Source organism: Phalacrocorax carbo, chromosome Z, assembly GCF_963921805.1.
Source record: "Phalacrocorax carbo chromosome Z, bPhaCar2.1, whole genome shotgun sequence".
Classification (NCBI taxonomy): domain Eukaryota; kingdom Metazoa; phylum Chordata; class Aves; order Suliformes; family Phalacrocoracidae; genus Phalacrocorax; species Phalacrocorax carbo.
In genome coordinates this window covers 26,493,841-26,615,736 of record NC_087548.1, presented here as the reverse complement: position 1 = coordinate 26,615,736, position 121,896 = coordinate 26,493,841, and the positions used below count along the sequence as shown (strand labels likewise).

Sequence of the window (121,896 nt, the reverse complement as noted above, 5' to 3'; positions counted from 1 at the left end):
CACACCTAATACCTTTACCTTACAAATAACTGACATAAACACTTAACTTGGGTGACACTAAGGAAACACTGTGCCAGGGAAAATGCTTCCCAGCACATTTACAATTTCTGACATTCAGGTAACCAGCCAGCACCAGGGGTCTGGTCCTGGCTTGAGGCACTAAGCCCTACTGGAGTTAATGAGTGACAAACGGAAGAAAGGAAGCCTGCATGCCCCCGAATTACTAGACAAGGTCAATATAAAGGGTTCTTGTAAAAGAAGTTCTACAAGAATAAGAAGTAGGCTCAAGCAGCATGCTGAGAGGCAGCCCAGCTCTCCATCCCTACAAGGAGTTCAAGCTGGCTGAGTGAAGATTCTCAGAGAGACGAGCATTCGACTAACATCAGACAGTTGTTACCACATCTGATCATCTGCTTTATTTCCCTGTCTCTAGTGGCAGGTAAAACTGATGCGGTTGTCAATCAGCATTTCAACTCCTGCAATCGAGTCTGACAGATTAAAATCGGTTTCTACTATCATATACAAAAACTATGGTGGTGCTGTCTTTCTGCGCTGTTGATTTCCTTAGGATGCTAATGTGAGAAAAGCAGAGGAAGTTCCTGAACATATGGGTAAGTTTCAAGTAGCAAGAAAAAGTTTTACTTTTGTCAACCCAGTAGCAGACTTCTTCAGTCTTTGTTAATTATTGGGCAGGGGGAGGAAAGATATTTTCTTGGTTGGCATAAGTATTCTTTGAGGGTACCTGCCTACCAGCCTGGCCCAAACTGGAGGTTTCCCAGAATCAAAGCACACAGTTCACAACTTGTTGTCAAAGTCAGCTTAGTGTAAATGTCAGCGTCCCTAATGAAGTGGCACAAATATCTTGTAGTAGCCAATAAACCACATTCCACTTATGCTTTCTAATTAAGAGTGAAATGTCCCCTCTCCTCTTCCCTTCTCTACATACCATTCAGTTACTATCACAGTAGCGAACATTGTTAGTGTGAAGGTTTCTGGGCACAATTTGAGCCTACAGCACTAGAGGAAATGATCACAATGCTGATAGCCTCTGTGCTGACCGCACCACAAGCCTCTTGGATAATCCTCCTGTAGAACCTGCTGCCTGGGGATTTGATTCTTTGGAAGAAAGAGCCCAATGCCCTGTCCTTTTACTTGAAAGATAAGAGTTTCTAAAAGGAAATTAGTAGAAATTTTCAGAAAAAGTTGCTCACAAAGAGAAGAAAAAAAATACTAGAATTGACCACAGAGGTGATACAAGGCTAGTTCAATAGCATCAAAACTGAGATTTTATTCCAGCTTTACTTGGAGAAGCTTGAAAAATGAGAAATTAGCAGTATACGATGAACAAAGTTTGGCCAAGCGTAGTTCTCAAGGTAGCAAGAACAGAGCTGCTTCTGGAGCCTTCCTTGTAGTGGTGGTGGGCTACAGGAGGAACAAATCTAATTCCTAGCAGATCTTCAGGCAAATGAGCATCAACAGAAGGTTTTCCTAGGTGGCGCTGTATTTTGGAGCCAAAAAGAGACTGCAGCCATGCATGCCTTTTCCCCAGCCTCTCACACTGCTGCGTATCAGCAACATGTATGTCAAAACACAGCCTGCCAAAAAGTGTTCAAAGCACTCAGTTTAGCTCTTCAAGAGGTTTCTCTATCTCAGCCTGACAAGCTACACCCAGACCTATCCTTATGTTATCCCGCGATTTTTACCAGAGCCGTATGGAGAGACTACCTTACCTCAAAGTTGACGTAGCCGAGTATGAAATACAAAGGGGGAACAGAGGGATTCAAAGACAAGCAGGCCTAACTATAGCCTTTTTTGTAACAATAGCTTCCTTCTCTTGGAGAAGCAAATGAGTATTAGAAGGACATGGGTGAAACCTACTCTGTAAAGGAATCATTACATCGGAGCACATGGAGGATAAACATTTGTACACCAGAAGAAATGGCTGAGTAGGAGTTAAGTGAGCAGTGTGCATGCAGTAAGTTAAGAGAACAAGAACAGTCACAAAAGCAAAGAACACAGGTAAAAGCAAAGAACTGGCAGTGCTGCCTGGAGTGCTGACAGCATGAAGGCCACACCATGAACAAGGGCGTGCCACATACGCAGAGCAACAACTGTATGTTACAAATCAATCTGACTCTGAGCCTTCTTTGTCAAAACAAAAAGGCTGCAGGGATCATGCAGCATTGGCACCAATCAAGAACCAGGAAGTCAAGATGAGGATGTGATAGCTAGCAGTCCTTGTTCTCCATGCCACCACAAGTAATCCTGGTATCTGTGAGAAAGTTAAATCAGTTTTGTTTAAAAGTGAGAGCACCTTCCCTTCTGTACTGTGTGCTCATACAATGAGTTTTGCTACATTTATCATGGCAACAAAGTGGAAGAAAAAAAAGTTTTAATTCAATTATATAAACAATATCAGTACAATGCATAGAAGTTACTCAAATTCCATTAAGTCTGTAAGTAAAAGCCATCAAGTTTGCACAGAAGAGTACTAACCTTTCAGGTAGAAACAGCAGTAACTCATGATAAAATGGTGGTAAGGGCAGAAGACCCAAGAGAGAAGGCATTTAGGTTATACTCCAGCTTGCACACGTGTGTAACTTAGACCTTTGCACAAGTACGCACACTGCAGGCTCAAAACAAGCCATCCTTGATTGTTACGGTTCTGAACAGAAGCCAAGTAGATTTCAGCAGCTGTATATTCAATGAGTTGGTGTGATAAAAGACAGACTGTCAAAGCTGAACTATGATATAAAGCCTACAAGGTAACCAAGTCACAAACAGTATTTAGATAACTAACTGTATATGATTGCATATTAAATTATATTCACTAGGAGTCCAATATATTCCTTCCAGAATTCTAACCTAAGTCACAGAAGTTAAATCAAACTATCCAAAAGCCTGAGATTAGAAAAAAAATAGTGCCAATCCTTTTTCTAATATTATCTTACTCTGTGATGCACATACACTTTAGCTATGCACATCACCACCATTAAGAGCAAGGTAATTTTAGTCCCTCAGACAGGGAGCTTCATTCATGAACTCGGCTGAAAACAAGACTTACTGTACACCCTAACAGTATAGAACAGGCCCTGACCATACATGCAGTACCCAGTATGCTGAATGAGTCACGGCGTGGGAGCTGGAAGGGAACAGCTCCTGAACTTATATCAAATAGTAATTTTTGAGCATCTGCTGCAGTAAACACGACTCGAAGCATACAAGACGGTTGCCTTGGTCACAAAACACGCTGTCTCTTCAACCCCACTCTTACAGAGCACAGTAACCATTCTCTATACATTCAAACACTGACTGCTCATCTAACTCAATACCTACTCTACAACTTTTGCCAGTAGGAGCTTAGAGGATTGCTACTTAGAATCATAGAATGGTTTGGGTTGGAAGGTACCTTAAAGATCATCTAGTTCCAACCCCACTGCCATAGGCAGGGACACCTTCCACTAGACCAGGTTGCTCAAAGCCCCATCCAGTCTGGGAGCAGGCACCCACAACTTGTCTGGGCAACCTGTTCTAGTGCCTCACTGCCCTCATAATGAAGAATTTCTTCCTTCTATCTAACCTAAATCTACCCTCTTTCAGTTGTTCTACTGGAAAATGTTTCCTTCAGGGAAGGGTATCACCTAGGCACATGCAGCATTTGACAAGAAAGGAATGGCGTTACTCTCAAAGCAGAGCTGACAAAATACTTAGAATTGTCACTGCCATGCAAACTTTATTTATTATACCCAATAGTTAGAATAGTCACTGAAAAATGAAGTATCTGTTCTAGGGGCTGAAGGTTTCTAGGCTTTGAAGTCCAGTAAGAATGCTGCCATAGACAAGTTCAATCAGAACAGTTTACAGTACTCCTAATTCTCTCTTCCCTATGCATATTAACATTTTTGTACATGTGCCTGTGAGAAATAGGACTGCAGTTCTCTTAATCCCCCAGCCTACGTTCAGGATGACATTGATTACACAGACAATAAAAACTCCTGTAACTAATGTTCTTTAATACACATTTTTGCTACACTCTCAATTAGATTTTAGCAGGAAATTTAAATTTAATTTTCAACTGCCAACAACCAATACAGAACATAGCAGGGTACAGGGAGACTGTTCTCCCTTACAAGGCCAGCATACTTCACATTGGCTCAAGGTAGGAGTAAAATGAAGTAACACAGGAGCAAGAAGACAGTTGCTGTTCCTCTACAAACCTCAAAGTCTTCTGCAAATACATTTGCCACATACTTTAGAAAACAGAATGCTGAAAAGCGGTTCACAGGTGGGAAAATGTCAATGGCTCACCAGGTATCCCTGAGATCCACTGCACAATAGGGGGGACATGCAGTTAAACTACATCAACAGCACCTACTCGCTTGTTTCTCTCCATTGCAGAAGTTTGGTTACCCAGCAGCCACTCTGCAACACAGCCATGCTGGAAATCAGGCAACAGAGCTGAGCCTGTATCTGCACTATGAATTGTTCAACAGCCACAGGTTGACAGGAGGGCTGCTATAGTTTTCCCAGCTGGATCTCCCTCCGTTACTGCAATCTTGAGGCTGTGAAGGAAACAGTATTTATATGCTCTCAGGTAACTTCTCCTGGAAGACTGGGGGCTTTTTGCAGACTCCAACACTTCACATGCAATCTGTGCATCATGTTGTTTTCAATATAGTGGATGTGTCCTTGGAAAGTCTTAATGCATGACTGCTGAGAGAGCACATGCAAACTCATTTGTTAATACATTAGCATATTAACTGGAACAAAAAAAGCATCCTGCCCTTCCCTTATAATGATACATTTTCTCCAACATTTATGACAAAGCTGGCAGACAATCACATGTACATGTAAGCTCCAGGTGAGAAGGATGTTATTTGTAGTCTTCCTCCTTAGGGCATGCATCTATACAGGATAGCACATGATTAAGCATAAAGGACCCACAAAATTAGTCTGTGTAAACCTGTAGCCAGCAAGCAATTTGACAGTTACTACCTCAAAGCATGAGTCAAAGTAACGAGACAGCAAACCAGAGAAAGGAATTTGCTTGTTCTGCTTAGAAATGCCTTTATTCAAGAAAAGGAAGGTTAATCAAACCTGTTTCAGTAAGGAAATATTAAATTCACATTTTACATCTGAAGATATTACAAAATAACCATCCAGTGACTATACAGCGTTTTTTCAATGGTTGGGACTCGGGCCATTTTCACTCATTTTCATCCACCATCCACAGCAATCAAAAAACCAACTTTTTTGGTAATCCTGAAAAGTGTAAATCACATTGTTACCAGCGTAAAGGGGTCCAGCCTCCTCCTCAAGGCTTTTAGTATTCGTTTAATACCGTTCTTGAGATACATCTACTCTGATATGTTCAACGCTGTTTGCTGCAGCAGCAGATGATCATGACTTTTTCCAATGAATCTATGAAAGAGTGCTAGAATGAAAGCTCACTTGAATCTTTACGAGTATTCCAAATGAGTCCCAAATTCTGTAATTAAGTGCTAGTTGCATTTGAGATACATGCAAGTATTTCTCTTTGTTGGTCTAAAAAGCTAGGCAGTTCATCTACTTTTAAACCTAAGAAAGGCAAGCTATTCTAAGGCTTAACCCTGCCCCACCACACACACTCTCTTAATGATTTTTTCTTATGTGCTGTCACTACCCATCAATAAGCCATCTGCAGGAAGTAATAGCCCTTTCAGTCTCTGCCTCATTCTTTGATCGTGTCTTTGTTTAGTATCAGCTGTAGAGATGATGACGGCAGCAGTACTTTTCAGATTCTATTCCAGATCTTGTCATTTCTTCATGTGCTACTTATTTACAATGTAGGTAGAATCAACCACAGCTGCCTTCTGGGATGGATATGAAGCTTAATATGAAAGGATCCCACTGTTTTTGCCTGTCCTATAGGCAGAGGTCTCCTAAAATACACTGACATTGAATCACACCCATGAACTTTAGATGAATGCCCAAACAATAAAAATTCTTAATCTTAGATATTCACTATTTTTTTCCAAGCCAATGTAGAATAGCCCTGAAATTAGATAGATTCCTTATACTGTGTTAACTCAGGAAAATGTTTAACACTGTATCTTTTATACTCTATTTTGCAAATCTGCGGCTCTGTAGAAATGCAGATTAATAGGGCTAGAAATTAGTGTCCTGGGGAAGGAATGCTGCTTTTGAGTAAGTGTTTGCCAGAGTGAAGAAGACTGATAATGATGTCATTGCAGCATCAGTGTCTCCACATAGCTCACTGATCAGAAATAAGCGGTAGCAATAGCTAGAAGTGAGATATGCTTAATACTTTTCACAGGCAGTCCTCCATCTAGTGATATTTTAACCCGACAGTAAAGAGGCTGTTTTTTGAGAAGTACAGCTGCTGCACATTTAAGTTTGCCGAACTCGCCCCACAGGCTACAGAGTTTTGTTCTTGTGGAGAAGCAGCCCTTACGGGATTGGCATAAATCCTCCTGGCAGTCAGCCCCTGGTGTCAATGTTTTATGACAGGGTACCCATCATTAATCACTGTACATTCTGCTAAATTCCAGAGTACTACCTCAAAAGGGCTAAGGGAAAGAGAATGTACTGTGCAGGATGCAAGCACAGGCCAGCCTAAGAATTTCAGGGGATGCAACTTGTTTTCCTTTGAAATTTCTTTTGCACATTTCCGCTCTCAATAGCAATAAACACATGCCATGCTTAAAATTTTATTTAAACAAAGACTGTAGGATTGTTCTTCCAAACCAATATTCAGATTTTAACTTTAGATGATGATGCCATGTAAGGATGTCAAATGAAATCAGGGTACCAGATTTGCTAGCTCTAACATTGGCTCTCTCCTGTAATGTTTGTTGGCACTAGAGGATCTGTTTTTGAGACCCTCTGGTTCAGTCAGCCCAGCTAAGGCAGTACCAGAACATAATGGAAAATCCACATCCGAAAATGCATTATGTTTCCATTCCTACTTAGTGGAAGTGATACTGCTTTTTATACTGATACTCAAAAGTCTCAAAAAGTAATGCTGACTTCCTAAATGCCTTTTCCAGCCAATCTCAAACCTCCTGGCATTTAACACACAAGTCTGATTTCCTCTTGCTGAAGATGACACTTTTGGAAAGATGTTAAAACAATTAGTGTTCTCACTTCATACAGTTCTGGAAACTGCTCATTGTCAAATACAAAGGTTTCAAATAGTTAAGTCATAGAACTCAAGAAAGCAGTTCTTCCTCTTTCCTGTCCTTCAGTTAACAGGCATTTGTTAGGGCATGTACTCCAAAACACTAATCACAGACCCTCAAATGGTCCTTGCAAAAGGAGTTAAAAGCTTCAATTAATTACCTACAGTATGGTAACTTGACAAGTTCCCACATGTTAGTTGACGCAGGGTACTGGGGTCAGCAAAGAGCATGCAAATAGTCAATTGATTAAATTTTTCTTTGAGATTAGAATCTTAAACTAGTGAGCTAATGCATTTTGCTTTTAATTTGATACAGACTAAGAAACAAGTCGAAGTGTCTAAAAGGTAAGATAAACTCTAATAACGTAGCTATCACTCTAAATTCAAGAGGAAATGCACTTTCACAGAAGCATCTTCATTCCAAAAAGATATGACTCTTGTATCAAAACAGAGTCTCATACTGGTAATAACAAAAAGCTGATGCTAAGGTGACAGCTTCTATCTAGCATATTCTAGCTCTTAAGAATATCAACTCCAAGTTTAAGAAACAATATTTGCCTCTCTACTACAAGGTCTGAGTAATTTAAGTGTCAGATACAGGTCTTGAGTCCTTAGAGCTTTTCTTGCCATCAAGATACAAAGTGCATGCTTGCTGCTGTTTGGGGAAGACTGAGGCTCCATATAGGAGCAAACGTTAGGGAATAGGCTTGCCTTTTAAAAGGGTCACAGAAATGCACCTAATGTTCCTTACCTAGAGCACTCTTAACAGTTAATTTGCTTAGTCTAAGGCAGAGAGAGCAGAAATCTCTGTTCTGAATGCAATTCACATTCTCAGGTCTGTCATTTGAAAGAATAACATGCTGTTTTATTCTCTCTCACACCCCAGTTTTTTTGAAGTAATGTACAGTTATTTCCACCTCAGTAAGATGTCTCCAAAAAAGGGCATCACAACAGCCTATAATTTACTGGGTAGTACCACGCTCCATTACAAAAATTATTGGAATCGGGTATTTCTTCTAACAAATAGATTTCTAGGCATCAGAAAACAGCCTTTTTTTTGTACCAACTCTGTTAGAACTAAGTCATTCTCACCCTAAAGCATTTATCCTAAAACATAAATCATTAAAGGGCTTCAGCTGGTGCCCAGGGATTTAGTCCGTTCAGAGTTTTTGTTCTGAAACACCAGAAGTATCACATTCTTTCTTAGCATGTAGCTCCTATTTTAAAACAGCTGAAACATTAAAAGGTTACCTTGATCTATTCCTTCTGTTCTTCTCCTTTTTAAATTTAAGAGTGCATTTCGTTGCTCTTTTACAGCTTCTGCAGGGCAGTTGGGTCTTGGTAGCTGATTTCCTGGAGTGGGTCCCGGTCGGTTACTGAAATATTTCTGTTTCAATGCCTTAATGATAATGGAAGAAAAATACCCAAGTAATTAGCATAAAGTGTCAGAATACCATCTATAAAGAGGTTATAATGAAATAAAGCATTTGCAACTGGGACTCCAAAATGACTCAGACAATATATTAGAAGGTGACCTTTGGGCAAATTAAGATTTTGTATTCTCAATGACTACCCACAGCGCTGTGACTTGTAAGCCAAGAGAGAATTGTGTACTGTTATTTTTAACTAGTACTCGGACATCCTAACAAAACTGTAGACTACATTGAAGGAGATCTTGTGCAAACATCAAGTTTCTAGCTCTGAAGAGATTACATTCTGAACAGACAGATGAGAAAAGAGGATAAAGAACAACATAGGAATAAAGAAAGACCTAAAGAATATATCCAAAGTCTTGATCAGATCCAGGACCTAGAACACAGCTTTTTTCCTAGCTTTTAAGACAGGTCTTTCCCCATGATTTCTTTAACTGTGCTGTTTCTACACTGTAAAGTATGAGAAAAACAGTTTGAATTAGAGCAGAAGACAAACACAAATGAATGGGGTTAATTTCACGTAGTTGAATTACATACCCTATTTTCAATTTTAGGAATTCCACAGCTTCCATAAACTGTGGTTGAGGAAAAGAGGCTAAGCAAGCTGTCTCTCAGGTAATCATTAGTCTTGCTATTGTCAATTACACTGTATTCAATATCAGCTATAAATCAAGCCAATACAGTAAGCTCAAGTTGTTTCCTGCCTTAATCTGTGACATTGTCAATAAAAACGCTAGACTAGAAAAATCATATATATTCAATATTCAAGTCACCATCATACAATATGACCTGTAAAACAACTTCATACATACAAACTAGTAGAGAGGTGTCCCAAGCACAGCAAAACTAATTATTTGGGAACTTACTGAAAGTTCTTAAAGATGGTGACCAAAAAACCTGAATGTGCTCTGGGAAAGCCTTCTAGTAAAAATATACATAACATGCACTAGTCCCCTGGATTTGTCTAACAAGCAATGAGGGAGTCCCGGTCTTAATGGCACAACTCTCATTTCTTTTGCATGCTTCCCCCACAGTGTAAGGTGACAGAAATACAGTTTTGAAAACTGCCAACTGCTGTATCTTCTTCACAGCAGAAATCAGTATTCTTAACTAGAACATTCTGCAAGGTTTTCAAATCAAAAAACGTTTAAAATAAATTGAAAAGGAGACTGGATGAAGTAAAGATGAAAACCTTTCAAACCCAGGGAATACAATATGCTATGTTATGACTTAAATTTCAAGCTTTATGGTGACTGAATTTTGAATGTCAGATATGATGACTATCTGAAGGCATCTTTCAGTTGTCTACCTTTGTTCTACATTGGGAATGAAGATGATCAGTCAGCATTATTCATGCCTTTCAGAGCTTCCTCTATAAAACACTGGAAATATGTTTCTAGTATTTCATACACCGAGCTGTATGACATTTAATTCCAAACCTGGCTTACTGGCCTCAAAGCATATTTATCTGATATTAACAGTAGGTTAACGAACATTAGGACATAATGCAAGTGTACTATACCTGAGTAGCCGTAATCCTAGCGCAAGGATTAAACGTGAATAAGCCTTGCAGAAGATTGAGCAAATCATCACCAGCTGCACTGAAGATATGTTGAAGTGGCATTCCAGGGAAACACTTAAATGTGACGTAATCTGGAAGAGTTGTCATCCCCTATAAAACACAAAAATGGAATATATGTTTTTCAAGTTAGAAGTTGTTCAGCTTTTCACAGGAAGGGAACTTCATACGGCTATCTTTCAGCAGAAGCAAATTATCTTTCAAAACACCTTGCTAATACTTGGGTCATTAAAATAAAACAAATGTAGAAATAGTAGGTCATAAAGACTTTTTTTTAGTAAGTGTTACAGTTGTCACACTTTCCCTTTCCAAGTGATCTGTCCTTCCCTTGCTGTAGTAGTGACCAGTCCAAAAAGGAGAAACTGCTAACAAAGAAAGGAAGTATGAGAGAATTTTAGGGTACGTGCAGACACATGAAGTAGGATGTTTTTCTTTTACAAACTGACATGGTGGAAGAGAGAAAATTCACAGAAAAGCCAGCCTGCATTTTCTCCAGATTAATAATACACTGTCCTCCTCCTCAAAGTTAGCTGACCACTATGTGCATTTTGAGATATTTTTGAAATGCACAACTGAAATTTTTTACCTGGGAGTGGGTGGAGGGAAGGAAAACAAGCCAAGCAGTTAAACAGCAGATGAATTGTGTACTTTCTTCTCCTGTAGGTATGAAATCACTCCCATTGTATTCAAATTCTATCAGAAATATGATCTTGCAACAGACAATTATCCAAATGTAGTATTTTAATAGTATTTTAAGTCTCTAGTCACACTTCAGTAAGTTTATCCAAACAAAGAAAGATATTAACACTGAAGTGAAAAATGTGCTCAGTCAGTTATCCTGACAGTAAAGATTTCAATTCTTGAAACACATGGGTTCGCAACTTAATTTGGGAAATGCATCATCACTGTCATGCTAGTGAATCAGTTAGCCGCCCCTTTCCCCACCTATATGTTAACTCTTCTTCTCCAAAAAAAGCGCAGAAATATCAGTGCAAAAGTCTTTGTGCGTTTCATTTAGAATCCTGGAGCAATGCCTGAATTGTGTGGGGCTAGTAATGCCTTATCTGATATTTCTCCATGTGGCTACAGCTCCACCTGGTGATCGTGTACCATAGCATTCAAGCTCCATTCACACAAAGGAAAAGTATCATGGAGAGGGAGAAGAGGTGGGATGCGATGACTGGTTAACAAGTCCAGACAGTGCTTCCAGAAGTCAGCCACGAAAGAGGATGATCTGATCAGGGAAATTTAGACCCCCTGTGCCTATCAGCTGGTCCAAGTTGCCTGCCCAAAGAAGCCATGCCCCGCTTCCTGTCAGCCTGATAACAATGGTTATGTAGGTCATTGTGTGCCCTGACATTAAGTTTAGCCAGTATTAGTGAATTATGGGATTTATGGTCATCTTGACCCAGATAATAATGCCACTGATTCGTACTTGTTACTGCACCATTATTCTCAGATAAACTGTTTATCCCTAAAGCTATTGGTATGGTGTCTGTTACCATATCCTGAACGTGTAACTTGGCTGGGCCACCTGTTTTAAGACATGGGATATGGTACACAGCATTGTTACCTGCCCCAGCCTTGTAGTGGGTGCCCTAATTGGTTCTTTTGCCCCACCCATAGACACCAGATTCTCTGATAAAGGGAAGCACCTGTTCCCTTTTCCCTAGCTACTTTAATTAGAAAAAAATCAAAGACAATAAAATGAAGTGGAAGTTACTCTGCCTATTCCTCTGCTCACTGTCTCAGAAATACCGAGCACCATGGCACCAGAGACCAAACAAATCCTGGAAAGTAGTTGGCAGGAATCCCTTTTAGGATGCCCTCCCACCATTAGGGGGATATGGAACATCCTACTTCTTTACCTAGTTGTTATCCTTATTTTGAGTGGCTTCTAACTTGTTTTAGTTGTCATATTAAAGATTTGTATTGGCTCTTGGCCCACACTGTTCTGATAGTTTCCTGGCACACCACAACCTTACCAACTGTCTAGTCTCAATTTAACCCTTCATCACTCAATGACCAGACTCCTCTCCACACCTGACACTCCCAGTGAGGTGCATAGTGTCAACATTGCTCTTGGCCATATGCTGCCATGGCAAGGCTACCACCCTTTCCCCCACACAGTCAAATAAGCAAGTGGTGAAAACATGGGGCTAGTATTGCCTTATACAGTTTCTCTTTTATACGGTGACCACACATCTTATACAGCTATAGCTCCATTTGGTGACTGTGTACTACTTAAGGTAGCATCTGAGCACCACTCACACAAAGGAAAACTGGCACAGAAGGAGAGCAAAGGTGGGATGTGATAACTGTTAGCAAGTCCAGAGAGTGCTTCCACAACTCAACTACAAAAGAGGACAGTCTGATCAGGAAATTCAGGGCTCCCCTTGTCTGTCAGCTGGCCCAAGTTGCTCGTCAGAAGTTATGCCCTGCTTCCTGTCAGTCTGCCTCATGGCAGAATGACATGGTTAGGTAGGGCATTGTGTGCCCTGACACTAAGTACGGCCTGGTATTACTGAATTACTGAATTTACTGTCATGTGAAAGATGACTGCACTAATAATTTGTATTTGTTACAATACCATTACTCTGAAATAAACTGTTTATCCCTAAAGCTGTTGGTCTGGTGTTTCTTACTGTATCCCAGAACTTACCCAGGACAACTTAAGTCCCTACAAAATGTTCCTACTTCTGAAAGTGATTAAAGCCTTTCAGGTTAAAGCAGACTAATTAATCAAGCGTCTCAAAACCATTAAGCAACAATAATTTCACACCAATAGCCATGGGAAATGGTGGATACACACAGAAAGGAAACCAAGAAGTTTCATTACTGTTCCTTAATGCTAACAACACTGCAATACTGACCAGGTATTTGCCAAGAGAAACAGTAAGCAAATCTCAGCTGCTTATCCTCTGCTTTGTGAGATCAGCACAAAAGCCTTCTGATATCTCTTTCAGTTTCCTGAAAATTTACTCAAGTATTCTGGTATACCCTTTAATTTAACTACAAAAGCTAAAATAAGAGAGTATCAAGTAGAACTGAAAGTTTGTTAAACAAAAGGACTCACAGGCCACTGTTCTTCTGTTGGAGTGCCCAGTGTTTCAAATATCCTTGTCAGCTGGTCAAGATCAGAGTCTCCAGGCAAAAAAGGAACCTGGAAGAAGGCAACAGCAGTTGATTGAATTAACTTCTAAACTTTAATTCTAGAGAGGAGCTTTGAGCTATCCCTCATAATTGCAAGGTAAAACATCCTTGTATACCAGCTGCCCACAAAGAGGTACACTGAATATTCGAATCTTTCTAATGATACCCAAATAGAGTCTCAAGGTTTCTTGCAACCCAGGCTTGATATCACCAACTTGATAGAGAGCTAAACATAAGATTAAACCAACACCACATTAATGTAAAAATAACTAAACACAGGCGAGGAAAGTTATTACATCTCAGTTGACAGTTTGAAGTCAGCTGGTCACAGTGATCTTTCCATCACAGAATGATTTGTGTTGGAAGGGACCTTAAAGATCATCTAGTTCAAACCCCCCTGCCACAGGTAGGGACACCTTCCACCAGACCCAGTTGCTCAGAGCCCCACCCAACCCGGCCTTGAACACTTCCACAGAGGGGACATCCACACCTTCTCTGCGCAACCTGTTCCAGTGCCTCGCCACCCTCATCTGCTCCCTGAAGTTACGTTTTACATATATTCAAAACATTTAAAGTGAATAGTAACTGGATTACACAAGCAGCAGTTAGACTGATGGAACAAGATCATAGCAGGAGGGAGAGCAGTGATCCACTAGCATAGAAACTGCCTGAACAGTGTCACTTCCCATTTAAACTGAGCAGAAGATGGAAAAGGGGATATTTGTCCATTTCAACTTATAACTTGTGCATCAGGCACACAATGCAAGAAAAAAGGGACTTTGTGACCAAAGCAAAGTTATGAAAAATTTGAGGCAGTATTTAACTAGGTAGGACAGAAAGACCATCATGAACATCCCTACTAGGCAGTGTACTAGATTTTGGTGTCACAAAAGCCCCTTGAACATAAACTACTTTTGTAATGCTCCCAGAAGTTGCATTGTCCCTCAACTCAGTACACATAGGAAGAAAAAGGACAGGTAAATTTAAAACCGTCACAGTGATAGACCTGAACCATAACACATTTTCTGCTTTACAAGAAACCAAAGAATTAATAGAATTCAACAATTTCGTATTTGCTTTCTGACTTTCCTTAAGTTTATCCAACTTTAGCAGATCTAATGCATATTTATGTACACATCACTAGCACTACTTAAACAGTCACTGTACATTTCCATTTCTAAACTGCCAACCAAATTGTACCAGCACGCCTGTTTGTGTGATAATACAAGGCAAAAGATTTCTTTCAAGGCCTCTTCAGACTGACCAGTCTGGTTTGTGGCATGGCCACATGAATGTTTAAAGTATGGTGCAAAAACCAAGCAGATGCCACTTACTCATGGAAGATGAATTATATACTGCAGGCTGCTTTATGCTTTCAGCTGTGTCTGTGCCCCTGCCCTCCACTCCCCACACCACACTTTCACATTTTCTCCAAAGAGCTGTGTAATAAATGGTCTACTTCAGTAACACATACTTAAAGACCATTACACCTGTGTACCATACTCGGGAATGGCATAGGATTAGCCTAATGTTAACCTTCAGCTTTGTGCCAGTATTGTCAACTAACCACAGCTTAGAAAAACATCAGTCTTCTGCTCATTATAAATAAACCCACAATTAAGGTACTGGTGATAGTTATTCACAGTTATGGAGAAACAACCTATAAGGGACAGCGTATGCATATATCTATGATGTCACATTTCTAGAAGGATAGCAAATGAAAACTCATAAAAGGCTACGTGAAAGGATAATTCAGAGGACTGGAGGACCTTCCCCAAGACTGACAGTTTGTTGCAGCTTTTTTACTCAGCTGTTTTTAAAGACTTCTAATGATTGCAATGCTTATGGCACCTCAGTCTATTCCAAAACTTCATTTTTCCTTAAAGCTGGCAAACTTCTGGAAGCTTCCCCGCCCCCCTTCCTTTCCTAAATAGCCCAACTGCCTTTGCCTGGTGCTGTTCGCATGAGCAAGAAAGCCCACATAGAAAGTTGTATTTGCTCTTCAGTGCATTACAAAACACTTACATTTGAAGACTTACCCTAAGGAGCAATTCAGCTAAAATACAACCAACAGCCCACATATCAACACCAACACCATACATTCTAGCACCAAATAATAGCTCTGGGGCTCGGTACCATCTGAAAAGAAAACACATTTTGGGAAAAATCACCTCACTTTGCTCATATCAAATGCCTTCTGTTGTTGCAATTCAAGAACTGCAACAAGGATACTGCTCCTGCCTATATATTTTTCAGACACTGAAGAGCTGTAGTCTACCCTGTGAAGTATTTTGTTTAAGGAAGGCTGAAGAAAATCGTGCATTCCTCACCATGGAGTCACATATAACCACAAGTTAACTACAGTTTCAACTGAGTTGATTAACAAGCAACAGAACTGCAGATGTAGGAAGGAAAAAAGGTGTTTAACAGGCAGGTTTGCATGTTACAAACCAAAATTTTCTTTAAGCTTCATGTTGAAGAAATGACAAAGGCAGAATTCCTTCCAGCTTCCAAAAGTCTCTATACCGATAGACCTAAGTATAGTGACTAGTTTTATGCAAAATGAACCTTTACAGCAGTTGTTTAAAACAGCTACTTCCACTGCCTAAAAACAATCAAGTTTAAGCAATGACCTGATACATGCTGCATTTGCAACTACTGTAGCATTTCTGCATTTTGAATAAATATGTTAAAACAAACCAGCTTTGCCTAAATAGTTTTAGCACTACATAAGACAAAAGGAAATATTTTGTGTATTTTGCAGTCCTGCTTTTTAAAGCATACCTTAAATAAGCATGCCATAAATAACATTAATAAATATTTTAATTGGTGCAAGTTTTTGTCTCATAATAGGTAATGCGACTAGCTACAAAAAAAAGATTCTAGGTCTTATGGTTAACAGAAATTAACAGCTGTCTTGCTCTGAAAGTCAGGTTTATAGGCAGGTACATATAATTTCCATGCATTTCAAAAGAGTATCATACCCCAGAACAACGCCCGAGGATGCATATTCTAGCAGCTCTTACACAGACTTTCTAAACAATGCTTTCTTGTGTTTTCTTCATGAGACTCCTGACACTACAGCCATATCACATGATCTAGATGTCAAACTTTGAACATGTTGATTTGACATGACATGTTTCAAGAGACACTGCGAAACAGCTACACAATCACTATGTAAGAAACAAAATAGAATGCCTTACCTTGTTACTACCTGGTGTGTGTAAACTCTGTTTGGGCTTCCGAAAGATTTTGCCAGGCCAAAATCAGCCAATTTTAAAACGCCGTTTTCATCTAACAACAAATTATTTGGTTTAAGATCCTGTCAGTACAGAAAGCAAAGAATTAATTTTGTCAGTGTTGATAAAAACAGACATGTAATGAACCTCCTGGCAGCTGTGCCGTAACAGTATTCTAAAATGCAGGCTTTTGATTCTATTTTTAGACTACATTGTGAAGAAAAAACAAAAAAAACCTGCAGGAAATTAAATATTTAATCATACATGGAAGTCATAATGAAACACGCCCATTTTAATATTATATTTAAGCTGCAGAGTTTTTTGAAAAAAAGAAGCCTCTTGATAGGTTTTAGCTTTGCTGCAGTAACAGCAGTTTTGTCTTAACTGCACAGTTGCCAAATGAATAATAAGACAACTGTTAAAATGTTTCAAGTAACTGCAGAAATCATGGAAGTGACATAGTTTAATACAGTAACAGCGTGTTGAGGGTTGATCTCTGGCCAGCAGCATAGCACCCATGCAGCCATTTGCTCGCTCCGTTCTCATCCCACCCACCTCCCGCAGCAGGACAGGGGAGAGAACAAGAGCAAAAGTAAGCAAGCTCTGGGAGCAGTGTAAAGGTAGTTTATCAGGTGAAAGAGAGAGGAAGAACCCCAGACAAACAAGGAATGCAGTGGAAATCGTTCACCATTTTCCACTCCACAAGCAGACCGATACCCAGACAGTGTCTAAGCAACAGCTGCCTTGGAAGCCAGAAGACCCCCTTCTTCCTCTACCTAGTTTTTTCCTTGCTGTCTATGATGTTATATGGCATGCAACATCCCTCTGGCCAACTTGGGTGAGCTGTGTTCCCTCCCAGCTTCTTGCCCACCCCCAGCCTCCTTGCTGGGACTGGGGCAGAGTAGGAAAGAGAAAACCTTGACAGTGCCCAAGCACGGTTCAGCAACAACCAAAACACTGCTGTGTTACCAAAACTGTTTTAGGCACAAATGCAAAACAGGGCACCGTATTGGCTGTTGTGAAAAAACTTCAATCCGCCCCAGCCAGACCCAGCTCAACATACTAATCAAAGTCACATGTAACCTGAGACACTTCTATACAAAAAATCTAAATGATAACCACATCAGTAATTCTTGTCATGTCTGGTACTGCTATTCTCTCCAACACGGCTAGCATGAATGCTTATGGACTAAGAAGGTCTGAATTTCAAAACTATCTTCATTAGACTTTAGACTCAAATTCTATCAAATGTGACTTTTGTTACATCATAAAGGCTGTCAGCTTATTACGTGCTTACCCTGTGCAGAATCCAGTGCTGATGTAAGTATTCTAATCCTTGAAGTGTCATCAGCATATATGCCTTGATGTGAGACTGTGTCAACACAATACTAGTATCCTTTATAATAACCTGTAAAGCATTGCATTGATAGTAAAGCTTACCAAGCAAGATTAACTTACAGTCTTTCAGCTAAAAAGTTATTTCATCCTTTAAGACAAAGTTTGAACTGGCAGTCACATATTCTCTATCATTCTCACCCTTCTTCCCAAAAAAAAGGTCTATTCTGGAGATTAGAAATTGAAATGGGGAGTCCAGATAGCCTACACAAACCTTGCATAACCAGCAAATTAGAAAATGGGTAGAACACACAAATTTATTATTTTATCTCAGTTCTAGGCTGATACCCAAACTTAAAAGACAAAGACACACACAGAAAAATGGTAAACGTGTCAGTAAACGTGAAATTATGTTCCCACTTATTCCTTCTTTCTCTGTGCAACCTAAGCATCTAATCTTTGTAAATGCAACGGTTTCCTCTTCTATTTTCAGCAAGACCAGGAGGTATGGCCACTTTACTATATTCTAACAAATACACTTATGGTTTCTACATTCTTTGATTTTTAACATTAAAATTCTATGTAAACATCCTGTTTGAAAGTATTTTCTGCGCTACTCCCAAAACTTGTTTGTTAATATTACTGTCCAGTTCAGTTTTAGCCTTTCCTAAGCTTTAAGGTGTTTGAGACTTACAAAATAGCTGTCTAAGAGTACACAAAATTTCATGTAAGCAGCAAATGCCCAATCACAACAGATGCCAAATGGTGGCCTGAGTGATACCACAATACAGTTAAATGCTTTGCATACCACAGCATTATGTCATACAAGAGTATTTTGTTCCTCTGTGTATGCTGTATCTTCTACAGCTCTAAATGTTGCTTAGTTACTAAGTAAACAGAATGAATTTGTCCAGGAAGTCTACTCATTACTTCAACTTCTATTAGCAAAAATCTGATCTAACCTTTTCAGTCTGGCATTCATCTAGTTTTCAGCAAGCCTGTCCATGTTTTCTTTTAATATTTTAAATGCTAGCCCAAGTTCTTAACAGCATATGTGTAATGAGGTAGCTTAACAATCACATTAATTTCAGTCCAGAGTAGGTATAATGTGTGCATATACAGACTGGACCCAAATCGCTGTCTAGGACAGTCTTCTAAAATGAAGACTCTTACAGCAAAATATCTCATACAAAGACTTCCACAAAGACAAACTGACTTAAGGTCTTGCAGAATAAAATATCTCTAAGATGCTTATTTCCCAGTACCTACCATTGTTACATTTAAAAGAATGGTTCAGGTCATGTGATTTTTAGTACCAGCTCATCACTTGATATACTTTAGTATCACACTTACTTGAACATGTGTGATGGTATTATGCTTAGCAATTACACTCTGACATGTTGACCTATGACTGGGCTTCTATGCTCTGACTGGAGTCCCAAAAAACTAACATAGTATAGATAATCTGTTTCTTGGAGATCATGGTGACAAGTGTTGAAAAGTAAAGGCATTATCAGCTGAGAACTCACAAGAACTGTCAAATTATTCAAACCACTTTTAAGGCATGATCTCAATCAACTGAGATAATGAAAGTCACCTTTCAAACAGGGGCAAATGTAAGCATGTTAAAGTAGTATTTTCAAAAACCATTTGAAGATACTAAAATAAAAGATCTGAAAAAAATCATCTTACCTCTAGATCCGTTTCCATAAAGTCAAACACCAAACTAATATTAGACTTGTGTCCAAATGCATCTATTAGCTGTAAAACAAAATACATTATGATTAAGCATACTCTCATACTTCCTGTTTTCTAAAATTCTGCACTATTGTAGTCTGCATGCAGATTTTTAGCTTGCTGAACCGGTTAAAGTTTTTTTGACTTGCAATACAAAAATTCTTACTCAGTTGAGCTTCTTAACTCAGTCTCAAAAAAAATATCCCCATTAAGTATGGTAATAACATTTTACACAATCGCACCTCCTTCCTGGAGTTAGGAAGGAAAAAAGAGGAAAAAATTAACATTACCATGTTAGCTACAACAGATAATCTAATGCCCACCTTGCTCTCTCCCCAAACTTTGCTGTTCTACCAAACTCCTACCTTTTCTTGAGATCAGACTAGATTTTCCCATGGATTCAACTTTGTATCTGCTTCCTGTAAGCATGCAATATTCAGAAATTCTAAGAGTTAGGCTAATTAACTACCTTTCAAAGATATTCTTAGGCGTGTATTCATCTTCATAACATGCTTTCTAGGATAAATAACTCTTTGGAGACCATCCAAACAGCCCTTTCTTAGAATGAATGTGTATAATGACAGAATCTGTTTTTAATATAACACAAACGTGATGCTGAGTAAGATCATCCAGCCCGATATTCTGCCCTCAAGATCAGAAAGGTAGGCTCTCCATGGTGTGGCTAAGCCCTTAGAGTCTCAGTATGACCACCATGTGAATTAGCCAATTGCAACAGCTGTTTGCATAGTTCATAACAGCAGTGAGTGTGCTCACGCTCCTCCTCTGCAGAAACCATGGTAACAGGATATACTATGCAGGTGAGCCTACAGGCTTGGCCACTTTTTGTAATTCATGCCCCTTACACTTCCAACAACTACAACAGTTTTAGCAGGACTGCTAAGAGGGGTACAAACTTGTCTATTGACTTTAGGACCTACTTATGGACCTGCTGACCATAAATTTGTCTAATTCCTTTTTGAATTGCTGATGCTATCTGCTTTTACAATGCCCATGGCAATACATCTGAGAAATTCACTACATACTGTGTCAAGTAGTAAAATTTCTAACCCCCATGCCCCCAACACAAGTATGTTTTAAACACATCTCTGATTTCTGATACTGTGGGGTTTTGCAAACATCAGTTCAGCATGCACTTTACCTACCACCTCAGTTTTGCAGACCTCCCCATTCCCAGCCTTTTCCTCTCCAGATTGAGGAATCCCAGACCTTTCCATAAAGATGATGTTCCATCCCTCTGCCATTCTAGTTGTCTTTCTCTGCACATTCTCTAACTTTGAAAGCTAAAGCAACCACTTTGAAAGTAAGTTCACAATCCAGAAGAGAACCGTACTTCCACTCTGAAAAACTTGAACAGCACTGCGCTCATCTGCAAGTCTATCAGAGACATGCAACATCAGGTAACCTAAATTTCCACCATTCTCCCCACCATTAATACCCACATAGCCCCAGGCTAAAAAGTAAGAGGATTTCAAAGGAAACTATCTTGTCCTTGTTATTGAAATAAGTGTTTTGCCATAAAAATTGCTTTACTGCACGTTTTGGGCTGGGGAAAAAAGCTCAAATAAAATTAAGTAGCATCTCCCTGAACCAACTAATTTTAAATTACAGTTTGAACCTGTACCAAAAGTATTTGAGGACTGATTCTAGAAGTAGCATTCATTTGACTTACGCCAATAATATTTCGATGGCTTAGCTCCTGTAACAATTTTATCTCTCTGAGGGCTGTTCTGTTGATTCCTACATTAAAAAAAAAAAAAGATGAGAGAACACAAAACTAAAAACTTTGGGCTAAGCTCCAAAGAAACCTCTCATTCTATTACACACTGATGATTTACTACTACAAACTATTTTCTCACCACTCAACAACTTGTTCAATGACAAGTACATTGCCATAGATTAGATGGCTGCAGGATAAAAGTGGACATCACTTCCTTCCACAGCAAATAAATTCTACACGACAATAGTGAGATTTAGATTATGAAGCAACATGTCCCCTTGTGGCAAAAAGGGAAAGTTCTAGCAAAAGCCTAGAAAAAAGGCACCTTTTCCACTGTTCTGTAAGCTTTGGTTTTATTTCAAAGAAAAGTTACACCCTGCCAATATTAGTTCTTCAATGTGTCTCACTTCCAGGGGGAGGCACACTGACAAACCTCATGAGTATCTCTTCTTTTTGACACAGCATTGTTTAAAAAGGCAAGGCACATATGTTTTTCTATATTCATGCTGTGGCATAAAAGGTACAGTAGCCAAAACATGCTCACCCTTGCTTGAATCCTTTACTAGCCAGATTTTAGAGGGAAAAATGGGGAGTGGGGAAAGAGGTGGGGAACGGTGCACTTCAGCAGTTACAGACCGCACTGCGTCAAACCACCATTCCTGTAGGGTTACAATATATCCTTCAAAAATGCTGGTATGTGTGGCTCGTATGAAAACTGACTGGCAAGCAAATGCTCCTGTGGTATGTTGTACAGGAAGTTTCAGCTATGCATGAGCTGAAAAAGCGTTTCTTAAAACCTGTGATATGATTCAACATGTAAGAATCTAGCAAAGTTTTGGGCAAAGCTATGTGCATTACTTTACACTCTTGCTTTGCCTATTTTAATTACCTATGTTAGAATTGTCAAAGTTGACAAAAGTTGACAATGGCTGCTTTTGGGTGGGCAAAGCATTAGATTAAAAACAAAAGTATGCCAGGTTATCATATAACACAGGGAAAATAGACATGATAATTATTTGTAATAGCATCTTTAAACTACAGCTAGACAGTGTATAGATCAAAAGTAATGTCTGTCCTTAGAGGATGTTAGTCCACCGGAGGCCAGGTGGATCATGACTCTCAGGAGGTCAGCACAACTGTGAGACTCTGGGATAAGTGCTCAATTTCTCTTTAAAAAATCTTCCTTTAGAACAGAACTATAAAGGTGAGAGTGAAGATTCTTCACTGGAAAGCTGCTAACCTGATACAGGATCCCTGAAGGATGGCAGCCTACACACATACAAAATCCTACTGCACCACATAGGCTGTAAGAGAAGACCAGGATTATTGAGTTTTTACTTGCAATATCCATGCCTAAAGGCACATGGCTGGTCAAAGCACATGATCGGAAGACACTGCTCTATAGGCCTTATTTCTCAACATAAAACAAACGTACGCAGAGACAAGAGTTTTAATAACTTGTCTGTATCAACTTTTGTCTCAGCATAAATCACAAAAATAGAAAAAAGGCAACATCTGAAAACAGAGATCACCTGTCTCAAATATTTAAGGCACAGAGGTGCATCAGTACAATGGGGTATTGTAAATTCAATGCTGTAAAGATTATTATTATAATATGCTATATTCATGTTTGCATTCCACTTAAATTGAGAAGCTAAGCAGTTGTATACTCTTATATAGACATATACTATGCCTGCAAATATCTCTGCTGCTTTTTTCTGTCCCTGCAGTTTGGGAATCAATCCTCTAAGCCTTACCCTGAGAGTCGAGCTCACTTTTCTCAGCCAAGTTATAGTGTGGGAAATTAATGTACCCATTTACAAAAACAAAGCAAACAAAGCACAGCTTCTGCAGCATGAATGTGTTTTAAAACTCACCATCTTTAGCTTCTGATCTATGTCCCAGTTTAATCTGAAAAGAAATGTTTCATATTATATGAGGTTAAGCCATCTGCCCTAACAGTAGGAGATACGTTGTTTAGTATTACTCTAAGACAGAATGAGTTTTAGTACCACAAAGCGCTCTACCAGCTAGGGTTAGGGTTTTTTAAAATTTTTCTTTCCTTAAAAAAGTAATTGTCTCTAAAGCATTAGTTTTTATAAAAGCTTAAAAATAGTCATGATGGTGCTGAGAACAGATGTAACGCAAACTACCAGCATAAAATGCTTTGTAACCACAAAGCTTTATTATACCACTAAAGAGCTTCTCCAAAGGGAGAAATGAAGACAAAGTAACTGACAGTTGTCTTAGAACAATTCTAGTAAAATTATCGTACTCAGTAAACTTGGGCTGGCTTAAAGTCCTTCTATCTCAATCACCTACTGCCCTGAAATTTTCAAGCCCAGACTCCCACCACTGATATTTGCAGATGATAACAGTTAAGAAAATATTCTGAAAAAAACCAAGAATGCTTTTCACAAAAGCTGCTACTAGTAGCAACCATACAGAAAAGTATTAAAATGCTAAAAAGGATTACTGTATCAAACAAAACTACTTATTACTGATATGGTTCAACTTGTGTTGTAAAGCAGGCTCTTCAAGTAGCCAAAGCACTGTAACATGCATTTTTCACCCCTCACAAAGCACAGCTAATCACCTATCTCTAACACAAAAGATTCCTGTCATCTCTTCAGGTAGTATAAAATGAAACTCTTTATGACAACACAGACATTTTCAACATTTATATTCAAACAGATAAGTTGCAGATCTAAGATCACTTTTGCCAAGTTTTGTCAGAAAACCACCATAAATTTTAAAGAATTTAATTGGGAGTAACATTCCTGGACTGAAGGAAATCAGGCACAGCAGGAGGAAGGATTAAGGGAAAAAAAGCCACTATAGAGGACTAATAAAGTCTAAAGTTTGGAAATGTGTGTATGGGTTTTTAAAAATAAACCTAACAAATAACTGAAATTTCGAGTTACAGACCACATAAACCTTCAGAAACTCAGAAATGTAGTAAGACTGAAGCTAAATTTTTTTGTGTAGCGGCAGGCATTAAAGACAGGTTGACTAGATAATAACAAAACACTCTAGAAAAAAAAAACATAAATTCTCCCGTTACCCATCAAATACGCTAAAAAAAAAAAAAGACATTATTATGCCGGTCAAGAGCAACCAGACACTTGATCACACACTGGTAAAGCACTCTGACACCCACCTTTTTAATCGCCACGATCCGGTTGGTGTTCTTATCCCGTGCTTTGTACACAGTAGCGAACTACGGAGAAAGCGACGGCGTGACTCGAGGGGCAGAGCCGCCGCAGGGCCCGCGGGCCAAGCCGCCGCCTCGGGGCCTCCCCTCCGGAGGGGGCCACGAAGGCCTGCCGCCGCAGCCTGGTGGGGTCGACCCACCTCCCCTCCCGCGGAAACCCCCGCCTCCCAGCAGTGGGGCCGGACAGGACGGGGCCAGGCCAGGCCCGGCCGCGGGCAGCCCCGGGCTCCCCCCCGCCGCTCGCAAGAGGGCCCTCACCGGGGCCGCCGGGCCTGCCCTCGCAGAGCGGACAGCCACGGCCACATCCCCCCCCAGTGAGGACCCTCCCACTTGGCCGGCCGGGGCTCCTTCCGCGCCCCGCAACGGCCACTCACCTGCCCCTCCCCCAGAAAGTCGAGCTTCTCGTAGCGCTTGGCACGCGCCCGCGCGTCCATCACCGCCGGCAGGGGGTGGGAAACACGGGACGGGGCTGGTGGGGGACGACCGACGCCGGCCGCGGAGCTTTAATGCCGCCAGCGCCGCGCCCCCCGCCTCTTCCGGCCCGTGAGCCGGCCCCGCCCCTGGCAACGGCCGGCGTCGCCGCGCCCCGTCGCCCCGCCCCCCCGGCGCACAGCCGCTGAAACCACGCGAGAGCCGCCGCAGGGCCCCGCCCCCACGAGGCGGTGGGAGCCTCCCTCTCGCTTCAGCACCGGCGGCCGCGACCGGCGCCTCCCCTCCCACTGACATGGCGGAGGCTACAGCTGACGCCGCTACGCTGCCATTTTATTAAAGACGAAGCCTTCAGATGAGGTGTACTGCCGACTCCTGGCTGTACCGGCCCCCAAGGGCCGCCTGCGGAAACGGCTAATGCTTTAAATTACCACAGAAGAACGCCCAGCTGTTGTGTCCCAGCTTCCGCACCCTTACTCGGGGCGCAGGGAAAACGGGTGCCAGGCAAGGGCGTGACCGAAGCTGGGTAGCTGCTCCGAACAACCACAAAATCCCCATAATCTCTAAGAATATTTCACCAACCCTTCCCTGCCTGCAAAACCATTCCTAATGAGATATCCCCCACTTTTTAAAGTAGAGAAATAAAATGACTTAGTTTTATTGTCAAGTTTGCAAACGGCTAATGAGAAAAATATTATAATGGTGTGAACATCAAGTATATTCAAATGCTAGTCAGCCATTAAGAGAAAATTCTTCCCAGTCACAAATCAGTTTATAGTGTGTCGTGTCAACCTTCTCACTCTTCAAATGGGGTTTTATTAAAGCTATTAGTATACATTCATTTATAATATTAAGGAAATGCCTTTATTGTGTTCACAATAACTTCATTCAACAGTGGCCAATGAACTATCGTCCACGCTTATTCTGGACCTCCACGCTGTAAAAGAAAAGCAGATGGTTAAATATATTCCACTAAAAGAACAGCAAACAGAGATCAAATCTTCTTTTGCACTGCTAGAGACTTAACAGAGAGTTCTAGTTTTAACTTCTGATTCATACTTAGATGAAAAAGAATCTATGGAAGAATATGCCCAGAGTGTGAAGTATCAGCAGCTACCAGTTACAGCTCCCTTTTTTTCAGGGAAGAATACCAAAAGATCAATACCTGCAACCTACAACTACAGCTGCTTCCACCTCTTCCACTCCAAAGAATCCTGACTTTTGCTCACTTCAGAAAGGTCTGACAAACACAGCAGCAATGAACACAAGTTCTAGAATTATTTTCACTGTCCAAATTCCAAAGTGCAAACTATAAACCAAAGCCAAGATAAGCCATTACAATCTTTATGAGAAATCAGAAGGGTATTTATTATTTTGCCAACAAAATTATTTTACAACTTACCTCACCGTCAAAAAACACATGCTAGAAGTGAAGAAGTGTTTAATTTCTCATTTAATTTCTAATTATAATTCCGTACCCATATACATGCAGGAAAATTGATTTCTTCCACTAACGTGATTATACTGTAGGTAACCTTACAATTTAACGAAGCTATGCAAGCTCCTTTTCATTTCAAACTGACACCCACCTCACAGGTTCTTCAAATGTTGTGCATTCTCCCTTTTTAAGCATCAGTGTTTACAACTGAGAATTTTTACAAAAGCAGGTTCTTCTTACCTTTCATGTACAATACCATATCTGCAAATACTGCAGAAAATATTTATACAAGTTTAATAAAATATTTCCACTACTAGAAAAACAATAGTTATTTATTGGTAAGTTATAAAAACTAGTTTGAGAAATATTTTGGACTTCAATCACATGGTGATAGCCTTTGCTGGTCTAAGAGCAGACGCCTGTGCTCCTGTCCAGCACAAAATACACATTAAACAGATGTTACGAAACAAGTAGTGACAGTGATAAATGAAGGCTATGACTACGTCTAGCTATCTGCATGTCTGTTTGAAGTCATATCTGTCTACCTAGCGATACCATGAGCTACTAGTTAGTGACAGTTGGGTACCCTGTGTATTAAGAATGTGTAGTTTGGGTATTGCACATCAAAGGTATGAAAGCGGGGAGCGCACCCTTGTAAAGAATTACAATGCAATGACATATCTGAAACTTTGAGGGGGGTGTAGAAATAAGCTAAATGCTAGGTACATACAGACAAGACACACCAATAAATGAAACTTACTTGAATATACTCAATCTCTTCATCTGAAATAAGTTTCCTCCTGTATTTCTGAGGTAAGCTTCTTGCTAATTCAGAAGTGTCTGGTGTACCGTGTACTCTACTAACAGGTGAAATATTTTGAAATGCCAGTGATTGGCCTCCTATAGAATCCTGTGCTTTTGAAGCATGGGGAGATGGCACATTGGCTTGTAGAGATTCCTGTACTGAAACACAGATTGCAAAATCATTTACAGAAATGTAACGAGACTGTAAAATTAATTAATTAATGAGCAGCCAATAAAAGTCACCAGTTATTGACAATTTTCTTAATTAAACAAATACTTTAAAGAATTAAGACATTCTACTTCTTAAGCCTGGCTTCACTGTTAAGTGTATCAAGAGCATAGTGAAAAAATTCTGACAGTCAAAGAAACTGTGCTTGAGTGGCAGAAATACTGATGGGGAAACAAAAGACAAATCAGCATATACCCTAAGAAAGGCTTTTTTCCTGGGAAGCTGTACTTAAGAGAAAAAGCATAAAGTATCATAAATGTGTGTGTGGTGGCAATTTTGTAGAAAGATAACTAAGATAAATAACTAAGATCCACTGAGATGATGTTTTTTTTTTTTTTTTCCTGTGACTGTAAAGACAGACAAATGAAAAAGAGGTAGAGGGTTACGGAAAGATAAAGCTCACAGCTATGACATACCACAACATGTAATGCAGTGCTGTATCAATTTTTAATATTACAAAATGGCATATCAAATTTTGTTAATGATGTGCAGAAAGACCACCAAATAACAGGCATCAGCAATCAGTGTTAATGAAATGCAGAGGCCAAGGAGAGCATGAAGTACTTCACAGGTGAGGGCTAGGAGCTATGCTTAAGGAATTCACATTAGAGAAGGTGCCTTGAGTCTGAGGACAGGAGAACAGATGACAAAAGGCAGCGTTGTCCAAGTCAGTGTTCTGAACCTTAGGCCTGTCGCACCATGGCTGATTTTACAATAGAAGTATACAATTACCCCACCAGGCAGAACGGGGCCTCACATCAGTATTTTTTACTGCTTACACACTCAGATCTCTGTATGTGAAGTTAAAACACCTCATAAACCAGCTTCCACAGGAAGTCCGTCTCAGTGATCCTGAAAAATTAGCAAGACAAATGCAATACCTAAACAGCTAGGACAGAGGGACTAAATAGTTATAAAATAAGCAGCATCAAGATTGGATAAGTCAAAGAATGCGAGAAGTTAAAATACCACAGTGTTACCTGCCTCTCTCTCCCCTACCTCCAACAAGATCAAGGAGGTGAGGAGCCAGTTTTAGCCATAGTGAGTCTGAGTCAATGGCAGGATTGGGACATCAAACACCTGCAGAGATGTGACCAAACCACTACTGGTATTAAAAAAAAAAAAAAGCCACAACTGAGAGGCATATTCAGAAGTTCTTAGTCAGCAGACTGTTATCTGAAAGTCCCAAGTTGATCAGGTGGTTCCAGAACAATGGAAGGTCCCAAACAGCATGAGGCGGAAGAGAGCTCTTCAGGAGGAACAGAGTCTGCACAGGGGGCAAGCTATTTCTGTTTCAAGAAAAAACAGACCCTATATATGAAAAAAAAAAAAAAGAAACAATTTCTCCAAGTTTTTTTCATACACCTCAGAAATGTCTGCAGATTTGCCAAGGATTTTCCTCTACAGTATGTTTCAAAGTCTGGAGTGTAGCTAGAGTAGAGGCATCAGCCAATTTAAAACATCATAAGTCAAGACTCTAAAGTACCAGACTTAAGTAGTGCTGTGCTTTAGCTCAGATACACTACATTTTTCCCTTCCCTTTTTGAGACTATTATGTTGCAGTAGGAATATGGTAAAAGAATTTGGCTGGCCTATCAAGCACCCATGTCCCTAAAAGTTTAGTGTTGATCTGAAGAGCTCTGTTGGCTATGTAGAAGCAACAGTCTGGTACAGTGAAACAGTTATTGCTACAGTATTCAAGCAAGATGAGGTAGATTGCAATTTACTAGTGAGATGACAGAACCTGATCAAGGTAGGAAAGTCTCACATATTTAAATATAGCCACAAAAATCTTCTGATGCAGAGATAAATAAGAGGTAACACGTTTTCAAGCAGTTTGCTGGCGTGAGAGGTGGTGCATTTGTCTGAATTGTGCACAGCATACAGAATTCTTACAGAAAGTTATCGCAGAAAATAGTTCTGAAGAGTTCACAGTAAGTCAGATGTGGCACTGATGTACACTGTAGATACTCTGTAATGTTAATGGATTAACTAAGCTTAAAGCTAAATCACAAATGTGATAATGCTGTGGCAAATACTGTGGTGCAGTATAATTTCTGAACAAGTGAGAATAAAGTAATGGAGCTTCTTACGATGTCTCCTAATCCAGTTTCAAATGCTTTGTTAACTCATAAGAAATATTAAAACAACATATCACTCTTATAACTTTGATGTCTAGATGTAACAATATTGGGAATCCTATATCAACGCAGCTATAGATATAATAGTTAAAGTCAAAGATTGCAATAAAATTAATTTTTTCTCAGGATTAATTATTAGCACAAGGAAACACTTAAAATGTACAACGGGATGGCTCTTCCAGCTATAGTCAGGGTTTTAAATACCACTGACATTGCACACTCCACCTAAGAAAAGGAGAGATGAGGAAAATGGAGCATAATTTCTGCAAATATCACTGAATACCTAAAGCTGCTTCAAACTGACTTGGGCACAATAATTTCAGGCAAGTATTAGTATTTGGAAAAACAGGACTTTATACATAAGTAGAAAAGCAACACTGGAAATCTCAGTGAATCTACCTTGACCAAAAAATAAAGACATGCATGTATTATGTGCACTCCCCACAGCTGAATAGAGTCTGAAAAAGAAGAGTCAAGGTGTTGCCTTCAAACTAGAGCAATTATGTTTCAGAAATGCTGCTCAAGGTCAGTCAAGTCATGTAGTTGAAGCAGAAAAACTGTGTGCTGGTTCTTATAAAAAAAGTAATGCAAAGAAAGATGGCACAAGTTGTATGTAGAGATTAAATAACTTACTTTTAGGTCTGGGACTACTTTTTCTGTCCGGGAACTTAATTAATGGAGTATGCGGCTTGACTACCTAGAACAAGACAAGGTAGCAGGAGAAACAGGAAGAGTAAAATACATTTCTAGACACACATTACCTTCACAATTATGGAACATACCACATATTAAACAACCACTTCTATATCACTACTTTCTGTACCACCACTCTGATAAATTTACTACTTATTAACGTTCTGTTCACCCACGGAGGAACTTCACCTTTAAAGGCATTCCTCCGCCCTAATGTCCTGAGAAGCAATCAGCGTGTGTGTGTGTGTGTGTGCAGAAACAGCTCCCACAGTCGCATAAATGCAATTATAAAGTTTCAGCACGTGGAACTGCTAGCTGTGCGGTGCCTGTAGATATTAGGTCAGGTGGCCGGACCGGATTGACAAGTTCCATTAAGAAAAAAACCTTGAAAATATAAAGCTTGGTAGTCGAAGCCACACAGCTCATTTTTGAAACATGTCTTCTGAGGAAGACTCCGCGTCTCACCTTCACCTTAGAAGGGTATGGCTTAGAGAGGAGCTGCCGGCCGGCGCACGCCCCTCGAACAGCGCACGAAAAGCTGCGGGCCGGCCCGCAGCATCCTTTGGCGGCAGAGGACCTGGCACCGGCATCAAGCGACCGGCGACACCGGGCGCGCCCCACCGCACGCCTCTTCCCCCGCCCCAAGGACACCGGCCTCCCCGGCGGCGCCTCAGGCCAGGCGAGGCCAGCCGCACGAACCGCGCTTCTGGTCCCAGCCGCCGCCGACCGCACCGCCGAGCGCCATTACCTGAACGACCCTAGTGGCGGCCGCCATCTTACTGCCCATCGTGACCTCCCGCCGCCGCGGCCCGCAATCGAGCCTGAGAAGCGCAAGGCCACGCCCCCACGGCTAGGCACCGCCCCCACGGGCGCGGCCCGGCCGTAGGGCAGTCCCAAAACGCACAGGAGCAACGCGTTAAAAATACACAAAACCCACCCAACAAAACGTTTTGTTACACCCGATCAAGACACGCTCCACCCATCTTTTAAAATATATTCGTTTATTAAATAAAAAGCGAGTATTTTGAAGCACTGCGGTATGGCTTTGTCAATTTTTTTCAAATACAAAGCAAAAATGCAACTGTTAAAATATTTTAAGTACTGCGTTGCTGCTCACTGGATAGCGTGAAGCTACCTCTTCCATTTTACCTGCATTTTCCATAGGGTTATCATATTTTGTTACATGAGACATCTCCAGGTTGCATCTACTGCTGGAGGCTCTGCTTAAAATCACCATATAGCAGTCTGTTACATACAATTAGAAGTATAACATTTTCAGTGTTTAAAATTGTACATAATGCTTGAATTAAAAAAAATAAGACAATGACTGACTTCCCTAATTTTCCAGTTTGGGCTTTCCACAGGGGCAAATAGGGCCGTGCATTCTGTCTGGGATCTCTAGCCTGCTGGTGCCCAGGGGAAGAGGACAGAAATCACATAGCCTCTGTGAAAGCTCACCTTTAAAGAAAAGCTTGACATATATAATTATTCATCTCTTTTAGGTCATTGCTGCCATTCAGAGGGAGGCAAGTACTTGGGACAAAACAGCTATAAAGTGGCTCTTCAGATGATTTCATTGGCTATGCTATGTGTTCAAGTATTTACTGTGTACCAGGAATTAAATTTAACTTCAGAGTTGGGTGGCCATGTTCTGAGTCTCCAGAAAGATCAACAATTCCCAGAAAGGTTAAAAATTCAAATTCTTTAAATTGTGGTCTCATGATGCCTATTAATCCACCACTCTTAGTAGATTGATTAAATATATTTTTAAAAAATGAAACACCATTTCTCCTGACTCAGAGAGAATAGACATTTTTTTCAAGCTGTAGGACAATTGCCTTTAAAGATGGATCTTCTGCCCAGTTAACTCTGCTTCCAATTATGATATTCTAAAAGAAAAAAGATTATTGGTTAAAAAAGCTTTTAAAAAGGATTTTTCCAAATAAAATATCTCAAAAGCTCTCTGGTTTTTGATTTTTATAGTTTGGAAGCCCTTGAAATTCATAGCAGTATTTCAAGTAGGTGGGATGGGGGGAAAGAGGAGAAAGGGAAGTATCATTTTAGATCCTATTGTCAATACATTTAAAAAAAGCAGTACTTTTAATTTCCTAGAGATGCTTGCACACCATCCCTATTTTAAACATTGGAATTTAGAGGATTTTTTTTTAAAAAAAAAACATATGAAATAAGGTTTGCCTAAAACACAAGATAACAGAGTTAACATTCTCACCCTGCCATTCTGGACTGAAAATGGGAATTATTAGATTTAACCAAAGATTTGCTCTTCTTATGGCTCAGAAGATTTCAGGAATACAAAACCAGAAAATAATTCTAGGCATCCAATATAAAACCCGCTAAAATGTTTAATTTCTCATTCTTATTTTGAGATATAACTTTGTTACCAATGGAAACTAGGAGTTGACATAGCATGCAATACAAAAAACGTGGGGCTTTCTTCCTGTCCTTGAAATTCTTCTGATCATCCAAATTCACAGCATGGTTATATACTGTCTTATACCTGAAGCCCTTCAGTATCTTTTCCCCCAGTCAAAACTTTTAAAATAAACTTTGTGCGCGCTTAACTAGGGTTTCATAGCCCGCTTGCAGATCAGCTCAAAAGCACTGCAATTGCAATTTACCATTCCCTGTGCCTCCCATCTTAGGTCACTGATCTGTGGGGCCAGGAGAAGGAAGCCAGGTCAAGCCACACAGCGAGAGGTGGAGTACCAGACTGCAGCACAGCATAGATGACCTTTAGTCAAGCCCCTCGGAGCACAGGATGCTGCAAGGAGGCCCTTCCACCCTATGCCAAATCATAAGGTTTTCTTCCTCACTTTGCATGACTCCATGCTCCGGATGACCTACCAGCCAGCTGCATGGACACAGACTAGTCAGCAGCACCTGATACTGAGTAACTGAAAGGTTGGAGGCTACACTGCTGAAAGCATTTGGAGACTGGCCATGGCTGCTGGCCAAGGCTTTCACAAGGCTGCAGTGGGCGACAGAGAGGCACATGTGGTCAGAAGGGTCAGACTGAGGAGCAGCAGTCTGGCACACTGGTATAATGGGATTAAGACCTACTTATTATTCCTAACCATGAGCTGGGTGAACTGATATGGGGGAGTGTAGGGGTGACTCTCAGTATAAGGAAATAGAGCTGCTGTGACAGACATTTTCTGAGAAAATGCATTATTTTTGTACCTTTAAGGCAATAATGGAATAAAGGCAGATCGATGGCTTCTCTAAACCCTGTAAATAATTATTCAAAAGAAGTCTGTGACAATTTCATGCTTTTAGCCTTTAAAGCAATAAAGTTTTCCTTTCATATGGCAGTTTTTCCATTACCATTGTTACTTAAAGTTTTTAGAAAACACATTTTGTCTGAAGTTACATTTAGCATACACTATGTTATCTTGACTGTAATGCAAAACTGCTAACTTGCTTCTAAAAGCTACAACATATTACCTGGAATACATTTTGAATTACTGTAGTCAAATTTCTTTCTTTTTCGAAGTTTTTACGTAACTCTGCCAGCACTTCCCCTGCTTCCATACGTGCTTGTTCCTCCTTTTCTTTTTTCATCATGGTATGAATTTGCAGCAGTTTCCGTTCTCCAGCTTTTTTCAGTGCTGTTCCATTATTAGGAAAATGAAGTGTTAAGAAGCAGTTAGGTGAGCAGTAGAGCTAAAGATATGCTTTTTTCCTCACAGACATCTAAGGCACTCCCACTGCAATAACCCTAACTTCACACTCCATCCCTTCCCTCCAATATACCTCAAGATATTCCTTTTACCAAGAGGCAACCTGTGCTGTGGCTACCTGGTATCAAAGTACATCAGTTAGCTTCCTGGCTGCTAGTAAAACAGAAAGTACTTTGTATGCTGTCTGCACTTCCATCAGACATTGACCATTTCTTGAATATCTGTCCTACATCTGTCTTCGGTTGCCACAACTTTTATAGTCAGAGGTGGTTAAGATCCTTTCCCATTTTCCAGATTTGATTGAAATCAGATGTCAAAGTCATACGAGGAACATATGGAAAACACAAGTGAATATTACTAGTTTTTTGTAGGAAAACAGGCTAAAAATTAGACTGAACAGAACCATTTAGGGACAGTTCATACATAGAAAGAAAGCTGACACAACATTCCTTCCCCTATTTCCAAAAGTATTAGGGATGTTAATTTTTCCTGTGAAGACAGATATTTATGTTTGTTCATTGCTGTCAACATATACACCACCTCCTATGCATGAAACAAACAATAGTTGTTAGAACTGTTGGTAAACATGGTCATATGATAATAGGAGCATTCAAAAATGTATTTACCTTAAGTTCTGAAGATTGACTTCACATTTAAATCTGACCCACTAACAAGCCTACTGAATACCACCATATATACTACTACAAGAATTCTTTGTAAGTAAATTGCCTTCCCTATTCTGCAACCATTTCATAAAGGTGCAGACTGACAAAAAAATCTTTTAAGTGCTGTAGGACTGATTTAAATTACTAAATGCTATGTAATTTTCTGGGCAGCTTACAGTAAATACTAAAACCACATTCTTTTTTGAGTATCTTCTTGTATCTCTCATTCTAATGTGTTGGTCTCATGCTCAAGAAGACAACACACCAGCTCATTTTTACAGTACCTCCTACTCTTTTCAGAATTTTTATAACTATGAGAGTTTTGCCATTACTTCAGATGTAAATTAATATTGCTACCAGAAGAACTTTAAAATGTGAACTGTACATTCAAATATAAAACACAAGTCAACAGAGCCAACACACTTACAGAATCTTTTCTTTCTAATGTCCATCAATTCCTGTTCCTTCTCACGTGTTTGCTGAAAAAAAAAGTTATTTCTTACACTCTTGGCTCCAAAAAATATTGAAAGATGCCAGTTTAATTCCCAAAAGCTGTTATGGACAGCTCTAGAAGCAGACTTTCTTACATACTCACTTTAAGTAATCACTTCAGTAATTTTAACACCAGTAAAAACTGTGCCCTTTAGGCCACATACTTGCTTCAAATGACTTGTGCAATCCTGTTACTTTCCAATTGCACTTCTGCCCATGTTGAGGTTGGTAGGCCCGCACAACTGCAGCAGAAGCTACAAGAGCCACTTACCTGCTGACATTCAACTATTTCCTTGCTGACCATTACTATGTGTTTGAAAGTTTCCATGATCAGTCTAAGGAAGGAAACACAGTCACACACTTTAAGACCACTAATATAAGCCAACAGCATAACAGTTTTAATAAAGGTTATTTGCATTAACCTAAAAATTCACATTTCCCCTAACACCAAAATAAAGCATATTTTTTACCACCTGTACCCTTTTATTTTTTTTTACAGTTATTACACTAAGTTATTGTTGTAGGGGCCAAATAGCCTCCTCTCTCTCAACCTGAGTTTCCCTACTATTTCTGTTAAGTCCGTCTGACATTTCAAATAATATAGCTTGAAAGGCATCAAAGAAGCCTAGCCACCTGAGAATGGCTAGCAATTGGAGCTCCTGAATATGGCGTGTGGCAGGACCATCATGGAGATGCAATGTTTTCAGCTGTATTTCTGACAGAAATTAGGTTTCTCATATTACACTTCATATGTGTGCACCCATTCACATTGGGCAGGAAATTGAAAGCTAATTTCAACTTTTTAATTTTGAAACATTTTTGAAACTTCTAGTTCTCTTTCAAAGACATTAAGCTGTTACATGATTAATTAATGAAGGCAGCCAAGCAGAGGCAAGGCTTTGTTACAAACCTGCAATATGTGCTCAGCTGTTGTATGTGCAGGTGACTCATGCATTAAAGAAAAAACTGCTAACTACAAACAGCTCTCACCAGTGAATAAAAAATTATGATCTCTGTAATCAAAGGCTGGTTAATTCAGAGCCCAAATGTAAATCCACGATAGGTATAAAAGGTGTCATCATGCTGATCCTAGCCAGAAGGCAAACTGTTTATCATTCAGTCAAAACTAGAAGAAGGAAGCTTGCTTTTAAAAAAGGTGCAATGAAGTAATGTAGAAATGTGTCACACTGAACCGTGTAAAGTCCATTCCTTTCTAGCCATCCTTTCCCCAAGAACACCTTACCGTGAGTCATTATCATTTTGCTTCACTTTGTTCATCAGGGCAGCCGCAAATTGGAGCCTGCATAGTGTAGGGAAGAAACATGTAACTGATGAGAGCTGATAAGAAATGGAGAAGCAGATCTAGATAAATAACAGAAATAGAACCTTGGAAATACCTCTTATGTCCACTTTCACACTGGAATTATATATATAAAATATTCAGTACCTTTTAAATATCACTTTTCTTAAAAAATGGGGTTTAACTCTCAGGAGAAGAAAGGTGTGTAAATGATTATCTGTGAGAGTGACAACTCCTTTCTCTCTTGCCAAACATACTCGGACACCATTAATCCCAGAATCTGTAGAAGGGAAGCTGGGCAAAGGTGGGAATTCAAATGGACGGCCATGTAACATGGGAGACACAACACACCTATAAATATCTGCATATTTTCATAGGCATTTGTAAAATACTGCCAAGAAATGTTTACTGTTTCATACAATCAGACTTTCACAGTTTTGCAGGAACCTTTGGGTTTACACATTTCAACTTGTAATTTTTCTTCTTTTGTTCTCTACGGTATCTCCATCTGCATTTCTACAGGTTCAATGGTACTAAAATCTCTCATGTTTGTAACACATACCATATCACTTTGAAATCCTGTGTTAAGCAGAATTATGTATATGTGTATGTATGCATGCTCACAAACAAACAGAAAATCTACAAATAAACAGGAAGAAAATTCTACCTTTGCAAGGCTAAGGTCTTGTTCTGGAAAGAGGTTTTTGATTCCTCTATTTTGTTTTCCAAATCTTTTATAGCCCTGAAGGAAAAAACCAAAACAAAATAAAACCCAAACAGCATGAAGATGACAAACAATTTACATTTTAAACTCATTTTCTATGTGTCTAAAGTAAGACTTTTCCCTGTAAACCACAAATTATTAAGGCCAGGAATATTTTCGCATGTGGAACTCTGTTGGTGAATTCTAGTCATAACAAAAAGGACTGCAAATTTAGAAGCCTTATCAGATACAGAACTACATTAGGGCACTGAGTAAAATATTTCTTGCCCATATCTTCTCTTTTTTTTTTTTTTCACCAGTCTCCTGCAAGGTACTTGTCATTAATACAGTGATTTTGTAAGAAGGAGGAACTTGAAGAGAACATCAAAATTCAGTTCTCAGCCTGTCTCCTCTTTATTTTAAAATACATCAAAAGTTTGAAGTTAGTGAGTGACCTACTTCCTGATAAACCTTTCTTCATTGATGTGATCTAGGCGACTTTCTTGACCTGCAAAGAAAGAATGTCACCAAAGAAAGCACAACAGACCTTTCAACACAACCTATAGGACATAGATGATAAACAGTTTGATGGCTTTACTAACAAGGTATTTCTTACTCTTACCTCCACACCTTATCTCTTCCACTGTTAGTAAGACTACACTATCAATCAGCTGTATCAGAGAAACAGGCTTTAAAATATTCCCATTTAGCACTTTTTAGACACACCAGAGCTGACTCAACAGCATTGCTCTACATATGCAGCTGGCTGGTTCATTGGGAACAAGAAGAAACACCTTAAATCAGTATTGCTGCCAAACACTTTGGCAGACTTTTGGCAAGACTTCAGATACAGTGATCTGATTTCTGAAAACTGCCATCACGTGTCTGAGCATTAGAGGTGTCTAAAGTGAAAACCCAAGAGGGGAAAAGGCAGCGGGCAATAATCACATGGCAGTTTTGTAAGCATTCAAACACGACTCCAAGAGCTGTCTAGAAAATGCAGTAAGATGCTCAGCCAAGAAAAATTTGTGGTTTTTAACGAACAAAGAAAGAACTTCAGTATTATAATGAGCACTTTTAATAAATAGTTTAAAAAAATATACGTTAGCCATGTCACTTTCTTAATTGCTGTCGCATCACGTCAAGAGGAAGCAGAGGAGGGTGGGGGGGGGAGGGGGTTAGGGTAGGGTTAAGCTTACCGGCATGAACTGCGGTGACGAACTCCATGAGCTGCTGCTTCAGCTGGTTCCTCAGGCTGGAGCAGAAGCAAAGCGACCAAGTCAGGCCCCGCGCCGCGGCCCCGGGGAGCCGGGCGAGGCAGGCCCCGCCGCACACACCGGCTCCCGCGCCCACCCCGACTGCTCGGAGCTGCCGCCGCGGCTCCGCGCCCCTCTGCCCCAGAAACCCAGCACTGACCAGAGCAGCGTAGGGATGTCCACCTCGGCTACCACATGGGCACCGGAACCGGCTCTGGGCTCTGCCCCAGCCTCCAGCCCTGCTTTGCCCCCAGCCCCGGCCTCCGGCCTTGCGTCGGCCACCGCTTGCTCCCGGTCCCCGGCTTCCGCCCAGGCCTTGGCCTGGGCCGCCACCGGTGACTCCGGCTGCAGTATCTCCATGGCCGCGTTTTCAAACGGCCCGCGCCCGCCCATCGGCAGCGCAGCCGGCGATTGCTTCTGCCTGGTGGAGCAGGGCTCGCTGGCAGCCCACGCTGCTTCCGGCCAATCCTGGGCCGCGTCTCCCTTATCGGCCTTTCGGCGCTCGGCCACCCGCGAGAGGCCGGGGCCGGCTCCGAGAGAGGCGGTAATTGAGTTGCTGCCTGAGGCGGGGGAGTATTTGTAGAAATTGTTATAAGTTATTGTAACAAAGAAAAAAAAGAATGGGTAGAGTGGTAGGCAAAGACGAATGATCACTTCTAAGTGAAGGTAGATACAGATCTCCGACCAGTGTTCTAGAGGCAGTTATTAACAAACCTGTACCACAACAACAAAAAAAAAGACTAATAGAGTGCACCTGTAATTTGACTAATCTGGCAGATACCACCTCTGCCAGAGCACTAGCTGTGGGACTATCACCACACAGAACACCGATAAAATGCATAACCATTTATTAAAAGACTGAAACACACAAGTAAGGTACAGAATACACACAGTGACAGAAAATAGTAACGTTGGCTTTGAGTTCACAGAGAAACTACATCTTTCTAAGCAGAGGTTTGGCCAGATCCCATATAATACAAGAGTTGAGCTGTTCAATGGAGCTTATGTTGGAATTTCTTCTGACGTGGTATTTGTTCTTGATTGTCTGCAGAGAGATAAATTTGATTAGGTTTGCTCTGTTGATAAAGTTACACTATTCCAGCTCACCCAAGGCTTGGTGGTCAAGCCATGCCCACCCAAGCACACAAGACCAGTTCATGGCTGGCTCCTGCCACTTTCGCAAGATAAAGATCTGTAGCTGAAATGAGCAGCTCTAATCCAAGTCTGACAGCAGTGGCTGTGCCACTTCAGCCAGGTTCAGAGAACCACATATTGATACTAACCACACATACTCACCACCTGCACTGTGTGATTCTTACCAAATGCTTTGTAATGCCCTCATTCACAAAAATTATGTTCTTCGCCAGGTGCTGCATAACTGGGAGAAGGTCACTCTCCGTGTAAGAGATGGAGTGCTGCACAGTTAGTTCCTGAAAGGGAAGGGAAGTAATTAGAGAAGCCTACTAGCGCAATTTCCAGTAGGCTGGGTTCTTTGTCTCCTGTTGGTCTTGGGCAATTGCAGTGTCCTGTCTCACAGGGGTCAGATAACAGTTACAGCCCTACTTCTGTCCTAGTGTAATGGGCCATGGGGAGACAAGAAAATACTAAGGTAGCACACAAGGGAAGCTGAAGGTGTACACTTGGTCCGGAGTGGCCTTTTAAGCCGGTGTACAGGAACACTGAGTCCCGAACTAAGGGGTGGTCTGACAAGCATGACTTACCCATGCACATCCGTCGAGGAGTTTCATAGCCAAACAGAAAGCAGCCGCAGCAATCTTTGATGGAGGGAAGTGAACCATTTCATAGTCAATAATGGACAACTCCATCAGATACTTGGCCAAAACGTGGTGTTCAAAGTCCACCTGCAGTATCAGAGTTGAGTATTGGCTATATTCAAGGCAAGAGCATCCTGTCAAGCCTTTGTTTAGTCAAGCAGGAAGAAATACTTCCTTAGTGAACATTTTCAGAGCTATAGGCTTGAAATTCAAGTGGCTTAATCACAAGAGCAGTTCTGAGGTGTATTAGGCAGCTCATAGTCTAGGATCACTCCTTTTAGTGGCAGTCTAGCGCCACCTGCAGTACCAGACAGACATTTTAACTCTGGGTTTTGGGTGGGTTAGGCTAACACGACTGAAAGCAGACAAACAAGACCCATTTCTACATGGGAGATAGGTCTCAACCAGGCTCAGTTGCTAAACTGTTGCAGTACTCAAAAGTTCTGAACCATTTTAACAAGCTGCCACAGTCACGTATTGCATTGTCAGGATGCTGCTTACAGTAACACCCATTCTCAACATTACCTTAGCAACCCTTGAAGTTCTCCTTAGGAAGTGCAGAGGGAGAGGGCGACCCAGAGCAAAGTTCAGTGCTTGCAGGATCTTCACCTCCATCTGGCAGATCTGGAGCGTTGTGTAAGTATTATCAGTCACATAGGCAAAGTCTCCAATATGTGGGGGATATATCTCTTCATATTTGCTGGCAATGAACATAGCTGTGACACCAACGAGCTGCAGCATCCTCTTGGAAATAATGTTGTCCTGTATTCAAAAGCAGTAGAGATTTTATCTAAATTACTTGGCTCAGAACACAGCTTTTCAAGGTAGCCCAGGTAAGGCTTGTTTTAAAGCAGGATGGTCATACTGGCACATACAGAATAACTGTGTATCATCTGTTACCTCTGTTGGCACCTGCTGGGGTATTAGAAAGCTTTGAGATCAAATCAGGGAGAGGAGCAAGCAGTTTCGATATATCAAGTCACTGTTCATAGTTGAGAGGGTTATGTGGTACATTCAATTCAACACCAAATGCCCTTTGTTGGTCAACCATATTTTGTTCAGGGTAACACGTATAACCATGTATGGTGTTACTGATCAGTGGTCTTTGTGCTTTATCTTAGGGGAAAAGCACTGACTGACACTGGACGAGATGCACTCACCTGCAGGAAGCGATCAATGATACCAACTGACATGAACAAGGTCTCTGCATGGAGTTTGAATTTAATCTGTACTTGCACAAGCCAGTCTATTAATATAGCGCGCATGTTCCCAGTGATTTCCTGGCCGGCCAGGTATTCAGCTCTGACAGGTTGACTTTTCTGCGTGGAGGAAATAGGGTTAATATATCTAGTTGCTTAGCTGAAGCATTTGCAATCCCTAGCCTCTGTTGCATCTTAAGGCTTATCGAGTTCAGTGCAAGCATAGCACATATGTATGTGTAAGGCCACAGGGCACAAGGTTTACTTGTTTACTAGACATGGGCTAGGAGTATGGTACTAGTACTACTGGTTGATAGGTGCTGGTTGCTAGACCCGTCTGTTATCAGTCAGTTTACTCTTGTATTTTAAGTTGAGGGATCACTTTTTAGCGCCTCAGGAAAACCCGTAAGTGAAAGTGAATACCAGCTCCAAGCCACAGCTATAATGGCAGGTTCAGCTCTAAGTGTCAGCAAGCCACCCCTCGCGGTTCTGACCTACTCCTACCAACCTCAAGCTCTTGCAGGTACTGGTAGATGTCCTTCACATAGTCATTGCAGAGTTTTGGATCCTCATCATCTCTCTCATCTGTGTTTTCCACTTCAAGCATGACATCAGAAAAAGCTTTACACAACACGGTCTCTAATGGGGCATATCCACGTATCTCCACGGAGGCTGGAGATTGAGGCTCCAACTACAAGGAAATTTGGGATCAGCGCGGGCCCAGTAAAGGCTCCCGTGGGGCAAGCTGCACGCAGCAACCCCGCAGGGCAGGGCTGGGCTCGGCAGAGGGGGGTGGGGGGTGGGGGCGGGCGGGAGTACACGGCCCCAAGCAGGGCTCGGGCGGTACCTGGTAGCGCATCGGGTCTGCCTTCGACCCGGCTCTGGCAGCACCCTTCAGCTTCCTCCCGGCATCCGTCTTCTGGGTGGCAGCGGGCCGGGTGCCCGTCTCCGGCCCGCGGCTCACCTGCATCGCCGCCTTGGTGGTGGCCCGAGTCTTCGGCTCAGCCACGCAGTTGCCGATGTCTCCCAGGGCGGTGCGGGACAGCGTCTTGCAGCTGGCCGCCTGCGCCTCGCGCTTAGCGGTGGGTAGCGCGCTGCCCCTCGCCGCGGCATCGTCCGTCTTGCGGGTGTACTGCGGGGAGCACGGTCAGCGGCGCCCGGGCGGGGGGGGGCACCGGGCCCGGGCGCCGCACCCCGCGAGCGGGAGCGGGGGCGGGGGAAATTCGGAGGTGAAGCCATACAAACCGGGGCGCTGGGAGAAAGGGAACCGGGGGAGGGCTGCAGGTACCCCCGCCTCCCCGGCCCGAAACCAGTGGGCTGGAGAAGAGAAGCCCATGGTAGGTTTTGCACGGCTACACACCGCCGGAGCTGGAGGGTTTTAGATGCGGACCCGGGGGGGGGTTGAACGGCTGCCCACCCCTACCAAAGCCCGGAGAATTTGAGGGAAGGTGGGCAGAACCGAAGAAGTGCCCCAGGAAAAGGAGAAGCGCTCACACGTACACTGCCACCCTTCCCACCAAGGACAAACTGGGGTGAGTGGGAGAACTCGGGAGGGCTGCCCTGCTGCACCGCACTCTGCCCGCCGAGCCGGAGGGCTCCTGGGCAGGGAAGGAGGGAGCAGGACGCGGCAGGGTCGCACGGCCGCCCACAGGCCGCCCAGGTTGGGGTGAGGAAATAGCCCCCGACCTGCGGCGTGACACCCCTACCCTACCCCGTCCGCGCCTGGCCGGGCTTCGCTCCCCGTACGTACCCGAGTGACCCTGGATGCCATGTCAGAACAGCTGGAGAGGCTGAGCCAAGTGAGGGACTTCGGCCCGGCCGCCGCCAATTTAAACCTCTGAGCCGCCGCCGCTCATTGGCTGCCCAGGTGCCTCCCTATTGGCTGTCGGCGGTCCCGGTGCGTTCCCGTGGCGACCGTGGTGGGGCGGGACCCATGCGTGTGCGCTCCGCGGCCGGTTCGGCCCCTCCCCCTCCCCCCCCCGCCGCGGGGGGGCCCGGGCCAGCGGCAGCCCCCAGGCCCGCCGCCGCGCCGCTCCCGGGGGGCGCGGGGGTCCGACGGGCGCGGCGGTGGCGATCTGCCGCTACGGGCGGAACCCCCGGAAGACACCCCGGGACCCCGTACCCACGCTGCCCGCCCCACACCGCTCCCAGGGCGCTCCCCGCGGACCCGCCGCTTCTTAATACGCTTCCCCGCTTCCGACCAAATTCGCTTTTTAACCAGAAAAGTCAAGACGCACTACGAAAAAGTTTCTGAAAAACACATTTATTTTTCCGTTATCATATACACGCATATTGCTTGCTGTTGGATGCAAAATACATAGCGGCAGTTTGTTTGAAAACTTTGTTTCACCTTTGAAAGTGTTTTGTTGCAACTGCCTGCATACAAATCAGATGGCTAGACTAAAAACTCCCCCACCGTGGTGTTCATGAACATATAAATCAACATATAAATCACTGTACCTGTGATTTGAAAAACACTGAAAAAAATTTGAAAAACGGTCCTAACAGATCCTGTCGGGGCGTGTGTAAGGCTGAACCCTTCTTTGGAGGATTATTGCCAGATACAAGCTCTTGTTAAATGTTTATTCCCATCATCTTCCTGTCGCGGTAGCAAGGGAAAACACTGTGCACGTGTGTTGGGTAACACACAAAAAGCTGCCAAATGCCTGTTAAGATGGAGGTTCTTCCCCATCATTGAAGTATCCAGGAATGAGCTGATCCTCGCTACCACCATCATCTAATGTGGTCCCAGCCACCTTAATTTGTTTCAGGTCCTGTTGCTAGCCGCTGAAGTAGGAAATTAGCATTCACTCAGAGTTACAGCAAGCACAAAGGCTCTTCACTTATCTTAAGCTAACGATTTAAAAAGAAAGCATCACCCCTCTTTTCATCCATCTATCACGATGGGACTAATGCTCGCTTTGGTGAAACACTGACAGCTCCAGTAGAATCACCTCAAAGATGAGCGGCACATGTAAATATTAACTGAAGCTTTTTGTCTGAAAATCGTTTACAAAACCAAAAGATCACCCTCTTTATAAGCTGAGTGTACTTGTAGCACTGTTAGTCAACCGACCTGAGGCTTCTGGAGGAGGCAAGGTGAGAAAAAACACTGCCAAAGGCATAAATTGGAAGAAAACAGGATCGAGCTTTGAGAACTTGGCTAGTTCTGCAGTGCTATCCCAAGAAATGAGGGACCGACATTTGTGTAGTCAATCTTCATTGCTCTATGTGAAAGCAGTGCAACTTTTAGAGACTTTCTGACCACAGTTTTTCAAGTCAGTCCTATACTGCAAACAGGGTGTTTTATCACAGCTGCAGATAGCATTTTATCAAAGCACCGGAGGAAGAGAATGGAATGCAAACTTGTTTAACAGTTACAAAAGAAACTATGCTGTTTTCTATAAACAGTCTCACCACAAGAGAAGCAGAACTGCTCAAGGACATTTCAGACTGCATTGCTGGTGAACCTGGTCTGATCATACAATTCCTACCCACTCTATCCTCAAACTCCACTAACATCAAGTCCGTTCTTTATAATGAGACCTGGGTGCTGATCCTAAATGCCAGAACAAGGAAACAGTATGACAAGGTAAGACTGCCATGATACATGGGATGATGAAAGACTCACTCATTCTTGCTAACCACTGAATCGATTTGCTGGATTCCAAGGAAAATATTTAAGGGCTTCAAACAAGAAAAGGGGGCACAGGAAGACTGTAAGCAGATGTAAGGATAACAAACTCTGAAGTAGTATGTTATTACCCTGTTCACAGGTTTTCAGTGAAGACAGAGATTTGTTTTCTTCACAGTATTAAGACCCCAACACCCATAAGTCTTTCTTAAAAACACTCTCTCCCTTTCCAGTCAAAAAGTCTCAATTTACAGTATGTTACAGCGACTTGCCAAGTCCCAGACTACTGGCACAGTTTGGCATTCTAAGCCTGGACTGCTTCCTTGGGCAATACACAGAGGTACAGCTGGCTACGGTACACCTGCAGCTGTGTCACGGTGTTATGAGCAACATCAAATAAATGACAGAATAAAATATCTTGAAGAGGTGAAGTTAAGCTGAGTGTTAGGATGCTCACTGATTAATTACTTTAAGCTTCAAACTATGGCATTTGCAGTTATTCATACAAAAAGTACAATTACTTTAGAGAGTGTTTTTTTGATTCTGAGTCTTCCCAGGAAACAGAAAACTGTCTGCAATTTCTTCCCCTCCTAATTTCTTACTGTTAACCTGTAGATTTCTCTCCCTAAAAAAATAATTTGATATAAATTTAAAATGGTGACATCTATTTGCTCTGATGCATTAAGTTTAGAAATCAGATTTGTATGCCAAGCCATAATATAAAAACTTTGAACTTCTATGATCTATCAAAGTGTACAAAAACCATGACTTCATGTTTTTTTTTCTCCCCATAATAAACGTGTAATTTTTTTTCAAAGAGTCTTCAAGCTATGATTGAAAGAAAGAAAAATATTTTTCAGTTGATCATGTTTGCATTTCAATATAAACTATTTCCATTTCCCACTGCTAACATGAAATTGTAATCATAATGTTCCATACTTAAGAGAAATTATGGAATATATCCGTGCTCATCCACAAGTTTCAAGACTTCTGTTTAATAAACACCAAGTACAGTATTTAAGATGTCCATTATTTTCACATATACAGCAAATGTTCACATCCATCTTATTTCCTTTATAAAAGCATCTTGATTCAATTTTAATAAAGATAGTATGCTTAAAAAAAATTCAAATATATAGTACATTTGTTTCTGTACATGTATGTGCAATATCTCCTGACAAAAGGTAATATGAATATGGAATCCTACAGCTTCACCATTTTCACCTCCTTTGGCAAACACAATTTTGTATCACATGATGTAAGTACCATCTTTGTAGTATTTCATGGATTCCAGTTGCTGGGTCATTGCAAGGACATCCTGAAATCCTGTACTGAGTCCGGACATGTGTTGAAAATAAGCTTCCTTCTCCACTTGGACAGTTAGGTTGTTTACACCAGCATCCTTCAGAATTGCTGTAACCTGAATAGAACAGTATGGTTCACATTTAGTGTTACACCTTATATGCATCTCACAGTAGCCTGCAATATTCTGGCTCTGAAATACTCTAGATTAAAAAACCAGCATAATTGATTTCCAGAAATCAATTTTCTGGAAAGCGAAGACTAGCTTCAGAGGGTACAGCTTTGCAACTTCTGCATAATGGGTAATTCTCAGTGTCTTATATAAGGAAATCAGTATCTTTTTAAGAAAAAAAGAAAAACCCGTGGCAGATAGACACTGGTAAGTCAATTATAAACCCAAAATGAGCATCCAGATATCTCTGCTGCTTACTGCCTGTTTTGCAGCATGAAATCCACCTCCTCCTTTTGTCAGAGCAGATGTAGTGCCACTATCAACTGTGAGAAAAAAACCCAGACTTTTTTGTTGCTGTTGTTTTGGCAGATGTTTTAGCAAAGCAACTTATGACTGAAAAGGTGCTATAGAGTAGGAAATGAAGACATTAGGATCTAAAAACCTTGCATCTTACCTGCTGTACAATTCTCTGTTCCATCACATCCGATACTGCTTGCACATGTATTGTACCTGCCACAACACTTGCAGAGTGACACCAAAAATGAGGATCTCTGTAGGATATGACTCCTTCTATTTTCTGAATCTGTAAAGAAATTACATTAGCAATGATTAATTTAAGAACACATTTTAAACTTATGTATGTACATTGATATTGGTGGCAAAAATTTCACAGGAAAAAGAAGCTGTAGAGTAAAGCAGCTTTCCAGCTAAGCTGTATACAGAAATACATAGTACTGAAAGATCACCTTGCTAATACTGTCAAAGACCAGAAGCTAGAAGCCAAACTAAATGGAAAACCCAGCAGAGTACAATGCTAAATAGAACAAGAAAAAAAATGATTTAGTGTACAGATCACAGTAACACTGATGGACAGACCAAACAAGAAATCTGGCTAGGCAGGTAACCATTTCCAGGGCATCTGCTACTTCACTAGCCAGAGTAAGCAGCTATTTAGTTACCATAGCTGGGCTGAATTCAGACACAGAATATTTTCCCATAGTTTATCATGTTTTGTTATCCGTCCTTGGACTGCACCTGGCTGGGGCGGATTGAAGTTTTTTCACAACAGCCAATACGGTGCCCTGTTTTGCATTTGTGCCTGAAACAGTTTTGATAACACAGCATTGTTTTGGTTGCTGCTGAACCGTGCTTGGGCACTGTCAAGGTTTTCTCTTTCCTACTCTGCCCCAGTCCCAGCAAGGAGGCTGGGGGTGGGCAAGAAGCTGGGAGGGAACACAGCTCACCCAAGTTGGCCAGAGGGATGTTGCATGCCATATAACATCATAGACAGCAATGAAAAAACTAGGTAGAGGAAGTAGGGGGTCTTCTGGCTTCCAAGGCAGCTGTTGCTTAGACACTGTCTGGGTATCGGTCTGCTTGTGGAACGTGGTACGCTGCTTGTTTTTTCCCCTCTCCCTCCTTTGCTTGTTAAACTGCCTTTACACTGCTCCCAGATCCTGCTTTTGCTTGTCCTGTTCTCTCCTCTGTCCCACCAGCAGTGGTGGTGGTAAAGGGAGAATGAAAAAGTGGCTGCCTGCTGGCTGGGGTCAACCTATGCTTCCTAGCATATTGTTTTACTATAATGTATTTTTAAAAATGCTTTTCCTATTATCTTTTGATTAATTGCTCTTTTAACTGTTTTCAGAAAGGACGTTGTTCTTCCTCAGTCTCCCAGAATTGCTTTCTGTCTTCCCTCATCAAAAAGTGAAACCCCACTCTGCACCTCGCTTTCCTTTCATTACATAAGTCTCTCCCAGCCAATTTCCATTTATTCTTTTCTTTCTCATGCAGACAAGAACAGATCTCCCCCACTCAAATAACTGACAGTACACCATCAGGAATAGTCTTCTTTGCTGCCTCTGTTTGATGGTATACTCAAAGAACATGTAGCTAGTTCTTTGACAGAGGGCAGTTCACCACACTGAGGTGTGCACTACAATTCTGGGCAGGAACTTCAAATGAGCCAATACTGTAGAGTAAGTACAGCCTTGAAGTAAATACTGTACTGCAGCCCTTCATGAGATGGACACGTAAGAAAACCTGCAATTACCGGCTCAAGATACAATCTTGCAGCCTGAACTGTACACACCAAGTTTAAAAAGACTGCAAGCTTTTGGCAATGGCAACATTACCTTCTTAGTTCCAAGTACCTTTCCCAGAGTATTACTATACTTGTCTGAAATCATGAGCTACCATAAAAGTAAAAAATTGCATGTTTTTTAGTTGCAAAACAACTTTAATCAGTAGGACTCCTAATCCTGTCACGTCTGCAAAACAGATTTAAAACAACTTCAGAATGAAGTTGTCTAAGACAACAGAAGCTGTCAGACTGAACTACTTGTGTTTAACAGTTATCAAAAACAGTTATAGCTGTGTATGTTTGTATATGAAAACATTTGGAATTGTAGTTCTGACCTTTTCTAAAGCAGCATGCAGGTCCTTCTCCTGTTCCGGGGGTATCCTCAATAAAAGCACTTGACAGGCATCTTTCAATAGTGGGATAACACTAAGAAAAATCAATGTAGCAATAAAGAGAGAGCAGAGCGGATCAGCTATGAGCCATCCGAATTGCTGAATAAATATTGTGGATACGATAACACCAACACTGCCAAGAGTGTCTGCTAACACATGCAGAAACACACCTGAAAATAAAATAAACTGAGTGATTAAGTTGAACAGTTCTGTTTAAAATGTACGTCTATGTTCAATAGCAGAATCACAGTAGGGTTTATTAAATATAACAAACACCACCCAAGCTAAATAGAGGCAACTATCTGCCTAACTGGGTGCAAAATTAAATTAAACATTTAGCTTTTCTAATGTTTAATTAGAAATTAATGTAAAAAAAAATCTTTAGAGTGCAATGATCTAGGCAGGCATTCGCAGATTAAACCAAACATGCAGTAGTCTTTAAATTGTTAGTGGGATTTGTACTATATAGCATAACCATTTAACTCCGCATAGAGGAGACTCACTGATCCTTAACAGAGGATAAAATATCAATATAAATGCCTTGGCCTGCTAATGCAGACAGATTTTACTGTACCGTTTGGTTTTTGTATGCCAACTCTGTTCCTATTTTATAAGAAGATCTATCTGCTACTGCTAGGAGTAATCCTTTATACTGATTTAATGGTGGGTAGCATTCTCAGCACACACTCAAAAGGCACAGAAAAATTGTCTCCAATCGTTTGTAAGATTACTGCTAGTTAAGTGTCATGATTTGAAAGAATACTGAAATAGTTAAGAGTATGGGCGGTCTTCACAAAAATGCCAGTCAACAGAATAGTCAATTGAACTAGGACCTAAAATAACCAATGAAATATGAGACTAGCTAAAGAGCTTATACTGACAAGCTATGCTGAAATTGTGTATGTCCTACCCTTCTCGGTTAGCTTCTGATTTTAGATTTGAAAATAAAGTTTCATCTTTACCACCCTATCTTCTGAATCACAAATAGAAACATATTCTAGACTGCTGGTCTGCATTTGTTCTTCTGCTTCTTATCCCCTCCCCTTGTGTTTTTACAAACAGCTATCACAGTACACCTAGAAACATGGTAATACCTTTATAGATAGAGATGGATCCTAGAACTATGAACATTCAATAAGGTTTACAATGACTGTTTATTAATGTTAATGAAGCCTGTGGATTAATGCTTTGTATTGGTCCTTAGGTATTACCCATATCTAAGAAAGCCATGCAAAGAAACATTTCAAATATGTTTTTTCAAGTTAAACTCACTAATGAAGAAACAGAGAAATTCACATATACTATATTAAATGGCTGTCAGATCACCTCTGGAGATTTTAAGAATGATGCATTGTATGGGGTATGATTCTGAAAATCTTCAAAGTCTGCTGGAAATCACATACGTTGTTTATGATTCAACAGTCTGTACTTGCCTCTCATGTTGGTGTTCATGCTCCCTCCAGAAACCCCATGGGAATGTCCATGGCTGTGCCCATGGTCACTGTGGGAGTGGCCATGCCCGTGCCCGTGGCTGTGGCCGTGGTGAGAATGGCTGTGATCGTGTGAGTGACAACCTCCCCGAGAAGCCCCATGGGAGTGCGCGTGGCTGAAGGCACAGATACCAACAAGGTTTACGATCAGGCCTCCAACAGAGACTGGCTGTGAGAGGGAGAGAAGTCTTTAACGTCACTGCATCTTCCCAGGTGTTCAAGTTTATTTTCTAGAACATGGCAATCAGAAACATTGTGAACTAATAAAGGAAAACTCTGGAAGCATTAACATCAACAGAAGGATTATTCCAATGTAGATTCCTCATCATATTCCTTTCAGTATAGAAGCTGGTTTCAACGGAATTTTCTTCCCCTCTCAAAAAAATCAAATTCTTCCCAACCTTCCCAAAAGCGCCACGCAATAACCACTACCAAAATGCAAAACCTAGCATCCACAGATCAGGATAAGATAGCAAATTTAGTGTTAAGAAGGGGTGATAGATTTGATTTACTTTTAAAAAGACAAAACGTGGTTTGAATAAGAGCTTTTCTTCACTGGCAAAAAAAAGTATGCTGTATCTAGGACATGGACAGTCCTCTAAAATCGTACTTAACTGAAGACAGCAACTACCCCTTTATCGGTTCAGTTCTGCTTTTTATCTGTCTGCCTACTTTTCTACTCCTCTCTCGAAAAACTAGCCAAGTGTAAGTAATTCCAGATAATAAAGGAGTTAAGCAAGTCCTTGGGTTATTCAGACCTTTCCTTGGCTATGCAGACTGTGCTCATGTAGAGGGGGTAACCACTCCCACCCCCATGAAACAAAGTCAGTAGTGAAAATGGAGCAAATAATGAAGATTACAAAGAAAAAAAAATCAGGCCTTGATTCAAGCAATGCACATTTCTGATTGTGCCTAACATAAAAATCCTCTTTGTTACTGAAGACAGCATGAGAGCATGAATTCATGTGTGTGTGAGAGAGAAAATAACGGAAGCTGGAAATGTGATAAATGAAGGTTTGGATTTGCTGAATTCCGTAATTAAAAAAAATTAGTTTGAAGAAAATGAACAATTGCATTTGAAAGAAAGGGATGGAAGCTTGAAAATTTGAGTGGAGAGCCCCTGAAGAGGCTGTGGCTGTTAGAGAGACACAGTTGTAATTAAGATCAGCTATGCACAGCTTCATGATTGGTTATACCATAGTAACACACTCAGCATAATGTTATGAATTCTGGCTGATTTTTGAGGTTACTCAGAGACTAACATAATATCTTTTCTGTAATAATTTGCACTGGTAGACATAACAGCAGAACCACATTTAGGCTCATACAGATTATGTCCTTAGTATCTTTTACTGTAGGAAGACCGCCATCTAAAAAGATCAGAGCTGTAACGTCTAAGAAAAAAATTCAATTTAACTGTTATAATTAAATAATATTCATTAAAACTAGATGTAATTTGGATTTTAAAATTAGAATATTTTAAAAAGTCAAGGCACAGTTTAGATCTCTTGAGTATGCAACTTTACTCTCCTTAACTTTTTTAAGATGAACATGAATGAACCATTAACTGCCAAACAACATTCAAACAGAATGACAAAACTTACAGTTAGCATATTTGTATCTATGTCTGGAGGATCAACCAGTCTGGCCACTGATTCCATGAAGACAAAGAAAGCAATTACCATCAGAAAGAGGCCGTTAATAAATCCAGATAGAATTTCTACACGTCCATACCTGAAAGCAAGCATACATACTTTTGAGAGTGAAGAACGGGTACTCTGAACAAATTTCAAAGTTACAATACATAAAGTTTTAACACATTTAACACAGCATTAAGATTGGTTTGATTTTGAACTAAATGCCACAAAATCATGCCTTAATTTCTGGGTTATTTATTTCTGACCTAGTTTGCAACTGTCCGAACACCAACAGTATACCTATAATAGTGGAAGTATTTTTAATATATGCTGCACATTCCAGGCTTCAAACTGCTAAACCGCTGTGCAATTTAACCATACAAATTTTGATTATGTCAGCACAATTGAAATCCTCATTAAAACACTGACTTCCAACATATATTTTGTTTGTTGTATATACATATTGAGTGTGGCAATTTCTACATAATACTCATAGTGATAAAGTTTTATTTGTAGAGATAAATGAAAATTACATTTCAGACACTTTTTTTGCTGGAGTAAGAAGGAATAATAGCATGAACACAAATGGAACAGAAAAGAGACATAGCAAAAAGTGCACAGAAGCAGACACCATTAAAACATCCCGAACATCTTTACAGCAGTGCATTTTGAAAATGAGCAAGTAGAATAATTTTCAGATAATCCTTAAAGAACCTCATATACATACCCATAGGAAAATATGCGAGTTGCTTTCCATCTTGTCATCAAAGCTGCAAAAAGCCCCATCACTAATGCAGAACAATCAAAAAGCATGTGAAATCCATCAGAAATAAGACCGAGGCTATTGGTCCATACTCCATAAAAAAGCTCCACAAAAGTGAACGCCTAAAACGAGAGTTTCAATTTTTCCTTGAACATTATCTTGTAAATTAATGTCTTAGTAGCTAGCAGCAAACTCTCTTCATCTTAGGACTCTTGACAGTTTTCACAGGTATTGTTCAAAGTATTTCTAGACCATTTTCTCTCTCCTCCAATGAAATAAAAACAAATGACCCATTCCAAGCCTATGAAGAGGTATTTTTGAACCCACCCTCCCAAAAGCCTGAGACCCAAGAAAACAACCCTCTACAGGAGCAGATTTAGGTTTTCACTTAGAATTTTAAACTGAAGTTTGTAGACAAAGTTTTAAGCATTTGTCATTAAACAATGTAACAGCTCTGATGTGATCTATGCTATGCTATGCTGTCTATACATCTGTTCCATAAAATTTTTCTTCACCAATTAGTTGACCATTTAAATCTTGTGAATTAGTTTTGAGAAGGGTACCCAAAGAAACATTTTTAATACATATATTCTCCCTGTACAATTTACTGTTATTCACTGGTCTGCCTATAAATTTTCCTTCCGATTTTTCATGTTCCATAATAGAATTCCTTAAAGTTATCAGGGATACTTCAAGTTTCTTCCCCTATTTTCTTGGATAATTGTCAAAGAACAAAGAGAGATCTTTGCAAATGAGGTTCTACCAATCTTGCTTACTGCTTGATCTTTTCCTATTTGAGAGAGAAACTAGAAATAAACCCAGCCTACTCCAAAATGACACTGCTCAATCCCACCCTTCCTATTTTGTTGTTCCCATCCTCAAAGGCCTTAGTAGTTTAAGCTTATTTTCTGGTAACATTGAGATACCTCAATTTTAAACATACCAACAGACAAGTATTTACTTACTGGTACAATAGTTACATATACAACTAGTGCAACACCATGACAACAAATCACAGTGACCTGCCACTTACTGTAAGATTAGCATAAGAATCTTCTATTTTAATATTCCATCTAATGAAACTACTCTATCAAGGGCTACTTCACAAACAAACAATCATGGAAACCTTTAAAAGAATAACTCTTCTTTCTGTACTATGTAGGTACTACTGTGATTGGGTTCGAAAAAAACGTGCACTTACCAGATTTAGGCACAAGAAATAGAAGATCTGCCTAGAATCATACTCCTCAAGGATTTGTTTCAGTGACTCCTTAATAAACCGGGGTAACGACTGAGAGCTCTGCTGTAATGCGTCACCCATGAAGTTATACAGAGGAGTGCCTTCAGGGGAATAGCCAATAAGGGTACCCTTCTGCCCTTTCCTGGAGGGGGAGGACAGGATATTGGCAGCTGCAAGGAAAGTATTGAAGTTTTTGTTGCGTTGCTGTTTCTAAGCTTCACAGCTGTTTTATAACGTCTTTTATCAGCAATCAAAGCTTACATGAAATTTGCAGGCAGCAAACTGATTGTCAACTTCATCTTGAGGTTTATCATTAGATTTCATTGCCATGTGAGATTAGATCATCACTTCCATAACAGAAAAGATCTATTACATTCCTTTTTTTTGCAGACACACAGTGAAAGAGCACAAAGTCACAGGTCCTTTTTATTCAAAAGAATCCATAAAAGCTCATCCAAAATAATTCTGCCCACATCTGTTTTCCAATTGGCTTCCCAGTCACACAGACAATAGATTCATAACAAGATAAATAAGAATACGTACATAAAATGAAGAAGACAGCACTCACTACCACCCCTCCAGAAAGAACGTGCTCTGTGCTTTCACGGTGTGGTGGCTTGTTCATAGCTCGAAGCTGGTCCGTTATTGGATGTGTCCAAAAGTTGCCAAAAAGCAGTGCACTAATAAAAATAAGAAAGGATCCATATCGAGCACATGTGGAAGCTTCCATCTTGACAGAGCATATGGACTCGACGTAGAAATCCAGGATCACAACAAAAAAGATGACTGTTATGAAAGGCATGATGAGAGAAGACCAAGATTCGACTTTACTCTGCAATAAAAGATACATTCCAAATAGGATTGTTCACCATTAGATGTGACTGTTGATGTAGCATTGAATCTAGTTCACTTTCATTACGTTTTCAGCAATCCACCAAAACATAAGCACTTTTATACTTTCAATTTATCACATAAACCCAAATTTCTAGCTATAGACAGACACATATAGCTATGCCATATGCAATGCCATGTTTGCAATGGTCTACTCTCCCTAAGCATTCAGGCATAATGAACACATCTTTAAATTATAATAATCTACTCCTCAGATAAAATAAGAGCCCTGTATTTAAAATAAAATAAAACAGCCCTGTATTTATACAGTCATTAATACTTGTGCAATGTTAGTATAGGAATCCAGGATACAATATCTGAGCTAGAAAGATGAAATAAAGTTATCACACAAAAGAGGAAATTAAGGTATCATGCAGATATAAATCCAAGCACAGAGGAAAAATTTCAAACAGCACCTACTAGAAAAATAAAGATGGCAACTTTGGTAATTTTAAAGATATTTTAAAGAAAATATTTAAATTGCATTTCACAAGCAGAAGCATTACAAAAATTATTTATTTTTATACTGTTATACTTGCTATCTTACCTCTGTTGTCAGAGAGAGAACAATAACCCACGGGCACAAGAGAAGGACGGACACAAGATGAGACAAAGCTTGAAGACGCTTGGCTCCACCTAAATCTACAGATAGTTTTCGGGAAGCCATGTGAAAACCAACCTTACAGCACAATGCAAGTACCAGAAGCAGCACTCCTCCCTGGAAACACAGAGGAATCCTGTTAACATTTCTTGAGAGCCAAATACCTCACTCCAAACAAAGGGACACTTAAATGAAAAAAAGATTAATATGCTTTCCTTAACTTATCAACAAAAGCCAAAGACAGGATATTTCCTCTAATTGTTACTCTAGCTAAAAACAGTAATATAGCACACATGGTTATACCTCAGCACTATTCACAACAGCCTAATATGACTTGAAGTTTAGAACTCTTGATAGTGTTAACTTGCATACAACGGCAGCGAACTGGTAGCAAACAGCATAGAAAGAGAAAGAAAAATTGCACAAAGCTGGGTTTCCCATCTTCCATTATTAAAAGTGTTGCAGGTAAACCCTAAAAGTGTCATGTCACCTTGGCCTCTAACCCTTTCATAACCTCTGTGTTCACTCACCTTTAATTGCACCGTACCATATTTCTTCACAGTATTTTGTTCCAGAATTGTTCTATAAATGACTCACAAGATACACATACAGCACCTGCCTTTGCTTAGATCACACTTGCTTTGTGCACAGTTAACCAGTCTCTAACATCTGATTTATTTTATGTTAATACTTTCTCAGCTGCTCCATATATTTTTTCCTGTTTTACTCCTCAGAGCAGCCACTTTTGCAACAAGACTAAGCTAACAAAAGAACTCAATCAGCCAGGTCAATCCCACACAGTAAGATTTTGATACTCAGTTATTCACGACACTGATTATAATGGGACTATACTGCTGAGACGTATCAGAATCTGTGTCTTCAAATACAAGCCTCTAATGTAAAGGAAAGACTGGGGAAAGCAGCAATAAAATACAGACCCCAAAAGTGAGCCAGAAATGTACTGTATGCAAAGCATTATGAACATCCAGAACACTGATGACATGAACTACTTTAGGGTAATTTTAATGAGACTTTTTAGGTTATGCATTACAGCAAAGTCCTTATCAGCTATGCAAGTTGAATATTTTGTGGTTTGGCTTGCTGTATTGAAGCTGCTCCTACTCAATCAAGATGAAAAAATCACACTGCTAGTTCAGTTCCAATATAGGGTGGGGATCTTGAACTTTTTGGTTTTGATTTAGGCTTGGATTAGCTCTGAGATGGTGAAATTCTTACCTGCAAAACTTAGATGAATATTAACCTACTAAAATACAAATCCTTTACCTTGTGATCTGCAACACCCAGGAAAGCAATGATCGTATACAGAACATGGGTAAGAGCACTGTCGTGATGCCCCTCAGCTAAATAAAAAAAAAATTAAGGAAGAGTTTCATTTGATATTTTTTTTTTAAACCGAAGAAAAGGCAGATATAGCAGAAGACCATGGGAAGCAGAAGTAACCAAACTGAGCTTCAATGCTTACCCCATCCTTACAATTTAGGAAAAACGAAAATATTTCCACAGAAAATAAATAATTTAAAATATTTGAAAAAAAAAAAAAAAGAAAGAGTATTTCGAAACCTGATAACATAGTCACTGTTAAATAGTGCACAGAAGTCATGATACAGGATTTATGTTAATTTTGGCAATGAGACTTCAAAAAATATACTCAACAGCGTTCAAAATTAGATTGATTTTCACTAAATGCACTAAAACAGTGGGATGTCTAAAATATGATCTGTATCTGTCCAGTTTCTAAATACTGAAATGCTAGAAAACAAAGAGTAATTGACAAGCACAACCCAGTAAAGATTAAAATAATGATAGCTTCTGGGAAAACTACTAGAGGGCACTTAAATAATAAATTTACCCACTGAAAACTCAGTGGATTAATTGATACTATTCCTGAATATACCATTTGCATCTATAATTCCATGTTTTCTTCCTTCTTTGAGAGAGTTTACTTTCACCTTGGTTTGTTTTTACTGCCCATCTTTAGATGTACCACTTTTTGTCAGTACACTTCACTATGGTGAAAAGACCTGATGAAAACTTACTTCAGAATCACTTCTAATTAACTCACTGGCTTTGAAAGCATGTTAGCTAGCTTGCATTTGCGGTTTGAAGTCTCTTGTTGGAGATACTGCAGGCTATTTCACACCACTTTCCAGCTTTGCAGATGAACTGAGATTACTACATCTGCAAAAGCACAAAAGCATCTCTCTGGGTATACCAAAAAGACTGCCAGCCACACTGTCAGCCACTTACTGCACACACTTAAGCTACAGCTTCTAGGAATCCTAAGTGGTCTGATATGTGCAAATAGGCAGGGAGCATTTAACTACAACTTAAAATCTATAGCTCTGTTCTAAGTTATCAACAAAGTAAGCAATGCCATTCATTCGGCTGTATATATCAGTACTTAGATGTAAAAGTATAATCTTATGCTATGATATTCTTGAAAGGTAAGATTCCTATTAAAAATGCAAGCATATTTAATTTAGTGCATTCAACTTCACACTCACTCTGGTCCAGTAATGACAGGCACTTGCTCTTGGACATAGCAAGAAAGGATACGATGTTCTGCTATTTTAGCCATGAGGTCATCATTATCAAAAAGTAGTAAGCAGATGACAGCTATGATGAAAAATGCAGCACCTCTTGTCTGTAAAAAAAACCAAACAAGACCAAAATAAAAAAACAATGAACCAAAAAACCCCCCACCCAAACCAAACCAATTCTGTAACAAAACTATTCTGTAATAGATTAATATAAAAAAATCCAGGAAATCAGCCCCTTCCCTCCCCCCTTCCTGATAAATGTAAGCATATTTTAGTTTGTTAAGAAAAACATGAGGAAAAGAACCATTTTTTTTTAAAAAGTGGCCTTGCCAATATAATTTTAGATTTATCCAATTTTTCAGATTTACCAGATAACTCAGGGCAAATCACCACTGTAACAAGCCAGAAGCCTGTATCTTACGAACTTCAAGTGTGATTGCTTCCTTCATGATGTGTTTCTGCCTGCCAGAATGCAGAGTCACTTAAGCCTGATGATTTAATATTCTGTAGCATCAAGAAGCTATAAACAAGATCTGTGGACAAATTGTAGTATTTTGTCTTACGGAAGGTAAAGGATAGAGCACCGTGCAAAGGCTCTGAGAAAGCAGAGCTCTGCAGTGCTTTCATGAGGAAGGGACAGAAGCAACTATGAAATTCCAGCTCCCAGAGCTTTCACCACCCTGACTTGGAACACTGAGCTCTACAGCTAAAAACTACCATTACAATTCATCTTCTGAAGCCAAATACAGCTATCACATTCTTGGTTTGGAAAGTCAGCTGATTTATCTTTGCCACAATTCACTTCGTAAAGCTGAACCACTCAGAGGACAGGGTTATTGCTCTCCTGTTTTTTCTACCTTAGACACGCAGCTTAACTGCCAAGTGTGGTCCACTAAGATACAGACCGTCGAAGAACCCCTCTGAAGCTATACATTTACCTTTTGGGTGGATGGCTAGGAGAAAAGCTTCAGGCTGGATGCCCTAAGCATCTCAATTCGAGGGGGGTGGGGGTAGAGCGTCAGAGCAGATGACTGTGCTACTCACTCTAAGGCCAGCCTAAAAGCAACTAGGGCACTCCAGCAGCAGTTATGAGACAGAGATTTCAAAATTCCCAGCCTGAGGCAGGACCAAAGCCAGACTTTCTCTTACACAGCAAGTACTCTAGCCTCAGGTGTAAGACATCACAAGGTATCTTCCTCCACCTACCACTGTTTTTCAGGGAGAGCGGCCAAGACTGCTAGGTGCTGGTATGAGCTCATTTCATTTAGGGCCAATAAGGCACAGTTAGAGAAAGCCCTGCAAAATTGCATGTAATGAGACTCAGACAAAGGATGTTTCAAGTACAGATCTCTGACTAAGTGAAAGACTGGGCCCAAGTACTCAACACATATAGGCTCATGCAGTCACTGAAGTAGAGAACTTTTTGGCAGAAAAAAACGAAGTATGTAAAAAGCTACAGACATTGAAGAGGCTAGGCAAGGATCTGGGGACCGTATTGCTGGACTTCTGTACCTAAAGGCCAGGACCACTACATGCTGTTAGTTTAAACACAAAATTCATTACAAACAATGCTGAAGTGCAAAAATAATTCTCAAGGTTCCTTTCTGCCTCTACACAGAAAAAATTCTCAGATAGCTGCTATGGATATCCAAAAGCTCCACCCACTGTTTTTCTCTTAACGTCTCCTCTATTATTCTAACTGGTACAGCTTATCATTTCACCACTAACTAAAAAAAGCACAGTTTCTATCAACATAGGTTCAAAACACTGTTTGTTCTGGGTAAACAAGCACTTGAATTTATAGCACTCAGTATTTTTTAAATGTGGTAAAATGACTTTTTAAATACCTTTGCTGGTCCTCCACCTGAGCTTGTGAACAAGACACTAAGGAGTGACAGCACAACCACATCACTGTGTTCAAACAGCAACAATGTCCTATAAAAAAGTGAAATAAACACTTGTGTCCACTTACAAGTTTACCTCAAAACCTTGATATATATTATTTCAGCTAAAATTTAATGACACAGCAGTCAAAGAATGAATGAAGAAAATTACAAGTTCTACAGAAAATTATATAATTATATGTAGTTTTTCCCAAGCACAACAGAGTTCATAGGAAAAAGCATAAAGATTCATTTCAAATTTCAAAAAATAAAGCAAGAGGCTGGCATCATGGGCTGATGGACAGAGAATAAAAAACAAGGGAGCAAGACAGGGAAAGATCACAAAAAATAGCTTAAAAAGATAAAACTTTCCTTATAGTAAATACATATTTACCTCAGTGGTCCACAAAGAGTAAGGCCAAAAAACCACAAGAGTGAAATGATACATCCCACAACAGCATGCTTAAAAATTTTGATCCACTAGAAAAGAAAGGTATTTCATTATAACTTTTTCCACACTTTCAAAATAAACACCCCATTATTAACATTCTTTTAGCACAGTAACTGTAGAAATAGAGGGGGAAACATATGCTCTGCAAGTTCTGCAAAATTTAGAGTATGATTATCTTCTTACCTACTTTGCCAGGAAACTAAGGCTTGTTTTGACATATTATGAACTAGTTATTTCTTTTCTACCACACCATTAGATTCTATAGTACAGTCTCCGATCTTTCACAAAAAGCCTGGAAAAAAAGCTGAAAAAAATCAAGTCCATGTACCTGTCAAAGATGCTGTTTATTTTGTAATCTCTTGTATATATCTGATGGGCATATAAAGAACTAGATAAAACTTCCAAGATAAAGAGACTAAGACCATAGGTCTACAAATATTTATGCACGTGTTAAATTATCTCTTCATGAAGCAGATTATAATTCAGCTATTCAATTCATTAATACCTTTAAATGCAAGTTTCTGAAGGAAAGTAATTCTGGAAATACGTTAAACAAGACAATGTGCCTATGACAGATATCACATCTTCAAAATCCAGAATTTTAAATTTTTTAGCAACAGTGAAACCATAAATGGACAGATTTTTCTGAACACAAATCGAAGATGCTATTTTTTCCTGTTCACTTTAAAATTCTGTCATACATGTCTAATCATGAAAGTTGACACTGGTTGGAACACTTCTGAGGCTATCCTTCTGATTCTCCCTACTTAGGACAGATACTGATAACTGTGCATGGGTCAAGATTTTGCACACACAATTACATAAAACCAAGATGAATATGGAGCCAGTGAAGGAAATTTATTTCCTACAAAACAGCAGGTTCCAACCTGGCCCTGTAACTTCTCAGGACACTGGGATCTCACCACAGGCCTGCAACACAGTTAGATGACCCTTCATCACAACACACCATGCAGAAAGCAAGTCTTTTGGCATAGGGGACAAGACTGAAGTACTTTGACATTCTGGCAGTCCAGGAACTGCCCTTCTGAACTGTCAAAGCCAGCTAAGTAGATAAGCTCTTTCTGAAAATCCAATTCTCAAAATACATGCTTGTATGGAACAAAGGACCAATCTTTTCACAATACTCTCAAAGGGAATGACAAAAGATAAAAATGCTGTTTTTTACAGTGCACTAGACACAAAGTTAGCTACACGCTTCTGGAAATTGCAACCCCATCTTCCAAGCTGAGTAACCTTTGTTCCACTTTAATTTTTGGCAACAGCCAAACTGTCAAGAATATCTACAAAGACATGAATCACTATTACGTATATCAACTCACCTGACGCTTGGTTATCACTTTTCCAGAAGAAAATGGTTTTTGAAACAAAACCATAAAAAATGCAGACCTGTTAAAAAGATGACGTTTTCTCTATTAATGTATCAGCAGTCCACTTTTCATTCAAACCAGCTCTAAGTAACTAGGTCTCTGATATCAGTCTCAGTTTACAAAATGGCTTCCTCTACATGTCTCATTAAAAGGCCACAGTCACCACACTGCATTACACATGTCAGATACCACCACAAAGGTGATGACAAATGAACTTCAGTTGTGGTGAACTTTAAATGCAAGTTCTTCAGAGAATAGCTAATGAGAAGTCTACCTGTGATTTAAAAAAATTAAGAAAAAAAAGATCTCAGATGTTTTGAGGAGAACTAATACTATGTTAAATTTTATTAGCAAGATACATACACCCAAAGGCTTATTCACATATGGAATGCCAAACACACAGTAGTGTTAGAAATGGTAAGAAACAGTACACACCTTCCTCAACTGGGATCAGGAGTAAGTGATGGGGAAACAAACTATTGTGCTTGGGAACATGAAAGTGAGAAACCCAGAAATGTAAACAAATTTGAAATAAAAGGAAAAAATGAGGTTCCAAATGTCCTAAGTCTGCCAAGTTTATTACAGAAAAACTCTTCCACATCATATCAGGTAAACATGAAACAGGATTGTGTCTGCAAAGGTTGTTTCTGTATATTTGCTATCAATTTCTACACTTCAGCTCTCAATCAGGGAAAAACTGCAGTTGAAGCTCGTAAGAACGACAAGAATACAAATTATACAGAAGAAAGCTTGTCTTCTACACCCTTCTTGAGAAAACTTGTACATGCCTGAGTTTCCTATGATCAGTACTGTCACAGTATGAAGAATTCTGAAGTAGCAAAACCACTGAAGCTTCTTGAGGGTAGGGAGGTCTTACAGAGATACCTTGATAGACTACAGAGCTGCGTAATCACCAACTGTACAAAATTTAACAAGAGTAGTGCCAGACTCTGCACTTAGGGCCCGGTAAACCTGGTTATGTGTACAAAGTTGGAGGAGACCAGCCACACAGAGAGATCCAGGGATTTGGGTTGATGGCAAGTTGAACATGAGTCCACAGTGTGACCAGGCAGCCAAAAGCGCCAACTGTGTCCAGGGGTGCATCAGGGATGCCACACCCAGCTGCTTGAGGGAGGTTATTGTCCCAGCTCTACACCACATGGGTGAGGCCCCACCTCGAGTACTGTTTGCGGGCTTGGGTGCCTCAAACTGTTAAGAGTGTGTCCAGAGGAGGGCGGCCAAAATGGTGAAAGGTCTTGAAGGCAGGACCCTCAAGAGGTGAGAGGTCTTGGAGCAGTGGCTGAGGTCACTTGGTTTGCTCAGCTTGGAGAACAGAAGGCTGAGAGGTGACCTCATCGCACCCTACAACTTCCTAACGGGGGATAGTGGAAGGGGACGTGCTGATCTCCTCTCTCGGCTGACCAGCAATAGGACACAAGGAGATGGAATGCAGCTGCATCAGGTGAAGTTCAGATTGGGCATTAGGAAAAGGTTCTTCACTGAGAGGGTGGTTGGTCACTGGAACAGGCTCTCCAGGGATGTGGTCATGGCACCAAGCCTGTCAGAGTTCAAGGAGCATGTGGTCAACACTCTTAGTCATTTGGTTTAGTTTTAGGTAGCTCTCTGAGAAGCACGGAGTTGGACTCAATGATTCTTATGGGTCCCTTCCAAATTGAGATAGTCTATGATTCTGAAATTATAGGGAGCAGAGATATGAAGGAAAAACGCTGCTATGAACAGAGTGTTTCCTGGATCTGCTGCTATGCCTTCTCTTCGATTAATCTATTATAACATAATGCAGGGTCTGTCAGCAGGCTTGAAGCTGACAAAGCACACTGCAGACAAAGCCTGCTGCAATGGTGGCAGACAAGGCTTCACCCCCTGCACACTCACCCCAGCTGCACCGTAAAGATAAACTGCACGAGGTGGACTGCTTTCAGGAGATCGTAGGATTCAAACAGCCCCACGGCTTTCAAAAACTTGGTGAAGCACAGTAGCACGATGTACCTAGTCAGCCTGCAGAAGAAGACAGGGCAGTGTACAGTTGCGGCCACGTACTTGCCGCCGCCCAGACCCAGACGCGGGCCCAGACCCAGAGCGGGGCCCGGGCTCAAGCCTAGGCCTCGCCACCGGTCCCTCCTCCTCCCCGTCGGCCCTCCGCTTCAGGCGGAAGAGGCCGGGGCTCCCCCCGCCCCCGGCGGGTCGAAGGGCGATGCCCGCTGCTCCCCAGAGGGAGGGACACCAAGGGACGGCCCCCACCGTTGGCGGGGCTCGCCCGAGGCCCCCCTTAACCAGCGGAGCAGCCGCTTCCCCCCGCGCCACCGTTACCGGGCGCTGGGCACATCCACCGGCCCCAGCAGGCCGCCGCCGGCCAAGGCCTGCCCGCTGTACTTCTCCTCCATGCCGGGCGCGGGCCCGCGCGCCTGCGAGGGACTGCCTGCGAGGGACGGGCTGTGAGCACTCAGGCACGGCGCCGCGCGCCTCCCCCGCGACGGGGACACCTCATGCTCCGCGGCCGGCCTGCCGCCGCTCCCCCAGCAGGACGGGACGGGCCGGGACGGGCCGGTCAGGGCTGGGCTAGGCCGCACGCCGGACCCTGCGCATGCGCCGGGCGCAGTGCGCAGGCGCCCCAGCAGAGGGGTCAGCGGGCGGGGTCGGCACAGGCACGGGGCGGGGTCCCCCTCTCAGGGGCGGGGCTCCACCTCTCAGGGGCGGGGCTCCACCTCTCAGGGGCGGGGCTCCACCTCTCAGGGGCGGGGCTCCACCTCTCAGGGGCGGGGTCCCACCTCTCAGGGGCGGGGCTCCGCCATTTGTGGGCGGTGGGGGGTCGGCGCTGTCCGGTGGGTTGTTCGGTGCCGGTGGCGCCTGTCTGATACACCCTTCCCCCCCTCCGCCCCGCCTTGGGTGCGCCTCGTGCCTACCTGGGGTGTCCGGTGCGAGGCGCAGCGCTGTGGGTTTGCCCTGTGTTGTGCCGGCTGCCGTTGTTGGCGCGCGGTGCTGCGTGCCCGGCGTTTGCCCTGGGGCGGGAAGCCGGGGGCTGCCTGGGCGCGGGCGGACAGGCCGAGGGTGAAACTGAGCTTTAAGAGTGATAAAATACACCGCGTGTAAACCGCAGAGGGGTTTGCCGCACATTTTTTGTGACTTGCTTTCCCAACCCATACTCGGGTGTTCTACTGTGTTTTAAAGGAGGTGTGTTTCTCCTTAAACTCGGCCGTGGCGCCCGTGCAGCCTTAGGGTAGCCCCGCATGCCGTGGTGCAGAGTAACGCCAATTTTCGAAGGACACTGTGCTGGCAGGAATCGGACGGAATAGGCAGCAGGAGTTGGCTGCACTCTGTTAAGTCACCCCTTTCCATCTGAAGAAGCTGGTCAGTGCAGAGAGCGTTGCAACTCCTTTCTATGAGAAGGAGAGGTGAATTGTGGAATGGCACAGTTTGTAATGCAAGCCTGTCTATTTTGTATCCTTTTCTATTGTTATGTGCAAAGCCTTATTGTCCTGACCACTGACAGGATCAAGCAGCAGGAGAGGATTTCCTTGCTGATAGCTCCAAGCCAGTAAGCTCTTCCACCAAAAAATATATTCAGTTGTTCAATTTTTTTCAGGACCGTGGCCACACATCCTTCAGGGAGGTATCACTTCTCTTTTTCCTTGCACTTCAGCAGTCTGGTGTGGTCCTAGGTTCCTAGATGAATTTCTAATTACAGAGATTGTTGGGATCAGATTTTTTGTTTAAGACCTATCAACCAAAATGGAGTCCATCCCCAGCAGCCTGGTGATTTGGTGGATGAGCCAGAAACTATGGCACATGTGCCCTTTGAGTTGCCTGAGCGCTTTCATTGCTTTGAATAACTGGTTCTTGTGGTTATTCAGGTGCTCCTGCCTGTGGCACTGTTTACAGTCAGCCTCCTCCCTTGATGCCCCCAACTTTTGGATGAGCCATCAACACCACCATGCTTCTACCCAAGTTGATCTTCCTTGCAAAGCCATTACATGGCTGTTTCTTCACACGCATACGAGGAGTCTGAGGATTTTCCGTAACAGTCACGAAGCTGGGAAGTCCTCCATGTTGGTGAGTTTTGGTGTTTATCCTCAGTGAAGTGCCTGACGCCCAGCTGGTTTCACCCCATCTCCAGTGTACCAGTAGTGTCTGCACAGGGATCGCTTCACTCTCAGGTAAAGCGGAGCATCATCCTGGATGACACACAAAGTGTGTAACAGTTTATGGAGATGCTACCAAAAAGCACAGGGGACTAAAATATGCAGTCAAAATTAATGGGAAAATTAAGGCAGAAGGTTGGAAATGTCCATATTGTGAGCTAGCAGCTTTTTTCCAGCCATATATCAAACTCCCTGGTTCTGGGACATCCCAACACATGATTTTGGTCCTTAGTTCAGCACTGAAGTAGGGCAAAGAAATCAGAAGTCAACTGATGTGGAGGGAGGTAGAGTGGAGGAGGAACGGCACACGGAAAGGGATACAGATCAAGTGTCTCAGAGAGAAAAGGCATGAGATGTGAGAAGAAGGGGGACTGTAACTACTGGCTGTGCCTATTTCAAGTCTGCTTCTTCTAGCATCATGCGTGGAATGAGTCTCAGCAGCGGCCCACTGCATGTTGGATTTCTTTGAAGTAATAAGCTTCGGTAGACTTTAAGTAGGAAGGGGCAGAGGGATGGGAGCTGGCAAATGAAAATTTCAGAATTTCACTGGTCAGAAATCAACTATTTTTTTTTTATTTGCAGATTCACAAATCGTTCCCAGTGCAGGTGGGAACCTCTGCATGGCAAGTATAAGCCTATTAAGAGAAATTTCAGCTCCATGATTTCAGCCACCGTGCGAAGACCCCTTCCTTGAAAGTTTAATCCACAGCTCCTGCCTCCTGTCCAAAAGCCCTCAGTTCACAGCCTGAAGTTCCCTGAAGCCCATGTATCAATCAGAAGATGCCAATAATGTTTCTAGGCAGGAAAAAAAGATGTTTAGTTATGTGCTGCATGTACTGTGGCCGAGAGATGGAGACGTTGGCAAACAGCACAAGGGAGAGGAGTGCAGACCAGAGGCAGGGGTGGGTGGATGGCCGGGGAGCTGAGTCACGAGACCAAGCACTGAGAGAGAGGGCAGAGAATGAGAATCAACCCGCTGTGTCAGAGCCATGCAGAGGGCAAAAGAGAAAAAGGCTGGAGATGCACAGGGGAGAACTTTCTGTGACCAAAATTGGGAGAAACACAAAAACCAGAGGTGTGTATTGCAAAGACCAGGGGACAGGCATGATCCTCAACACTTTTTAAGGGTGGTATATGCGTCATGCTGGGACAGGTTGCCACCTGTCAGTGGCTCACTTGTGCCCAAGCCTTGTGTTGTCCCAGATGCCAGCCTCCAACTGACTCAACTGACCGCTGCCAAGTGCCTCCTCAACACCTGTCTCAAGCATCCGTGCCTGGTGGCATCCTCTTGGCTGCTGGTGGTGTGGGGTGTCCTGGGCTGGAGTGGTGGCAGGGCACTCCTGCCCAGGCTGTGCAGCCAGGCAGAATCCCTGGCCCAAAGGAGCCCTCCAGGAGGACACATATCGTGCCACATCAGTGGTCCCGGCTCACCTGTACCTTTACAGGTGTACTTGGGACATGAAGCTATGTGTGTGGGGGTCTGCCTGTGGTCTTGACACACTGGAAATCCACCCCTGACTTGTAAGCCTAATGCAGTAGTATTTGGTTTGGCCAAGAGGTGTCCTGGTGTCAGCATGTGAACTCTATTATGTGTGAAAACATATCATGTCTCCACTAGTTGTGAAAATATACATTTCTAGAACCTGCCGGGGTCAGTGTGAGGGCTGTTAAAAGTGGGTGTTCATATATTCAAGTGGAGCACCACTGCACGCACAGGTGGCTGCTGCCCTGCTGTAAAGAGGGGACAGGTAACTAAAAAACAAAGTTGCAGAGAAGAAACACCTGGTGAAACTGGTTAGGATTGTTGAAGGGAATGGTGAAAATAAATTGCTATTAACTAGAGCAAAGTTGGAGTGTGCAGGGACAGCTGAAGGAGAGAGAAGCTAAAGTCCAGGATAGAATAGACCCAAACCCAGAGACTTCATGAAAAGAGAAGCCATAGGCAGGAGGATATGGGGTTCTTGAATAGGGTTTAAAGGGCTGTTATTTAAACCCTGCAAAATGTGTAGCAATGGTGAGAAAAATAAGACATAAAATACTGTATAAACATGTATTGTTTCTTTTAGTTTTAATTGTGTATTAAGCTAGGGTTGTTTTGTGGTTTGGTTTGTTGTTTTGATTTGTTTCATTTTTGAGGAACCTTGTGAAGACAGTGTTTCTGGTTGCTTAAATATTGCATGCTCCTGAAGACTTGAGTTGTGAAATCAGAGCATCTAAAAAGTTAGAGTTCTGGGGAAAAAGTACAGTTGGAGTGTCAGCAGTGGTCCTAGGGTATCCGTGTTACTCCTCAATAAAAACATGATGTGGTAAGAAGGAGAACATATGTCTACAAAATGTCCCTGTGAAACAATAAACCTGATTGTTGCTGCAACCTAGTGGGACCAAGGGAAACTCAGTAAAGAAAGGTTAGAGAAATCTGGGAGGATATATATTTTTTTTTTATTCTACTAAATGAGACCTTGGTACAATTGAAGCAAGAAAGGACCTGTGCCACTTCCTAACTGACACACTTCTTTTTGCTGTTTCAAGATAACACATGACCGTGGTAGAAAAAAATATCCCTCCCCCTGAAAGCAAAAATACTTAAATTTGTGCTCAATGGAGAGCTGCAGAGTCATTTCAAGTTTGGGCTTTTGGTCTGTCAAGAAGCATTTTCCTTCTGGGAGGAAGGAAACAATGTGTGGGTGCTGCTGAATGCAGGAATGGGTATCTGGAGTCGGAGGGAAGAACACCTAGGGCAGTGGCAAATATGCTGGTCAGGGAGCTCTGGCAGAGCTGTCCTGCTGATGGGCATTTATTCCAAGTTGTGCTTTCATTAAGAGTTTTGTTTAGAAAATATCTTAATAGCTTTGTATTTATTGAGTAAAAGAGACAGATATATATTCCAGGAAAAGCTCACTGGGATTAACTAAATAATTGGAATGGCAAAAAATGTCTTTTCTTTCTGATTCTGCATGAGAGGACAGTGACTTTGCTAAGATTTGGCTTCTGCATTTCTTTCTTCTTATTCTAATGCAAGCTCTACTGTTTCATTTTTCAGCTAGCAAAGAACAGCTGGGCAGAGAGCGGCATTACTGGAAAGTGCACAGACATCGCTGGTCCATGGATTTCAGTTCAGTCACAATACTAAACTGACCCACAGCCATTTGCATAAAATTTCAGGATTGGCACCTGAGAAAGTAAGGAAAGGAGGGCAGCTGTCTCTGAAATAATGTTGTGACTTGGATTGCTGTGAATTTCCCTCCATCTCTTCTTGTGCTGCTTACAGTGACAGAAGAGAAAGCAAAAAAAAAAAAAAAAAAAAAAGAAAGCCTCTGTTGTAGTAATTAAGAGAAAATATATGACATAGCGAGAAACCCTAATTGCAACTTAAAAATTACATTTTCCTCTTATAAAGCTCCAATCTTAACCCTGTAGCAGGCACAATAAGGGAAAAAAGGGCTGATAGAAAATCAGAAAAGTGCCTAAAAATCAGGGTCACTTTAGAGGCTTTCATGATTTCCTGCGATGTGACATAAACCATCTATTCTGTTTTTGCTGGGAAATTTGTAGCTGAGGTCAATGTGGCAGAAAATAAAAGTCAAGAAAACACACACAGAGTTGCTGCACTGGAATGGGAGTTGTGTTCCCTATCAAACTGGTCACAGAGGAGGTTGCCCATTTAAATTCACATAAAACAAACGCTAAAGTGTCTGTTAGACTGTATTCTAACATGTGTGTTGCTTCCTGTCAGTTTAATTTTGCATTGTCAGAAAGCTTTTGTCTAGATATAAGCAGCTTTTGTTACTCAGACTCATTAACACATGTCTGGCAATGGTTTTCCCTCCTCTCCCCACTGCGGGCTGTTGGCACTGAGAAGCCAGGCTCACTATGGCTCTGACACTGTCTTCCTGGTGTGGTTCTGGCTCTGCTGTGCTGTGCTCAGCACAGATGGGGCGGGCGGTGGGGATCTGGCTGGCTCTGGCACTTCTGGTCTGGAGAGCAGTCAGCCTCCTCCACCTAGCTCTGTGGTCAGGCACTTGACCCCGCTGAGAGCTAGTTTGCAGCTGACCTGGGTTTTCCCTGAGTAAAGCAAGAAACCCCAGAGATCATTCTTCCCTTCCATGCTGAAACCTTCATAGTTTGCCCCTTTGATGGCAGTGATGCATGAAGAGAACTGAGCATCTCCCAGGGACATGTGTGTGGTTTGCTAAAAAGTTTATTGGGGGGAACACACAACAAGGGCCAACAAAGTGATGTCGTTTCGTAGGGAGCTGAGTTGGGGATTGAACCGCAGTCCTAGGCCGGTGGTTTAACCGCAAGGTGAATTCCTCATTCATTATGACTTATTTAATAATAAAGGTGAAATAAATGCTTGAAATTGTCTCAGAGAATTTTTTGCAACTTTCCAGTCAGAATTAATTTGGTGCTATGAGTAGAGCACCTGAACCATTAGAAATGATTTACTGCTTTCCTTCCTAAGGATGTAAATAAACACATGTTCTGTTTTGCTGACAGAATGAATTCTGCTTTAGGAAACTCATGAAGCATGGCTGGTGTGAGTAGAAGCAAATGCGTGATGCTAACTTTCTGTCCAAAACCAGCAGCTTCAGACAGCTCTTATTTTGTATTGTCTTTCCACCCCTGTGACAGTCCTGAGTTACAAGGAACACATGCTGCTGAGAAACTGAACCACAAAACCCTCTTTCAACAGCATTTTGCCTCAAATTTACTCCTTCCCCAGCATGACTGAAGGCAGCAATTATGAAGTTGCAATGATGTGAATATTAGCAATAAAAACATTGTCCTCTTCAACCTCCTGGGTGATATGGAGATAAAAACATTAATGGTCAGTCTACACCATTTTCTAGCACTAGTAGAAAATTGAAGAGAGCTGGTAAAGCAGGCAGGAGAGATGATGGAGGCATGGTGAATTCAAGGCAATAGATGGTCTTAAGACCTATGACCTGCTTTACCACCCTCCTGCCTCCCCCCAGATACTGTTCAGTGGTTTAAAAAATAAGCCCATGAACATATGTTTAAAAAAAAATAATAAAATGACCTTTAAATCCCCTATATCTGGGCTATGTTCTGGTAGACTGTGCCTCACTGTATCTGGCTTTGTGCCGGTGTAAGCTGTGAACAGCCCATGAGTAAGTGCTTGGACCTCAGGCTCCTGGCTGTGGAGGGCTGCAGATGTATGGGTTGAAACGATGTGGATAGTGGGCAAGCCCAGCCTTGGGATTAAGCCTGGCCCAATGCGTAACTCATAGTACAGGCATATTCAGAAAGATGTCCGTGCTGACAGAGATAAATGGAAGCTGTAGGAAAGTGATAGAAAGCAGAGTTCAGACTGCTCTCTGTGGGTGATATTCCTCTTCATATTTTATTTCCAGTTATTTTAAAATTAAGCTATAAATTGAAGGCAGAATTCACATGACACATTCATCTCCTTTTCTGCAGGCCCCTGGGGGACAGGCGGTCTACTTTATCAGGATGCAGAATAGAGAGTTTCTGACCATTGTTGAGCTCTTGTGTGTATGTATACGTACTGCTTGAACAGGTAGGTGTTTTCTTTTATGTTGTCCTGGGATATATCATGCTTTTTTCTCATACTGTTACTTGTTAACATCATTCTGGTATTCCTCAAGTCTCTTTTGACAAGATGTATGATAGGGCCTCGTGCCTGGAGAACCAGGGCTTACACTGAGGATACATTTTTGCCCATATTGGAACACAGGGTTGAATAAAAGACTTATTTGGATTTAAAAAACATTGTTATGGAAGCGGTTAAGGTGAGGAGAAGGGGGAAGAGAAATAAAAAAAGGCACTATGAAGAAAGGAACATTTTTATTACAAGAACCATAGCTACTAATGATATGTAGGTTGTCTAGAATGACTTTCTAACCACTCAGTCATTAATTAAGGATGAATGAAACATTTCCTGCTGTTGACGCCTTGAGGATGGTCTTAATCTGTGTGGATTCCCTATTGGCTGATAGTTGGATCAAACTTGTACTGAAGGCTAGGTCTCTGTCTTCTACCTGGCTGCATATTTTTACAGAAGTCTGGGAACTGAATGTCTGTAGGACCTCTCTGCTCCATCAGTAGCTAATGCTGGCCAACAAGTAAAGATCTCTTAGGAGGGGATGAATGCAATGCTTAGGCAAGCAGGCTGGTAGAAAAGCACATATCCAGCAGCAGTGAACCTAACTAGGAAATTAAGTGGTGAACATGCCTGGGCATGAAACTGAAGTTGTGAAATGGTTTGACTGGCTTCTGGTACATGTGGCTGTGGACAGTGGCTTCTCTTGGGCTGCCCGGGGGCATGGGTTTGGTTCTCGCTTTAAGGAAACTTGTCAGCATGACTACCCACAGCTGATTTACCCTGTGAGATCTCATGGGTTGGAGGCAGAGTGCAAGGGAGGGTGGCTAGGGCCTTAAGAAGGGAGGTGTGTGGGGTTGCTGGGGGCCAAATGAGGTAGCTTGTCCTGGTGTTGTGGAAGGGAACCTATGTGATAAGTCCTTGTTGGAGAAGCAATGGAAATGGAAACCAAAGGAAGAAATGCAGCATGGGGAATGGCAAGGAAAGGAGCGTCTGAATTAAGATGGAGGTGCTCTGATGAACTACTTCATCCTTCTTTTTCTTTCATAATCTGGTCCTGCCTACAGCTCTGAGTACACGTTTTTGTACTGCACAGCTTGCTCCATCTGCTCCCACTTGCTCTTTGGCAAGGCTGACTGTTTTCATGGCTGGGCTGCAGAGTACGAGGCTCTTTGGCACAGCTGGCGGCCAGGATCAAGGCCTGCATTGCATTCTGGCTAGGCAGGCCTTGCTTCCTCTCACTGCAAATCCTTTTGGCTTTTGCCAGCCAGGCTTGTTCTTTCTTGATTGAGTGTGGTGTCTCTCCTCCAAGCTAACGATGCAGCATTACCCTCCCAGGAGCAAGGATTAGACCTTGTAAGCAGCACTGCTTCCCTCTCAAATGGACTGGGAGGAGCCTGTGCTGCAGAAGCTACAAATGTGTCCTTTCTTACCTGCAAAGTGAAAACCCTCTTACAGAGCTTCCTTGCCTGTCGGGGTGTGGGGTGGTGGTCTAAAGCACTGCAGCTGTATTTCACACAATCCCTAAGGTTCTCTGTTTCAGGCAATAAAAATAGCGAGAAAGGACATGGTCAGCAAGACAATTCCCCGGATAATTGTGGAAATATGTTTAATCTTATGTTGCTGTGAGTCCGTTGTTTGTTTCTTGATGCCAGTAGTCAGAATATCTATCATAACTGCTCTGAATTTTCTCAACATGTCATGATGTCAGGCAGGGCAAGAGTCTCCCTTTGAAGTGGCCTGTCTTTCAGTAGGTGGATTTAGCAAAGAAAAGGAGAAAGGATTTAGTCAAGGTTATTGGAACAGGCTAAGATCACTGAGCTCACTTGGCGCAGTGCTCCTGCATGAACGGTTGCTTTGTGTGCACTCAGAGAGCAGCAGCCGATGGGTAGCCCTGTAGGATCATGGATGATGAAGGGCAAGATCTGACACTGGCATCCACAAGTGTGGTTCCACTGAAACCAGCAGAGTGGCCTATTGTGCCTGGTCTGGATTTGGTAGTAAGTATAAAGGCAGATGGGATGTGAAAGAAGGAGATTACCAGAATTCAGGAAAAAGCACTGAGCTAAGTAGTTAGTCCATACTGGAGATGATCAAGCTGCTGTTTGTCTCCTGATAAACAATTGTTGGGATTATGAGCTGAAGGAGATGTCATGTCTCAGTCCTAGTGCAGCCAAAGCTCATTTTTCTTATGTCCGGAGCAGCTTGAAGCACTTTAATGTGCCATGACATAGAGAGCTTGAATCTTACGGCCATTAAAACACAGCCATGGGGTAGGCTGGAGGGATGGTCCTAGCTCTGCCTCTGCTCAGAGCTGGTCTGACACCAGGCAGTTCAGCCTGAGCATGCTGTGGTGAAAGGCTGAGCCAGAGTAAGTACATGTTACATGCATGTAGAAAGATTATTACTCATCTCAGCATCAGGCTAATGTGGCCACACAGTTCTCAAGATGGCATGGCTCATGTCCTGCCAGGGAGGTAAAGCAGACCTATTCCTCCCTTTGATCTACCCCATAAACACATCTAATGTGTCTGAGATGATGCTGGAACAAAACTCTTTCAGCCTGGAAGCTGCTGCAGATCTCCCCATGAGGGCGGGGATGTCAGAGGAGTGATGCACCCTCATGGAGGAGATATGTTGACCCTATAGCCTCTTGAGATGCAGCCACTTGAGAAACCTGAAGCTGCAGAGGGGATGGAGTGAGCAGAGTGGCAGAGCTCAGAGCAGCACAGATGTCTGAGCTGCCAGGAGAGAGAGAGATTTCAGCTCTGGAGGCAGCCACATTGCATGAGAGGATCTGAGGGAAACCCTGGGGATTTAACTGCAACAACTAACACATCTTACACCTTGATTTCCTCTGCAGCACCAAGAGAGCAACATGCCTTCACCTTTATGTGTTCCTGAAATTTTGCATCAGCACCAATAATGGCCAAGACCCATCCTTTTTGCCCCTTTTCCCCATAAATAGATGGGTGTTGTAGCCATGCAGAGTGTATCTATGTCCATATGCTTGCATCTGTCACCTGGACCTATGGGCTAATTTCAGCTAGAGATGTAGAAGTGTTGATTTCAAATAATTTTCATGAAAACGACAGCCTGGATAGAGAGGAGAGATGCCATGGAGGGCTCCTTTGAGAAGCCAGTACCTGTGTTCACCATTTATTGAACCCCATAGAAAATCTACATGAGAAAGGGATATTGTAGACGTTCCTCATAAAAAAAACTTCACCTGGAGTTTTTGCTCAATTAGAAAGCCTAAGTCTGAGAGGCAAAGTAGCAGGAAATAAGTAGCCCAGCAGCTCCCCGTGCTACTTCTCCCTCCCTTGCTCTCTTTAATGGATGTGCAGACCTGAGAGCAGGTTTGGCTGGTGGTACATGGGCATCCTGGCACTGCAGGAGCTGAATGAACTACATGGAGAAGCTCACCTCATTTGCAGCATGCTGCTGTGTCAGAGCTGTGCCATGAGCTGGGCTCAGAGGCACTGGGCCAGAGGGAGAGGAGGACTGAGAATGAACCTAGGGTATGGAGCAGGTTTTGCTGCTGAAGTCACAGAAGGGCCAACCCCATCCTACAGACTCGTTTCCTTCTTTAGGAGTGCTGCTATAAATTGTTGCTCACTGAAGGGCATTGTCCCATTTACCTAAATGTTTTGACACTGTTAGTTATTATCAGGTTTTATTGGTGCTCTTTGGGGTTTCATTGGTTCACAGAGACCAGGCCCACAGGGCATATGACAAAGGATATGAGCTAGAAAAACAGGCAGCCTTGTACTGCAAGAAGTCACGTTTCTTTACTGTAAACATGTGGAAATTCTTTGCTAAAAACACAATAAGAGAACAGCAAACTTTGATGAAAACTAGATCAAGGAATAACTAAACCAATACAGTTCATATGAAAATAAAAAATAATACTCAAACTAAAGAAAGCCAGGAGCTTTCTTGGTTGTCTTGCAATGATTTGGAACATTTTGATTATGAATGCAATTACAGTTTCTGTTTTTCTTGAGGTTTGCAAAATTCTAGCTAGCCTTTTTGTTCTCCTTTTTGCATCTCTTTACAGTTGTTGTTTCAGACATTACTACAGAAGAACCCATGTATTATGAGAAAGATTGGTGTTACTGTATTTCTGGCCAGACTGAAATGAGGAATTTTCAGAATCTTTCCTGGAAGAACAGGCATGTGATGTGGTCATTTTTCTGAATCAGGTAGCTCTGGACACTTGAAAACTTGCCTCAGGCTACTAGTTGCTTTGCAAGTAAAAACACAGGACTCTAGGCTGGCATACTGAGTTACCTGTTTTTCTGGACCCTACATTGTACATGTAACTATTTAACAGGGACTGAATTCCCAGAGCCAACTTCCCATTTACATTACAGTCTCTTTGCCACCTTAGCAGTGCAGTGAGATACTTCGGCTGACTTATATGGTGTATGTGTGTATACACACAGCTGCACTTGCAGCTACACACAAATGTATGTGTGCATTTATCCCTAAAATGCACACACATTACATCTATATCTAGATATATTTTTTACAAGTGAATCCAGACAGCAAGTATCAAACTTTTATTTTACATGTGATGATTGTGGTGTTTTCCTCTCGACACCAGTGGAAGATTAGTCAGGCGAAGAGTGAAGGGTCAGCCCTTTTCTTGGTATCTGTGCTGTTAATATGAACACCCTAGTCTAAGTACTGATTGTATGGAAGTCAATGGTGGTTCTGTCACTGATTCCAGAGCAATGAGGAGGTGGCCCAAAACTTCAATTTACGCTACCTTTTAATAGTTTTGTCTATTAAATTTGAATTGCCAGAGACTATAAGATGAACATTGGGGGTAAAAAAATGTAATAAAATGGTTTAATTTATTTCTGGGTCTATCAAATATTTGTGCTGATAGTATTTTTATGTTCTTAGCTTTCATTTTAAAATAAACAATAACACTGTGATGGGAGATCTCCTAATTTCCTGTTAATAGAGTTTAAATTGAAAAGCATTTTTCAATGGGAGAGCTGCCCATTTAAATTATGGATGGCAATTTTGTTCCATTTTTAACTCTTCTTTTCTGGCTGGAGATCCTTGAGTCATAAGGCATTTATAGTTTTTTTTTTAACAATATATAACAACAACAGAATTGACACTTTCATATACATCTGTAAAGATGTTAAAAACATATTATGGTTATAACAAAGAAAGGCAAAATCGACAAGTTATGAGAGAGAGTCCCATTCACCTGCGGCCCCTCGCCAGCCCTGAAACACATGTCTCTCTTCCCCTCACACGGATGAGTGGTGGTGACTCACCCATGTCAACCCACGACCAGGCAAGCAGAGAACTACCCAAAATGAGAGCCTCAGAAGAGCCTTGACCCTCAATGAAGGGAGGACAGGAATGTCCCCATCGCCCTGATCACATATCAGAGCTGCGGGATCCACAGTCCAGGTTCCACCTAATTTAGAGTGGAGGGGAGGCAAAACTTGGGACTGGGAGATGACACCTCCCCAGTGTCCTGGTACTCCTAGGTGGCCTGGGCTGTGGAGCTGGATCCCTGGGCAGGATAACTGTGTGAGCTAATATGGCAGTGGGACCAGTACGTACTAGAAATCTCTAGTTTAGGTGTATATACTTTATCTTTCTCTCCTCAGAATCAGAGATATATGTACTGTATCCATATCCATACACATATATGTATATGATCCATGTGTTCAGTAAGAGGTAGGAATTTCTTGCTACTGATGGAGCTGTGGGGATATCTGGTGGGCAGAGGGTTGGGAAGGGCAGATAGTGGGCAGAGGTGCAGGGAAGAAGGGATGCCACAGGGCTATTCCAAGCCACAGGCACAATAAAATCTGAATGTGAGGTCCTGGCTCCACTGAAGTAAGTGGAAAATCTCACACTGGCTGTAGAGCCAATATTTCACCCAGTATGAGCAAGATATTAAAAAGGAACTGATTAGAAGGGAGAAACCCTGGTAACCAGTGACCATGGAAAGGAAAACAGGAAGAGTACATGACATCTTGATGAAGCTTTAGTTTAACAACACATTTTATTCTCTTAGAGACTGTTGCATTGTAAGAGTGATTCCTTGACTCAAAGTTTATCTGCTCTATTGGTTTTGTGTCACTGCCATAATTTTATCAATTTTTTTTTTTCAAAAAGTGATACCATAAAACATGTAGTGAGTAAACTCTTCTACGTTCATTTTACTTTGCAAGTCAGGCTCCTATGTTTAAATTTCGTGTTTCAAGGTGCACTTTGAGGCTTGTTGTAGCTTTCTAAATGGCTATTATGTGGGAATAGGAAAGGGAGAATTCTGTCCTCAGGGCTCATTTTTGATGTCCCTCTGATCTGAGATTATTACCACAGCATGTTGCATCAGTCATGTTAGATATGCAGTAAATGACCTCAACTGTTAGGAAGCCATTAATCAACAAATCATCAACAAGATAAAACTTAGTGTCTCTTCTTGTGCCTTTCGATGTGAAGGACAGCGCCTGATTGTTCCTGGGCTGGTATAATCAGAAGAAAAGTGCTGCTGGTTTCCTGGTGAGTTAGTGCAGTTTTGTTTTCCTGGTGCCACGTTTTCCTGGTGAGGATGTGAAGTCCTGTGAGCTGATACCAGTGGATGTTTTGCTGGTTGCTCACCCATTGTCAAAGAAATTAAAAGGCTGTAATTTCTTGATTTTATGGATGTGAACAAGTTGTTTGGGAGAGCTTGCCTGGGGCCTTGAACTAAAGGCAAGTACACAAATGGCTTTACTTGGAGGAGTGATTTTTAAGCACAAAGAAGCATAAAACCCCAGTGTAGTATGTGTTTCTTCTAAAGCATTTGATGGCTATTGTGTCTCCTATTCTGAAGAGATGCAGGGGGACAGGGGAAGCATGTTTATCATCTTGGAGTGGGAGAAGATTAATATTTACAGTCCATTGTTTTTTGGTGTTGCTGGTCCACAGCACTGGCTGATGCTGTGATTCCCTTCATTACGGCTCCAAGCTCAGTTCAATTTTCCTGGCATATGTATTTGTATTTTACCTTTAGCTGAGTTAGGTCTTAGAAGTATTGGCTTTTGCAAAGTTTCCCTGCTTACAAGAATGCCTTAGTTTACCTAGCAGGTATATCTGGTAGAAGAGGGAGAGTATCAGGAAAACTTGACTTGAACAGGCTTGAAATGTGGTACTGAAGCCTGTAACATGACCCAGCGGCATGCACTCACCCCTGATACATTTTTAAAACACTTGAAAGCCAAACTCTCAGCCAATGCAGCTTTGTGCAGCTCTTTTTTATGTTTCCAGTTCACGTTGTATGTAAACATCTCATCATCCATGCCCAACTCTAAAGAGGTCCCCTCCATCCTTCCTGATATCTTTGGATTTCATTCAGTACTGTACAGTGTAGAAGTGGCCCTCAAACCCTGGCTTGCCTGTGCTCACAGTGCAATTTTTTTACAAACCAGATTAATGAGGTAACTGGTAATCTCTACAACATGCAGGGATGCAGGGAATTTGTCCTTTGTTTCCAGTAGGAATACACCAAGGAACACACCATGTTTTGTTTTCTAAGTACCTATATCTTACTTTCTTTATGTAGTTAATTGATTTGCAATGAATGATATATATAAACCACTTTATCTGCTACTGTGTGACACACTGCAAATGAGTTAGCAATTTTTTGGGCAGGGACTGTTGAATGGTTATATGTGCTCATACACTGTGTAACAGGATGGGGCATGATTTCTAAGGGTTACCACAGTAGGTATACATTCTCTACACCTGGTAAAGCTGGGTCTCAAATCATAATGTTTACCAAAGAGATACAACATTACCTCCATACTTCTGTGCAGGAGACCTCTGAAACAAAAAATGCAGTACCACTAAACAAACACACCCTATTTAAGGGCACTAATAGATGTGCAATATGCACATGAAAACCATGACATATTGTACTCCTACACATCCATGTTTATGTTTGGTGACTATGAGGAGAGGTACAATTAAAGTTTCTGGTGGTAATTGTAGAGATCAGCTGGTAATTCAGATAAGTTACGGTTTTGCTAATGTGCTCTGTGACTGGTGAAATTCTGCTGTAAATCAGTGAACTGCATATGTCTGTAAGTGCATGGATTAAAACAATAAAGGCTTGATGCAGTATTATTGGGTTGCCCTATGGGGTGGTAACCCTACTTACTCCACTGACTGACATGAGCTCAAGGACATCAGTAGTAGGCGGGAAAGCTAAACCTTGGTCTTGCAAATACTTCTACATGTGCTCAATTTTAAAGCTGTGTCTAGCTCTATTGGTGTTAATGTCACTCTTCAAGGGTGAGTTGATTTTTAAAAGCTTGCAGGTCTGTAGGCTAATAGCATCGCAGTGTGGGACCATAGGAGAAGAAGGAAAAAAGGTATCACAAAATGTGCTGTATTAATTCAACAAATGTATTTAAGTTTTAATTATTTATAACATTTCAGAGTATATCAGTAGATGTTCTGTAATGTATTGATAATAGTAATGAAGTCTGAGTAACTCAAGATCTAATTACATCATCTTGCTGTTAAGTTGTGCTTAGAAGTAGAAGAGAGAGCACCGATATGATTTCAAACAACAAAATATGATTCAGCAAAAAAGTGCTGGTTGGACTAGACTTCTAAATCTTTCAGGAATTATGAGTAGTAAGTATCTCTGCTTGTTTTAATAGATGGGTTTGTTTAGGTTAGTTGGATAACTTGGAGTATTGGTTTACTCGTATTATATGTGGTAAGAGAAGCAGGTTGACCTATAGTTTGTATTTAAAAGGTATTCAGAATCCACCAAAAACATCCCAAACCTGCTCCCCATCACTTTATTCATGAAAGAGGCATCACTACCTTGTGTGGACTGGGTTGGCACAGCAGGAATAAGACCTGGCGTACATACACATGGTGTCATGAGATTGGCAAAGGGCTTGTCCAGGCTGGCCAGGGCAATGGGCATCATGAAGAAAAGGTGTCCACCACAGCAAGCCAAGGCCAGATCCCAGAGGAGGCATTCCAGCTTCCCACAGAAAGACTGGGGAAGTCAAAATGGCAGTTATGGCAGATGGGCAGCTGTGTCCAAGATGGCTTCGCCTGCTTGTGTTGCGTCACCTACTTTGTGGTGCTCTCCTTTACCTCCTCCCTAGTGCTCTCACAGAGAGATCACCAACATGTACCCTTATAAAGGAATCGATAGACCATAAAGGATGATCATTAGGAAGATAAGACCTCCCTACCTCATTGGCAATTATTTTATGATATTTGTGACTAATGATTCCATTTTAGCCATTTCAGTGCTCAGCAGTCTTCATTTGTTAGTGTTGATTATGGAAGTCCATGCCTTGCCTGAATCTGGGTTATTTTGACCAACAAATGTGAATTAAAATCAATAGAAATGTCATTAGCATCCCAGTGCTGTGAAAGATAATACAACCATTTCTCATGCATTCTGTTTATTAAAATTTGCTAAAGTGTGAAATATGTATGACAAGTAATGATGTTTTAATCTTTCGCCAAGGTAACAATTGAAAGCTGATTGATTCCATTCAGTAATTATAAAATCAAAATGATGGAAGATTGTAATCAAGAAGGATTCTGTCTCATACTTTGTCACGCCTCCATGCAAGATATAATTCTCATTTGTAACATGTCTTTTATCTGAAAAGAAATCAAACTCCTATTTGCCCCAGTTTAAATCTCATGGCTAGTTAGATAATAGTTTTTTTTGTTTTTTACTATGATGAGAAGATAAAAGCAGCCTGCACCCACCAAGGGGTTATATCATCATGTGTGTCATGATACATTAAAAACTCTTTCTCCATTTCCAGGTAACCTTACACAGAACAAGGGTGAGAGGATGACTGCATTGCATTGCTGGGGTGCCGGCAGTTATTTCAGCCTTTGTGAGATGGCTGAACACCCAGTCCTTCCTCCTTCCCCTCCAAAAAAAAAAAAAAGCAATGTTGGCTTCTAAGCCAAACCATGGAAATGTCCTCAGAACCTGATGGGCTCTGTGAGTGATACCTGGACCCAGGGCAGCATGTGCTGCCCTGCCAGAAACATGCTGTCCCACTGGCTGCTCAGCATCTCACCTGCTGCTGAGGCACCCCAGAGGCACAAGCCCCAAGTGCACCAGTCAAGAGGATGAACCTCCAAAGCTACTCATGAACGTTTTGCTTGATGTTACCCAAAAGAGACAAAACGCCTCTTGGTCACCATTTCACTGTAATAGTGAGGTCCAGTAAGAGGACAGGGGCTCAGGAGGCCTGGCCTTGTTTTTGGCTCTGCCATTCATCTTCTGTGCAGCCTTGGGCAAGCCTGTGCCTTCCCCTGCCCACACACCCCTCTTCTGAACAGTGTAATGGCAGTAGAGATGACTTACTGCAGTGCAATGGCTGGTTGGGCCTACATAAATAATACAGGACATCCATAAATAAACAATAAAGGCAGAATGGCACAATTTTTAAAAAAAGATTCTGCTTGGCAGGATCTTGTGTTAACTAGAGACAGAAATTTGTGGTATGTTGAGGTTTCTCCACTTCTACTCTCTGCCTACCTTTGGTGGAAAGGAGAGACTCACCAGCTGGGGAACACGAACAATAGTAGCTGGCAAGTCCCAACATGCCAATGCAACTAGAGTATAATGACGAATGGTCTGAAAACCAAGCAGGGAGTCAAAATAAACCTAGTTTATCTCTTCACTTACTTTAGACATAAGAGTAGTCTGCAGACTAAACAGCTACTCAGAGATGTCCTGGAGCAGAAAGCAGTTTCCTTTCTGTTTGCTTTTGACATCCAGATTGAGGAAGCACTCAGCTATTTCTAAGTGTAGAAGCATGTCTCTGTGGAACACAGACATTTTAGGGTATGCTTAGTGCTCTACATGAAATCCCAGATGCAGTGCAGTTGGTGGGTGGCCTCAGACAAATGTTAATGGGCTTTGGAATAGAGCCCAAGCAGGAGAAAGAAGCTTTCGTTTAGCCAAATCTCTACACATCTGTTTAACCATTGAAATTAATGAGAATTAAGCATATACTTGAGTCTCCTGCTGACCTGTACCTTAACTACTGAGTAACAAATACTGACCTGCAGAGACTTTGCATGAAACAGGGATATGCCTTTTATATGCCCAATGGGGACTCACCATTTAAAATAGCAGATTTCTTTGATTTTCTAGTGACATAACAAAAGCAGAATTTGGCCCATTTCTCCTTGGAAGAAGGAAATTTTAAATTATTATTAACTGCAGCTTCTCACTGCAACATTTTGCATGATGCAGGTTAATGGCTGTCTGCTAGAAGAGAGGACTTCTCTGTTTCAGTCATCTAACAGGATTTTTGGCATCCTGCTCATTAGAAGGATTATTTTCTTTAACCATATTGCTGTAGCAATGCATCTTTTAAGTATCTTGCTGCATTATTTTGACATGACCTTCATACCTTTTCAGCTTATAGTTTCTGGAATTCTTTTTTCTCCCAATAAGAAGCAATGTTACTGGGTGTGCTTTATCTAACAAACCTTAATGGAAGATCAGGAAAAAAGCACTAATATATCCGATGGCTTGATAATTACAGGGTCAGAACAGATTTTAAGCGTTGATCTTCTTGCACTTGCTGTTAATCTGTTTGACCCAGCAGCTGGTGTATGAGATCTAGCCGGCAGCACACGGAACACATTAGGAAAACAAAGAGAATGTGAGATTAAACTGAAAAAAGGCAAGAACAGCATTTCCTCACCATTCTGCATGAAGGCAGAAGATGCTCTGAAGGGATGCAAACTCAGTTTTCTTAGTGGACCTATGGCCTCTTCCCCCCACCAGATTATTCAAAGGTAAATTTGCTTTTCACTCTCTCAGACAGACCATTTCCCCCTCACTGGTATACTTATTTATTAGTAACATTATTTGTAGAATGCTAACTTCATTGCCTGCACTGTTATGATGTTATCTCTATGTGCTTCTGTGAGAATGTAACAATGTCATGAAGAAAAATGATGTAAAAATGATATGGGTACATAAAATGGGATTGACAAAATGTAATAAATCACTGCTGGGCTGAAGAACAGAGCTGCATGTGTAATGAAATACTTCAGCATTACATCATTGTTTATGTAACATCTGGCACAGCCTTGCATTTCAGTGCTGCTTTGAATCAGGATCATTTTTTCTTTCTGAGAAAAGAGGAAAACAAGCCATTAGGTTTTGTACATAGAAAACTAGAAAAAAGAGAAAAATAGAAACCCTTGAAATATCCGTGTCAGGATCCCCCAAGAAGTTCTGCCATCTCTGTCCTGATGCAAATAACATAATGTCTGAGATGACTACAGAATAGTTAACATGCAAGCAGGATTTTTTTAGTTTTATAACAGAAACACATCTTTAATATGAAGGGGATTTTTTGAGATTGCACAGTTAATTTTCCCAAATAAGAGTTTTTCTAATTTGCATCATTACACATACCCTGGGGCCAGACTTCTAGCAAAAAACCAAGTGTGAATTATATGTACTTGAGTGTTTTCTGCAGGGATTTTTTTCCCCCCAAAGGAGAATTGAATTATCTTTCTGCCATTGTGGGCTCCTGGTCCTGCCTCACAGAGACATGTGGGTGCTCCTTCAGTGTGGACTCTTCCACTCAACGCTGCCAGCAGAGTCTTCCTCTGGGGTGAATTGCTGTGCCCAGGTTCACATGATGTGCTGCTGGTGTGAGTGTTAGTTGAAGTGTGTTTAATTAGCAGTTGCATTAAATGAAGTCAGAAATGGAAGTGTCTGCTACAAAAGTCACTGGATGGCATCCTGACCTGCCTGAATTCAACAGAAGTTTTGCTATTAATTTTGAGGGGACTTGGCTTTTGCCTTGCAAGTCTTGCCTCTGAAGTCCCCTAGGAGGTCCTGGTGTGGTGGCTGCGGTGCTGTGCGTGGTGCTGCAGGGTCACAGGCTGCCAGCCCTACCAGCAGCGGTGACGCTCTCCTTTCCCAAACCCTCGGCGGGTGGCAGCTGCCCAGGATGCAGGAATGGGGCATTGGCAAGAACTCACTGTATCTAAAAACAGGCTTTATGGCTTCTTTATCCAACACTCTACCATTCAAGGAGGAAATAGGACAGGTTGCTAAAGAGAAATCACTGTTTGTTTAGCTCCTTTTCAGTTAATAAAATATCATGCAGATAAGCCACTCTTACCATAATCGCTCTTCTCCCAGGGATTTTCATATGGTACATTTATACAGCAGTATAGGTCTGGCTGATACATCCGTAGAGCTAGTTGTTTAGCTATTATACTCCCCCTTCATGTTTTCCCTAGATTGGTACAGAATGGTAGATCTTCATACACTCTTGAGTAAAGTGCAATATATGAGGTTGGGGTTTCATGGTGGAAACAGGAAAGGGAAGCAGAGCAGTCCAGATGCAACAGTTATTGCTGTAGAAATCCCATGCGGTGCTTTCATCCTTTCTCACCAATTGTTAGAGTTACTTAAATGTTTGGTTTTGCTTCATTTTTTAATCCAGCAGTGACTTCTATTGATTTTTGTTTGGAGGAGAGAGGTGCTGTAGAGCATGAATGTTGTCACAAGCAGGACAGTATAAAATTGGCAAAGGCAAAAGAGGGAAGCAATGGCCATATGATTGAGGTGTAAAATTTGGAGTTAGGATGTCTTATTCCTATTTCTGATTTTCCTGCAGGTGACCTTGGGAAAAGAAATCACTATCAGAGCTGAAAGCTGGCCATGTGCAGGGCCATAGTGACTCTTACTAGCAGCAGAGGCAGCAATGAGATGTTTTAGGATGAAAACCCCTCTTCCCAGCACTTGAAGCTTTTGGATAAACATATTTTCCCCTTTCATATGAGAGTGTCATGGCAATGTACAGCTGACCCAGGGATTTCCAAGGGGAAGGAGAAACAAATTTACATCTCAGAGGCATGTCCATGACATTTTTGATCATGGACATTGCAGGAGCAGAAGCAGACTGTCCCATCAGGGTGGTACTGGTCAGGAGTGTGGTGAGGTTTGAGGATAAGCACTGGTAGAGGCTAAGCTCATCTCATGGTGAAAATGGAGTTGTGATGATGCCATCTCAACCAACTCCCTCTCATGTGATGAAAAATGAATTGCCATGGCTTGAGTGATGGGCCTTTGCAGTGAGGTAGCAGTAGATGATGTCTCTGCACAGGGATTTCTGCAAGACACCAAGTGAGACCTCCAATGAGCTTAGCTGTTCCTTTGCATTTATGGTTTGTACCTGTACCCCTCATGTTATGTCACAGCCACAATTTAAACAGGGTAATAGAAGACTAAATTATCTAATGCTAATAAGGTTCTTTCAGTCCCCTGGGAAAGATCACAAAAATATGAGCTGACAGTGCAAAGATTATCTATGGGCATCAGTGGGAACTGGCTCTCAAGGAGAAGAGTTCTTATTTGATTAAATATTGATTGAATGGCAGGTGAGATTTTTTTTTGAACTCTGATTGCTTCACTTGCTGCAGCTCTGTCTGTGAGGAAACTCTCTCTTGGGCTGAGAAGCTGTAGTTACAGAGCAGTTTGTGACCTCCTGGTTTTAACCAGCGAAGTACAAGGAAAGGCATGCAGCTTACTTTCTCTTCCATGCATAAAACCGTTCCTCCAGTGGTTCAGTAGCCAGGAATGCTGGCCTTTAGCCTCATCCTTATCCCCATGGGATCAGAGCCCTTTTATTAGGGCATGCCTCCTTGTCAAAGACTGAGCTTTATTTCAGTAAAAGATAATGAAAAGACCCTCTCTCTTGCTGTTCTTTATTTTGCCCATGGCAAGGGCATGAGCCGGTGAGGAGCTATTGCTGTTTTCCACTTTCTCAGAATAATTGCCCCTACCTTCCTCAAAAACCAGAGTGGGTTCAGCCTCTTCCAAATGGAATGCAATACCCACTTTTATTTCACCTTGGCGAAAGAGGCGGTGCTGATTGGCATCACTGATCTAACTTAAATACCTGAACAATATGTGGGCACTAGTCTACATGGTCACAGACCACATCTGATTCAGTGTATGGCAAGGCTCTCAGGCAGTCCATTACAGTGCCAAGCAGGAAAGAGCATTTTACTCTTTAACAAATCAGTAACATGCTGCTCAAGATTTAGTCAAGCGCTCGGACAGGTGCTAACACGTACCACTGTGACAATGAGAATGCCCAGTCTGTCAAAAAGGTGATAGCAGTTCTGTAGAAGTGAGAGTGGTCACTGTCCAGGGCACAGGCCTGAAACGGGCCAAGGAGCAGTGGTGCCTGGGCGGGCAGAGGCACCAGAGCTGGCTCGCTTCTGCGGTTGTCCCAGGGACAGGTCCCTGTCTCTCACAGTCACCAAGCCCTCTGTGGCTTTGTGACAAGGGCAGCAATACCCTTGTAATTTCACTCTGCACAGGAGGAAATAAAGCATGGGTTTTCCATTTCTATCAGCTTCTGTCTGCTTTGCAACCATGATGGCTGTTGGGATTTATGACTATCTTACTCATGTTTCCTTACATGATGACTTGGCTTAAATTAAAGTTAAGTCTAGGATCCAGGCACCTCCAGGCTGGCAACCCTTAAAATGGACCCCTCTCCCTGAAGCCAGTGCCCAGTGCATGGCCTGAGGTCTCCCTCACCTGCACCAGCACCTACACTGGGCACGGGCAGCTGTCACCATCACTGACACCACTGTCTGCCTGGACAAAGGGCTGTGAGTGACCGGCATGGCTGCACCAGCCTGTGGGCAGAGGGACAGTAGCCTTTGGCCAGAGCTCAACAATCAAAGTTTTGAATAATCTTAATGGGTTTATTCACCACCTAGCAAATGTTTCCCCGCTGGCATAACAGATGAAGTAGCAGTATTGGTTACAGGGAAAGAATTTTGTATGGGGGTGCATAACAGTGTCATTTCAGATTTGTTTCTTTTTACTTCTTGACAGCTGTTTAGCATTACACAGACTTACATATTGATATTTTTTCCCATCATTTCTACAGCATGAAGCTGCACTTATTTCCCAGATCTTCTATTTAATTCAGCCAAGCAATATTCAATTACCTATTTAAGCAGGAGGTTGGGGACAAACAAGGCTGTGGTGGAAGAAGAATCAGTTGGTAAAATCACAGTTGTCTGTGGAATGGTGCCTCCAGCAGGCTTTGCTCCCTGCCTGTCTTCCTGCCGATTTTGGGGAGCTATAGGGACAGAGGAAAGCGGAAGAGAGGCAAATCCTTCATTTCCTACCCTGACCACTGCCCAGTCTCCCTGTTCCCACTAGGCTGATATTGTTTTGCAGGACTCTCTGGCAGGAGAAATACTAAAGTGAATAGCTATCATTGTCAGTTGGTAGGCTGAAGATTGCTACCAGGACACCATGTCAGGTCTGTACAAAATATTAAAAGAATTTCTGCTGCCTAAGGTCATTCCTGCCTTGTTTCTTCCCTGTGTTGGTTATTCACGGTGACCCTTACTAAAGGTATTGGCCTGTTCCTGATTGCTCTTCTGTTATGTTTTATTTGCTTTGAGATGGTGATGTTCAGCTGACACTTGCCAAATTATTCCCAACTTACTGCAGATAAGGTCAGAATAGCTATTTGAAAACAATAAGTTTGGGATATACAGTTTGGGAATTTTTTCCCTTTGTTCTCTGTTATTTGATGGTTTGCTTCCAATGTTCTTTCCTGCTGACCTCCGATAGAGGTTTCTTGCTTTATAAACAACTGGATTGATTTCCAATATGGACTTTTACTTCCTTGAAAGAAGATCCCCTCAGGGGAAACTGGCAGTTCTCTCTGTATGTATTTTCTTATTTGCATTTACTTGGAGGGGCTTGGAACCCAGAGACAAGATTTACGTCAACAAATCCCTCTCCCTCTTATCCAATTTAGTTGTTTTAACATAATGCAATAATTTTCTAAATAAAACTGATGGAGCAGTTCCTAAAGGCATTACACCAACTGTATATCTGGAATCATATTCGCCTTCTTTTATTGCATTAGCACCAGGCTTGAACTTTTCAAATTTGAATTGTGCTTTGCAGAAGTTCTCAGGATATTTAAGCAGTTTATAGCTGGAATCTGGTGTGTTTTAAACAGAGACCGGAGAGTGAATTATAGAGCAAAGCCTGTGTAGAGACCAGATTTTAGTTTCATGGAACAAGTAGAAACTGGAATGAGGAAGCAAGAGGAATATTGCATTTGATGGGTGGTTTTGGAGGTACTGCAAAGTGGGTGCTACATTACAACACTGATTCTGGGTGTCTCACCAGACTCTCTGAAAGGTTTTATTTCTTCTCTTTGAAGAAGGTGCTGAGTAAGGGCCTGACATACAGGAAAGGTGTATGAGCACAGAGTACTTGGGGGAATGCACTTAACACCTGGGATGTAGTCCAGTGACGCTTCTGCGCTGACTTTTGGCAAATATGTCTCCTGTTATTTGAACACTGTCCTTTTTGCCATATGGGCTGCCGCTATCACGCATCCTTCTCAGGATATGCTTATAATACTAACGAGGGGAATTTTCAAAGACACAAACGAGACTTTCATGCTCATCTGTGCTTTTGAATAACTCCTCCCTTGTTCTTGCATGGTTATTTCAGTGATAATTCTTGGTTACCTGGAGCAGTGGGTGGTTTAGAACAAGCTGACTAAAGCAAGCTATACAGAAAATAAGTCCAAGAACATTATAGTGAAGGTGTGAGGGGAAAAATAAAGCTCAGATGACATCAGTTTGCGCAAAGAACTGACTTCCCCAGGCTATGGGATGGAGAGGTACGTTGGTTCAGTGACCCTCCGTGTGAACAGGACCACAGTGCCTTTGGTCCCAGGGGAGTTTGCACGACACCCTCCCAGTTTCTCACCTCTTGGGACATAGTTGAACCACAGCCCAGATGACTTCTCACATGTTACTGAGATCTGACTGTCACTTAGATGATGAAAATCCCATCTTGCTCATAACTGGATGCCTCAGGGTGCTGTTAAAAGGTTGTGGAAGTACCTGATTTCAGCCTGATGTCATATGGTACCTCTTTCCACTTTCCACAGCAGAGACCAGCTAATCATTTTGTGAGCTACATCCCCTTCACAATACTGGCAGACAAATGGGTGCAAAGGAGGATGTTGGGCTGCATTACTGGGTCCAGCAAGCCACCTTGCAGAAGAGGAGTAAGTCAGCAGTGGAGCAATGAGGGGGTACTTGCAATTGCAATTCCTGTACAATGAGTCTGGCCCCCTTCAAAAGCATTAATTTCCATCCTACCCCTTGCTCTGAAATGGCACAACCAGCTATTGGACAATACCTTAATATCTAAAAAACTAATACCAGTATTAAGGATAATGAGTTCACATAAGATAGCTGAGAGCTGGAGAGCATTCTCTGTTTTAAGTGTAAACATTACATTTTAATAAATAAATAAATAAAATAGAAAATCCTTTTTGAGGTCTGTACTGCAGTTCTTGGAACAAGATTACTTAAAATAAAAAGGAAGTCCATTACCTGCAAATGGAACTTAGGTGAACTTCTAGGCCCCCAGCACAGATATGTAAAAGAGGCTCTTGGTATTTTTCCTGCAGGGCAGATCCTGCCAGGTGTGGCAGGCATTCCTGGGAGATATGAAATAGTCTCATGCCCACTTGAAGGATCAAAGAAACCTGTGTGCTGGCCCATGGGCAGGACTTCCGGCAGTCAGTGGATCATTTCTGACGGTTTGCTGACCCCTTCACAAATCCACTGAAGGGGAAGGTATGCTCAGTGGAGAATGATTAGAAAAGGTACCCAGCCTGGGTCCTGTTGGCAGTAGATGTTCATGACATGGGTAGTTTGGGGTCCACTGATCCTTTTTTCCCTTTTGCCCTGCCCTCTCTACAGCAGGGCTTAGCTCCTCTCTCTGAAGTAAGGACTGGGTATCCTGTACACTCCCTGCAAAAAGAAGTTAATGGCTGCTAAATTTGTAGCCAGTGCACTACATTTTTCCAAAACACGAGAAGTTTGTGGCGTGGCAGAAGTGTGTGGTCTGACAGAAGTGGTTTCCACTGACAGTGCACTAATCCCAGCCCCACTGATGGCTGAAACATCCTCTCCAAGATGTTAATTCTTATTAAGTGTTTAAAACATCCTGTCAGTGCTTGCCATTGACTGCCCACGTGAGCAATTTTACTTACTGTTTTAAAACTGACTGTTTTAAAATTCAATGATGAACATAAAAAGCTGATCTTAGTGAGAAAAAAGCCTTCACACAGTTCATTACCTTTGCTTTTTATTGTTGGGCTTTGCAGGGGAACCATGAAGCTGAAGTACGCTTGACCTCTTGCCAAATCACTAGTAGTATATTTTTACCTCACGTAATCACATTTTTGTCACCATTTCAAAATGCAACAAGTTGTCATTATCTCCCAGATGTATTTCCCCTTGCCATATATCATCAATGTAGTACTTCTCAGTGTGTTTCAAGCAGCTTTTAAGTCAATACACTAACACTTGGTGCTTGGGGTTAATGCAACTAATAAATATTGAAGGATCTCACAGGGTCGTGGTTTTGAGGAATCCCTCCCTCCTCAGGGGCAGTCCTGTACAGACGTGCTGCTGTCTCCTGTGTGTGGCTAGTGACCAAAAACAAGGGGACACCCACCACGGCATGGTGCTCATGGCCATTGGCAATGGAAAAGACTGCTAGGGGTGTTTTTTAACTTGAATGGCCTTGATGGTGAAAGATAATAGAAATACCTGAAGTGTATTATGCTTTACTTGTGCTTTTTCATGCTTTTCACTTTCTGCATTGTACATCAGATGGGATGTATGATGGGTAACTGAGTGGTAAGAACTGACAGCAAAATCCCAGGGAGGGTTATGATAAAGCTGCGTAGGGAAGGGAGGATTGCCTTCCTACCCTGGGGTTTGATCCTCCTTGCTTACAGAGGGACACCACACTGATTGCCTTCCAGCCACACATCACTACCCACCTACACCTCATTGGCTATATGATCTCCCCTGGGTTTATTTGAACCCTAAGTGCATTTTCAAAGGTGATGGTATTGACCTAACAGAATGGGTACATCAGTACATCTGCTGTAGTAGGACTGAAATGCAGAGACTGGGGACAGCAGCGTTCATAGCCAACACTTGGATGACAGCCTATATGACACAACCAGCAGGCCACATTTGTGTCTTGTATGAGAACTTGATATTCATCACATACACAATACACCTGGATAATCATATTCATCACATACACAATGCACCCGGATAATCACTGTGTGGATGGGGGATGGGGAGCGTGTCCTCTTCTCTGGTCTCCAGCCTGAAATCCCACAGCATCTTCCTTTGACTTACATTGTAATGTCACCTCTAATGTTGGTGGGTTTTAACTCAATGGTTAAATCTGCTCAAGGAAATTATCAGCAAACTGTCCTAACTTGATTTGCCTAACCTGGGGACCTCGTTCACCACTGTTTTCCCAGCACATAGATTTTCAGAAGTCCTTGTTCCTTTAATGTAGTTATGAAAGGACACTGTTTTGTATAACCTTACAGATCTGCTGACAGGGTAGAGAAGAAACCCAACACAAGCCAAATTTTGTCATTTCTTCTCCAGCTAGAAATTAATTTACCAGCAGAGGGCTCTTTCATGATTATGGTTTTTTCCTTACCTTTGCCAAGGTTATCATGAGGTTTAAAAAAAGGTAGAGAAGGTATGAAGCCAGCCATGTAGGGGTAGGCTCAACGCGGACTCTGTCTCTCTGAGTGTGTGGCAGTCTCATTTCTCCATGTAGGGCAGCTTGGGGAGGTGTGGAGCAGTGCTTGACCATGGGACCTGTGCTCTCCTGGCACTTTGCATACTAGGGACAAGGCAGCTTGTGAGATTGCTGCTGGGATAGAGGGCAGGATTTTGGAAAATGGAATCTTCCCAAACATGACCTAGGCTCCAGCCAGCATCCTGGGGAGGGGACTGCAAAGCACAAGTACTATGGATGGTCAAGGGAGGGTGACAGAGAGGGGTGGCTGCTGCCAGCAGCTCATCCACCAGAGTGAAGTGACCACTGAGCAGCAAGGGGCACCTTGGGGTAAGTCCCCTGTGTTCCCCTGGTAAGACACTCTGGCCCCAGTGCTCCTGGGGCTACCCCCTTCACAGCAGGCAGGGCACTGAGGCTGGCGTGGGGTCTCCTCTTTCTTCCCCACCCTGAGCCTCTTGATGGAAAGCCAACTCTCAGTGCCTCCGGCTCTTTGCTAAATACTTGGGTGCAACACCTTCACTGTCAGAGTAAATACTAATGCGAACGCACAACAAATACTGCATACTGTCATGGAGGAACGTTATGTTGTGACAAGCTTTTATTACTGGAGCAGTTGTATTTTTGCCCCTTGCTGGTATGGTGGGAAGGCTGTTTCCCTTGCCTTCCCTGCTTCTGACATCTCTTCATGCTGGTTGTGCTATTGAGATGTGCTGTTTATGGAAGTGTTTTTGGTGTAATGGTACTCTTTAAAAATCCCATGAGGTAGTGGCCACTGGGATCCTGTTGTGATCCAGCTGTTGTCCTTTTGTAACTTAAACATTTGTGTTTGCTAATAATGTATATAGTGAAAGAAATGCTTATGTACAGGCACATGTTCATTAATGTGATTCCATATGATTCTGGGGTTAATAATCTGTGTGAATATGTATGAATCTGTTTTAAAATAAGCTGTATGAACTCTATATGAACATCTGCTTTATGTTGTATGAAATGCAGTGATTCTTCCAGTGGTAGAAGGTGGATACTTATTATTTTAGCCGAGTTCTTAAAAATCCAGGGCAGAAATAAAATCAAGAGCAAAAGTGGGGTTTTGGAGGGTTTGCACTGATCACAATGTTTCTCCTTTTCACCTTCATAGTGAACTTCTGTCCTCTTTATCCTTTTGGAACATGCAGAACTATATCCTGAGTGGAGCCAAACATCAGGAATTTAATCTATCAATTAAATGGATATTTCAGGGAAAAAATATTGCTTTATTGTTTTTATTTATGAAATATGAAAAGCAATCAAATTAACTGGCTTTTTTTTTTATGGCATTATACCTCGCCTCAGTGATCTCAGAGCCTGTTTTATAACCTCAGATGTCTAAGTGCATGTATAAGCTCTGTCAGGATACAACTAGGCCTAACTGCTCTAAACTTTTGGAGGTGGTGGTCAGTCCTGGACCAGTGGCTGGCTGAATAGTGAGGGTGGGAGCTCTGGAGGCTTTCCTGGCCTAGTGAGAGCAGGGTAATCTTTGTGTTATTTTGTTCTCTGGATGTCCCTGTGAGATGGCAACTCTGTTTGCATAGATGGAGGATGAGTCACAGAAAAGGCTGAGCAGTTTATCTCCAGGAAGTTTGTGGCTTAGCTGAACTCATGTCTCTAATGCTCCAAAATAATCTTCAGGCCACTAGGCTGTCCTGAATATCTATGTGGTGCCAAAATAATGATTATTAGACGCCTACAAGCTATATAATCACTGCTGTTGCATGGAAACACTGTATTTCCATGGACCAAAATAAAGTTCCTTCGTGTATTTCTATGGATCAAAATAAAGTCCCTTTGTGGCTTCTTATTGCATCCTGGTGTTTTGGGTGCATGCCACACCCAAAGGATCTAATTCCTGTGACGCAAAGTCTCTTCCCTACCATAAGAAAAGGGCAGCCATGGTGTGACAAACAAACACTCACCACCTTCACTACAGTGTGGCGGTGTCCTCTTCATCAGGAAGATCACTTCTCACCTGGTGTGAAATTTGCTGCCTTTGATGCCTTGAAAAAATGCTGCAGCAGAGTGTAAGCATTGCCAGCCAGTAGGCATGGCTGAGCTGGCAGATGCCTGCCAAGAGCAGGGAGCTCAGTCAGGCCTGGATGTGGCTCACAGTTCAACCCAGCAAGATAAGCTCCTCTTTCCAGTACTGGTGGGGACCTGATACCAGTGCTCAGCCTGTGTCCCACAAGGGTATTTGCTAAATGACAGACTCTGCCTCTTATCACAATATTGGCTATCAGAAACCATTTTGTGCAGTTTTGTTTGGGTGGCGACACAGGTGTACTGTACAGAGCTTTCGTCATGGTGATAAATGTATTGCCTGTCTGCTTGGGATACTTCATGTTCTTTGTTCTTTTTCCAAAAGATCCGGGTGTCTCCTTCTTTCTCTTTCACCTAGACTAAACCAAGATTTTTAATGAAATTATAGTTCTGATTTTTTTCCCTTAAACTGCAAATTGTTATTCAAGAGTAAAAGAAATCTATCATGAGAAGAACAGTCCTTAAAATAATATTTTCCTTTAGCTAACTAATAGAAAACCCTGCATATACTATATATATTTAGTACTTATATATAGTAGTATCAAGGTGGGGAGGGCAAGTGCTATTCAGACAAACCCCCTTTTCCCCATGTCTCTTCCCCTCAGGGAGTACACAGCAAGCTACACCCTCCCAGCACAGCTCTGGCAGTGTTAGCTGCACTCCCAGCTCCTGTTCCCATGCCTGCCCCATGGGCATATGTGTCCCCACTGTGTCTTGCAAGTCTATCTTTACAAGCACAAGCTCAGGGTGCAAATGACCAGGGGGTGAAATCAGCTAGGCAGAGCCCTTGCACAGTTTGGTGCATCACTCACCAGCTGCTGTGGGCACACCAGGCAGGCCATGGAACAATGACCACAGAGGGCGAGATAACTATGGGGCATGGGAACTTGAGAACAATGTGATTAATTACTTTGGCTACTTAGCAGTTAAATGTTATCATGATTATTAAATAATGTTAGAAACTGGGCCCTGGTGATTTGGCTGCTGGATCCTCGTATTGCCTGGGCTGGTGTACCTGTATATAAGCTGGGAGAGTGCACTAATTTTATACTAGACCCAGATCAGTTACAAGTCTTGTAACTAAATAAAGGGAAGAGGTGTCATGTTTGTGTGGGCTTGTGGTTTTAAGAATGAATGACAGTTCTCAGGCTGGGAACCATTCCAGATCTTGGAGATGGCAATGCCAAAACCCAATGCCCTAGAACAAAATTTGGGGTCAATTCATACAAGCAGATAGAGTTGACATCTTTGAATGAATGAAGCATAGACATCAGCCTAGTCTCCCTCAGGCACATCTACTCCATGTTCTGTAACAGTTTTATAAGTGACACTCTGCTGTTCTGTGTACTGCTACCGCTGATGGAGAAAGATCAAGTCTATTCAAGTGATTCCTGCCTTAACCAAAGAGTTACAAATAAAGACCAAGTCAAAGTATGCACACCATTTTTAGAGAGGTCACTGGATGAATGTTGATCCTGGCCAGTGCACCTCCATAGATCTGCAGCCTCACTTTAACAGGCCTGTTGGGGAATGGGATGTGTGCTTTTGGTGTTTGATCCACCTAATATTGGTCTTCATTGCAATATTTACAGTGTCTTAAAAGAAAAATCCAGTGATTTTTCAAAATTCTAGCCTGTTATTGAAATCAGTGGAATTGCCTTTGGAAAGAAATGAATGCTGTGTTTATGAGACTGATCATCAATCAGGGAAAAAAAGAAAGAAGAAAACCCAACAACCCAGAAAAGCAAATGGTGATAAAGTTCCCAGATAAAGTCACTCATCTCAGTGGGCAGCAAGTCTGATCAACAGAAATGGAAAGTCCTTCTCATTGATTTCACTGGAAAAAGTAATCGACTTTGAACTCTTTTAATAAGTTGCAATCTGTACTTAATTTCTTGTCCAAGGAAGAGAATGTAATTTTGTTTTTTCTTGTGTCTTCTACTAGATTTAATGTCAGTTGCACAGCTGAATCCCTTGCATCGAGCTCCAAATTTACCCCTGATGTCAGTGTGCTTAGGACTGAAACAAAAATCAGCCTTTCATCTCAGTTGCTGAAGGATCATGCCATAATACAACATTTATTAATTCAAAATCTCTCTTGTCTGTACATGCATAAATGGAGCTGAGTATTCAGAGGGAAGGCAGAGAAAGCGTAAAGACTAACTTTTAGACATTAATGCAGCCTAATAACTAGAAATAGTCTTACAGTTCTAGCAAATATACACGTTTTTGCCCTTGGACTGCCTGAATGGAGAGACTCAGCACTTCAGGCTGTCAAGGTCACGTTTTGAAACTGCTGACTTTCTTGCAGGGCCACATTACCTTTTGAATAACACATATACATTGTTAAATTTGTTGTCATCAGTTCCAATGTGGACAGGGGTCTGCCTCCAGCTGACCCTTGAGGATGCCCAGAGGAGCCACAGGGGAGTTTTCTCATGCAGATGAGTTTGAGTGAAATCCTGTTAGTCCTGTACAGGAACAACCATCTGATGGCAAAGGAGTGGTGCTTGGGCTTGTGCACCATCTTTTGCCTGTTCCAATATGAAGGACGGGATCTGATCCTGCAGAGCTTCCTGAAATAAAACCCTTACATGTACACTTGCTGTCCACATTACTTGGGTATGTACCAGCTGTCTGTAAAAATTCCTATCTTCTTGTCACATTGACTTGTTTAGCCAAAGATTACTTGGAGGAGAAAGCAGTTTTGATAATTAAACTCTAATGATTTACACTGGCAGTTTGGGGATGTTACACATTCATCACAATCACAAACAAGAAGATCAGAAAGCTCATCTAGGAAGACATCTTTATGGAGAAATAATGGGTCTTGTCAAGTCAAGGCTCCAGATAGCAGTGTGTGCTGGAAATGCAGCAAACATTAAACACGAAGCCCCGTGAAAGATCCTTTAAAATTCCAGGAAAGTGTAAACAGACTGTTGTGTGAATGAGGATCAGGGGTCGTTTGTTTGTTTGTCAGCTTTTGTTCTGAAAATTAAGGGACAAAGGTTCTGGTAGGGAGAAGCTGTGGGCTTGAGGTGTTGGCAGGAAACGTGTCCATGCCTGGGTCCTCAGTGAGGTGCCTTCTTTACAGGTGTCCCTCCCGTGTGCATAGTTTCACAGTTATAAAAGCCTAAGGGAAACTGGAAAACAGGATGATAAATCTACTTTAAAATGATGCTATACCATTTTAAATGCCTCTCCTTTTTTAAGAGAAAGAAAAAGAGCAAATGTGGTACAAATACATCTGCTTCCCAAAAAGAATATGACTTTGCCTTTTTGTATGCAGAGTAAAGAATCAGAAGAAAAACTTTTTCCATAAGTGGTTTTTTTTTTTTTGCTGATAATTTCGTGTATTTTTCTGATAAAAAGAGAAGAAAGGTGAAAGTATTACTGTACACCAATGTATAACATGAGGTTAGTGTATCCAGAGGAACCCAGTCTGAGCCCTGATCAAGCTGCAGGAACAGGCTGGATGTGCTGTTCGTCATTGTTTATCTTCCTTATTTTTCATGACAATGGACATACAGATTTGCTCCACTAAGATGAAATTCTGGCAGTTAATATTGTTCCTTGAAGGAAATTCTTGTACCGGTGGAGTCCTAGTTCTGGATTTGCTTTTTACATTTTCCTTCCTGGTTCTTACCATTCTTTTAACATTGGTTTTATATTCAATCCATCCATCATGCTTATCCCAAAACTTTTTTTGTCTATTTTCCTGGACATATCTGAGGAACTTTCAAGAACTTCTTTTCTGTAGGTCCATTGAAGGTTTTACAAGCCACTTTGCACCAAGTTCTGCCACAGGTTCATAGAATTTTTCTTTTCCCTAATTACAGACTTTGTATTTATCTTTTGGTACTATAAGCTGTCATAGACTGTTTTGTTTGAGAACATGACTCTTATCCCCAACCATGACAACAATTCTGCTATTGATACTACAGTCCAGTGAAGTTCATAGCAAAAAGGGCAATCTGAGAAGTTGTAGAGATGCTCCACTGTAAAAGGTCAAGCCTACATGTACTGCACTGGATGGACTATGTACAGCACCGTAGCAGCCCAGAATACCCTGTCTGAGTAAATGAGTAATGAACTAAACCCAGAGGTAACTTTTGGACAGAGGTCCAAGGCATACCTTAGGTTGCTTTTGACCAGCATTACCAATTTTACTTGGGGATCATTCAGAAGGCCTAGAACACTGTGGCCTTCCAGCATCTCTTGTCTTTCAAAGCAAGCCCTAAGCCTTTCCCCAGAGCTAGAGCAAATTGGGACGCAGTCATTATAGTAAGCAGATACAACTTGCCAGAAAGACTTACCTTAGTGGTAAGTCTGGGTAATCTTCTCTTCCACAACAAAGGCACCTTCCTGACTTGGCGATTTCATCAGAGGTTATGATATAAAGTTAGTTCTGTTGCTAATAGTTCCCTGTGCACTGTTGCTTCTGTGTAACAGGCTACAGACAGCAGGCAGGTTTTACTATTAATTTTCAATGTGCAATTAAGATCTTGTCTGAAGCTTTTGATGCTGTTGACTGAGCACTGTTGCGTCAATGGCAAGCAGATGATGCTAGTGGGCTATGGTTTTAGTCCTTTACGGTGGAAAAGGAGAAAGCTGTAGAAATGCCTGACTGTACATTGCTAGACTGACATATGTTGTTCCTTGATGTCTAACCTGTTTTATGTCTTCTTCAATGTATTCATGAGATGTTTCCTTTTTATGGTACCTATGTTATCACAGTATCTCAGCACTTCAGCAGCTGAGCTGTGTATTTGTCCTTACAACCTGCTGTGAATAGGGAAGCATTTTTATCCTTATGTTTTTTAGAGTGAAGAACTGCCCGTAAGATAAGTGACTTGCTAAAGATCACAGAGTTATTGCAGGCCAGGAAATCCTAAATATGAAACTCGTATGATAACAATTATACCTTCCTTCCTCCATGACCGTGTAGAGAGACACTTTCTAGTGGTTAGGGACAGCCTTACCAACAGGCTGCTAACATGTGGATATGTTTGCCTTGTGGGCCTGGTGTGACTTGGCAGAGCCCTTGGGCAGTGCTTCCAGCTGGAAGTGTTTGAGTGCTTTTGTCTTTGGAATCGCTCTTGAACAGAGCCATTTGGTGGAAGGAAACCTATATTTTCTCCATGTCTCTGCTCCTGAGGAAATGTGGTTGGAGGCAACAACAGCTTTGCTGTCAGCTAGGCTGTTTGTAGGCATAGGCATGAGACAAAGGCATTTTCTGTGCATTGCATCGTAGTTGCTGGCTGCATTTTTATTATCTCCTGATGACACTGGAACAGCAAACAAAGGTATGCTTGTTCACCCCTCTATCATTGGAAAGCAGCAGAAGTGGTCACTGATTTGAATGGTCACAACCATCTGATTTCCAGACCTGGCTTCAGAAAACATAGATCTAACCAAGATTTTCTGAGGTGCTGCTTGGATGAGAGGACAAATTTTCCTGCAAGGCCTGGCTGTGAAGGTGTAGCACATGTAGGTTGTTGGCTTCATACTTTATGAAATTCTTCTAACTCTTCTGCCTTTTTTTTTTTCTTTTAATATTTGGAAAGCCCATGGACTGAGGATGGACTGACATGGCTAGAAGACTGGTTGACCATAGGGAAGCTTTATGGAATTGGGGTGACTAACGCTGAATCTGTCCTAAACCTCATGTTATTGAATATTGTTATCCATAACACTTTATCCAAAGGTAAACCAGCTTCTGTTTAAGATTTTATGCCACCACAAGAATTAGTGGAGGCCACTACAAGAATTAATAATTACTGCTGAGAACAGCATGCACAGAAGAAGTGCACCTATTTAAAACAAGTAAGTTTCAGTGTATTAAAACTAAGTCATACACCAAAGGAAGAGGGCTGCTGTCCTTTCGTACCAGATGGGACACCTTGGACACCAGCTTTGACCTGATCAAAGTTAAAGAGGTGACTCCTACCTGAGGGGCTTCATGCTCTCAAAAGAAGGTCATGGAGAAGCTGCTCCTACCAGGCTTACCTCATTTTAGTGCACGCAGAATCTGGGATCAAAGCATTTGCTGTCTTTGTTATCTATCAGAGAGGTGATTTACTTGTGGTGAGTGAGTAGCAATTCTGTGGGGAGAGAGTAGTACCTATTAAAAGAGTATTTAATGTAGCAGAGAAAGGCGTAACTGACTGCAGCTGTAGTACAGGGCAGATGGTATTTCTGGAGTAAACCATGGAGGCAGGAGATGGAGTTTCTCTTTCCTGATGTTTTCATACCAAGACTGGATGCCCAGACAGACCAAAATGTCTTGGTCAGACCAAAACCAGCTGTTTTTTGACCAGATGCAACTGTGCTCTGTGGGGCAGCAAAGCAAGGTGTGGGATCTGCCTACCCTGAAGATCTCAGGGACTCATCGGGTAATGAAATGAATCCTGCCCAGCATCCGCTATAGAGAAGGTGGTCTATGTTAAATTAGGACAACACTTTTCTATAAACTGAGTTGCCCCTGGCCCTACTCAGAAACATCCTCTGAAGGATGATGGCTCCATTTGCACCTCACCAGCTGCTCAAATGTCCCCTCTGCCAGATGTGGCAGCCACAGGCAGCTGTGCTGTCACCTTGCCCGGCGCCCTGCAGAGACCTGCCACCCTGTCCCTTCAGGTGGCAGCTCCCCGTGCTCGTCTGCTGGAGCTGCTACACTGCTTCCAACTTTGAAGGGAGCCTTGTCTATAAATAATTTGGTGTCTTTATCAATTAAACTTGTTATGTTTGTGAATTAATGAAGCCCATTTTGAGACTGGCATATATGAGGTCACTTTCTTTGTTTTTATTTCTAATAAACATATCCATAAGTAACATCAAATGAGAGATTTATTTTACACTGATGGGTAGAAAACAATAAATTTCAGAAATAAACATCCCCATATGGACAATGCAAACAAAATTTACACTGCAGGCAACAAATTAGTCACAAAAGAAGCTGTTTTAAAAGTTCCACCACCTAGCAATTTGAGGAGATTAATAAGCATGCAGCAGGGGCCAGCACGTCATCTGGCCATCAGAGAGACCTTCCAGAAGCTTCTTCCTGAAAGGAAGAGCTGGAAACCTGAATGGAGCCTCTGGTCAGGGGTGAGCACAGCTGACGTCTGTGCTCTGTGTGTGCAGGTGTGATATGGCTTGGTGTGCAGGTCTGACAAGCTCACTGCCCGCTGTGAGGAGAAGGGCTGTGGGTATGTGGCAACACTGGCTGCTGAGGCTAGCGCAAGGGAAACATCACTGCATTTGCCAGGAGCTAAAGATAAGACAGATACATAATTCAACACAATTTCAGTCTGATATTTATCTAAGTAATTTACTTTTTGCAGTTACACCCAGTGCTGTTGGTCACCTGTGGCCATGTCTCAGGCTGGTGATGCACCAGTCCTCAGGAGGACAGTGAGATGCCTGCATTTTCATGTTTTGACTGCAGACTGGAGTGCCAGCCAGTAAAAGCAGAGCTGTCCAGGAGAGCGGGCAGGAGGTGCTGCTGGTTCACAGGGCACAGGGCTCACAGCTGTAATGGCTGTGGGGAGCACTGATAGGAATTTCCTCCCTGCCAAGGCACCCTGTCCTGCTGCCTTGTCAGCAGGCAGTGACAGTTGTGAGCTGAGTGCTGGGAGGAGGTCGCTGTGCTGCTGAAGCATCTTTCTCCTTGACTTAATTTTAACTTAGTAAGAAGTTTCATTCATCTATCCCTTTCCCAGAAGTTTTAACGATGTCTAGTACAGGCAGTTGTTCTGGACCACGAGTTGGTATTTAAGTTTGTGTTGGTGTGGCATTTGCACCCTCTTGTTCACCTTTCTGTGCAAATCCTGTCCTGACCTCTTCCTGAAGTGCATTTGGCTTTGTCAGTAACTGATTGCTGTCCACTGAATATTTCCCTCACTCCTCCCAGCAGGTATTGCAAGTGGGCACTGAAGAGGTCTCCAGGCATCTGAAATTGCTATAGACGACTTATGTGTTCCTGCACACCCTCTGGGTTTGTAAAGATCACAGGCAAGAGTTTTTTCTCTCCTCGAGAAGGTGTTCAAGGAGTGACATGCTCAGAGGCAGAGCAGTTATTGGTACATCCTTTCTGATGCCATGGGTAGCCTGGAGCATCCTTATTTCCTCCTCTGAAATGAAATGGTCAAGGTGTGGCAAGTGGTACAGTGTGGTGGAGGTCCACCCATGGGGCACATGTGAGGGGTTGTGTCCTGGCTCCCAGCTGAAACATTGCAGCAGGCTTGCTGCCTCTGCGGGCTGCCCCAGAGGTGGCTGCCCCTGCCTGGGGCACAGAGAGGCTGGCAGGAAACTTCCTAGCACCTTTGCAGCTGTGGCCTGTGGATATGGTACCATGCCTTTCAGCAAGGCAGCACAGAGCAGCACCCTGAAAGCTGCCTTTGAATAAGGCTTACCTATCGTTTCATGATGGATATTCCCATTTGCATAAAGTGAGGAGGGATATTTATTCTCTTTTTACTGGTACCTTTAACTTTCAAATAGAACTGAAGAGAGTTTGGTTTTATATGTCTCCTCTTGCACTTCCCTATTCCAAAGCACTTTTATGGAGCTGCCAGTGACTCTGGGCAAATGGGGCAGTCTGAACTGCACCATATATCACTGCACCCACTGGATGTGATGTGCATGCCGTTTGATCTTTTTTAACAGCTATTCCAAACCTGCCCTTGATTTTGACCGACTAAATCCAAGCTATTAGATCTGTGCCTTGGTACTTTTTTTAGCACCTTTTAAAAAGGTAATTTAGCACTTGTAAAACTTGCCAGATTAAGGTAGGTTTATGGAATATGCAGTTTTGTCCCCTAGTAATGATACCAAGGTGTTCAAAGCTGCACAGGGTTTGTAAGAAACATTAAATCAGCAGCCAAACTCTCCTGAGCTTTGTCTGTCTGTAGGGCTTCTCTAGGACAACTGGCCTGATTTGGTGTCCCTTTCTTGTAAATAGTACTGTTCCCAGCAGTAAAGAAATGGGCTTTTTCCTTGCAGGATATAACTTTTGAAAACAAATAACAACTGTCCTTGCAGGCAGCTTTATTTACCTCTAAAATACTGTGACTCCTGCGTGTTGTGGAGGCATGCAGGTGGCTGCTGGTGCCCTGTGGTTCCTCTGCACTGGTGGCTGATGGGCATGTTGACACCAACAGCAGGAAAGCACAGGGCAACTCCCCAGTTATCAGAGCTGCCTCAACCAGCCAGCCTCAGGAGAAGCAAACATAGTTTTACCCAGGTTTTTAACCTGTTCAGTGCTCCAGAACTGCAGGTGATGCCTTCTCATTAGATGTGAGCCAAGGCTGCAGCACCTGCATAAAGCTTTGAGATATTAATACAGAAATATTGGCATATGAGTTTTTTCATAGCAATATACTCCTAAACATACTGCCCCATACTGGGTTGTAGCTCTTGTGGTCGTTCATTTTTTGTCCTCCCATTTTTGCCTTTAAAGTGAAGTAGTAAATAGTTCTTTCTGTACCCCAGAATCTTTCCATTAGTCTTAATGATTATTTCTGTCACTTTCAAGCTGGTTCTGTAAAAATCATACATGTATAACTGAGCAAACCCCTCCCTCATTTCCTTTTAGGCAACATTATTGGTGTCAAGTGAGAAGAGAATATCACTGGTGTGAGTAAGAGCCAAATTTGGCTCAAAGGCTACACTGTACTAAAAGCTTTCCTGCCCTGTTATAGACTGTAACCAATATTTTTACTGGAAGAAATAATGAGCTGATTAAATGGGGTATCTGGAAAACCATCAGGAGAACATGTAACAGCTACAGTTAAAAGAAAAAATAATTAGCGTTTTTTTAAAAAAGAAACCCCCCCTCAAAATCTTTAGGGCTGCTATAAAATGAGAAGCACACTGTACTCTAGTGCAAACCACTAATGGTTAAATTCTTCTCTCAGACTCTCATAAATCAGAGTAGCCCCACTGACTTTAATAGAGTTATGCTGAAATTATGCTCGTGTAGTCAGCTCATTTTGGCCCCTACAAACTTGGCATTTATCATTGTGGATCTCATCCAAAACCCATAGAACCCCTTGGGAATCTTTGTATTCAGATAATGGGATTTGGATTGGATGGTATAAGTTTAACATGACTCATAAATAGCTCAATTTGGTATTTGTGTGGCTCATAATATGCAAGAAGGCCATATACGCCAGCTAGAGCTTTGGTCTTGTTGCTTAGGAATGGAAGTGAAATCATGAAGTCTTTCACTTAGTCCACCTAATTGCAATCAGATGGTAACTACTTTAAGTAATTACCAAACCAGAACAAGCTTGAGGTGCTGACCTCACATGATGGGCTTTGCCTCTTGGTGCCAGGTGTTCAGAGAAGTGATTCTCCTCTTACTTCTTGTAAATCTTGGTCATTCATAATGCTCATCTTGTAACGTTGATGTTGTTAATTGCTTTTAATATTTTGTATGCTACAGGAATAGCATTATCTTGCCTACTATGCTTGCTTAGTTCATATGTTCTGTGCATGTAGTGGGCAAGAGGTCTCAGAGGTCAGGAGGCCTATTTCTGACCTCATTTACATTGGAGTTACATTAACAGAATTTGATGAACTTGATTGAAATTTTTCTTAATTTATAGCAGTGCAGCATAAGTACAAGGCTGTGATCTAACTGTAATTCTGTAGATCTGCTAGAATGACATTGTTCATAGTAAGGATGAGAGGGAGCTGTGGTTGACATATATATGTATATTTACATAATGGTTCTTTAAAATGGCTGTTTGTGTTCAAAAGGAAAAAATATTATTCTGTGCTTATCATGGATTTTCTGGAGTTGTTACACTGGTGTCAATGGCAGTAAAATTTAGCCCAGTGTATTGCATGCTTGGAAACAAAACAACACACAACCAATACCTGCATCCCTTTTCCAAAATCCTCTTGCTGTAGAAAACATATGTTGCCTTCTCTACTGATGAAAAGAAAACAGCTAACTGCCAATTTGTATGAAGAGAAGAAGCCTTTCTTCTAGTCTTCATCTAAGAAACAAGAATATGAGGGGAAAGGATGTTTTTGTATCAATATCACATAAAGGGTAATGAAATTGGAAATAGATTCATGATTTATTGTTCCTCCAGCAGCACATTTAAGTGTATGGGAAAATTAGCTTTCAGTATATACAGTAGCTGCTTACATAGCATGACTAAAGAAAGATCCTGTGAATATGAAAGATCTCAAATGAATGAGGCCTGAAATAGAAAACCTCTATTGCTGTAGCAGACGTGGTTGTGTGGCTTTCATGTGCCTTGCAGTAACTTGCCAACATTTACATTTGATCTTTGGCTATCAGAAGCATTGATTTAGTAGGATATAAAGGCCCCTTTATCCATCTGCCATCTAAACCAATAAAAATCAATATGTTGCAACCATCCCTTTTTCTAGGTGTTGAGCAGGAAAGCTATCACCCGTGGAATGGGGAGAAGTGGTGGTGTAAATCCCATGCAAGGTTCCACATCACTTGCTACACTGGAGAAAATACAAGGCATGTCTCTCAGCTGCAGGAGAATGCTTTCGCTATGATGAGGAGGAAGGTGCTCTAAATCAGTCAGGAGAGGGGCACCATTTGCTGGCAGAGGAGACCTGGACCTGGAGAGTGCAGCCCCATTGTAAGGGGACAGCCCTGTTTCTGAAATGTTGGCTGGCCTTGTCCCCAGTAGAGCTGTCATGGGGAGGCAAGATCTCCCTCCTCTCATAAGTGAATGACCCAAGAGTGCTGTTGTGCCTTTCCAGCCGTTTTGTTATGGTGGGTGGCAATCAGCTTCCCAAAACCTTGGTGCTTGTGACTCAGAACAGGAAAACAGCTGAAGTCTTGGAATGCCAGGTGAAACTGGAAAGCCTTGTTGCCAAACCTGCTTTAAGACAGTACCAGCCTGCTTGAGATGTGGTCTCGCTACGCCAACGTGTGTCATGGAGGAACAGGCTTGGGTGTGAAAAGCACACACGCTCTTTGTAAAGTCCCAGCTTGTAACCAGGTGTGTGGTGCAATTTCTTTTCCATATTCATATTATTTGGGCAGGCCTTGGAACTGTATCTGTTTCTTAGATCTCTCTAGTTAATGAAATGGCCAAATACAATCATCTGGCAATGGAATTGCACTTCAGCAATACAAACAAAGAGACCCTAATTTACATTAATGTAAATTGGTTATTAGCTATTTATGCTAAAAAGCTGTAATAAAAAGCATAAAGGTAGTTCTATTAACTACATTTTGCCCTGTGAAATCCATACTTGAAGGCACACTTTGCAATCAGTGATTTTCTTTTCTCAGTCAGTATGGCATTTGCTCCACCTAACTAACATATTTATAAACAAATTACTACCCCCTTTTCTGCACTTTGCATTTTATAACACATCAATGCTATGAAGTTAATAGGACAGCTGTGTGCAATGCTTTTGTAATTCAATTGCAATGCTGGATTGTTCTTTACCCTATTATTCTCATGTATATGTAAGAAGGGGTAATTAAAGAAAAAATGGCATTTACAATTATAATCCGGGAATAACAAGGAGGGAAATGAGTTTCAATCATTGCTTTTTAATAGGGGTGTGGGGAGGGATGGGGGATAGCAGGAAAACAGAGCCGCATCTGATCTGCCCTTCTGGTTTTAGCCTCTTCATGCACCTGGGGGAAGATTTTTCTGGGGTGCACAGGCCAGATTTTTACCTTATGTGGTGCTGCTGTGCCCATGCTGATAGAAGGGAGAGTGGGACTGGGACAGACAATTGCCTTCATATACAAAATATGACCTCGATTTCTAGTACAGCCATTCAAGTGCCATCACGCATTGCACAGGCCCCCACTCATTTGCTTGGGCACTGGGTCCCCTGCCCTGTCAGGGTGCAGTCAGGCACGGAGGCAACAATGGCAAGAGGAAGGGAAGAGGTAAGGCTGCTGGAAAGAAGGATGGGAGGGAGTGGGAAATTTTGAAAAAACTCCAGAGGTACAGCATACACATGCAAAAAGAACTGCCCCCTGGGGTGTTGCTGTAAGCATCTGTGTAAAGCAGCAGTGCAGATTAAAACCTTGCATGAAGTGTCCAGTCCCAGACATCCCAATTAATGGTATCACTGAGGCTAGATTCGGACAAGGCTTTCTTTTGGCAGCAGAACCAGCTCAGCACCACTGACCTCCTGCTGTCCTTGTTCTGGCTCCCTTGGCCAGCAGGGGTCACGAAAACAGCCCCCCAAAACACAGCCCAGCAGAACAAACTAGCTTAACTCAGGTTGGTCCTGGTTGTGCCCACCCCAACCAGCTGACTTGGTGCAGCTGAGAAGCTGTGTGAGGGCTGGGAACCCCAGTGGAAGGAATAAGAGGAAGGAAGGAGACAGGAGTGGCCATGACTGGCACTGGGAGCTGCAGCCGACAAGTTAGGTGGAAATGACTTTTACTGCCCACGATGAATGATGGACAGATGGAGCGATGCCTGGACCAGAGGGAGGTCACAAGCAGGCTCTCTGGGGGACTTGAACATCCATGCAAAACTGGGAATCAGTTTGAGGAGGGGCACGCATGGTAAGGTCTGAGGGCTGAACTGTGTGGGTAGACTCGCCAGAACGGTCCCAGGCGACGGTGGTGGGAGGCTGGGTGCTCAAGTCTCCATGCTCCTGGGCATAGCTGCTTCCCAATGGCGGGGGTGGTACGCCTGAGTGAGCACTTGTGTGTGCCCTCTGCCCTCCTCCGTCACCATGGCAGGCATCCAGGGCTGAGGCTCTGCTCCGTTTCTCTGCCAGGAGGAGCTGAGTTTGAGAGCTGGGTATTGGTTCTTTGGCATGGGAGCAGCTCCAGGACATTTTGGACCTGAGGAGCTATTTTGAGCAAACAAATGGTGCTGGGGTGTGATGTGAGGTTATCAGATGAGCCTGTCTCAGTCACCTGTGTCTTTCAGGAGCAGTACTGCAAGGCCTCCAAACCACCATGCAGCTGCAGTTTCAGCCAGGTCTTTGGGTTCCTTGCTCACTGTAACTCCCCTTTACTGAAGCTCCTTTGGGGAAGGCAGGAATGAGAGAAATGAAGGATGCATGCTTTTCCTTTTCCAGAAATTAAAGGAGTTTTTAATTCAGACAAAACTGGATTATCCCTAATAGCAACTGTGAACTTGGAGGTAATTAATACTATTTCTTACTTCTGTAAAGAATGCATTCTGAAGAATGAAAATAAGTTCAGTTTAATGAATTCACATATTCCAGTGGAATTTCAATCTTTGACATTGGTATTACAATTAATGTTAAATTACATTTTTAAATTATAGTGCCATCTAATCCAGCTATGTCTGATCTCTAACAGGCTGGTGTTAGTTATTTTAAGGCAAATTAGCTAGTTTGGGAAAGAGGGATGTAAATATCTTTTCTGTGCAATAAGGTTTATAAAGTTGTGGCTAAATAACAGCTAGCAACTAGCTTCTGTGTGTAGGAATATTTTTAACCCCAAGAACATTGGCATTCTCCATGCAAGGATGTATAGGAGAGTCTGAACGCATATATTCCATAACACAAAATCGTCTGGTGTTGCAGTAATTCTTGTAAGGAGGAGCACTAGACTATTTTTTATTGTAAGTCAATATCAGAAGCTCTTTAGTTGTTTGCATTCAGTGACCCTGCAGTAGGTTATTTTTGGACAGTTGTTGTTGGTAGTTGGGAAGGGAGTGCCATACTCCTCTCTGGCCACCTGGTTGGGAGTCAACACTTGTGACTCTGGCTGCAGGGTAGAGCATGAAAAACAAGATAATAATTGACCTATACTCCTTGTTTTTCATTCTTAGGACTCCAGACATAGAAATGATAACGTGTTTTTTTTAAAACTTTTTATAATAAATAGAATGTTTTTTTTTCACATCTCAACAGAAATAGATTAAGGGGCAGGTGATTTGCTGTCTATTTTTAACGAGTGTTCTTAAAAGAAGGAGAGATCAGATACTGCTGGGGGAGATCATGCAGCATTCAGAAAACTTTGAATCACCCACGATAGGCTAAGGCTGCCATTCTTTATATGTCTTTTCAAGTTCACATAAAGGTTACGTGGCTACCAAGATGAAAAGCAGTCTCATCTGGTTTTTTCTACCACAGGCTTTTTCCATTACTAAAAATGAGGATTGTGATGAATCATGTCTTCAGCTGAACATCAAACACAAGTCTGTAGTCTTCAGTGAACATTAAATATAGATGTGAATATAAATAGAGAAGAGGAGGTTATTGTGTAGGAAGGAGGAGGATAATAGCAAGGCACAAGTCAGCTATTTAATGTGTGCTTTCTGTCCCCTTGGTATCCTATGTTCTTTTGTCTGGGAAAAAGAGGGCAATGGGTTAGCATGACCTTGTTGTAGTCTATAGGCATCATCAGAAAACTGAGGGTGAATAGTCACTATCACCTATGAAACAACTGTGATTCTGCTCTATCTCTGTATATATCTGAGCAGATATTTCACCCAGCCTTGTATTCACATGGCTTCCTCCAGCAGTATTTTGTGTTATTACCAGCACACACAGCACAGAGGAACCCCTGAATTTAAACTTTTCTCTTTCATTAAAGGACCTAGTTGCAGAGAGCCTGCGGTTGAACCTGATCTTCCCAGCAGCATCTCCGCTCAAGACCTCAAGGCTCTGGCTCTTCCCTCCAAGCCCTGTGCAAGCACCTCAAACAGTGCTCTGCTTTTCCTCATTTGACCCAGAGTGTGAGCAGGTCTTGTCTTCCAATGCAGAATTGTTTAAGCACATCTGTTTAAGATGCTGCCACTACAGTCTTCAACAATGCAGTGCTGGCTTGCTGGGCGACTCCTGGCTGTGTCTCTAAAGTTTGGAGATTGTGTCTCTAAAGGCCTCCGTGCTCAGCCCACGTGCTGGATTTCAAGCCTACCACCACAACCAAATTCAGTGATTTCTCTGTCCATGTGTATTATCTGGATATAAATGCTGAGACCACTGCCTTGGCTGCCCCCTTGCTGCAGCTGCCTGGCTTGTTGCAGATCCTGGTGAAGGGGATGGACTGTAGTGACCCTCCTAGAGTTTAGATCAGTTCCACCATCACTGCCAATGTCATTCATGTTTGTTGCACAGTGAGGAATGCAAAACCCTGACTGTGCACTTGCCTTCCTCTGTGCTCCCACGAGGCTGTTCTTTCAGAGAACTCCAGATGGGCAGGGCATCCAACATATGGAGGGAATCCTACTGCAGATGGAAAATGGGATGGGCTGTTGGTCCTGTACATGTGGCTTGAGGGCAGAACCTGAAAGGTGACTTAGAGAAGGTAAATGAAGACTTGCATGGTGTAGGCAAGCATTTTGACCAGGCTGAAGTCAGACCTAGCAGTACCTATCTTCCTCTTGGTAAGGAGACGCTTGTCACCTATCTGCTCTTAGTCTGATGGTGCTTTTGGTGCCCAACATGGGGCTCAGACGGTTTGAGATAATAACAACTGCTTGTCACAGCACCATGTTCTCATTTTTGCAGTTTGTGGTCAAGATTGGTGTTGGTCTGTTTAGTCTGCTGTGTTCTGCCATGATTAGTGATGTTTTGCCTAAAAGATTTGTTATGCAAACACTGGTTTTCAGCTTTATCTGGGGTTTTTGCTGGAACTGTTACTGTACTTTCAATACCGCCTTACTGAGGCAATTAGCAATTATACCTCCTCCTCTGAGAGATTTTATGTGGAGGAAATACAGAATGGTACCTTTGCTACTTTCTTCTATGATGTCTCCACCTTTATTACAGCAACCTCTTTGTATCTTGAACATCCTTGGGTAGTTAAGATATACTTATTGTTAGTTTTTGGGCATGTATTAGTTTTGACTAAGGTTAGAAAGCACCTTAAGAATATCATCCAGAGATCTGCCCCAAGGCTTGATAGTTATGAGTGGCAGGGCATGTGGGATAGTATGGGCAAACACCTAGGGCAGTGAGCACCCCCAGTGTTTTGGAGCTTTACCCCTGAACAAGTGCGGAATCCTGAAAAACTAGTAGAATATTTGGAGAAAGTGTGTTGTTACACTGAGAACTCCAGAGAGACACAGATCACTGCAACGTGCTGGGGCCTGGCCCATGTGTACTGAGCAAGGCTCAACAGTATTCAGTGCTCCCAAGGGGAAGAGAAGGCCTCTGGATTGAAAGACAAAGTGACAGGCACTGCGGCCACTCCAACCTCCAGGACAAGCACTGTGGCTACTCAAACCCCCACGACAGGCATTGGAGCTAAATTGGAGAATCAACCCACGAGCTTTACCCTTCTGATTCTTTCCCCTATCCTGCTGGTGGGGGAGTAAGCAAGCAGCTGTGTGTGTGGCTGAGTTGCTGGCTAAACCACAACACTGTGTTTCAATCTATATCAAATCACTGTTATCAATTTAACATAACATATCAATCATCCTTCTCTTCTTCTACTGAGAAAATACAAAATACTCTTGTTCATTAAACAATCCATGCTAGTCACCTTACTTTACAGATTACCCAAATGATAATGTACTGAAATAACACATTTGTACCTTTTGGGGGTAGAGTTGAGGCAGTCTTCCTTGTGACCTGTGGAGTTCATTGGCTATTGAGTTTTAAAGAATTGGTTCATCTTGTTGTTCAAAATTAGAAACTTAACAGTGAGATATAATAGATCAGTCTTCAATGATTACAAGTACTTTGTAACTCTAGGTTAAGACATGAAACTTTTTCTAAAACCATTTAACACTTAGGAAAGAGAATCAAAAGTCAGAATTCAAATACAGCCCCTTTAATTAATCTAGAGACAAAGGAGGGTCCTCTAGAAAGTCTATGAGGGTATTGCTAGCAGAAATAAGGTCATATCTACTTTTCATATATGTGTCTTCAGTGAATGTCTTCAATGAGCAGAAGAGCCCTTAATGATCGGGCTTAATTGTTACTCATCAACACCACTGCATCATCTGTCCTGAAGTGGTAATTTTCTGTGGTAGCTATATAGTACCACAATATCAGTACTCTTCAAATACCAGGATATTGAATTAATCATGAAGGGGTTTTCATTAGCACTGGAAAAAACTGCCTCAATTAAAAATACTTCCTCTAAAAAAAATATCTGGTCACAGATCATTCCAACCTTTCAAGGAAGCTGAAATGCATGTGATAAACTCAGCAAGGCTGCTGTGCCCTGTGGTGGTCCTGACCCTTCAGGGACTGCTATTAGCACTGTCTCTGGTCTTTCCCTGGAAGTCCTCCTTGCTTTAAACTTCTTGTTTTCTCCCATGTTTAAGTCTTGTGGTAGGACACAGTATTCCCTCCAGACTCTTTGCTTTGCTGCTTATAAAGTCAAATCTCAGGTATGTTCTGCCACAAAATGATTTTTGCCATGTACTTTCAAAAACCTGCCATTTGATCTGCTTTGATGATGGCCACCAATATTCTCCATCAAAAGATCAAAGCTTCTCATCAAAAAGAGATGTTAAAAGAGGTGTCTCTGTTCAGCTGTAGGGCAGTACAGAGTCCAGGAGTATTTCAGCATGTTGCTAGGGGGTAGAGGTACAGCACAAGCCTTCCAAGTATGCAGCCATTTGAGATATGCTGAAGTCATGCATGCACATTCCGGGAAACTTCTCTGAAATGAACTTTCTCTTTCTGATCTGACTTAAAGATGATGTGTGTAACTATTAATATGGTATGACTCTAATATCTGTATGGTTTTACTGCCAGTGAAACATGAAAACTTGCAAGTCTGGAATGACCCTCAGGATCTCACCAAGTTCATATCCTTCTGCTATGACAAGATGGGTTACTTTTGTTACCATCCCTCTGCATGAGGCTTTGCAGGCAGCCTTTGCAGGTGAGTCGTTCCAGGGCTTCGCTGTCCTGACTCCTGGAGAGCTTCTTACGATGTCTAGCTTGAATCCAGTTAGCTTGCTGCAGTACGCCCACTCTGTCTGGTCTGTTCCACCATGGGCACGGGGACAGCCAGTTTGTTTCCCCTTTGCTGTAACCTTTTATATATTTGAAATTGAAATACCCACAGACATATTCTTGATCAGTGTTTTGGAGATAACATTCTCCACAAGTTTGGTGCTCCAAGCCCTTGAGAAAAGCAGTGGAAAGCAACAGCTGTCTAAACTCTTCTAGCCACTGCTAATAAACTTCCCACTCTCTGCCCTGAGCCTTCTGATGGCACATGCCGTGAAATGTCAGAGATGGAAAGCCCCTTTGGCACAGAGCCTGTGTTTTCCTTGGATGGATGAGAATGACCGACTGTGAATCTGTCTGGGCTGTAATGATGCTAACCATGGTTCTGCTTAGTACTGCTGCTCAACCGGCAGCCCATGCAAGCCCGTGATTTTCCTCTTACCCAGTACCTGAACACAGGACTGCTAATCATGTCCAAAATGGCTATTTATAGTCTAATTATCACTTCCTGTTCGACTTCACTGTTACTACTGAGGGTGAGCTATCAGCATTTTGAAGTCCAATTTGCCCAGGAATTGTGATACAGACTTCTCCTCTTGTCTTACATTTTCCTCCATATGGTATGAGATGTAACAACATGATCTATACCCAGGAGAAGTCAGCACTGTTACAAAGCTGAAAGCACAGACAGGCCATCTTGTATGCATGTACAAGCACCAGGACAAAGTCTGAGCATCGTCAGCGTACAAAATCACCTTATTACAGTGATTCCTTATTTGAAGTCTTAATTTTTAAATCCTTCCTTTTTCCATAGTTGAAATTGCTTACAGTAACAGTAACTGTAAGAGCTAATTTCTTCTGCCCTGTTGATGAGACTGGGAGATGAACCAAAGAATAACTCCACGGACAGTGGGATCACCCACATGCTGACAGAATCCATAACAATTTTTGTGATATATATGGAGAAGATCCTGGTATAAAAGATATGTCTGGCTGCATCTACTACCTAATTCTTGAAATCACTAAGAATGCAGGGTGACTTCATACTTCTGCTATAGCTTTTCAGCTTGGCTATCTATTGTCTTCCCAAGAAAAGGGATCTTGAGCTTTTACAGGTCTAATATGTATCCTGAGATTTGAAGGTGAGACCCAGGCACCATGAGAGATGACAAATCTATGTGATTTCAGCAGCCTGCGCACCTTCGCTGGAAGGGCTTTCTAACACTTAGCTGTACCTGCTTTGGAATAAGAAGAGCCTGGCTCTTTTGGTGCACCCTCATCATCCCCACCAGCACAGCTGGAGAATCAATGTGCCATCCCTAACACTGTCATTGCTTCCTTGTGTTTTCTCACTTGGATTTAATTACCGATATTTTTCTCTCATCATGTATCTTTTCTTTTTATCTTAACTCACCCTCAATATCAACAGGAATGACTTTGCTGGAGGAACAAAGAAGGAAAGGGTAAGCCCCTAGGTTCTTGTATTTGACCTTGCTTGAGGTTAATGAGCCAATTAATTGCATACAAGATACTGGCGCTTGGACTGTTTTGCTTTTCTGTGTAAACAGTGTAACTGGTAACACTCGGTTGCTATCTGCACCATTAAATTAGGCCTAAAAATTAATAATCAGTATCCCATGAAAGCCTGAAATATATTTTTCAGCAGCAAAGTCTCTCAATAGCAAAAGACAAGAACTATCTGTTGCATATAAACTTGTCTGTCCCCCCACCTCCTTTCCCTGCTTTTGTGTTGTTATGCTGTTAAAAATGAAATTTAAAGCCATGCAAAGTCAGGACCTACAGAATTATAATTTCAGTGACATTTGAAAATAGTGGGTTTCATGTACAGCCTGATTTATTTCAGCACATAATGCTAAATATAAGAGCTTAGCCTGTAGAGGGTTCTCAGCAAGACGCTTAGTTCCCAGTTGCTGAGGAAGCTATAACACAGTAGTGGTGGAGACCGGTGAGAGTGGGAAATCCTTAGAGCATGAACATGTAACTCTCTCCTAGCCTGCAAAAGGGCTGTTTGCAATGCCTTACTGAGAGTACTTAACCAAGTGCAATGACGGATACATGCATCACATGTTGAAGTCTTGTTCCTACAGTGCTACTGGTGAAGGGGAATCATGGGGTGAGGGCACAACTCACCCACTTCTGATCTAGGTTATATAAGGTTTCTTCCTATCTCAGGAGCACCAAAAAGGAGAGTCCCGCCCCCAGATCTTCTTACTCTACTGCTGGGAGCAGGGTTGTCGGAGTGCATGGGGAGCTGTGTCACCTCCCCTGGGCACAGCTTCTACTCCATCTCTGAAGGCACATGAAAGATGTTAGAAAGAGTCAGTTTACCTCTTGTTTTACTGGTCCCTGAAGCTCCATGTAGACTTACAGTGCAGCATACAGAAGGAATAACAAGGAATCTGCTTGCTCATTAGTGGGACTTTCCTGCTGCTGTTTCCTATCACTGGGAAATGTCTCTGGGAATGGGGTTTGGGGGAAACAAGCAACTCATGCTTTGCTCTGAGAAGTTGTGTCAGGGCAAGGAAATACAGGAAATGTGCTTCTTTCCAGAGTCTCTACCTATGTGCCTGGTGTCAGTCAGTGAAAGCTCGTGTTGATTCATTAACAGTAGAGGTCATGAAAAGGGGATGAGTCATGAAAAGGGGATGAGAGTCATGAAAAGGGGATGAGAATGGAAAAACAGGAATGGAAAGAAAAATTCCTGGAGAGCACCCTATTTCTGTCATCTCTTTTTTCCACACTAATACACACTGACTAATGTTGGATTTGCTGCCGTGTAGAACAGACATAGATCAGTTCAACCTCTTCCCTAGCATTTCTGATCCTACTGGAGAACACACAAGGTTGTATGGGGCAGGGAAACATGGGAGAAGGTATGCTGGGTAGATGGTCTTTTTAGTGGAGAGCAAAGGAGTTGGAAGGCAGAGGACTAAGGACTGTGTGGATGGAGTTGGCACAAGCCAGAGACAAGCCCAGGCCTAAAATGTGTCTGCAACTAGTGCAGACCACTAGATGGAGTCTGAATTTATGCATGGCTGCCAATGACCATAAAGCTGTAACTACTGCTGCCCCTGATATTTTGGGATATTTTTGCAGCTGTGGTTATTTTTTCTTTCTTTGGTGGACGAGAGTTCTTCATTTTGCCTGGCTGACATCACAGTTGGGATATATTCTGAATATTTAAAGAACCACCCTGCAAGGCAGGGTTCAGGTTGTTCTTTATCTTGACTGCTGCTGTGTTCTTGATCTCTTAATATTTATTCTTTATGAGTGTCAATGAAGAATGGGCCTGGTGCCCAGTTAGTTATAATCTGACTCTACAATTCTAGTCTGGCACATAATATGAGACACTGAGGTGTCATTTTCATCTTTCAAAGTCTACTTCATTTTTGCTAGGGACATAAGAGCAAAAACATCCCAAAATGATGTAATTTCTAAAGCTTGCCCTGAAAGTTCCACTTTACCAAGGCTCTTGCAATAATTTTTTTCTGCATTCTAGCGCACATTGTTGGTCTTAGAGTTTTAAAAACCCAAAGGTAAAGAACATTTTAACAGTTCAATCTCGTGTTCAACTAGTCTGAAATGTAGCTTCTAGTGGAGACTCCTCTGTCTGACCTCAGACTCACTTACAACCCAATTCAACTTGAAAAGGTTGTAAAGCTCTGTTAATTTGTCAGGGAGCTGGGATAAGATTTGTGTTTGTAATCACGCTTGAGGAGTCATGGTCATCTATCCTGCAAATGCTCAGGTGTGAGCTTAAATTCAGCCATTGCTTTCAGTACAGCTACTTGTGTCTTTGAAGTTCAGCTGGAGCTGATATGTTTTCCAGAGCTAGATCCTAATTAGCTTCTGAATTTGGTACAACTCAAATAATTTCAGAAATAATATGCCAAAAGCAGCTGTGTATCATGTTCAAAATGAGAATACACCTTTAAGCTTTCCTCTGTCTAGCAGGGCCCTGTGATACAAAACAGGGACATCTGTCTGTTTACTAACATCCTCCATGACATCTTAATGAAACTAAGAGATACATATTTTCTGTGCCACCATCACCCTGGCATTTATTAACTGGCTGAGCTAAAAACTAACCCTAGATAGAAATAATGAAAACATGAGTCCAACGTGACTTGTTGATCTCTATACTTAATGGTCATTGGTGATGCCACTGTTTTAAAGGATGGTAGAATAACTCAATATTCATGTTCATGTAAGATGTTGATAGATTATTAATTATCCAAACGCTGAACTAAATGAATCCCTTATATAATTCTAGGGAAGTCACATCGTGCCAGGAACAAAATTTATCCATGTTATTCTAGGTATGATTGTTATGACTAAATTAATATCAATTTACTATTGACATATCACATAAAAGCCCAGACAGACTTTCTATACAATCAGAAAACCATGAAATGCATATCAGGGGCTTTTTTGGGGTTGTAGAACTGGAGACCCTTGAGGTTGTACGGCCTATTTCTTGGCTGGAACATAGGAGCATTGATGCCCAGGTTATTCCTGGCAGATGTTTGTCTAATCTGCCCTGAAGAAATCTTGAATGATGGAGATCCCACAGCCTTTCACGGCAATGTATTCCCCTGCTTGACATCTGTAGCATACATAAATCACAGGACATTCAGGGATTCTGAAAGGTGGCTAGATGCCTGCCTCTTCTAGGAGTCAAAAGATGTTAGGGACATAGATAATTTTGATGATTTGGATATTTGTGACCCTGATTTTTATTTTTTACATGTTTCCAGGTCTATTTACTAATCAGAAAAATTTAGGTAAAGCCAAAATCACATTGTCTAGCATTGCCCACTGGATAATGATGTTATGTTAATATACAACACGCCCATCCAGAGGGTTGGTCTATACCCTAGCTTGTTGTTAGGCAGGTAGGTGCTGGGTCTTGTGTGAATGCCTTTTACCTGACACCAATGACATCACTGAAGAGCTCTCACATAGAAAACACCTTTATCCAGCTAAAGAGGAAGATTCAGAGGTCTGATTTTATCAGAATTCCATAGCTGGAATAAATTAATTTTCTTAGTACCCATTAGGGGACTAGTATTGTGGTGCTTTAATAGTATCTCTGCATGAATCAATGTTTTACACAGAATTGCCTTGACTTTCACAAATATCGAGAGAGTGCCTAACTGTCAGACTCCTTAAGTAGCATTGATTTTACTGCTGCAATATTCAGATGATGAGGTAATTGCATCTTATCAGCTTATTGAAGAAGTCTTGTTAAAACAGTCAATGGTCATGGACTTATCCAGCTTCCTCATTTCTCTTTGGTTGCTGTTCTGGTTTTTCTTTTTTGTTTTTCGATCCATTGGGTCTGAGTTCTGCAGGGTGGGTTGGAGGTCATGGCATTGCTCTGTGTCCAGAGATATCACAATGTTAACACTATTGTTTCCCATTCTTGGCAAAGATAGCAGCCTGCGGTAAGTGCTGACAAGTTCAGACTTTCAGTGGTGTTCACCATGTCAGGGAGAGGAAAACAACATCAGTTTGGCTCAGGAGAGGACTTGCACGCACAGAAAAGTGTTAGGTTGACCATGTGAAGGTGGTATAGTACCTGCATGAGGCATTTATGACCATGGGCTTTGCAATAAAAAGGGGAGTTCTGAGAGTCACCACCAGTGTGAAAACACAAGTTGTTCCAGGCTGTGAAGTTGCACTGTCTGGTGCTTGCATTGACAGAAATGCTACTAAATGCCAAATTGCCCATGCTGATTCAGAGTGCTTACAGGCATCTGATGGCATCCATGATTCTGCATGCAGTCTGCAAGACCCTTGCCCCAGTCTGAGCTGCGCTGTATCTTCACAAGAACCGTCTGTATTTCTAGATTACTCTGGCAATCACCTATTGATCACCAGCTGCCAGAAACTTTAATCCGATTATGGGCAATAAAGCTGGTTTCTATCTCTGGCACCTGACTCAGGTTTCAGAGCAAGGGAAAAAGTATGACATCACCCCTGCTTGCATCTGTTTTGGGTAGCTAATGAAATTACATAAAGAGTTTGAAGACCATTAAAGTCAATGTTGATCCTTATTATTATTAAGAGCACTTTCAAATTTACTGCACCACAGGGCATGCTTGAAAGCATCATTTTTCAAAGGTGTGTGCATTGCATTGGATTGCAGCAAAGAGCCCTGCTGGCTGTAGAGGATGCTGGCGGCAGAGAGAATCAATTCTGAAATTAATTGGCTAAAAGTCTGCATATCTCCTTTCCTGCACAGACCCACAGATCCTATTATTTGGTGATAATGGGCAGAATAGTGACCTTGGGATAAGAAAGCCCCAGGTGGGCTGCCGTGCATGAGGAAGAGTGAGCGGTTTGCAGGCGTTTCCTCCTGAGCCTGTTGCAGCTCTGGGGCTGAATGGGGTCTCCTCTCCCCTGTGGACACTGCTGAGCTTTGTACAGGGGCAGAAATGTCTCTTATTAATGCCAGCATAAGTCTTTGAGCCCTCCCTTTACCTGCTTCAGCAGGATGGTTGGGATTTTTTTCTTCCAAAAGTTAGTATTAACTTTTTGAGGCTCAGACTTAGATGCTTAAATACTTGATGACCACTTAATGTGAAATGCCTCTGGTCCTCAGTGCTTTCCCTTCTGCAGCTGCCTGAGCTTCTCTGTTTTAGGTGAAGGTGAATCCAATCTGAGTATGATAAATAGCGACACTGCCAAAACATAGAGATATTTTGTGCCAAAGTCTTTGATCTGTTAAATGGTTTAAAACATATTGTAAAAAAATGGCACAAGCCATTCCCTTGGATATTTTGGTATCTGAGTATTTATTGTATCTCGTGACATTGTTCTTCAGTTCACATCCAGGATAAAGGAGAATTTTACTCCAAGTGGTGTAGATTTTTCATTAGCTTTTTAGACAGGTAAAGCTGCTCTCTGTATTTTAGAACTCAAAAAAGTAGACGTGGAAGGAAGAGCTTTTTCAACTGGTTTTGGTATAAGCAGAGTGAGCCTCTGGGGATCCCTGTTTTTGCTTAGGAGAAAGTGTCCCTGATCAGGCTCAAGTTATACATAAGGGTTTTACAGACAATGACAAAAATAAAAACTGCTCATGTCCCATGTGAGCTTTCAAATTCAGCTCAGGAAGATGGCTTAAAAACTAATTTAAGCAAGGTTTCCTTAGCATGAGAACCTGAAGGTTGATACAGTCTGTGAAGGATGCAGATGTCTCCTCTGCAGGAGTTTTTGGGGTGGGTCTGCACAGAAGTTGGACAATGTTTCAGGGCCCAGACTGCCTGCTGCATTAGGTAGTGCTGGCAGTGGGACTATGGTTGTCTTTGCTCCTCTGGTAAGTTTACCACATGGCTTCCCTAGCACAGGGGAACAAACAGAAGTAGGCTGGAGACACCTCTACCATATCCTGGCTTATTGCTTCATCTTCTCAGCATCTGTTGTCTGGCAGCACAAGGTAGATGCACAGCAGCAGGTCTGAGGTAAGCACATGAGAGCACTGGGACTTGAAGCAAAACCCTGTATTTTGCAAATCCCACAGTTTACTGGTGGAGCTGAAACACCCATCCATGCATTTTCTACCTGCCTCCTGATGCATTTATGAGGAGAGGGGAGACATGTCTGTGTGAATCCTCAGAAACAGTTATTTCTGCCTTTCAGTTTTGCACTGCCTCATTCCAACAGGCTCACAAAGCCATTGTAATAGTCTGTACTGCCTAAGAAGTGGCTGTAGGAATGGCATGCTTCCTAGAGTGGATAATGGTTCCTGGTTTTCCAAAGAGAGGCCATTTACAGTGATGGAGATGGTACAATCACGATGAGTGTGTCATTTGAATCCCTTCTAAACATCCCCCTATTGAATTTTAATTTTATTTGAAAGACATACAGCACCAGCCTCAGCACAACAGAGCAGCATCAATTAATACTGGCCAGATAAGGAACTGCATAAAGAGACAGCACAGGCAGAGATGGCCCTAAATAAAAAGAAGGAGTTTCAATCAACAGGCTAGTCTGAGGAGCTACCGAGGATTTTGCCTCTCATTAAAAAAAAGTCCCCTTCTGGCAGACAACACAACTTCGCAGTAGCTAAATACAAAAAGAGGAAGGGATAGAGGCAAAATTTTAAAATAATAAATGCTGTCCCTCAAGAGTATTTTTGTTATCTTTAACAACATTTCTAAGTGTGAATTTGTATGGAGAGGACTCTTGCTTATGACAGGTTTTCTTACTGGGTACTTGTGATGTCAGAACCTGGAGGTTCTGTCCCTGGCACAGGTAGGTGTAGCTCCTAAAATAGTCAGTCCAGTCAAAAGCAGTGAGGTACACTTTCCTGGCTAGCAGACATAGATTTTCTTTCTTTAATGTTGGAATTCCACTATGGGGACATTAAACACTATGACTGCAGTAATATTAGGACCAATGTCCTGAAAATCAGAAATTCCAGTGAAATGATGCACTATACAAGGTATTTTTCAGTCCTCTGCACCACCACTGAAGCCTTGTATATATTTTGCTGCTTCATTTCGATATATATTGTATTGTGCATCACTGTGCTGCCATGCGTTGCAAATCAGTGAGAGCTAGT

At 42.0% G+C, this 121,896-nt stretch overlaps 5 protein-coding genes and 1 long non-coding RNA gene across 12 annotated transcripts; 1 reads left to right on the top strand and 5 right to left on the bottom strand.

Annotated features, from left to right (window-relative positions):
• Positions 1-2,375: 2,375 nt before the first annotated feature.
• Positions 2,376-25,163, bottom strand: CDK7 (cyclin dependent kinase 7). Of its 6 annotated transcripts, none has more exons than XM_064439479.1 (12): positions 24,983-25,163; positions 24,555-24,614; positions 23,272-23,305; positions 21,347-21,414; positions 19,612-19,680; positions 17,882-17,992; positions 16,549-16,667; positions 15,385-15,484; positions 13,269-13,355; positions 10,136-10,285; positions 8,432-8,579; positions 2,376-4,713 (listed from the first exon to the last, which is right to left on the bottom strand). In XM_064439479.1, the coding sequence occupies exons 1-12, from the start codon at positions 25,040-25,042 to the stop codon at positions 4,700-4,702; spliced, it is 1,020 nt and encodes a 339-aa protein (XP_064295549.1). In that variant the 5' UTR covers positions 25,043-25,163; the 3' UTR covers positions 2,376-4,699. The 6 variants fall into 6 exon arrangements, with proteins under 6 accessions (XP_064295549.1, XP_064295550.1, XP_064295548.1 ...); XM_064439480.1 differs by having other exon boundaries at positions 2,376-4,710; XM_064439478.1 differs by having other exon boundaries at positions 2,376-4,562.
• A 516-nt stretch (positions 25,164-25,679) lies between these two features.
• KGD4 (alpha-ketoglutarate dehydrogenase subunit 4) lies at positions 25,680-31,201 on the bottom strand. The gene is made up of 4 exons (XM_064438310.1): positions 31,091-31,201; positions 30,283-30,346; positions 27,236-27,438; positions 25,680-25,974 (listed from the first exon to the last, which is right to left on the bottom strand). Exons 1-4 carry the CDS (start codon positions 31,127-31,129, stop codon positions 25,957-25,959), a joined length of 324 nt encoding a protein of 107 aa, XP_064294380.1. The 5' UTR covers positions 31,130-31,201; the 3' UTR covers positions 25,680-25,956.
• A 121-nt stretch (positions 31,202-31,322) lies between these two features.
• On the bottom strand, positions 31,323-38,834 carry CENPH (centromere protein H). The gene is made up of 9 exons (XM_064438377.1): positions 38,620-38,834; positions 38,403-38,458; positions 37,663-37,711; positions 37,168-37,242; positions 36,444-36,500; positions 35,472-35,535; positions 35,136-35,187; positions 33,808-33,971; positions 31,323-32,231 (listed from the first exon to the last, which is right to left on the bottom strand). Exons 1-9 carry the CDS (start codon positions 38,817-38,819, stop codon positions 32,139-32,141), a joined length of 810 nt encoding a protein of 269 aa, XP_064294447.1. The 5' UTR covers positions 38,820-38,834; the 3' UTR covers positions 31,323-32,138.
• A 462-nt stretch (positions 38,835-39,296) lies between these two features.
• On the bottom strand, positions 39,297-43,295 carry CCNB1 (cyclin B1). Its single transcript, XM_064438482.1, has 8 exons — positions 43,184-43,295; positions 42,281-42,565; positions 41,942-42,124; positions 41,395-41,553; positions 40,760-40,996; positions 40,181-40,321; positions 39,779-39,889; positions 39,297-39,504 (listed from the first exon to the last, which is right to left on the bottom strand). The coding sequence occupies exons 1-8, from the start codon at positions 43,202-43,204 to the stop codon at positions 39,394-39,396; spliced, it is 1,248 nt and encodes a 415-aa protein (XP_064294552.1). The 5' UTR covers positions 43,205-43,295; the 3' UTR covers positions 39,297-39,393.
• A 2,747-nt stretch (positions 43,296-46,042) lies between these two features.
• Positions 46,043-64,368, bottom strand: SLC30A5 (solute carrier family 30 member 5). The gene is made up of 16 exons (XM_064438995.1): positions 64,247-64,368; positions 63,812-63,934; positions 61,871-61,937; positions 60,474-60,559; positions 60,044-60,131; positions 58,213-58,300; positions 56,920-56,996; positions 55,582-55,752; positions 54,687-54,975; positions 54,105-54,313; positions 52,868-53,025; positions 52,108-52,237; positions 50,447-50,672; positions 48,957-49,183; positions 46,996-47,124; positions 46,043-46,487 (listed from the first exon to the last, which is right to left on the bottom strand). Exons 1-16 carry the CDS (start codon positions 64,318-64,320, stop codon positions 46,317-46,319), a joined length of 2,313 nt encoding a protein of 770 aa, XP_064295065.1. The 5' UTR covers positions 64,321-64,368; the 3' UTR covers positions 46,043-46,316.
• LOC135310628 (uncharacterized) lies at positions 64,257-68,394 on the top strand. Of its 2 annotated transcripts, none has more exons than XR_010370700.1 (3): positions 64,257-64,383; positions 65,788-66,090; positions 66,658-68,394. It is a non-coding gene; the product is annotated as an uncharacterized LOC135310628 (long non-coding RNA). The 2 variants fall into 2 exon arrangements; XR_010370701.1 differs by lacking the exon at positions 64,257-64,383 and adding an exon at positions 64,654-65,374 and having other exon boundaries at positions 65,967-66,090.
• The last annotated feature ends 53,502 nt before the right edge of the window (positions 68,395-121,896 follow it).

Coding starts and splice junctions, on each gene's coding strand:
- CDK7 (XM_064439477.1), bottom strand. CDS start 25,042: ATGGACGCGCGGGCGCGTGCCAAGCGCTACGAGAAGCTCGACTTTCTG. Junction 19,681..21,346: donor GCCATCGAAATATTATTGGC/GTAAGTCAAATG, acceptor TTTGTTTTACAG/CTAATAGATGCATTTGGACA. Junction 17,993..19,611: donor TTATGGAAACGGATCTAGAG/GTAAGATGATTT, acceptor AATGCTTTACAG/GTTATTATAAAGGATACTAG.
- KGD4 (XM_064438310.1), bottom strand. CDS start 31,129: ATGGGCAGTAAGATGGCGGCCGCCACTAGGGTCGTTCAG. Junction 30,347..31,090: donor CCGCCACTAGGGTCGTTCAG/GTAATGGCGCTC, acceptor GTCTTGTTCTAG/GTAGTCAAGCCGCATACTCC. Junction 27,439..30,282: donor AAGTAGTCCCAGACCTAAAA/GTAAGTTATTTA, acceptor TCTGTGTTTCAG/TACAGGAATCTCTACAAGCC.
- CENPH (XM_064438377.1), bottom strand. CDS start 38,819: ATGGAGATACTGCAGCCGGAGTCACCGGTGGCGGCCCAGGCCAAGGCC. Junction 36,501..37,167: donor AAGACCTTAGCCTTGCAAAG/GTAGAATTTTCT, acceptor TACACTATGCAG/GCTCCAATTTGCGGCTGCCC. Junction 32,232..33,807: donor TAATTCAAAATGTATTCCAG/GTAATATGTTGT, acceptor TTTTTCTTTTAG/AATATCATAATTGGAAGCAG.
- CCNB1 (XM_064438482.1), bottom strand. CDS start 43,204: ATGGCATCCAGGGTCACTCGG. Junction 41,554..41,941: donor AGTACCTGCAAGAGCTTGAG/GTTGGTAGGAGT, acceptor TCCTCCACGCAG/AAAAGTCAACCTGTCAGAGC. Junction 39,890..40,180: donor TCCTCGACGGATGTGCATGG/GTAAGTCATGCT, acceptor CTTCCCTTTCAG/GAACTAACTGTGCAGCACTC.
- SLC30A5 (XM_064438995.1), bottom strand. CDS start 64,320: ATGGAGGAGAAGTACAGCGGGCAGGCCTTGGCCGGCGGCGGCCTGCTG. Junction 50,673..52,107: donor TAGATACAAATATGCTAACT/GTAAGTTTTGTC, acceptor TCCCTCTCACAG/CCAGTCTCTGTTGGAGGCCT. Junction 49,184..50,446: donor CATGAACACCAACATGAGAG/GCAAGTACAGAC, acceptor TTTTATTTTCAG/GTGTGTTTCTGCATGTGTTA.